Source organism: Mesoplodon densirostris, chromosome 18, assembly GCF_025265405.1.
Source record: "Mesoplodon densirostris isolate mMesDen1 chromosome 18, mMesDen1 primary haplotype, whole genome shotgun sequence".
Lineage (NCBI taxonomy): Eukaryota > Metazoa > Chordata > Mammalia > Artiodactyla > Ziphiidae > Mesoplodon > Mesoplodon densirostris.
Window position 1 is genome coordinate 9,037,884 of NC_082678.1, and position 142,355 is coordinate 9,180,238.

The 142,355-nt window shown below is 46.3% G+C and overlaps 6 protein-coding genes and 1 pseudogene across 15 annotated transcripts; 1 reads left to right on the plus strand and 6 right to left on the minus strand.

Moving 5' to 3' along the window:
• Positions 1–8,269: 8,269 nt before the first annotated feature.
• Positions 8,270–34,872, minus strand: LOC132478385 (leucine-rich repeat-containing protein 37A-like). The gene is made up of 8 exons (XM_060081531.1): positions 34,792–34,872; positions 27,932–28,006; positions 18,775–18,893; positions 14,946–16,756; positions 14,436–14,540; positions 9,996–10,045; positions 8,565–8,619; positions 8,270–8,483 (listed from the first exon to the last, which is right to left on the minus strand). Exons 1-8 carry the CDS (start codon positions 34,809–34,811, stop codon positions 8,337–8,339), a joined length of 2,382 nt encoding a protein of 793 aa, XP_059937514.1. The 5' UTR covers positions 34,812–34,872; the 3' UTR covers positions 8,270–8,336.
• An 894-nt stretch (positions 34,873–35,766) lies between these two features.
• Positions 35,767–36,733, minus strand: LOC132478387 (leucine-rich repeat-containing protein 37B-like; annotated as a pseudogene).
• A 127-nt stretch (positions 36,734–36,860) lies between these two features.
• RDM1 (RAD52 motif containing 1) lies at positions 36,861–46,787 on the minus strand. 6 transcript variants are annotated; one of them, XM_060081532.1, is made up of 7 exons: positions 46,660–46,787; positions 45,882–46,061; positions 42,045–42,167; positions 41,488–41,668; positions 40,441–40,539; positions 38,702–38,787; positions 36,861–37,247 (listed from the first exon to the last, which is right to left on the minus strand). In XM_060081532.1, the coding sequence occupies exons 1-7, from the start codon at positions 46,753–46,755 to the stop codon at positions 37,146–37,148; spliced, it is 867 nt and encodes a 288-aa protein (XP_059937515.1). In that variant the 5' UTR covers positions 46,756–46,787; the 3' UTR covers positions 36,861–37,145. The 6 variants fall into 6 exon arrangements, with proteins under 6 accessions (XP_059937515.1, XP_059937516.1, XP_059937517.1 ...); XM_060081533.1 differs by having other exon boundaries at positions 36,863–37,247; positions 41,500–41,668; XM_060081534.1 differs by lacking the exons at positions 36,861–37,247; positions 38,702–38,787 and adding an exon at positions 40,090–40,318.
• A 1,193-nt stretch (positions 46,788–47,980) lies between these two features.
• Positions 47,981–51,750, minus strand: LYZL6 (lysozyme like 6). Its single transcript, XM_060081417.1, has 4 exons — positions 51,612–51,750; positions 50,230–50,388; positions 49,244–49,322; positions 47,981–48,050 (listed from the first exon to the last, which is right to left on the minus strand). Exons 1-4 carry the CDS (start codon positions 51,748–51,750, stop codon positions 47,981–47,983), a joined length of 447 nt encoding a protein of 148 aa, XP_059937400.1.
• An 8,329-nt stretch (positions 51,751–60,079) lies between these two features.
• LOC132478881 (NADH dehydrogenase [ubiquinone] 1 beta subcomplex subunit 1-like) lies at positions 60,080–60,282 on the minus strand. The gene is given in 2 exon segments (XM_060082329.1): positions 60,080–60,141; positions 60,144–60,282. Coding segments are annotated over 2 exon segments (174 nt in total). The 5' UTR covers positions 60,256–60,282.
• A 15,587-nt stretch (positions 60,283–75,869) lies between these two features.
• Positions 75,870–76,235, plus strand: RPRML (reprimo like). Its single transcript, XM_060082999.1, has one exon. The coding sequence runs from the start codon at positions 75,870–75,872 to the stop codon at positions 76,233–76,235; it is 366 nt and encodes a 121-aa protein (XP_059938982.1).
• Positions 76,236–100,756: 24,521 nt separating this feature from the next.
• GOSR2 (golgi SNAP receptor complex member 2) lies at positions 100,757–120,992 on the minus strand. 5 transcript variants are annotated; one of them, XM_060081845.1, is made up of 6 exons: positions 120,889–120,992; positions 112,482–112,542; positions 110,744–110,852; positions 109,608–109,740; positions 106,954–107,094; positions 100,757–103,820 (listed from the first exon to the last, which is right to left on the minus strand). In XM_060081845.1, the coding sequence occupies exons 2-6, from the start codon at positions 112,519–112,521 to the stop codon at positions 103,659–103,661; spliced, it is 585 nt and encodes a 194-aa protein (XP_059937828.1). In that variant the 5' UTR covers positions 112,522–112,542; positions 120,889–120,992; the 3' UTR covers positions 100,757–103,658. The 5 variants fall into 5 exon arrangements, with proteins under 5 accessions (XP_059937828.1, XP_059937824.1, XP_059937823.1 ...); XM_060081841.1 differs by having other exon boundaries at positions 110,744–110,849; positions 112,482–112,546; XM_060081840.1 differs by having other exon boundaries at positions 112,482–112,546.
• Between the last annotated feature and the right edge of the window lie 21,363 nt (positions 120,993–142,355).

A 142,355-nucleotide genomic window follows, 5' to 3' on the forward strand; every position in this document is an offset into this window, starting at 1 on the left:
TCTTGGCCATGTGACTTGCTTTGGCCCATGGAATGGGCAGCAATGAGAGTGTGCCAGTTCCGTGCCCAGCTGGAGGAGGCCTGATGATGCTCGGCCCCCGTATGCTTCTCTTGGGTAGCTGCTACCTCTTCAGCCTGGGCCCCAGGATGAACACACATGGAAAAGAGCTACCTTGGCTGATCCACAGACCAGCAATGAGAAGCACAGCAGACCCAGCCAGCACAGCATTAAACCATAGCTGTACCAGCCAAATGGCAGACTGATGGGAATCGTTATTCCAACCCACTGAATTTCTGGATGGGTTTATTACATAGCAGTATTGTGGCAATAACTAACCAATACATGTACCCACTCTTTTATTAGGTTATAAGTTCAGCAATAGAGATCCTAAACAACAGTGGGTTAAATAAGACAGACATTTATTGATCTCTCGTGTAAGAATCTGGTTAAGTAGTCCAGGGTTAGTTTGGTGGCTCGGCTCCACCATTCTCCATGTGACCCTCTTCCACCCGAAGCCTTCATATTGTTCACAGATCGAAGTCTTACCGAAATATTCCACAGTGTGGAGCCAAACCCTCTTTCCAACATCACCGTCCAGCACCTAAGGCCTCACCTTGAACCATGATTCCGCTTCTCTTTCAGGCCTCGGGACCTGTCCTCTTCTTGAATGGGCGTGCTCCCCCCACGTCCCCAAACTGGTGCTCCACTGCCATCCTCCAGGTGTCAACAGTATCTCACTCTCACCAGGACCTCAGGGGCCAGAACTGGCCGAGGCCTGGTGCTCCCCAGGAGTGAGAGGCCCTGACCTCCATGGGGGGTGGGGGGAGCCGTCCAGTGTCCAAGATAAGAGTCCAGTCTGCCTCCCAGTCATCCTCGCACCTGGCCTCTCCCACCCTCAAATCCAGGCTCACCTCCAACCCCGAAGAAGCCAGAGAACCTCGGCAGCCCCTACTTCCCTGCCCCCTTTCCTTCCACACCTCAGCAGTTCAGTGAGCGTAACAAGGCTTGTTAAAATGGGTCCCTCTGCTTCTGAGGTTGACTCAGGACGGGTGGGCACGTGGGTTTGGAGGGTGACAGGCTCTCTCCTGGACCAAACTCTAGCCGGGCTCCTCTGAGCCTTCCTCTAGATCCAACCTTGGCCTATAAAGACTTCAACAAACACTAACATAGTTTCTAACAGCTCAGACCACATCTCTAGGATGACCCTAGCCCTCCTGAAAGTGGCTGCCTGAAAAAAGCTCAAGGCTGCCTAAAGGATTTGCTGTTTGTTCTAGCCAACACCTAAAGATAGGGCCCTTGTCTCCCAGCTCCTGGGACAGGGTAGGAGCCTAACTTTGAGAAGCGTCAGTGAGCCAGCACAGATGGGTTTCACGTGACCACCCCCCCTTCCCCTTCTCACTTCTCTGACTAGAAAGACCCTCCCCCCTCCTCATCCCCTCATCCTCCCTTTAAAACCCCTGTACCAGTCGCAGTTGAGTTCAGTTCGTGATGGTCTCTTTCCCTCTACCACTGCAATTGTACATTATTGATTGAACTCTGATTTTACCACTTTAAGTAGCATGTGGCTTTGTTTATTTCTGATAATGGGGGGGGGCGTGTGTGTGTCCAGGACTAGACTGTTATTTTTATTTACTTATTTAGGATCAGTCTTTTATTTTTAAATTTTTATTTATTATTTATTTTTTGGCTGCATCAGGTCTTAGTTGCAGCATGTGGGATCGTTTTGTTGCAGCGTGCAGGATCTTCGTTGTGGGGCTCGGGCTTCTCTCTAGTTGTGGCAAGCGGGTTCTCTCTCTCTAGTTGTGGCACAGGTTCCAGAACGCATGGGCTCTGTGGTTTGTGACGCGCAGGCTCTCTCGTTGAGGCGTGTGAACTCAGTAGTTGTGACACGTGGGCTTAGTTGCCCTGTGGCATGTGGGATCCTAGTTCCCCGACCAGGGATTGAACCCACATCCCCTGCATTGGAAGGCAGATTCTTTCTTTATTTATATTTTTATTATTATTCTTTTAAAATTTATTTTTGGCTGCGCTGGGTCTTCTTTGCTGCGTGCGGGCTTTCTCTAGTTGCAGTGAGCGGGAGCTACTCTTTGTTGCGGTGCACGGGCTTCTCATTGCGGTGGCTTCTCTTGTTGCGGAGCACGGGCTCTAGGCAAGCAGGCTTCAGTAGTTGCGGCACGTGGGCTCAGTAATTGTGGCTCGCGGGTTCTAGAGCACAGGCTCAGTAGTTGTGGCACACAGGCTCAGTTGCTCCGTGGCAGGTAGCATCTTCCCGGACCAGGGCTCAAACCCATGTCCCCTGCATTGGCAGGCGGATTGTTAACTACTGCGCCACCAGGGAAGTCTGGAAGGCAGATTCTTTACCACTGGACCATCAGGGAAGTCCCAAGATCAGCCTTTTAAAGAAGCATCCCAGAGATGTTTGAGTGTCGAGGTCCACAGACCATATTTTGAGAAATGATATTTCCCTATGGACACCTTTCCTCTGGCAGCCCTTTTGAATGGCAGCTATGTTCTCTCCAAGGCTGCACTGCCTGCAGTCTACCCAGCTTTCATTCCAATGAGAACATTCCAGAGACCAACTAAAGATCAACTCCAGGTGTTTCTCCAGTCACCTCTGGGGCTGACTGCATGTCACCAGCAACCAGTACCTCACCTGCTGCCCAACTACAGTGACGCCTTCCATAACTGTGACTCAGCTAGCTCTCCACCATGTTATTCTATGTAGACACCACCCCCCTTTTACAAAGCCTTGGACACCCCTAAGCCTATTTAAAAAAAAAAGGAGTGTCACCCATTTCTATCCCCTTCTCTGCAGGTGCTAGAAGCCTGGGAACCATATTTCACAGATCCCCTCGACAGCAGGGTTCTGCCAATAAAATGTACTTGTGTGAAATCTGGAAGGTGGAAAGCAGATGGAAATCCTCCTTTCCTCCTCTGCAGCAGACTCCACATTCCCCATCTAGTCACCACCCTTGGGGCTTTGGGGCTGCAATGACCTCATCCGTGGTTTCCCAAAGTTTCCTGACTTCTGAGTGGCAGCAGCAGCTTTGAGTCTATGGGAAGCAGTGGTGGTGGAGTAACCTGAAGGCTGGTGCTACGATGCCCCCATCCCCAGCTTTCACCGCCATTAGCCCCCTCAATGATAAGCACCAACTATTTGGATATAATCTTTCTTTCTTTCTGGCTTTTTTTTTTTTTTTTTTTGCTTGAACTATCTAGAGTGCTTTCTATTTTCTTGTCTATGGTAGTTTAAAAATATGTCTGCAAATTCTTTGACTCTTCTTTCCTCAAAAGGTGGAGTCTCAATCCCCTCCTCCTGAATGTGAGCTGGAACGAGTGACTGACCTCTAACCATGCTTACGTGGCCGAAGTGGTGCTATGTGCCTTCTGAGGCCAGGCCGTAAGAGGAATGACCTCTGTCTCTCTCCTGGACAGCTCCCCCTGGAGGAAGCCAGCCATCATGTGGTGAGGACATTCAATCAAGTAGCGGGTGGACAGACAGGCCCATGCAGGGAGGAAATGAGGCCTCCCCCTAACAACCAGCACCACCCTGGCAGCCAGGGAAGGGAGTGAACCATCTTGGAAGTGGACCCCGCAGCCCCAGTCCAGCCGTCAGATGACTGCAGCCCTGGCCGATATCTTGAGGACCTCATGAGAGACCCAGAGACACAACTGCCCAAGATATTCCTAAAGGCTTGACAGAAATTGTGAGGAATAAATGTGTATTGTTGTTTTGAGCCACTATTTTGGTATGATCTGTTACATACCACCAGATAATCAATACACTGATTCAGGGCTTGAACCAGACAGACTTGAGACCCTCAATATATTGAACTGGCATATTAATGAATGATGCCCTCGTAACCGTTGGGGACTTGGGTCCTGGGCTCCAGGTCTTTTCCTCTATCACAATACTTGCCATGCCAACAACCCACAGATTTTCCTGGGCATGAAATTCCTCAACCCCCTACTGTGCAAATATACAGGAGGGTTTTATTGTTCGGGAGGGAACTTATAAGCAGAACAGAGTGCACTCAATCCCCCAAGCTTTCAGAGAAGGGGATTAGACCAGACTTAGCTGGATTGTGTGTCCCATGACCAGAGTTCCCGTAGAGAAGGAGCCAGCCTGGAGTGCGTCACAGTTACAGGGATGGTGAGGCAGGGAACGTCTATACTACTAACAGTGGCAACTGCTTGGTGACAGAAATGGTCGCAGTAGGAGGGGGAACCTATTTTTTCCATTGAGCTCGCTGGTACCTGCTGAGCTAGCTTTTTGCTGAGCTACTGAAAGGGGAAAGGAATGAGTGTCCAGGACTATCCGAATTATTTCTCATCACCTTCTGGATTCTCAACACCTCACTGATCTCCATTCCCAGGTTACATTTGGACTTTATCATCATCTGGAATTTGTCATAAAAAATCTTAAAAGTACAATCTTTCATTCTCTGAACATAAGCTCTTGTCCTTTCAGTTCTCACTCATATGTATCCACCGTACATGCTCTTCAGTTTCATCAAAACCTCTGGTCTGGTGCCCCATTTTCTCCCAGGTCCTACTTGGTCTAAACACCAAAGTTGACCTCTCAGCCTCTCTACTTTTAGGCCACCATCAAAGTACTCTTTATAAAACTCAAGCTTTGGGCTTCCCTGGTGGCGCAGTGGTTGAGAGTCCGCCTGCCGATGCAGGGGACACGGGTTCGTGTCCCAGTCCGGGAAGATCCCACATGGCACGGAGCGGCTGGGCCCGTGAGCCATGGCTGCTGAGCCTGCGTGTCCGGAGCCTGTGCTCCGCGACGGGAGAGGCCACAACAGTGAGAGGCCCGCGTACCGCAAAACAAACAAACAAAAAACCTCAGGCTTGGTCATGTCTCTGTTTAAAACATTGTAGTTTGTGCTCTGTATGGTCAAGGCCATGTGCCTTGACCAGGCCCTTTGGGATTGGTTCCCTGCTCGCTCGCACAGCCTCACCTACTGCCCTTTTCTCCTTGTGCTTCATGCTTGGGAACACCAGACTGCACACGCTTCAAGCCCACCCAAGGTTTCATGCCTCTTGCCTCTGTACTGTCCTCCGTCTAGAATGCCTTTCCTTCATCTCATCCTCCAAGGAAACTTCTGTTTGGCTTTCTTCTTCTTCCCCTCCTCTAAGCCATCCCTCACATTTACTCCTTTCCAGCCAACCAAGAGCTGAACCACTTCTTGGTACACTGCCATTGTCATGTCAACACACTGTCTTCTATGTATAATATGTCTTCAGGTGTCTGTGCCTCCTCTCAGTCTTAGGGCCCCGCAAGAGCAGGGACTTTGTCCTAACCAACTCTTTCCCCAGCACCAGGCACAGTGTCTGGCATATAATCCAGGCCCAGATCAAGTTCTACCTTTCATGGACCCTCCCTAGTTTCCTAACCTTCCCTCCTCTGAATCCTATAATTTTCTTCTCTGTATCATTTTTGCCCTTATCATATATTGTCTCATTTCATTATCTTTTAAAAAGTGGCTCATTTCTCTGACAGATTTCATCAGAATCAGAATTTTCGTTATTTAGTAGCTGTTGGCCTTGTATCTCCCTCTCCCCTTCTATCTCTCAGGTCTCAGTAAGGAGTTGGGCTCTGAGCTAGTTTGTCCATCATAAGATGGTGACAGAGGCAGCCCCAGGCGGCCATGTTTTGTACCATCTGACCCTGGGCACCCCTCCTGCTTCTGGGTCACAGCCAGGAATGAGTCCCTGATCCAAGGAGAGACAGCTCACTCACAGGCTGGCCAGGTGAAGTCTCTGGCTCTGGCAAAAACACTGCCCAATCCAGGTCAAGCTGGGCAAAGCAGAATCTTACTCTTGGGAATTTTAATTTAGAAATATGCTAGGGTAGCATTTGAGACTAATAAAAACTTGTACAAATCTGAGGTAGTATGATACAAAAAATATTATCTAAGCCTCATTTATGTACCAACTTTGAAATATTGGAAATATCCCAAAATAGGAACCTGGAGCTACCTGGAATCCTGGTCCACACTTTGGGAAGCCCAGCAGTACAAGGATTTCTACCCCTGGTTTCTCATCAGTTCCCTGTCTTTGTGACCACCTCTCCTATTGAAATCAGAGCCCCACTCATTACAGAGTCTGAGCGGGCATGGGGTCCTTCCGCGCTTGTGACCTAATAGTGTCACCAAAGTGCCTTGTACTGTACCTGGTCCATAGCAGGTGCTCAATAAACAGCAGCTGCCTCCTTCTCCTCATTATTATCATTGTTATCAACTCTGTGGTGGCAAATACAGCTTATACTTCTCTGCATCCCTGTTGGAGTCTAACAGTTCTGGGCTCCAACCTTAAGTCACACTTTTGGACGTGGGGCCTTGGGCCCTTGAGCAGGTTACCTACATTCTTTAAACCCTGTTTCCTATCTGTCAAACGAGGATAACAAGATATGCTTCCACAGACTGCTGGGCTAAATAAGACCATAAGATGCCTAACCCAGGGCTTGGCACCAAGCAAGCAAGTGGTAAATGTTAGCTGCTGCTGCTTCCTATTGTTAGTAGTACTAGTCATGCGCCTTAAACATAGTAAATACTTGTTGGCTCACTGAAGTCACCGCCCAGAGAAAAACACTTGTTTTTCATTCTCAGTAAGAAACTTTGGGAGGTGACTTGGGCAGGCACTGAGACAACAGATGTCTCTCATGCAGCATCAGCAAACATAAATCAGAAGAGTTGACCGACAGTTCACTTTGCTTGGAACTCCAGCCAACCGGCAGAACCTGCTGGGCTATCTCCCAGGCCCACTGATCCTCTGGGGGACCATGTGCTCTCACCCCATGGCTTGCACCGTTCTTCACCTCATATCACTAAACCACCAGCACTATCTGTGGTCATTCTGGTAGATTATCAAATCTTGTTCATCCAGAATTTCTTTTACTCATTCATGTATTTAACTCTCACTGACTTAATAAATGTGATGAATGACTTTCTTTGCAGGAGTGGAAGAGCCTTTGCACCTTCCGCAGGTGGCACTGTTATTATATAATCAATTGGAATCATGCAGCCCTGGGCCTGTGCTGGGTGAGATAGGAGGTGGCTAGGTTTGGTGCCGGGCTGAGCTGGAGGGAGCCGAGCAGCACACAGCTGACCCGCAGTGGGGTCAGGAGAGGCCAGGGCCTGAGGAGGGCCATCTTGGGCAATGGCTGCTCTCACACATTCTTCTTTACCCTGTCTTTCTGGCACCTCCCTGCAAGTTATCCAAGGGTTGGGATTTTTTTTTAAAGAAAAAAAACAACCCAAGGGGAATTTGCCACCAGCTTGAAATGGTGGACAACCCCCTACCAAGACAGGGTACACATTTGTACATGAGTTTGAGAACTTGGGAGAAAAGTCAGGCCTTGGCTCCACAGTGGAGGGAGGCCCAGTGATCCAAATATTCTCGCAGCCCCAATGACCGTACGAGAGGGGCCAGAAGTAGATGATCCTCTATGGGCAGGAGGTCGAGCAGGTTGTAAATAACTGGTACTTGATGAACCAGGAGAGAGAGCACCAGAATAAATTATTTGATTTAATGATCTATGCCCCTTGAGGATGGTATGTTTTCCGGTTCCCAGGGACGGATGATCCTGGGGAAAGAAGGGAGGGAAGCCCCTCTTCACCCTTCTACTCATCCTCCTTTGCCCACCTTTCCTCTTGTGGAACTACCGGCTACCATGAGGGATTCTAGTTTCAGCTCTGCTTCTTCTTGCAGGCCCTTGTTGTTGGTATATAAATATTCAACTATTTACATTTTAATTCCTTACCACACGGTTAGACTTGGTTATGAATTTATACTTTTTTTTTTTTTTTTTTTTTTTTTTTTTTTTTTTTTGCGGTACGCGGGCCTCTCACTGCTGTGGCCTCTCCCGTTGCGGAGCACAGGCTGCGGACCCGTAGGCTCAGCGGCCATGGCTCACGGGCCCAGCTGCTCCGCGGCATGTGGGATCCTCCTGGACCGGGGCACGAACCCGCGTCCCCTGCATTGGCAGGCGGACTCTCAACCACTGCGTCACCAGGGAAGCCCTACCTTTTAATGTGAGAAAAATAAGTATTTTACAAGCAATGCTGAGAAGCCAATATTAGAAAATAACATTTGCAGGTGGCTTGAGGCAGAACAGGGCTCACTCTGTGGCAGTCTCGTGTGCTGTCTTACTTTCCTCACCCGCCTCTTCATCAATCCAATGTGCAGCCAGAAGCTTCTCTGCTGGGGCTTTGATGACTTCCCCGGGGTAAGAAGAATAATGCCAAGGCTTTTACTTTTGAAAGGAACAATTATAGTTTTCATTACTTCCTCACTTTAGATGCGAATTTTAAATTGTCCCCTATCATTTACCCTGCATCCTTATAGAATATCTCATCTTCATCAGAAGACTCCCTGTCGTGCAGCTTTTGTGCCATGTTTTCCTTGTGTGTGGCTTTGAGAGGGCTATACACATCCCTAAGCCAAAGTGGCTGCCTTCTCCAGAAAAAGCCCTCCTAGAACACAGAAAGGGAAATATTAATTCTGCATCTCCCCTGCTTTCTCTGGCCACAGTACTTTACCCTCCTCAAATTTACCTGACTCTCACTTTCCTCTGAGCTTCTCTTACGCAGCAGAAATCGAAAGAAGCCCCTTGGAGGAAAACAAACACAGTTAGTGTTACATGTCATTTTTCATCTCTCTCACAATGTGTTATCTCTGGTCTTATTAGAACTAAATGGGTAGCTCAGTCCATAATCACAATGAGCAAAATCACCACAGACCCGGGATCTTGAAAATCATTCCATGCGTGCTGGCCTTCCAGAAGTTCTCTGTGTCTGTCCAAAATGGCCCCCCAGTGTCTCTGGGGAGACCTTTGCATGTGGCTTAGCATGGAGTATAGGCAGGATTCTCAGACCCGTTCACCTTTCTTGGCCCTTGGCCAAGTGCCCTCGTGCAGTGAAAACACTGCACAACGGCGCTGGGCAGAAACACGTTACTCTCTAGATGCGCTTCACACCTGTCCGCTTTGGACTTAGTCGCACATGCAGCATTTGCTGGGGGTGTGGGTGTGGGGAGAAGGTGCTTTTATTTTCCTGGCTGCTCTATCCTATAAGTTGAATCACACCAAGTAAGCACCTGAACCCAACGAGCAAAGTTATCTATAGCTCTCTGGCTTTCACACTGCAGGCTGTCACTGAGGTGTCAGTGAATTGTGAAATCAGTTTAAAGGCCATGACCAGCAGGAAAACACAAAATACTCTTTTTGAATACAAATAGAATAGAAAAAGATCAGAGTGCACAATAAGTTTGTTTCAGAAACTACTTATGTCCATATAGTATGTGTCTACCGAATTGTGACCTAAAACGTAGCTCACAGCCCAAGCACAGTGTGATCAGTAGAGTAGTCCTCGGTGGAAAGGGACCCTCTTCTTTTTGATAATCACTAGCAGTATGACCATGGGGCAAGATATTTTCCCTTTCTCTTTCTCCAGTTCCTTATTATAATAGGAAGAGGCAAACTACTGTCTAAAGTTTCTCCCGGTTAAAATTCTATGAGGTTTGGATAAAGGGAAGAGAGAGTAGAGGCCTGAAAAACAGGAGGATGAGAAGGGAAGTTTTCTTGCCACTTTCCAGAAGGGACTCGTATGTTCTACCTTTCGTCAGCTTTGAGTGAGGCCAGCCCCTACATCCCCAACCACATGGCCCTCCCTACCCCAGAGCCTCCTAGAAGGCCTCCGGCCTGGCCTGATGCCTAGGAACCAGGCATCAGGCCAGCAGGAACAGGTACAACCAAAACCTCTCCCTGTCCACCCTCTTTCCTTAAAGGACTAGTGAAAGCAGATGAATGTGTGCCAGTCCTGTTCTAACTCAGCTTGGGCTGGGGAGCTAATTGTGCTGATAAATAAACTAGGGTAAACCATTAGGGTAATTTAACATTCTTCCTGCCTTTGGTGAGGAAATTGAAATAGATGAGTTCTAAGTTCTCCTCTAGTTGTAAAATTCTGCTTTCAAAGACCAATATTTACCTTCTGCTTCTTTTTCTATCTTCCTCTTTTGCAATTCTATGAGAATAAATCTGTTTTGAAAGAAAACATGATCATGATTATCCATGACAACTATTTCCAAATCTTTATTCACTCCTTTTTGGTTTAAATCTTATCTACCCAGTGAGATGATTACTTTTTTAAAGAAAGGAATTCTACCCTGTTTAATAATCCTTTGACTCTTCCACAGTACCTAACTTAGAGTCTTGCATGCAGCTGGCGATATATTTTATTGACTGTTTTAGATAACGTTCAACAGATAATTCTTAATAAAAACCCTTAGAAGTAGGAAAAGAAAATAAAAGTATCTAGCAGAAACCTAAGCACTGTTTTAAAATCAAGAACAAGGGTAGGATGCCCAATCATTACTGCTACTATTGATCATTGTGGAGGAGGTCTGAATCAGTACGATAAGAAAAACGAAGTATTGTAAAGGAAGAGACAAACATATTTGCATATGAAATGAGGGACCTAAAAAGACCAAAAGAATCACCCGAAATTTTATTGGAAGTAACATGAGTAAGATGGCTCCATACAAAATCAAGAGATCAACATTATAAGCCTCAATAGCTTTCCCATATAACACAATAACTAACGAAAAAACAGAAGAAACATCCCATTTACTATATCAATAAAAATGCATAAAGTACCTAGGAATAAACTTCACCCAAAATTTGTAAGACCTATGTGATGAAAATATTAAAACTTTTCTGAAGGACATTAAGAAGAAGTACTTACATGGCATGAGATACCAACCTCCTAGAATGTTGTAAAGAGGTCAATTCTCCTCAAATTAACCTACAAATTCAATGCAATCCATTTATATCCAAAATAATTTTTAAATAAAACCTGGCCAGATGACATTTGGTAGAGAATATATGTAAGTATAATTATGAAATGTATGAAAAAGAAGGTCAAAGAGTAGGATCTTGCCCTACCAGATATAAAATATGTTATAGAACAAGTGGAATTAAGCAGTGTGATACTGGTACTGGTACAGGACAAGATAACTGGATCACAGAATAGAGTCCAGATGAAGATAGTATATTAGACCAGGGAAGAAAGAATAAACCATTCAGTGAAAGATTTGAAAACAATTAGATCTTCATGTAGGGGGAAAAAGTTAGATCCCCTACCTCAACCACACTAGAAAACAAATACAACAAATTCTAGACAGATTATAAAAGTACTTGAAGAAAATATTAGAGATGATTTTTACATCATGAGGTGACAAAGGACTGGCTAACAAAACCCACCCCACATTGAGTCATGAGGAGAGGACGAGAAGATATGGTGGCAAACTGTCAACATACCTCCTACTCTTCACAGCCCTTGCCCCCTTTTCCCCTGGACTGTTGTCTTCCTCTTGCTGACTTATAAAACTCTTGGGAGTTCCCTGGTGGTCCAGTGGTTAGGGCTTGGCGCTTTCACTGCTGTGGCCCGAGGTTCAGTCCCTGGTCAGGGAACTAAGATCCCGCAAGCTGCACAGCATGGCCAAACCCCGCCACCCCCAAACCATCAAACACACCAAAAACTCTTTATAGTAAAGAAGTACTAGCTTTCATTGAATTTCAGTGTTTCGACTTTTTCCAGTGTTTTTGTCCCTAGGGAGACAGAACAGTGGAGTAGGCAGCCCAGGCTTTGCAGTCGGGGGAAACTGGCTTCTGCTTTGGGTTTGGCCGCTGGGGCCTCACACTGATCTCCTTCATCTATGAGGGAGGGATAGTAATATCATCCTCACAGGACTGTGGGCGTTAAATCAGACAATATATGGAAAACTCTTCCTCCTACGCTTGGCATGACTCAGTGCTAAGCTGGTGTCACAGACAAGATGGTGGAACATATCAAAGGCTCTGCTTGTGGCATCAGGTTCTGAAGGCTCTTTCCCACCATAAGATTATAAAAATATTGCTTTTATTTTCTTCTAATACCTTTATGTGGTCTTTTTTCACCTTTAGGGAAATATGTTTATTTAAGATGAAAAATGGGGATCTGCTATTATTAAACCCCAAATAGTTAGGCAGCTATTCTATCACCATTTATTCATTTTCTTCCACTGATTGGAATATTAAAACATGACATTTCAAAAGTCTTAAGAACACATGGGTCTATTGCTGAACTCTATGCTACTTCAAATAAATATTCAGTTACATTATTCCTCACTGTGGAATTGATATAACGCCTCATCTCTCTTCCGTTGAACACCATCATTGTCTACCATAAGAAGAATGCTGCATGGCCCCTGTCCTCAAAAAGCTTATCATATAAATGGGAAGAAGAAATAACGGTTAGGACTCCTTGCTTTCACTACTAAGGGTACAGGTTCAATCACTACTTGGGGAACTAAGATCCCGCAGGCCAAAACAAAACAAATGCAAGGTTAAACTAAGTAGAAGTTAAAAACAATAAAAAGGTGAATTTCCAGAAATTCTAAAAAAGCAAAAGGCCATATGCCACCTGGAGATGTAGAGGGTACAGTCTGGGCAATAGCCAATGACTAGCAAGCTGACCCCATGCTAGTCCCCAGCCTCCTAGGCTCAGAAATCATACTCTTCCTCACCAAGAGAGAACTCACGTCTTCCTGTTGTGGCAGTCTCACTTGAGCAATATCACAGGATTGATCAAACATCAGAATGCCAAATTATTACTTGACAATGAGAAATACATCTGTTCTACACACAGGGCATCCGTGTCTACACAATCAGAGAATTACCTTCTGTAGAGACAGGCCTCCGTGGCACACTAAAGCACAATCACACAATCGAAGGCTACTTGGTGACAACAGAATTAGAAAAGGAATCAGCTGAGTCCAGAATTTAATGGGAAGGCCTGAGGTAGCTGGATCCATCCACATCCTCAACAGGCACAGCCTGGCTAGTGGGCCTGACTCTTCAGTTATGCTGCCTAAGGTGCCATCTCTACTCTTGGGCAATGTGAGGATGGGCACTGCCCATGTTGGTCTCTCCTCACCTTTTCTACGCTTTCACTACTGACCAACCCTCCTGCAGATAGACACATTTCTCTTTAGAAGTTAGTACATCATGTCAGGTTTGATTCAAGTGTGATAGGTCAGGAAGCCATTGGTCCTTACACATCTCTGCTCAGCTCCATGATGTGCTAACCTTGGTGTTTCTCTCTTGGGGGTCTGCCTTTTAAAAAACTGCTTACCACTTTTGTGAGTTCTGAGGGGACGGGACTGCTTTGCTATGGCCCCTAAGAAGTGGTGACAAACCTCACAAGACTAGGATCAGGAGGGCTGGAGTATTCAGGGAAGGCTTTATGAAGAAAGATATCTGAACTTGAGTTGGCTTTTCAGAGATTCATAGGGCTTCCACAGGCAAAGCAAAATAAAGGAATTTTAGATGGGCAAAGGCACAGACAAAAGTAGGAATGGGTATGGTGTAACTAATGTATAGTGAGGAGTTGCTTTGGCTGGAATGGAGGGCTGCCATTACAAGAGAAAAGGTAAATAAAGTAGTGTGGAGTGGTAGGGTAGAATCAAGACTGTCAGCTTATTAAAATCACTCTTTTAATGTTAGCAACTGCCTGTTGGGAAAAGTAATAAACCATTATGTAACTGAACAAAAGGTAAACAGGCTAGCTCGAGGAAAAGGCTACTCTAAATATGACATACTTTAGGGTAGCCTGCTGCAGGATTTTACTTGCAGTGTTTTAATGGAAAACTATCTGCACAATTCCTAATACACAGGAGAAGAAAGCTGCTAAGTAAACCTAAGGAATTGACGAGATCACACTTTTACCTTTTAGGCACGTCCTTTTAGCCCTCCCAGGGTGACGGATAGCTCCATGAGTATGGAGATCCTATATCTCTCATCACTTCAGCCAACAAGGAAAGAAATCAACAGTAGAATGAGAGTGACTGGTGAGTACATCAAATCAGCATAGTTTTTTGAGTTGAAGAAATTTTACTATCATGTCAACTCTGGCCTTCTTATAAACTTAACTTGTCAAAATAGTCCAATGGCTTGTTATCATGGATCCAATTCCATAGAGATCTCCTGGGAGTGGAGTTCCTTTAAAAATCCTGTGGGGACTTCCCTGGTGGCGCAATGGTTAAGAATCCGCCTGCCAGTGCAGGGGATGCGGGTTCGATCCCTGGTCTGGGAAGGTCCCACATGCTGCAGAGCAACTAAGTCCGTGCGCCACAACTCCTGAGCCCGCGTGCCTAGAGCCCGTACTCCACAACAAGAGAAGCCACCACAATGAGAAGCCCGTGCACCGCAATGAAGACCCAATGCAGCCAAAAAAAAAAAAAAAATCCTGGGAATATACTTTTCAGTAAAAGAACAAAGCGTATCTCAGTCCTCATGACTAAAGAGAAGAATCAAGTAGTAGTAGGTGGAAAGGTGGCTTTGATTCTCAGTTTCTGGGTACTGAATCTGAATTAATTATTGTCCTTACCTCAATGAGACAGAGAATTGTAACCAAAATCGTCACTATTACAGTTACAGATATTGCCAAGATGAGTTTGTTGTTATAGCCATATCCTGGAACTTCTTTTATGAGCTAAAAAAATAAATAACAATTTTTTAACAACAAGTACATGGAAGGGATGAAAGCTAACTATTCTTAAACCTATTCTAAACAACAGCTAACTATTCTTAAACTACTATAAAACCCAATCCTTTCAGGATAGTAGCTTCTATAAGAACAAGCCAAACTTAATGTTATTAATCTTATCATTAGCATTTTCTTCTACAATTTATCTTGTGTTATGTCCTTTTCTCGTCTACCCTAGGAACAGTGGCACATTCTCTAAATGAGCAAAGTGGGAGATCACTGTCTTAGGCAGTTTCATGGCTGAAGATGAGATACAGACTAGGAGCCCATGGTATTCCCACTTGGGCACGTTAATGGCATGTCCTAAACTGAGTAGAAGTCCAGGTCCCATGTGTCAGGGGTTATCCTCACCTCACTTGACTGCTGCTCTTTCTGCTCACTCTGAGCTTCTGTGCTCTCACCGATATAGTTGTCAGCTTTCCACTGGTCCGTATCCCATTCCGCTTTGGACACCTTTACTTCTTGCTGCTTGCTGAGAAGCTTCATTAGGAGGCCTGTTTTAGAGAGGAGGTTGGCACAGGCCCGCTGCATGTGGGGCTCCGAGCAGCCCATTTTCAAAGTCTGGATAACATGAGAAATGAGCCTTCGCACGTCATTGTTGGGGATGAGGGACCGTAGCTGCTGGTTTAGCTGAGCTTCAACTTGATCACCCGGGGATGTGAGCCCGGGGAAAGTGAAGCCTGTGGGCTTAGAGGATAATTCAGTGCCCGTGTTGTGGTGCTCCCATTGTGTTTCGTTGGTGTGTTGAACAGTTGGCATACTGTGGTCTGCAGCAACAATAGAATGTGCAGTGGAGACGTTCCTATGGGTAGTGTTTCCAGGGCCGGTTCCTCCTGGCAGAGTAGAGTTTCCTGTAGAAATAATTTCTTCAGAAACATTTTGTGCGGTATTGTTTTCTGAAGTAGTGTTTTCTGTAGAAGGGTCTGAAAGAGAAAATAATTCTGGAAAAGGATTTTCCTGAGAAGTCACTTCTCTTGAAGGTGAAACAGCCTCTCGTGGAGGGGAATTTATGAGACCCCTCACGACAGAGAACGGAGGGCTTGCAAGCATCATTCTATTGAGTGAACTTTTCTTTCTGAACTTTCGACTCCTTTTGACTTTGGGTTTTCTGTGGACCCGATGAGACTGAGTTTTATGGAAGATGTATTTTTTCCCAGAATGTGAGATTAGTTCAGGAGCCTTAATATTTCTAACTCTAGCCTTTGCATCTTCTAAAACACGAATAGTGTTGGATAAGTCTTTTGATTTGCTTTTAACCTCAGATGGGGATTTTGGAGGGATGGAGGCAGGAGGCCTGCCCTTGAAGTACTGTTTCAGGGAAGAGAAGCCTGCGGCCTTGTGTTCCTTTACGAATGAAGACTCTGCATTGGAGGACTTTCCCACCAGCTTCCTGGGCCTCTGCACCATGAGAAGCTGTTTCAGCTTTCTTGGGGATGGCCTCCTGAGCCTTCTTTCTTCGACAGTGTTCGCCACAGATGGCTGGGCATTCTGTTTCCTCCTGACGCTCTCATCTCCCACTGCTTTGAGGTGCATTTTCTGTATGCCCCTTGGGCCCTTGAGGACCCTGTTCACTCTCAACAGCTTTTCCTCTGTACTCTCAATCTTACCTAGGCTGTCTTTCTGTGGTTGGGCAGTTTCCAATTTCCTTTGAAAGATGTAGCGTTTAAACATGGCACTTAAAAGGTTGAAACACGTACGCATGGCAGGTTTTTCTTCCTTTTTAACCTCATCAATTTCTTCTTGAGTTTCTGCATCTAACAAATTTTCCAGAAAATGGAGTTTCCTCAATTTATTTTTATTAGTAGAATGGTTGCGTACAGGTTTAACAGAAGGGCTCCTTGTACTGTTTTTCAAAAGGCCCAGCGGCATATCTCCATCTTGTATATTTGAAAAAAGAAGTTGAATGAATGGTAATAATGTTGATTCCACATCTCCTAGATTTCCCTCTGAGATATATGGCAGTATGTAATTTAGTGCACTGATAATATCACTTTTATTATTAAAGTCCAGCTGCCCATTCATGAAGCCTGACAAGCTGACAGCACTTTTATCTGAGGACGTCCTCTCTGACTCAGTAGTCAGCTCGGTGCTGTTGTTCTTCTTCCGGGCTTGTAACACCTTCATCAACGATCCTTCTGCATTCCCTATAGATGTTTCTTTATCTGTCAAAAAAGAAGGGACTGTTTTTGATCATTGAAAACATGGGGCTTTTTGTCAGTCCACAGCCAAATAAATTAGGAATCAGTCAACGTTTGAGTGCCACTTAGGAGAAAACAAAACCCACACTTAAGCCTATGAGTGGCAGCAACAAGATGTGAAAAAGATCTCTCTTCAAAAAGTGGCTATCTACTCAGAAAATTCTGTAGCGTGAAATATAGTAACTATATTCAGGATTACTCCACTGGCTCCCAGGGGCCAGTACTCAAGAAAAGCCAAGGCTGGAAGACAAATATTCCCCTACCCAGCTGGACTCTCTGCAGATCTACTGTGACTTCTCACATTCATATACCCCATCCTGTCCTGCCTCAGAGGCACAGGAGTGTGAGGCTTCCTCTCTCCACCTCTTCAGTGTGCTTGTGTGCTTGCTGCTATCACAGATCTCCACGACAACAACCGCCGTTAACAGGTCGTCATCTGGACGTGTCCTTCTCCACCCACCCACCGAGTCCTTTGCTCAGTCCCTGCTTCCATATATCCCAGCCCTCATAACACAAGGCTCTATAAAGTAAAAAACACTATGGCCGCCCTGGCTCTTTGCAAAAATTTGGGCAGGGATCTGGGGTATAAGTTAAGAGATTTGCCAGATTGTATGCCCATGTGGAATGTTCAACAAATCAATGGAAGAATACCTGAGGTCCTAAAATGCAGAAGGGAAAAAGCAACTTCTGTCAGATGGCTACTTTGCTTTCATTTCATTTTACTTCTAATATTTCCAGCTCTACTTGGGGAACCATCCAAAGCTTCTGACTGTGTTAAGGTAATGTGTACCATTGTGTAGCTGGGCTTGTCTTCCAAAAGGATTAAAAGTATTTTTGGTGAGGGTCAAAGGAGGAGGTAAGGGTCATGAGAAAGGAGGAGCATAGGCTTGCAGAGAGCCCCAAACTGGGGACAGGAGATCGGGTCACTAGGGTCATAGCACTTAACACCTCTGACCTTGTTTTTCCTCACCTGTAAAAGGAAATTAAAAATGCCTTTTCTGCCCACTTCTGGCGGGAGAAGGGAGTAATATACTTAGTAAAAAAATTGATTGGGGGAGTTCCCTGGTGGTCTAGTGGTTACGACCCAGCACTTTCCCTGCTGTGGCCCGGGTTCAATCCCTGGTTGGGGAACTAAGATCCCACAAGCTGTGTGCCACGGACAGAAAAAAAAAATTGTGTTGAAAAATCGGCAATATTGTCTTTATATAAGTAGCAAAGTGTTATTATATATGATGTGCTCTAGATCACCGAAAGAGACCTGTATTCAAGCTACCTGGGCATGAAAGCACAGTTTGGAAGGCATCAAGTTAGTGCCAATAAATCTAATATATAGAAAAATAGTTGAAAGCCCCTGAGTGTTTTGTGGATAGAAAAGCTTGAGATTCAGAGCGAGTGCAGAGCTGGACAGTCTAAGAATAAACTAGCTCTCCCATCCATTAGAAGGGCTAGGTAGCAGCTTCTGGTTATGGAACCAGAAACTCTCAGGCTCCAAATAGGACATAAAACAGCATCACTTGTACTCTTTATAAAATTGCAGAAACAAACAAAATAAACAAAAATATATTTACACCTGTCCTGTAAGACAAAGGGTACTTGAGACCTAATGTATATAAAATCAGTTTATAAACTGTGATGCACTATGTGAATAAGTTCTCATTTGCAGAGGGCACAGCATAGGATACGTGGCCATTAATGCTAATTCCCTTCCCCCTTCCATTCCTTTCTCTTGTTCCTTTATGTATGCGGATCAGTTACATTATTAAGCTAACAATGTAACTGAGCTATTATTAGCTTAATAATGTAACCAAGAAATCTGATTTTTAGCAAGGGGGTAGTTCTTAGAAACTTAGGGAGCTGGAACTCTGAATGAATGTATTAAAATAATGTAATTACATCATTAGTTTTAAAATGTATCATCCTTGATTAAAAATAAAAAATTAAATTAAAAATTAAAAATGTATTATCCCGCAATGGAGACTCACCACAATGTGTGACGTCCCTCAGGCGTTCACTGTCACAACGCAGCTTGACGGTCTCACAGACAACCTCAATAGTATTTTTAAATTGGCAGAGGCCGCAGGCCATACGGCTGGGTAAGATCCTATAAATGGAAACACAGGCAATTAAATTCGTGGTAAAAGAGTTACCTGAGTAGGTAGAAGAGGTAGGCCAAGGCCACCACAGACCAGTGCAAAAAGGAGTTCTTGGGGCATATGGACTGGAGAACTGGATAGGGGCCGGTTGGCCAATTGCTGCCCTTGCCTGTTGGAAATAAATATAGAGGAGGAGAGAGGTGCCCAACAGAAGGATTAGGATGGCAGTAGGTATGATATGCCTAGAAAAAGGGAATAGGGACTAGAATTGGGTGACATTGATCTGTAGTTTAATTCAGAAGTATCTCCTTCCAACCCGAAAGCCTCACTTTGGGTTGAGAGTACACAGGAAGAAGGCAGACTTCTAAGAAGAGTCTGAATAAGACTGCACCTTCTGGAGTCCCTTTCTCAGTTCCTATTTGTGAGGAGTAATATATTAGAACTTATTCTAGTAATACAAAAGCATCGTGTGGTTAAACAATAACAGAGATCGCATTGGCGAAATCTGGACAAAAGGAACATTCCAAAGAATAACATTATCATTACAACAAGGTATAACATAGTTAATTTTTAAAAAAGCACGTGAGTTCAAAATGATACTCAAAATGAAAAGTGGGGGAGCTCTTCTTTATAGAATAATGTCAGCTAATAAATGCAAAAGGAACGATAGAATTAGGAAAGTGTCATTTTGCAACTATCAATGTAATAATCGATTCAGACAAGGATTATCATTGATGCACAGTTGGGTGAAGAGTTGTTTGAAAGTAGGATCTTCACTGATCCCAAAGTATCACCCCACATGTTATTCATCAATTACCAAGGGGAAAAATAACTTTACAATGGAGAGATATGGAAGATACCACGTTAATCAAGTGATCAAACTTAGTACTGGGCCACCTGAAGTGATGAAGTATGAAGAATACATCACCTCTATAGTATTCTTCGCCAAAATGTTTACTTTGAATCTAATGAGGAAACAGACAAATCCAGATTGTGGGGCAATTTACAAGACAACTGGCTTAGACTCTTCAAAAATGCCAATGTCGGGCTTCCCTGGTGGCGCAGTGGTTGAGAGTCCGCCTGCCAATGCAGGGGACACGGGTTTGTGCCCCGGTCCGGGAAGATCCCACATGCCGCGGAGCAGCTGGGCCCGTGAGCCATGGCCACTGAGCCTGCGCATCTGGAGCCTGTGCTCCGCAACAGGAGAGGCCACAACAGTGAGAGGCCCGCGTACCGCAAAAAAAAAAAAAAAAAAAAAAAAAAAAAGCCAATGTCATAAAAGACCCCCCCCCAAAAAAAAGGGAAATATTCTAGATTAAAGGAAAGAAAGACATGACATGCAATGCCTAATCTTTCATTGGACCCTGTATCAAAACAAAACAGACTTAAGGAATCTTTGGCTTCTGGCCAAGATGAAGTAAAAAGGACCATTTTAACCTCCCACCTAAAACAATGAAAAAATCAGACAGAACATATGAAACAACAGTTTTCAAGAAACTGGACCTCAGGCAATAAAGTTCAGTGATCCCCAGGAGATGGGAAATAAATGAAGTGATCCCTATAATTGCCCTAACTTACTTCTCTGAGAGAGTTTCCAGGTCATGGTACAGGGAAGAAAGTCCAGGCAGAGACTGGTGGACTCCCTGACTGAGGAAATGGAGCTGAGAGTCTGGGAAAACCAAGGTAACTAGAGTTCACAAAGCAGAGTATCAGAGAGAAAAGAAGTGCACAGACAAAGAACTCTGGAGATATGCAGAGGGATCTCCTGAGAATTCAACAAAGTATTGGTCAGTACATTTGTGTGAGGAGTTACTTGATGCCAGGAAAAGAGCCACATGAAAGGATTAATAAGAATAACTGGATATCACACAGGGTTGTAGGAATGGTACCTGTTCCTACAAGTCAGACTGGAAAACCTCATGATACTCTGAAAGGACTTGTCTCAGTAGTTGCAAATAATGAGCTCCGGACTAAAGGCTACTTGGACTCCTACCCAATGAATCTTAAAAGCTAGACCCAAAAGAAGAAAATTGGCACAAAAAATAATCAAGTTGCTCAAAACCAGCAATAAAGAGAAAAACTGTAAAGCAGCCAGAGGAAAAAACTATACACTACATACAGTGGAACGAAGATAACAACGACAGCAGAAGTCTTGTTGGAAACAATGTAAAGGAGAACTCAGTGGAATAACATCTTTAAAGTAGTGAATTGAATTCTATCAAGCTAGAACTCTAAACCCAGATCTGTCAAAACAAAAGCAAAATAAAGACTATCTCAGACATACAAAAGCTGAAAGAATTCATTACTAGTTGACTTTCACTATAAAAATGTTAAAAGAAGTTTTTTTTTTTTTTTTTTTTTTTTTTTTTTTGCGATACGTGGGCCTCTCACTGCTGTGGCCTCTCCCGTTGCGGAGCACAGGCTCCGGACGCACAGGCTCAGTGGCCATGGCTCACGGGCCCAGCCGCTCCGTGGCATGTGGGATCTTCCCGGACCGGGGCACGAACCCGTGTCCCCTGCGTCGGCAGGCGGACTCTCAACCACTGCGCCACCAGGGAAGCCCAAAAGAAGTATTTTTAAGCAGAAGGAAAATAACACCAGATTGGAATATGGATCTACTCGAAAGATTAAGAATACTGGAATTGGGACTTCCCTGGTGGATCAGTGGTTAAGAGTCTGCCTGCCAATGCAGGGGACACGGGTTTGATCCCTGTCCGGGAAGATCCCACATGCCACGGAGCAACTAAGCCCGTACGCCACAACTACTGAGCCTACACTCTAGAGCCTGTGTGCCACAACTACTGAAGCCACGAAACGAGAGCCTGTGCTCTGCAACAAGAGAAGCCATCCAATGAGAAGCCAGTGCACCGTAATGAAGAGTAGCCCCTGCTCGCCGCAACTAGAGAAAGCCCAGGCGAAGCAACAAAGACCCAATGCAGAAAAAAAATACTTAAAAAAAAATTTTAAAGGACTTTAGTCATTCAATATATGTCTCTGGGGCTTCCCTGGTGGCGCAGTGGTTGAAAGTCCGCCTGCCGATGCAGGGGAAACGGGTTCGTGCCCCGGTCCAGGAAGATCCCACATGCCGCGGAGCGGCTGGGCCCGTGAGCCATGGCCGCTGGGCCTGTGCATCCGGAGCCTGTGCTCCGCAACGGGAGAGGCCACAACAGTGAGAGGCCCACATACCGCAAAAAAAAAAAAAAATATATATATATATATATATATATATATATATATATATATATATATATATGTCTCTGACCACAATGGAATTAAATTAGAAATGAACAAATCCGAAAAATCTCCAAATATTTGGAAACTAAACAACACACTTCTGAGTAACATTGTGGTCAAAGAAGAAATCAAAAGGGAAATCAGAAACTATTTTGAACTCACTGAAACTGAAAACATAGTATGTCAACATGTGGGATATTGCTAACACTGTACTCAGCTTCCTCAACTTCCACCTTAAACTGGAAAAACGAAAGCAAATTAATCACAGAGTAAGAGAAGAAAGAACACAATAAAGATCAAAGTAGAAATAAATAAAATGGAAAACAGAAAAACACTATAGATATTAAAAGGATAATAAGAGAATATTACAAAATACATTATAGCAACAAATTCAAGATGAAATGGACAAATTCCTTGAAAGATATGCACTACTAAAGTTTATTCAAGAATAAAGATATTAAAGAAATTGGATGTGCAGTTAAAAACCTTCCAACAAAGAAAGCTTCAAGTCCAGGTGGCTTAACTGATAAATTCTACCGAACATTTAAGGAATAAAACAATGCCAATTCTACACAAACTCTACCAGAAAGTTGAAGAAAAGGGAATGCTTCCCAACTCATTTATAAGGCCAACTTTCACCGTATCAAGATTAGACAATGACATTTCAAGAAAACTATAGACCAATATCTCTCATGAAAACAGAGGCAAAAATTCTTAACAAAATTTTAGCATTTCAAATCCAATAATATATAAAAAGATGATACATCATGACCAAGTGGGGTCTATCTCAAGAATGAAAGGTTGGTTTAATATTTGAAAATCAATTTACCCAACTTAGTACACTAAAAAAGAAAAAGCAGGACATCTCTGGTGGGACAGTGGTTAAGAATCCACCTGCCAGTGCAGGGGACATGGGTTTGAGCCCTGGTCCGGGAAGATCCCACATGCCACGGAGCAACTAAGCCCGTGCACCACAACTACTGAGCCTGCACTCTAGAGCCCGTGAGCCACAACTACTGGGCCCGTGTGCCACAACTACTGAAGCCCATGCACCTACAGTCCGTGCTCTGCAACAAGAGAAGCCACCGAAATGAGAAGCCTGCATACTGCAACGAAGAGTAGTCCCTGCTCGCCACAACTAGAGAAAGACTGCGTGCAGCAATGAAGACCCAACGCAGCCAAAAATAAACAAACAAATAAAGAAAAGAAGAGAAAAATCACATAATCATTGCAATAGATGCAGGAAAAGAATGAAAGAATCTAACATCCATTCCTGATTAAAGAAAAAAACAGCCCTCAGTAGACTAGGAATGGAAGGAGACACTTCCTCAACTTGATAAATGACTTCTACAAAAAACCTAATATCATATTTAATGGTGAAGGACAAAGTACTTTCTCTCCAGGATCAGGACAAAGGCAAGGATGTCTGCTCTCATTACTTCTATTTGACATTGCACTGAAGGTTCTAGCCAGTGCAATAGGGCAACAAAAAGAAAAGAGATATTCAGAATGGAAAGGAAGAAGCAAAACTATCTTTATTTGCAGATAACATGATTATGTAGAAAACCTGATAGAATCTACAAAAATGCTACTGGAACTAATAAATGAGTTTATCAGCTTTGCACAGTACAAGATCAACATACAAAAAGATTAATTTATCTCAACAAACAATCAGAGATCAAAGTTTTAAAATACTACTTATAATAGAATCAAACATATAAAATACTTAGAATAAATCTGACAAAAGATGTAAAAGACTTGCACACTGAAAACTGTAAAATATTGCTGGGGGAAATTAAGGAAGACCTAAATAAATGGAGAGATATAATGTATTCATGGTTCAGAAGATTCAATATTGTTAAGACATCAATTCTCCCCAAATTGAGTTATAGATCAAAATCCCAGTAGGCGGGCTTCCCTGGTGGCGCAGTGGTTGACAGCCCGCCTGCCGATGCAGGGGACACGGGTTCGTGCCCCGGTCCGGGAAGATCCCACATGCCGCGGAGCAGCTGGGCCCGTGAGCCATGGCCGCTGAGCCTGCGCGTCCGGAGCCTGTGCGCCGCAATGGGAGAGGGCACAACAGTGAGAGGCCCGGGTACTGCAAAAAAAAAAAAAAAAAAAAAAAAAAAATCCCAGTAGGCTTTTCTATAGAAATTGACAAGCTAATTCTAAAACTCATATGGAAATAAAATTTAGAATAACTAAAACAACTTTGAAAAAGAACAAATTTGAAGAACTAACAGTAACCAATTTCGAGGCTTGTGAAGCTACACTTTCAAGACATTGTGATAGTAGTGTAAAGATAGACAAAAAGATCAAAGGAACAGAATAGAAAGTTCAGAAGTAGGGAGATGTGGACAACTGACTTTCAGGTTCAAAGGCATTTAAGTGGAGAAACGATAGTCTTTTCAACAAATGATGCTGGAACAATTGAATATCCAGGTGCAAAAAAAAAAAAATGAACTTCCATCCAAACCATATACAGAAATGAACGTAAATTGGTTCAAAGATCTAAATGTAAGACATAAAACTATAAAACTTCTAGAACAAAAGAGGTGAAAATTTTTATGACCTTGAGTTAGGCAAGATTTCTTAGATACAACACCAAAAGCATAATCCATAAAAAGAAAAAATAGATAAATTAGACACCATCAAAATTAAGAATTTCTGCACTGCAAAAGACACTCCTGAGAGAATGAAAAGATGAGTCACAGAATGGGAGAAAATACATAGCAACTTACATATTGGATAAAGGACTAATTTCCAGAATAAATAAAGAACTCTCAAAACTTCAGAAAAATATAGATAAAAGATTCAAAGATATACAGATGGAAAATAAGCATATGAAAAGATGTTTGACATGATTAATCATTAGGGATGCTACAGTGAGATACAACTACACACCTATTAAACTATCTAAAATTAAAAATACTGAGCATAGCAAGTGTTGGCCACAACGTGAAGAAGATGCAACTCTCATACACTGCTGGTAGAGATGTAAAATGATCAAACCACTGTGGAAAATAGGTATTTTTTAAAAACTTAAACATACACTTAGCAATGATGCAGCCATTCTACTTGCAGTTATTTACCCAAAAGAAATGGAAGTATACATCCATACAAAGACTTGTACACAAATATTCATAGCAACTTTACCTGTAATAGACAAAGACTGAAACAACTCAAATGTCCATCAATGGTGAATAGATAAATGGTGGTACATCCATATAATGGAATACTATTCAGCAATAAACAGAAATGAATTACTGATATATACAACAATATGGATGAAGATTAAAATAATCATGCTGAGTTAGAAGCTAGTTAGAAAAAAGTATACACTGTATGATTCCATTTACATAAAATTCTAGAAAATGCAAACAGAAAGCAGATCAACGGTTGCATGGTGATTGGGAAGGGCAAGGAACAATGGGAAGGAAGAGACAAAGAGACATTAAGAAACCTTCTGAGGTGATGGACATTTTGGTTTTGGTGATGTCTTCATGGTGTGTATGTATGTGTGTGTGTGAACACAGATTACTGTATGTCAATTATACCTCAAAAAGCTGTTAAAAGAAATGATATTATATGAGAGAGACAATTGGGGAAATTTGAATAGCAACTCTTTATTAGGTAATATTATTGTGTAGGAATTTAATTTCTTCAATACTGTGTTTTAACAGTATTGCAGTTACATAGGGAAATAATTTTTAATATCCAGAGAGGAGGGCATCTAGCTGACAAGAGAGGGATCACAATTGTGGCAGATGCTGTGGGAGGCTGAGGAAGATGAGGCTAGAGCAGTGACCAATGTGTGATGGCGTAGTGAAGACAGTCATTTGTCAGCTGACCTGACAAAGATGCTTGGAACAGACTGCTAAATGCAGGGCCCTTTCCGCACACTAATCTCATGCAATCCCCTCAACTAGCCTTGGCATAACAGAAAGTTTCTATTAGCTTGCCATATTGGAGGGGGGATGGCACAATTTAAGGTGTAGTAAGTTGTGTAATAAACTGTCACAATAGGGTCCTACAGAAATAGATTTTTAAACTGCAAAAAAATGAAACTTGACCCTTCCCTCACAACATATATGAAAATTAACTCAAAATTAATCATAGACCTAAATGTAACTATACAACTTCTGGAAGAAAACATAGGAGAAAATCTTTGTGATTTTGGGTTAGACAATGGGGTCTCAGACAAAGATTTCTTAGATAAGACACAAAAAAGCACAAACCATCTAAGAAAAATTGCTAAGGGGCTTCCCTGGTGGTTAAGACTCCAAGTTCCCAATGCAGGGGGCCTGGGTTCGATCCCTGGTCAGGGAACTAGATCCCACATGCATGCTGCAACTAAGAGTTCGCATGCCACAACTAAGAAGCCCATGAGCCGCAACTAAGGAGCCCATCTGCCGCAACTAAGACCCAGCACAACCAAATAAATAAATTAAATAAATATGAAAAAAAAAGAAAAATTGCTAAATTAGAGTTCATCAAAAATTTAAAACTTCTAGTCTTCAGAGACACTTTAATACAATGAAAATAAGCCACAATCTGGGAGAAGATATTTACTAAACACATATCTGAGAGAAAGGACTTTTTCCATTGCTTTTTATATAAAGCACTCTTAAAACTCAATATAAATATCCAATTAAAAAATGGATTTGAGGGCCTCCCTGGTGGCGCAAGTGGTTGAGAGTCTGCCTGCCGATGCAGGGGATACGGGTTCGTGCCCCGGTCTGGGAGGATCCCATATGCCGCGGAACGGCTGGGCCCGTGAGCCATGGCCGCTGGGCCTGCGCGTCCGGAGCCTGCGCGTCCGGAGCCTGTGCTCCGCAACGGGGGAGGCCACAACAGTGAGAGGCCCGCATACCGCAAAAAAAAAAAAAAAAAAAAAAAAAAAAATGGATTTGAACAGACACTTCATTTAAAAAGATATTTGCACATGAATAGACACTCAACATCATCAGCTATTACAGAAATGCAAAATGTGGCAAAAACCACGAGATGCAACTACACACCTACTTGAAAGGCTAAAATTTTTTTAAAAACAAATATAAGGATCAGGTGACGATGTGGAGCAACTGCAACTCTCATAGACTGCTAGTGGGAAAGCAAAATGGCACAGGCACTTTAGAAAACAGTTTAGCAGTTTCTTAAAAAGTTAAATATGCACTTAGCATATGATGAAGCAATCCCACCCTTAGGTATTTTACCCCAAAGAAATGAAAACATATGCTCGCACAAAACATGTTCACACACACATGTGAGTGTTTTCAGAGGCTTTGTTCATAAATCCAAAAAACGGGAAACAACTCAAATGTTCATCAAATGATGAATGCGTAAACAAACTGTGTATCCACACAACTAGAATACTACTCAGCAATAAATAGGAATGAACTACTGACAGGTGCAACAAAACAGATGAATCTCCAAAGAGACTGGCTAAGTGAAAGAAGCCAAAAACAAAAGGCTACATACCACATGATTCCATTTATAAGATATTCTGGAAAAGGCAACATTATACGGAAAAAAATCAGATTGGTGGTTGCCAGGGGCTGGTAGTGGGAGGAGGATGGATTGACTACAGAGGAACAGGAGGGGTCTTTTGGGAGTGCAGAAGTTTTCTTTACCTCAAATGTCGCGGCGGCTACAGAACTATACGTTTGTCAAAACACATCACACTGTATATTTAAAAATAGTGAATTCTGTTAAATGAAAATTATACATAAATAAACCTGACTTAAGAAAATAATAAAACAAATCTAAAAAAACAATGGAATGAAAACAAATGTAAGAAAAATCAACTTACAGTTTTTCCAATACAAGGGTCATCATGAGGATGCTTTCAATTGTTGCAAGTGACACTTGTGTTGTTCCCATGTCTCTGAAGGAGAAGCCCAAACATGCATGATATAAAACCCAAAGACAAAAATTCTAAACTTAAAAAGATACTTAACATGTGATTACTTCAATTCTGGCTTCTTACTTGTCATAGATGATAATTCCAAAGGGCTCTTATTGAAATTTAAATTTGCATCATCAAATTAATGACCTTGGTGCTGAGCAGTACAATCATTTTTTATTATCCTAACTTCTCATTTTAATTGCATCTACGTCTTTTGATCACTCTTTTTAAAAAAAATAATGTACCCCTTATTCCTTTTTGCTTTCTGGGATAAATAATATTCCTACATGCATCTACATGTTCCATAACTATATGTGTTCTTCAACACTGTTCTCATCCTCTGCTGGCTCTCTTACCCATATATATTCTTTCTTAATCCTTTTCTTTGCCAATAACTCTTATTTTCAATAACCCAGTTAAAATCTAAATTATGACTTTTTAGCCAAAGTACTCAATCTTTTTTTTTTGCGGTATGCGGGCCTCTCACTGTTGTGGCCTCCCCCGTTGCGGAGCACAGGCTCCGGACGCGCAGGCTCCGGACGCGCAGGCTCAGCGGCCATGGCTCACGGGCCCAGCCGCTCCGCGGCATATGGGATCCTCCCAGACCGGGGCACGAACCCGTATCCCCTGCATCGGCAGGCGGACTCTCAACCACTTGCGCCACCAGGGAGGCCCAGTACTCAATCTTTGATGAAAGTAAAAAAGGGCAGAAATTAACTCATGAGCCATGAAACTGTTGCAATACTCACAAATATTTTAATGCTGGCAATTTAAAAAGATAAGAATCTTCAACCGTTGTCAAAGGATTACGATTGAGAATTCTGAAAAATGGAATGGAATTAAAATTATCTGCATTTTCAATTACTTCCATGAAAGCTTATATTCATTTTTTTTTGGTATGGAACTTGAAGGTTAAAAAAAAATCATTTTCTGTCTTTACCTATAAATCACCCTTAGAATCTGTAAAACTCTTTCATTGGGAACTACCCAGGTCTCTAGATGATAAAGTGGAGAAGAGAAACAAACAAACAAACAAAAAAAACAGAAAAAAAAAGTGGCTAGCAAAGAAAAAATATGCCAAAGGACTTTTCAGGTTAAAAACCCTAGAAGTGCCTATGCTGGTAGGAAGCCCTTGCTCTGTAAAAAAGTACTATTTCTAGTGTCCTCCATAATTCAAGGTGTTTTTCTTTCATCTCTACAAATTTTTTAAAATTTCATGATTTAAACTACCCAGTTAAAGACAAAAATAGGGCTAATTCCTTTGTTCTGGAGCCAAAGAAGAAGAGATAAATCCAAGAGGAACTGGTGAAAGCCATACTCCCATCACACACTCCCATGTGTATTCTTGTATCATAACCTTTGTTACTGTCATCACCTGTTTACTTGTCAGTCTCCTAGATTGTCAGCAACTTGAGAGCAGGGACCACACTTTATTGTCATTATTATTCCTGTGCCTGACACAGTGCTTAATATTTACTAGGTATTTAATAAATGTTTGCTGAATAAATAAATAACATTTTGTTTATATATCAATAAAATAAACAAATTAATTTTGGGGAACAAAATTTTATTCCAAAATGCCGGAATAGATTTTCTTCTTAGTTCTTTCTTTCTTTTTTTTTTCTTAGTTCTTTAAAACAAATAAGGGGGGAAAAAAACCCAAAAGAAACAGGAAGAAAGAAAAGAATATCTGACTTTAGGTTAACTCTACTCAAGAATTATTAGCATATTTTTGCAGAATATTGAAAGATAATTATCAAAACTAATATCTTTTGGGTTGCCAGGCATCTGTGATCAGCATTTAACATTTAATCCTCACAGTAACCTTATGTGATAGATATATTACCCTATTGTACAAATGAGGAAACTGAGGCACAGAGAAGTTACATAACTTGTCCTAAGTCATTAAGCTAGCAAGAAGCAGAGCTGGAATTTGAACTCAGTTCTGACACTAAAGCCTGTGTTTAACCTGAATGAAAAAAAAAGGGGGGGGGGTTTAAAACATCTGTTACTTTAACCTTAATTTTGAGAGCACTAAATATAGAAATACCTTTTCAAAATTCATCTACCCATCTGGGAAAGCCTCTATGAGAATTATATTTTCTCTTTTTATTTATTTTTTCCTTGATCATCTCCCATGATAAATATTTAATTAGCCTATGGTCATTGAGACTTTAGAGATTTTAAAAAAATATTGCAGGAAAATCAGTAAAAATGATGGAGGAAGGACATCTGAAAATTCATCCCTCCATAGAAGCAACAATAACAATAACAACAACAACAAAACTGGCAAAAATGGTCAGAATCAACTTTTTCTGAACTCTGGAAATTTAACCAACAGGCTTGCAGCAAATTGGGGAGTAATTTATTCAAGGAAAACAACTTAATTTCTGTAAGAACAATGAGATCTGTGTTGCTTTAACTTGTCCTTGACCTTGGCTCTCCATGCCAGTGGTAGTCTTGAAAAACAGCCCACATGCCTGGTACCAGAAGGAGCAGCATGGACTGGGAGGTCCTTCAAAGCCTCATGCCCAAAAAACTGTCATTGTTTTACATGTCTGGTGGTCCCCTGGAAGACCTCACTTGAAAGGCTTGCCTTTGACCTGACTGAGAGCTGTCTAGTGAGCAAAGTCTCTCTGCAGGTGGCATTTCTGGAAAATATTTTCAAGCAAATATTTTAACATGGTGGTTGCATGAGGCAATGGATAACAGTTTGGGGCAAAAAACAGCCCAACCAAAAGGCTTAAAAAGAAAAGCCGAGGAATGAGATGTCCACAGAGACTTTGAAATGTTCCAATGTATTCCTGGGAAACTGGAAGACCACAAGACATATTCCTGGGAATCTAGGAAAATAACTGTTAGCATTAATAAGTGAGTTCAGCAAGGTTGTTGGATATAAGATCAATATTATTTCTACACACGAGCAATGAATAATCCAAAAATGAAATTAAGAAAACAATTCCATGTGTAACAGCATCAAAACAAATAAAATACTTAGGGAAAAATTTAACCAAGTAAGTGCAAGATTCACACTGAAAAGTACAAAACTGTTGAAAGAAATTGAAGAAGATCTAAATAAATATAAAGACATGCTGGATTCATGGACGGGAAGATAATCTTATTAAAATTTCACTACTTCCCAAATCGACCTATGGTTCCATTGCAATTCCTATCAAAATCCCAGCTGACTTCTTTCCAGAAATTGCCAAGCTAATTCTAAAATTCATATGGCAATTCAAGGAAACAGAATAACCAAAACAATGTTGGTAAAGAACAAAGTGGGAGGACTCGCACATCCTGGTTTCAAAACTCAGTTCAAAGCTACTGCAATCACAGTGTGGTACTGGAATAAGAACAGACATGTAAATCAATGGAACAGAATTGACAGTATAGAAATAAACCCTCATATTTATGGTCTTTTGATTTTCAACAAGGGTGCCAAAACAATTCAATGTGGAAAGAACGGTCTTTTCAAATGATGCTGGGACAACTGTACATCCACACACAAAATAATGAAGCTGGACTCCTACACTTCACACCATATATGAAAATTCACTCCAAATGGATCAAATATCCAAATGTAAGAGCTAAGGCTATAAAACTCTTAGAAGAATACACAGGAGTAAATCTTTATGACCTTGCATTAGACAACAGTTTCTGAGATATGATACCAGAAGCACAAACAACGAAAGGAAAAACAGATGAATGGGATTATATAAAAATTAAAAAGTTAGTGCTTCAAAGGACACTATCAAGAAAGTGAAAAAAACATATAGAATGGGAGAAAATACTACAGGTGGGAAGAATAAGATGCAGTTGGGAGAAGAAAAGAATTGTAGTTGCTAGGTGTGACAATCTCAAAATTTTGAACTATTACAAATAAAACAGCCACGCTGAATCACCCCAAAGGGCAGATCCAAGTTATTTTTGTTTTTAGCGCTTATGCCTTTCTAAATCTGAGAACCTGCCAGGACTCTGGTACATAGCAAAAATTGATGACAGCACCCTGAAGTGTGTAAGCTTCTGTGTGTACATAGCTATGTAAAGGAAACCAATGCTAGTTGACTGGGGGAGCATTAGGGCGGCTCTGTGACCGCAGCTCAATTTGCCTTCATAGTGTGGCCACACCTCCCTCATTGATATTCTCAACAATGGGGTAAATAATTCAATAGGGATAAGGCTTTGACTTTCCTCTTATTCTCTCTTAGTGCTTATGTTCTTGGTACAATATTGATGTACCACAGACAAGCCAGCATGTGAATGTGCTCTGTCTGGGTAAGTTATATAGCCTTTCTACATTGTAGAGTCCTTCAGTTTCTAAAATCATGGAGCTTGTATTGTTAGAACCAGTGAAGTGACTAAAAGAATTTTTTAAAATAAGCCATCAGTCTGGACCTGCATAGGTGAATGAAGGAGAAACATTTTAAAGTCAGAAAAAAAAGTATACTTAACATTTAGGATTATCAACCACTGTTGGTTTTCCATAATATATTTCATTCCTGATTTTTATCTGAAAGAGATATGATTACTACCACCATTCAAAAAGTGGGACTTTACTAATTAATAAGCTCTTGGCTCATCTTTGAGGTAGATTTCGGCTTTAAAATAGACTACCACACTGCTAACAACTTCACCTGATGTTTGCCAATAACATAGAGGCTTCATTCAAGAAACCTACTGACATAATTACCTGAAACCCGGTGACGAATCAAGGTTTTGTGGGGCCTGAACCTCATCTACTTTGGGAAATCCTATCTAATAAAAACATGCAACGTTATGAATACAAAAATCGCTAGGACCCCTCTCAAAACCTTGGAAGGGACCTATGCAAGTGAGGAGCCCTGAAGCCTAAGCTTCATTGAATTCATGATAAATCCACCGCAGCTGGGGCCGTTTTCCAAACTTACTTAATGCAGGCAACTTATAAACACCCCAGTAATATGTCATTATAGGTAGTAAAATGACTTAACTCGAGGGTGGCATCTTCCCTTGGTGGCTTGCCTTTAGAAAGAGATGCAATAAAGTTTATATCTCACCATGCCAAATGTTTCCTGAAGCAAATTAGCTTTGTCTATTAGAAAGACTTAGCCCAAAACAAAGACTTACTATACTGTGACAACCTTTTGAAAGTAACTGTGAATGAGTTTTAGGAGTACAGTACTAATTTATTTCCAACACCAGATAGTTCTGATTCTTTCACTACCTTTTTCTGTCATTTAAGAGGAACACAAATTCCAAAGGAACAAGTTGGTGCCTCTTCCATTACAAATCTTTTCTAACCTACCACCCATTTTCTACTTCATCACCCCCCTCCCTCACCTTGTTACCCTGCTGCATAGATGCTAGAATGGCTCTCATATATGTTTTCCCATCAACATCCATCTTTCTCCTTCCAGTATGAAAGCTTATGGGGACAAAGTCCTTGCCCTATGCGTCTTTGTATCCCCAGCACTTAGTACAATGCTGACACACAGGGGGCATGGCACTCAGTGAATGTTTTTTGAATGAATTCATTAATTTTAAAACTGTGATTTATTTATTTATGTATGTATTTATTTCCACAATGTATTTTCCTGTGTTGCCTACATAACTATAGTGAAACTCTGATTCTTATAAGGAACTCTTGGTGTTATAGGTTTAGGAAAGGTGGTGAGTTTAAGACGTTGTACTGACGCTACTGAAACCTCCTGGTGAAGGGACCTCACGAGCCTGCTCTCCGGTGTGCTGGCAAAAGAAAAACCGACCCTTGGTGCTCTCTCCCTAAGGTAGGCGTCAGCAAACTAACAAGGGAAAGGAAGGAGGCCGCTAAAGACAGGCATCTGCAGGAATTGCTAATCCAGCTCCAGACACAGCCTCAACACCTTCATTAACCCAAAATGTGTGAACTGTGTGAAACTGGATTTCTGAACCACAAGACAGGTACCAAAGCCAGGTGTAGAAGAGCTCTTTACCTTGAGTCTAAAATCGCCTTCGGGCCACTGAACGTACCCACTATCATTTCCTTGTGTCATGAGAAATCAGAGAAGTTTTGAGCTGAAGGGGTGTAAAACCCACACTTCTTATTGAAGAGTAGTCAGCAAAGAAAATATATTGAATTAGGCCACAGCAATGCATTTTCTTTATATTTTTCACACTACAGCTGAACACAAACAACACCTTTTTCCATGCCTCAAAGGTTCCTATTGGCCACAGATAATTCACTTCAGAAATATATGCTTTTTTGAAAAATAATGTTCTGGGTGGCTGGGGAGAGCCCTGTGGTGGGTGTTCAGGAATTCTTTCTGCTTTACCATTTAAAAGAGCTAATGATGGTTGGGGAAGCACCCACACCCACTGAACCACACCCTGCTAAACTTAGTTCTCTGCAGCTCTGTGTTGCATACATTTTAAGCAGTTAGGAACTTTGCACATGAAAAGGAATCAAAGTGAAATTCAAAAGTGGAAGTTCCTGGACCATTCTCATATTGGAGAGGCATCAGTGGGATTCCATGACAATGCTAATCTGAGTGTTTTTGTTTGGTGCCTTTAATTGACCATGCCAAAGATCAGTACTATGGAAAGCAGAGCCTTTCATATATATGAGTTAAACAAGTCTCTTGGCCTCTTTGTACCTTAGTTTCCTCATTTGAAAAAAAATAATAAATGGCTCTCAAGACATACTTTCCAGAATTCATACTGGGCTTACTTACACCCAGCTAACCAATAACTGCATGATTGTTTTTACACACAGTTGTTTACATGTATTCATCTTCTATTTCACTTACAACTTGTGTAAAAACTGCATTCCATGCCAGGCCTGAAACGTTCCAAAGCTCAGTTCTGTGAGTAAATTGCAACCAAGATTTCTACAAAAAAAGACATGAGCAAAAGAATTAGAAAAATAGATATTCTTTCAGAACATTTATCCATTGGCAATAATTCTAATTTATATATGATGAAACGTAACATCACTACTCCCTCCATACACTAAAGAAATCTCACTGTGGGAGATATTATGATTTATACTTTCATGATTATATATGTGGTGCATTAGATACAAAATACTAAATGCTCATTAAATACTTGTGTTAAGTGATCTTTATTTCTCTAGCTAGGCAGCACTATTGACAGTTTGGGCTGGATAATTCTTTGCTGTGGGAGGCTCCCCTGTACACTGTTGGATGTTTAGTAGCATCTCTGGTCTCTGTCCACTAGATGCCAGTAGCATATACCGTTCTGACAAGCAAAACTGTCGCCAGACACTACCAAATGTCACCTGTGTGCAAAATCACCCTGGTTGAGAACCACTGCTCTTGATCCTGGGGGATGTTGGATGCTCAGCATGATCCTGCTCTGCGCTGGAACTGTCGCCTCGGGATACAATGGAGACTGAGCTACAACTTCCTTAAGGAGCTCTGGAGGCTGAGGTGGGGTCTTCTGCTGGACTGGAGAAGGTTCAACCTCTTTAGTGACCTGTGGATTTATGGGAAGTGCCAGAGCCAGAGATTTAACAGTGACATTGTACAAGTGTGACTGCTGAGCTTCATTTACCCCATGATGAACACATGGTCAAACTACAACCTCCTTAAGTGTCTCCAAAGGCCGGGCGAGGGCGTCCTGAGGACTTGAAGTTTCTAGTTCCTCAGGGGCCTCTGAAGGCTGAGATGGAGCCTCCTGCGGAAGTGGAGGTGGTTCTACCACTTCAGTGGGCTCTGGATGCTGAGCCTGGGCCTCTGCCTGGGGTGAAAAAGATTCAACCTTCTCAGGGATCTGTGGATGCTGAGCAGGGACCTCCTGCTGGGGTAAAGATTCAGCCTCCTCAGTGAGCTCTGGATGACGAGTTTGGGCCTCCTGCTGGGATGGAGAAATTTCAGCTTCCTCGGGGGGCTCTGGAGGTTCATCTGGGCTCCCCCAAAAATTCCTAGGTAGGCTCTCCTCAGGATAAAAGGCATCAATACTGGGATCTAAATAATCACCCTGCAACTATTGTTCTAGACCCTGAGTGTTTTTTTCAAATTGGCCTGTAGTTCCAACAACTTTGGCAAGCCGTTGATGCTGAACTAGATCTTTCTTCAGGTTTGGGGGTGAAACAATAAACTTCATTGGTTTTGAGCTCTTACTACCTAGAGGTGGAACAATTATTTCAAATGATTGGTGACCTTCAGCCTGATCTAGACCTATGTGTTTAGTCTTACTTTTGTGTCGAGAAGGCAGAACCAAAGGCTGATTCTGATCCCAGTCTAGCACTGGAACCGCCTCTGAGATCTTTTCATGCTGGGTTTGCTTGTTATTCAGATCCTGATGTGGAACAGCAAACTGATCTGGCCCTATAGGCAGCTCTCCAACGGAATCCGTGTCCGGGTATGGAGCCTCAGTCTCAGTCACCTCCTGATGAGGCGGGGCCAACATCTGGACTGGAGACGAGGACGTCAAGTGATTAAAGCCCCCGGCTTCTGCCAGGGGTGTAAGGGCATGGGGCAATTTGGGAGGGGGGTCTGAGGCGTATGAAGACCAAGCCTCAGTCAGCCGCGGGGGGTTGGGGGACACCTGGACAGGGCCCAGGGCCCACTCCGGAGGCTGAACTGCCTGGACTAGAAGCCACAGTCGTTGCCACGTGAGGAGGAGCCGTGGGGCGCAGCAGCGACACAGAGGCACAGCCAGGACATAACATGCGGCGGCTCCCACGCGCAGCGACCCAGGCCAGTGAGGAGCCGGAGCCACATCCTCCTTCAGAGCCGAACTGAACCGTTATGCCAGCGCCGCAACGCGAGGGCTCACCGTTAGCAACCGCGCGCCCCTCCCCCGCCTAACGGCCCACCCGTTATTAATGACATCTTTAGTTACGCCACCTTTATTAGGCTTGTGCGGAGATCCAATGCGGGCCACCAGAGTGGGCCTTTTTCCCAGAGTCCCCAGGGCGCAAGCCATCTTTACCCTTGCAAAGGCGACAATTACCTCCTGCCGGGCCCTCTTCCCAACCCCGCCCCGCCCTCCCTGGCCCCAAACAATGAGGCGGGATTTGGGCTGCAGACCCGAGTGGCCCCAAACTCCAGCAGCCCAGGGGTGGAGGGGGGTTGGGAAGGATGCAGAGCTTCCCGAGGAAACCACAGGACGTGGCATTCTGGGAAATTCAAAAGTGCTAGTCCAGTTCTGGCAATCTGAACTCTTCCTCCTGGAAGCTGAAGTCTGAGAGACATTCTTCCTCCCTTTGGCCACACGGCTGACAAGAAAAGTAGCTGACCTGCAAAATGAGCACCAGTCAGGGTGGCGGGAGGGGAACACACCTTACAATTATTCTAAAATGTTGCCATTTCCTCCAAACTCTCAGTATTCACGTCTCATTATTCATTCACCACTCTGTTACTAGGGGTTACCACGGAATCAGTGATGACTCCAGAACTTCTGTAGGAGGGGTTGGGGGCAGGTGAGCAATTCATTCTGGGAAAGAGTCTAAAACCAAGTGAATGGCCCTTTACATTAGCATGGGAAAACTTCCCCCATCCCACCTTGCCTCAATAGAGCCATTAATCTAGAAAAAACTACAGTGTCACTTTTCAGAGGTCTACCCTGTGTGCAGACATGGAGAAGACACTTAGAATGTTAAAGTCAGCATGTTAAGTAATTTTCTTGAAATACTGTAACTAGCACCCAGTTTACTTTTTTCACAGTCCTTTTCATAATCTGTTTAATTTTAGTCCTTTTTAATTGTCTGGTACACCTTTAACACCTAAACTCCAAGAGAGAAGGAGCTTCATCTTATTTCCAGGGCCTAGCACATAATGGTTTCTAAATGGAACTGATTCCAAGATTGGCCTCATTTAGGAATGGATCTGTTGTTATAATCAGGTTTCCGAAATCTTTAGTATCAACATGGAATCCTTTCCTCTCACATTTCACAGGAAGCTAGACTTCTTAAAGCCCAAACATGGATATGTTTGAAGTTTCCTTGACTGATTTAAATTGAATTAAAATAATTATTTTGTACAGGAAAAACTTCCAAAATTTTTACATTTTTCAGAACATAACCACCTTTTCTTTCTCTACTTTCTTCCCTTCAAAACAAACTTTGCAACATTGGGGTGAGTTAAATAATCAGAAATCTAGCCCCAAAATAAGCTCTCAATGACATGAAACACATTTTTTGCTCCTTTTTAATAAAAATCCTATATGCAGTACATTAATGTTTTCTTTTAGAAATTACGTTGACAACTTAATCCCTAATTCGAGGCATCCATATAATTGGTTTACAGAAAGGTTCTTTGGCAAAATATTTAACACAAGATATATATGACATGCTGAGATCTGGGTAATATACCTTACTTGAAAGGCATGAATAGTTTTAAAACACTGTAGCATAATCACACTTAAGGCCATAGTTACTCTGTTCCCAAATCCCTGCAATTCTATTTGAGGGGAGTTCTAAAAGGCCTGTGTCTTCTCCTGTGTCCACAACTGCAGACGTACACTGATGGCCCTCAATCCTGCTCTCCAAACTTCAAATAAGGGGCCAGAGACAAGGCTCGGGACTGGGAAAAGTCCTAGAAATTCCCTGCCTCAAAAGCAGTTTCAGAGTTTCACATTTTCCTAAGGAAGACAGAGCTGAGTAGACATGCCAAAGTCTTCCAAATCCTGCTGGTTGTTTTGAATTATGGCTACACTGGCTGTGTACCCCCTTGAGTTTTTATCTCCACATACTTGAATTAAATCCTGTAGTTCCTCTTCGATTCTAGCATCTGTGACCTCTTCACAGGGTCTATATGCCACAGCTATTTTACCACTTTCTGAAATAAAGTTAACAAGGATCAATTCAGAAGTTTTCTTGTTCTAAAACTTCCTGTATACAATGGTAGCACCCAATAATTAGACATTCTTTTGATTTCTAAAAGCAGAAAATAAGAGCATTTTCCTAGGAGTTCCCTCATCTGACAGTTTTTATCATAATTATTTGTGAAAAAAATATATAAGAAGTATCAACTTTGGTTCAAAAACCTTTATGATCTTAGAAATAAGAATTAAGGAATAATGACATAGCAATTAAAAGCCGTGGAAACAAAAATGTTCAATCACAATACAATGAAATAGGAAGGTGTTAGGTGGGGGTCAAAATGAGTTCAAACCTGGATAGATACCACTGGACTATAATAGATACTTCATATTAGAAGCAAGGCAAGTGCCTACTCCTTGGGACCAAAATTCTACCAGATAGGATGAACAAAGCTTTGGAGACAGAGACAGAGAGGGAGAGCATTTGAACACTCTACTGGCAGAAACTGGCCCATGTACCTCTTGGACAATACAGCTTTCCTCAAGGCAAGCTAGAGCCACCAGGCTTTTTGGTCTAAGGAGTTTGGAGTACATATAAGGAATACCTTGGCATATTAGGGACAAACAACCCAGACATTTAGTTTGGTTCTTAAAGGTTGTTACCCAGAGTTGACAGCTGATGGAGATTCTGCCTGATGACCAGGGAAGTCAAACTTCACTGGAAGGACTGCCCAGGTGGGAAGACCAAGACCAATCCAGGGTCAACGCTTACAAGCAAATAAAGTCTCTGACAACTTAGCTAGGATTTCTCAGTCTCTAAGCCTGCAGGGCTGTGAAGCAGGGGAGCAATTCTGTTCCGGGAATCTACTAATCATAAAGTTTCCTTTGGGCACAGCCTGTGACATTCTCACCGCTGTATAACTCGATAGGGAACACAATCAACGCTATTCAATAGCATGACCACTTACAAGGCTCACAAAAACGTAGCCGATTATTATATAAGAATCATATTCACCCAATATATCAGAAATGAAAACTGAAATTAAATTAATTCCAAAAACATAATCTAATAAACTCTTCAACAAGAAAATAACAATGATAATAATAATAGTCAATATATTTTGTCTGCTTATGCCTGCTTTCAGGCATAGTTTTAAGTTTTTTACATTCATCATCGCATTTACTCTTACAGTATCCACCATTAGGTGGTAATCTGAATTACTAACCCTATTTGCAGATAAAGAAATTGCAGCTTAGCGATATTAAATACCTTCAAATGTCTCTGGCTAGAAAAACCTAAAATTGCAACAACAACAACAAAAAAATCTAAGAGACAAAGTTAGGACTCAAACACAGGTGTCCAAGGCTTATAATCACTACACTATTCTGTATGATAAGCAAGCAATTGAGGAAGAACTGGATCAAACACTTTCTGTATGAACTGAGGCAAGTCATTCCACATCTAAACACTGGGGACAATAATATTTGCTGTCGTTTTTCTCATAAATGCCACAAAGAACAAGTTGAAGACTGCTGCTGTGAAAGCATCTGGTGAATGAAAGAATATGTAATGTTTTACATAACCATTATTTTCATCCAATTAACTTTTCAAATAAGTTTATTTGTTCACTGAAACTGAAGTACTTCAAGGACAATCAAAAAGGTCTTACCTAAAACCACAATCAGCAGTTTCTGGAATGCATCTGTCATAGCCTTCTGAATAGCAAGCTTCTGGGTTACCTTCCTTTTCATAAGGAATGACAATGACCCTAAATCCAACCAAAACAGATGAATTTAAAATGCCTGTCTGAATAACTGATTTCTAGGTTGTGTTTAAAACTAAAAATGCATCTGTGATTCTTAGATCATTATCTTAGTGATTAAGGGCAGGCACAACACTGGGGTACGGGTGAATGTCTCTGTTGTAGGTATACCCTGGCATGGCACATTTTTACTGCTCAGATCTATTCTGGAAGTTCCTAAAATACTCGATGGGAAATGCAAACCAAGAACGTGGCACAAATCTCATATTACTCACAGATTTCAAGTGGACAAGCTGAGGCTACACTGCTACAGACCCTGCTCTCCTGTGTGTAAAGGGCTGGATTCATACAGTGAGATAGATTTGGCGGTAGTGCAGATGACCTGGCCTCTCCTGAACCGTCACCCACTCAGGTGGATGGTGGAACCTCCTCCACTCCATTCGCTAACAGCCCTGCCTCTGACTTAAAACCCTAAGCCCAAGTGCCATGGATTCTAGGAAAAAACTCAGTACCAGTTGGAATCCCCTTCCTAGGGATTTACATTTACTTTTTCCGCTCAGGCCCTTCTATAGGAGGCAAAGGACTGAACATTTACACAAGAGTTTATTTCAATCTTTAGACAATGATTTTGTTGGGATAACTGAAGGCCAGAAGACATGTGTATTTGAAGGACTATTTTAGCACAAAACAAATTATTAACCAAAAAAAAAAAAAAACCAACTAACTAATTTTCCCTCCTCCTAAGCTTCTTGGCAGGCGGTCAGTTCTAAAATTCTAAAGTTTAAGGTGCTGTCAGGTATTGCCTAAGATAAAAACCTATATTGTCAGGCAGAAAAATTCTGCCCAAGGCTTTAGTGGCTTAGAAAAGGTGATGATGTATCTGAAAAGTTGAGTTTCAGAAAGAAAGGAAAAAAGAGAAATCCCACTCCCTTACCTCCCCACACACACACATACTGGAAAACAGACCTTCCTCCATCTTAACCAAAGGTTCCTCAGCCATGCCGACTCCGGGACTCCTGCACTCGTGGGAGGGCAACACCACCTCTAAAGCACAGAAGAACTTCAGGCTTTGCTTCTGAATTGGTGTCACAATATCTTCATTTTCCCTTTCTTCAAGGTTAGAAAGATCCTGAAGCTGTTAGGATTTTGAATTAAAGGCTAGACTTCAAAAATATCCTGTTGTTAGAAATAAAAACTAAACTCCAGCAATCCCAGGTAATAGTTTAGGTATGCAATAGCTTCAAAATCAAGTGAGACTTGCAAATGAATGACTAGATATGGACAACTATTTTTTATTATATACCATACAAACACTGGAGAAAATTACGGACACCGCCATCCAAGTCATTGAGATTATCACTAATTCTAGGTGGCAGGCCAATGCTCAGATACTTCCATGTGGAAGCCTCTCACATCTCCTCCCCATAGCCTTGTTCTATTCTCCTCTCTAAAGGCTAGGAGTTCAACATTGAAAGAAGTCTGGTTAGTCAAAGAAAATCTACAGAGTTTACCTTGATGATCCTTTTTGACCACCCATTGAAACCAAAGTAGTAATTTGCCAATTCCTGGCATCTGGAGCTGTTTAGGGCCAGCGTATTATGTTGAACCGCCTTATGTCTGGTGCCGAGACGAACCTAAAGACATAAAAGACCTAAAAATATCACAACCCTACATAGAGACTTATTTTGGACATACCTGAGATTTATCAATACCAATTTCATAGAGTGGTTGTGAAGATTAAGGAGGACATTTTAAGCAACGAGTTCACAGTCAGCCCTAAATAAATGTTATTTATTACTTTTAAGTCAGTACTTTTCTGCATCATTTCCAGGACCCCTGATTAACCGGAAGGTTCCCTGACCTCTGGTGGTGAAAGTGATGATGAAAGCAACCAAGGAAGCGCAGCAGAAGCCTATTATGGGGCTGGGGGTAAGCAAAGGAAGTGAACTGTTTTACTCATCTCATCCTGTAGCCCCTGCTTGAGAATATGACCTGAAGAGGAGATAAGATGGACCTGCCACTGAATCAGGACCTTAATCTGTAGCACCCCCTCCCCAAGTTACTAACCCCTGTTAGAAGAGGGAATACGTATACCTCTATAAATGTAAATAAAGCAACCAAAAGAATTAGAGGTTTGGGCTTCCCTGGTGGCGCAGTGGTTCAGAATCCGCCTGCTAATGCAGGGGACATTGGTTCGAGCCCTGGTCTGGGAAGATCCCACATGCCGCGGAGCAACTAGGTCCATGAGCCACAACTACTGAGCCTGCGCGTCTGGAGCCTGTGCTCCGCAACAAGAGAGGCCGCGATAGTAAGAGGCCCGTGCACCGCGATGAAGAGTGGCCCCCGCTTGCCACAACTAGAGGAAGCCCTCGCACAGAAATGAAGACCCAACACAGCAAAAATAAAAATAAATTAATAAACTCCTACCCCCAACATCTTCTTTTTTTTTTTTTTTTTTTTTTGCAGTACGCAGGCCTCTCACTACTGTGGCCTCTCCCGTTGTGGAGCACAGGCTCCGGACATGCAGGCTCAGTGGCCATGGCTCACGGGCCCAGCTGCTCCGCGGCATGTGGGATCTTCCCAGACCGGGACACGAACCCGTGTCCCCTGCATTGGCAAGCGGACTCTCAACCATTGCGCCACCAGGGAAGCCCCGCCAACATCTTCTTAAAAAAAAAAAAAAAGAATTCAAGGTTTATCTGCATTAACAAGCTTCTTTGAGAGTGCAAATATTTCCAGTCTTAACTCTCTAAATAACTTACATATTACTGTGGATTTTTTCCATCACTAGCTCTTTCTTAAATGTCTATTTCCACTTTGAACAGGGTGTAGTATATAAATATAGTCATAAAAATTCAAATAATACAAATAAGGTCAAAGCATTGTTAATTCTTTATTGATTTGTTTGTGCATCTTCCTCTGTCACTAGTTTATGAGCTCCTTAAGTGCTTGAAGGAACCATATATTATTATTTCCTTGTTACCAGAAACCAGCATAGATCTTGGCATATAATAGAGGAGAGATGGTCTGTTGACTGAGTGAATGAAGGAGTACATAAGAAAATGAAATTACTTTCTCCAACTGAAGCTGCCTGCTGGGAAGGAGAAATGAAGACTCATTTTTAAATGTTGAGTGTCGCATGGGAGGCTAGGCCCTGTACGGTGAGTCATAATGGAGCTGTCCTGGACAATAAGGAAGCTTCAGAGACTGGGTAGTAGAGACAGGTGACATCTGGGATAACCTTGCCACATTTCTTGCTGGCAAACATTTCCCTTCGTGCTACTGAGAAAAACTCAGATACATTTGGCCTTTCCTTCATTTTATTTTAAGATGTTATTCTCTTTTCTGTATTTATAAAAAATACAGGGGAAAAAAGATAAGAAGTATGTATACCTGCCAATGAATAAAAGAACACATAATTGGAAATTCCCTGCTGATGCAGTGGTTAAGACTCTGTGCTCCCAATGCAGGGGGCCTGGGTTCGATCCCTGGTCAGGGAACTAGGTCTCACATGCATGCTGCAACTAAGAGTTCGCACGCCACAGTTAAGGAGCCTGCGAGCCACAACTAAAGGAGCCTGACTGCTGCAACTGGGGAGCCCACATGCCGCAACTGGGGAGCCCTTGAGCCACAACTAAGGAGCCCGCCTGCTGCAACTAAGTCCCGGTGCAACCAAATAAATAAATAATTAAAAATTTAAAAGAACGCATAATTAAAGTAGGTTACAATTTCGGGGGTGTGGGTAGTAAACTAAGGCTCTGCATGAAATAAAGAAATCTAATACGAATGCCCTTTCCTCTCAACTCTATAGTGACTTGTAGAACATTTTCTTCATTACTCTATCAGTGATGGGCTTTATGCTGTGAAAATCTCAGAACCTAAACTTATGGAATGGTCTTATTGTCCAATATAAGAAAAGAACTCATTACTCACAACTGATACCAAGTAACCGTTTCATAATCTTTCCAGGACCATCTGTAATATCTGACTGGTTATGTGAAATGGTCACAGGGTCCGCAAATTAAAGAATGTCTGACACAAAATCATTTCAACCCCAGGGAGTACAGCCAGGATTGAAGAGGGTGTTAAACAGGGTACAGAAGTGGGAGGTAGTGTACCTGGAGTCACATCTGAGGAGAGTTCTCAGATTCAATAAAGGTGAAATCAGTGAGTAAAGAAATATGGGTGAGAAGAGGCAGCAAGGTCAGTAGGAAGTAGCCAGAGCAAGAAGCCAATCAGAGAAGACACACAATTATAAAGTGAAAGGTCTGGGAACTCTAAGCCTCACTCACTTATTCAGAGGAATTGAAAAGGTCCTTGAAAAAGGAATGGTGGCTCAATGGAGGCACATAATGAAATGCTAATTCTGGGGAGGTAAAATTGGATGGCATGTTAATATGGAATAAGGTTTCTACAATGCATTAAAGAATATTTTAACGATTTTCTGGAATCTGAAGGGAGTTCTGAATAGGCAGTTTGAGAGTGATGATGATGATGAAGCCTCCTTTATGTTACATCTGACAAAAGTTTGGCAAGCTTGGGACTTCCCTGGTGGCACAGTGGTTAAGAGTCCGCCTGCCAATGCAGGGGACACGGGTTTGATCCCTGGTCCTGGAAGATCCCACATGCCGCAGAGCAACTAAGCCCGTGTGCCACAACTACTGAGCCTGTGCTCTAGAGCCCGTGAGCCACAACTACTGAAGCCCGCGTGCCTAGAACCCGTGTTCCGCAACAAGAAAAGCCATCGCGATGAGAAGCCCACGCACCGCAACGAAGAGCAACCCCCGCTCGCCGCAACTAGAGAAATCCGGCGCGCAGCAAGAAGACCCAACGCAGCCAAAAATTAATTAATAAATAAATTAATTAATTAAAAAAAATCTGTCAACCTCACACATTTAAAATCCACATAAAAGTAAATATAAGGAAGACTCTTGTGAAGATTTCTTAAATTAAGGGGCAGCATAAAATGACATGGGGTTTAACATCAGTTAAGTTTGGGTTTGGCCTCTAGTTTCCACATTTACTGTCATGAACCTTAAGTAAGTCACTTAAACATCCTGAGTTCGAGTTTCTTCATCTAAAAAAAAGAAAGAAAGAACTGGGGAACTGAGGGATCCGTGGAGCAGTGCATCTGAGAGCATTCTGTACACCACAGTGCTGTACAAACGCTGGCCTTTTTTTTTTTCCCCCTGGGATCTTAGTTCCCAGACCAGGGATTGAACCCAGGCCCTCAGCAGTGAAAGTGCAGAGTCCTAACCACTGGACCGCCAGGGAATTCCCGATGGCCTATTAGTTTTAAATTCAGCACTTCATCCCAGTAGAGCAAGGAATTCCACATTTGGACCCACCTTCACTGGAGATGTCTGAAAAAGCTGCTTCTGGTCGCATGCCTTCTGGGCCCTGTGGGCATCCCTTGCTGAATAAAACTTGATGATGGCATAGAACCCAGGACCGGCCACTGCTGCGTTTGGGAAGACTCGGACCGAATACAGAAGGCCAAACTGGGAGAAGACTGTGAACAGAGAATGCTGTAGGGTGGTCCCATGCTAAGTAAGTGCAGGAAATTTCACGCCCAGGAAACCAAACCGCCCATTCCCTTATATTCCCCCAGCCCTTTGCCACAGGCAACTGTGGTGAGCCTGCAACTCCAAACACTTCTCATTTCGTGAACAAGGTTCCCTCTGAAATCCTAAGCTTCGAAAAGCATTAGGAGGCAATGCCGTCTGTTGGGAACTATTTCTCAAAAATCTGTGGGGGCGGGCTTCCCAGGTGGCACAGTGGTTGGGAGTCCGCCTGCCGTTGCAGGGGACGCGGGTTCGTGCCCCGCTCCGGGAAGATCCCACATGCCACGGAGCGGCTGGGCCCGTGGGCCGTGGCCGCTGGGCCTGCGCGTCCGGAGCCTGTGCTCCGCAGCGGGAGAGGCCACAGCGGTGAGAGGCCCGCGTACCGAAAAAAAAAAAAAAAAATCTGTGGGGCGAGCTGACTGCTCAGGTCGGCTCTAGAACTAAGATTCCTCTCAGCGGATACCACAGGCAGATGAGGTGCTGAAGCAGTGCCCCGGGGCGCCCAGTTACTGGGGAGCGGAGCGGCTTCCTCCACCCCTCCCTCCGCCCCGGCTCGGCTTACCTGCAAGGCCTCGGCCGTGGGTCCAGAGCTCAGCTCCCACACCAGCAAGGTTTTGTCACCCCCGATGGGAACCGCAAAAGGTACCAACTCCACCATCCTACCGTCACCGCGCGTGCGCGGTTCGGGACTCAAGCGGACTGCGCCTGCGCACGCGCGCCCGCGCTTTTTTAAAAAGGGAGCCTGAGGGGCGGAGCCAGCTCGGTGGGAGTGGAACGGGGGCGGTGCTTGGACCTCTCCCTCGCCCCTCCCACTCCGGGCTTGTCTCTGCCTCTAGCTCCCTTTCTGCAACCCCCGCGCCCAGAAGTTTTGGAGTTTAGCGTTTCTATTCAAGTGTATTTTTAGCGTAGAGTCCAAAGTGTGAGTTTCCAGGATCGAATGGTGCGGACATCTTTATAGCAGCTGGCTTCATCTTCAAACTCCCAGAGAAGACTAGAGTACTAAGCAGTTAGCGCTAACTATCCACTGAACTTTAAAATTTTAGATTTCCCAACTCTGTGTGAGAAATGACCACCAAAGATGCAATCCTTCGACTTGAGTGTTTTCATGAGTCTTAAATATGCAAATCAAGGTATAACTCATTAAAGCCATCAACAGTCTAGTATGAAATTCTTAAAAAGCTGGTTTATAGCCCATTTTCCTAAAGTACCCCAAATCACCGAGCACATTTCTCCATCCCCACCACGACTTTCTCCACCTCAATATATCAGACCCTTAGCCCCACCCATTACCTACTTCTGAGCTCTTTTACTTCAAAAATTGTTGACTTTGGAGGAATTACTTGGATCTTAATATTGTTTCAAACCAATAACTATAGATTTATTATCCATATCATTATCCATTGCATTCATTGTATGTATCCATTTATTCATTGTATCCATTATCTGTGTATGGAGAAGATCCATAATCTTCTCCAGATAGATTATGAACACCTCATGAACAATATTTACAGATTTATCATCCTTTTTCTAGTACTTAGCACACTCATACTCTATTAGGTACTCAAATATACTTGGGATTAATCATGACTAAATTAACACATTCTTTGCACAAGGAATGCTTTAATAATTCCAAAAATATAGAAACTTCTTCATCATGGTCTTCTTGGTTTGCAAATGACAGTCAGGAACCAGGGACCTGGGCCTGGATAGGAACAAGGAGGAAGCCCTAGAAAACCATTTATTCTGGGGCTCTGGTCAGTTTTATTTGTAAATGGGAAAGGAAGAAAATAACATGAGGTGGAGGCAAGAGGAAGAAGAAATGAAGAATTCCCAAGTGAGGAGAGGAGTTCTGGAATGACTCCACCACAGGCCTGCTCCCTTTCTCATGCCAGGTGACATCCTGTCATCCAGTAGGAGAGTGGCCGGCCTGCACAGTGCAACCTCCATTTTACCCTGTGGAGAGAAAGAAGATTGGTTCTTTTTTTTTTTTTAAGAATCAATTTTATTTATTTTTGGCTGCGTTGGGTCTTTGTTGCTGTGTGCGGGCTTTCTCTAGTTGTGGCTAGCGGGGACTACTCTTTGTTGCGGTGCACGGGCTTCTTATTGCAGTGGCTTCTCTTGTTGCGGAGCACGGGCTCCAGGCGCGTGGGCTCAGTAGTTGTGGCACATGGGCTTTGTTGCTCCACGGCGTGTGGGATCTTCCCAGACCAGGGTTCGAACCCGTGTCCCCTGCATTAGCAGGTGGATTCTTAACCACTGAGCCACCAGGGAAGCCCAGCAACACTTTTTATAGAAAATGTTGCTGCCAGTTATGGAGAGAGGGCCCGTGGCAGCCATGTTTATGTTGCTTAATTTCTTCCATGCCTGTAGCTGAATGAATGGAGCTGGGACACAGGGTCCAAGCTGAACCCATCAGATCATCCCTGCCAGGCACTTGGACTGGGACTGAGCCTAGCTAGTCTCTATGGTTGCTTAGGACATTAGCCCATAGATTCAGGGCAGACATAGTCTGTCTGGTGGACTGTAGAGCAGAGAAAGCTGGTTTGCCGAGGGAGTAGTGAAGCCAATGCACAAAGAGAAGCAGAAACCTGAAAAGGAAAGTTTCCAGTCCTGCTTCCACCCTCTTCCTGAGGCCCAGCTGCACCCCTCGTGTGGGCTCAGCAAGACACCTTGTCCTCTCAGAATAAATCTCCCCCAGCTAGCTCAAGTTGTTCTGTTCCTGCAACCAAAAGAGCTTTGTTTATTACGGTGTCAGAGGAAGAGCCAGATCCCAGGTCTTCTAAGTCGGAGTTCCAAGCCCTGCCACACCCCACATTTTTCTAGGCTGTAGAGAAGGTCAGGTCCTGGCCTACTGTCCCTTTCTCTGTCACTACATCTTTCTTTCTTTTTTTTTTTTTTTGCGGTACACGGGCCTCTCACTGTTGTGGCCTCTCCCGTTGCGGAGCACAGGCTCCGGATGCACAGGCTCAGCAGCCATGGCTCACGGGCCTAGCCGCTCCGCGGCATGTGGGATCTTCCCAGACCAGGGCACGAACCCGTGTCCCCTGCATCGGCAGGCAGACTCTCAACCACTGCGCCACCAGGGAAGCCCCTACATCTTTCTTAAGGTTCTGCCCACTAACTTCGTCCCACCATGTCCTCCTCACCAGTTCTTCATCCCCTCTGTTCCGGACACAATCTTTTTCGCACAGTTGATGATTGAAAGAAGATTGGGGCTCAGCAGTTCTGAAAGGGAGAAAGAGAATACCCGTCAGAGCACAGGGGACAGTCCCGAAGCCTGGCTCTCCCTGCCAGGCATGTGCCACCCAGTGGCTGAGAACTTCCGGACGAGGCAAGCCTTCCCCCTCAGAGGCCCATTTGGACATCCGTACAATGGCCGCTGGAGGTTGGGGATGGTTGGGGGGTGGGGGCAGGAGGGGCAGGAGGGCTGAGCTTTGAGCCTGTTTACTGCCATACTTCCTAATGGATGGTAGTTCACCCCAAGTGTGGAGGATTCTAGGGAAAGGAAATGCCAAAAGAGGCAGCACAGAGACGAAGGTAAAGTCCTGCCTAAGGAGGGAGGCTCTTCAAGTGAAGAGCCCAGGGCCATTAATCAGAGTACAAAGGAGGAGATGGGGGACAGAATCACGGACCTGTGGGGCCTCCTGGATTAGCCCTGAGGTGGGAGTTTGCACTTGGCCTTCGGTCAGACCATTAGCCAAAGGCAGCTCTACTTGGTGGTGAGAGCTGAGCCTTCAGGGCCACCAGTTAGGCCTTCAGCACTGGTTCTATGAGCCTCAGTTTGCTCACCAATAAAGTGGGGATCATACTAGTTTCTACTGCATGGCAAGTTGGATGAAATGAGCTATGTACATAAAGTACTGAGTATATAATACGCTCTCAATATATGTTGGCTGCTGCACTTCTCTACGGCTACTGCCTGTGCAGAGCTTTTCTGGATCCTGCTAGTACACTGCAGAACCTCCTATGGGCATTTAGGGACACGAGTCAACCCTCTGCTCAGTAAAGAGATTCCCTGATTCCTTGAACCAATCCTCTGGGGTTGTTTCCAGGCTGTGTGTGGGAAGGGAAGTCCCGTGAGTAGAGCCTGGTCAACTCTCTCACCTCTCCCACCCTGGGACCCTGGCCAGACCTTGACAGTCCACTTGGCAAATGTTTTCCGTGTGACTCTTGTAATCATTGCACCAGTAGTGGCTGTTGATCTGGAAGATGCCATAGTCAAAGCTGCCATCTGTATTTTCATTTACCTTTGTTATGTTGAAGTGACTTTCCACGAAAGCCAGGCACAGCCCTTAGAACAGGGAGAAGAGGGTTTTTAGAGGGGGGCCAAACTGAGGGACAAGGAAGACAGAGGAGAAAGGGAGACAAGGAATCAGAAGAAAGGAACAGGCTTCCCTGGTGGCGCAGTGGTTAAGACAACTAAGCCCGTACGCCACAACTACTGAGCCTGTGCGCTAGAGCCAACGAGCCACAACTACTGAAGCTCACGTGCTCTAGGGCCCGTGCTCCACAACATGAGAAGCCACCGCAATGAAAAGCCTGCACACCTCAACAAAGAGTAGCCCCCACTCGCCGCAACTAGAGAAAGCCCACGCACAGCAACAAAGACCCAACGCAGCCAATAATTAATTAATTAATTAATTAATTTTAAAAAAAGAAGAAAGGAACAAAGCCTAAGAGGCTAGATGGAGCTAGTGGGCCAGAAACACCCATTAGCTTCTCCTCTCATTCTTCAGTCCATCCGCCCATCAGTACAACCACTCATCTGTCCATCTGCCCATGCATGATTTCTGCACTTAATGATCACCTACTGTGTGCCAGAAACTGTGCAAAACCCAGTGAGGGACATTTAGCTGGCTCAAATGCAGATGCTGCCTTCAAGGTGCTTATAGAATAAGAATGAAGATATGTACCTAAAAAACCCACAAAGCAAGATGAAAGGAGAGAGTGTTATAAGGCAGACGTGCCTTACAATTCTGGGCAGAGGGAGCTATCTCTACCATGGAGTAGGACAAAACCTTTGCACTTGCTGTTCCCTCCACCTGGAATGCTCTTCCACCAGATGTTTGGGGGGCTAGGTCCTTTATTCCATTCAGCACTGCTCAATGTCACCTCCTCAGAGAGGCCTTCCTTGACTTCCCCCTCTAGAACAGTGTCACCCATTACTACCCATTGCTTTATTCTTCTGCATAGCATTTATCACCACCAGGAAGCACTTCATATATTTGTGTGTTTCTTTCTTGCCGTCTCTTCCCCTAGAATGTGAACACTATGAGAGAAGGGGCTGTGTTGATATCTGTATCCCCAGAGCCTAAAATAGTTCCTGGGACATAATAAGTGCTCAGTTAAGAATCGTTGAACAAATATCGAATGTTGGGAAAGGCTTCTCGGAGAGGGCTGCTTTTTGAACTTGACTTTGAAAAACAAATGAGAGAAAAAGAAAGATGGCCACGGAGGGCATGACCAGGAGAGGAGGAGAAAGGGGGTGTGGGGGTGTGAGGAAACGGCACTCACAGTCACTCAGGGAGTAGCCCTCAAAGCCATCCAAATCCTCCTGGTGCAGCACCTTGGCCAAGTCACATCGGTTGATGAGGCTGGCTTGATTCACAGCAACGAGACAGCTGACCAAGGAGATGAGTAGCAGGGTCGTCATCCTCAGAGGGGAGGAGACGCAGTGGAGGGTGAGCAGCGGAAGGCCTGCGAGTCCTTGGGTCTCCCAGGAGAGAGAGTCTTCTGGGGAATCTGGAGAGAGCCACCAAATGTCCTCGCTTACTCACTGCCCCCCTCCTGGCTGTTTCTCTTTCCTCTCATGTATTACTTTATAAATACTTTTTTTTTTTTGGTCTCCTGTTTTGTTTTGTTTTTTCCTAGTCTAAAATGAACGATGCTGGGGCATGTCAAATAGAAATGAGAGCCAGCTCACAGGGGTACCCACTGGCCAAATCTGGAGCAGCATTTTTTGGGTAACAGCTTTACTGAGATAAAATTCACAATATATAAGTCACATACCATACCCTTAATTCATTTAAAGTACACAATTCAATCATTTTTCACAGAACTGTGCACCTATTCCCACAGTCAACTTTAGAATATTTTCATCAACCCAAAAAGAAACCCCATGTCCGTTAGCAGTCACTGTCCGTTCCACTTCCCTCCACCCTCTGGCAACCAATAATCTACTTTCTATCTCTATAGATTTGCATATTCTGAACATTTCATATAAATGAAGTCATACAATATCTGGTCTTTTGTGTTGGACTTCTTTCACGTAACATAATGTTTTCAAGGTTTCATCCATGTTGTAGCATGTACCAGGATTTCATGCCCTTTCATGGCTGAATAATATGCCATTGTATGGATATATCACAATATGGTTATGTATTCATCGGTTTGTGGACATTTGAGTTGTTTCTATTTTTTGGCTATTATGAAGAATGCTGCTATGAACATTTGTGTACACGTTTTTGTGTGGACAAATGTTCCCATTCCTTTGGATACATACCAAAGAGTGGAATTGCTGGGTCCCATGGTGACCTAAAGTTTAAACTTTTGAGGAATTGCTGGACTTCCAAAGCAGCTGTACCATTTTACATTCCCATCAGCAATGTATGGAGGTTCCAATTTCTCCACATCCTCACCAACAGAGTTATTAACTGTCTTTTTGATCAAAGCTATCCTAATGGGTGTGAAGTGGTATCACATTGTGATTTTGATTTACATTTGCCTCATGGCTAATAATGTTGATCATCTTTTCACATGCTCATTGGCTATTTGTGTAATTTTGGGAAAATGTCTTTTCAGAACCTCTGCCCATTTTTTCAGTTGGGTTGTTTATCTTTTCATTATTGAGTTGTAAGTGCTCTTTATATATTCTGGGTATTAGAACCTTATCAGATAAATGCTTTGCAAATATTTCCTCACATTCTGTGGGTTGCCTTTCACTTTCTTTTCTTTTTTAATAAATCTATTTATTTATTTATTTTTGGCTGTGTTGGGTGTTTGTTGCTGCGCATGGGCTTTCTCTAGTTGTGGCGAGTGGGGACTACTCTTCATTGCAGTGCGTGGGCTTCTCATTGTGGTGGCTTCTCTTGTTGTGGAGCACAGACTCTAGGCACGTGTGCTTCAGTAGTTGTGGCATGTGGGCTCAATAGTTGTGGCTCACGGGCTCTAGAGCTCAGGCTCAGTAGTTGTGGCATACAGGCTTAGTTTCTCCGTGGCATGTGGGATCTTCCCGAACCAGGGCTCAAGCCCGTGTCCCCTGCGTTGGCAGGCAGATTCTTAACCACTGTGCCACCAGGGAAGTCCCGCCTTTCACTTTCTTGATGCTGTTGTTTGAAACACAAAAGTTTTAAATTTTGATGAAGACCGATTTATGTATTTTTTCTTTTGTTGCATATGCTTTTGGTATCATATATGTGAAAACAATGCATAATGGTTTCCAAGGTAATCTGGAACAATTTGACCACCAAAATAAATGATGATAGTGACAGATTATAACCCACTGAATGAGATAGGAATCAATGAGTTCATAACAGTAATAGATAAATAGATACATAATGGGGATTAAAGGGGAACTCTTCTTGATAAGAAAATGCTGATTGATAAATGTAGAGGTAGTCATGAAGTTGGAAAATCACCATCTTGAAACCATCATAAACTGGTATGAGCAAGAAATAATCATCAATAGATGCTAAATATGAGGGGGTGGGAAGCTTGGTGAAGAACTGAGTCTGTTCATGGTCTTAAAGTATCTCCCCTTGATTGCATGAGAAAAACAGTAACAATACAATGGAGAAACCAGACAGTATTTTGACCTGGTAATCAAAATTAACACCACCAGTGAGGGACAGAGAGCGATTATGTGTCTCCAGATGTGATACCCTGAGAAGGACACATGTCACTTATGCAGCATTCTGGCCAGAGATGCATAACCTATAGCTAATCTTGAGGAAACATCAGACAAAGCCAAATGGAGGGGAAATCTATAAAATAACTGGCCTACGTTCTTCAAAATGATCAATGCCATGAAAGCAAAGAATGAGGCTATTTCTATCACTAGGGGTGTGTGTGTGTGTGTGTGTGTGTATCTTTCCCATTAAACTAGGTGTATGTTCCTGAGGATTCCTCCATCCACTAGCTTCATGAATCAGGCAGCTTCTTGGACAACATGGTTACCCTGATGCCTGTCTCCTCACGGATGTTTTATTCTGTCTCCTAAGACTCACTCCACTGCAGCCTGAGCTTGCGACCATTCTTTTGCCTCTCTCTTCCACCCTACAATTGCCAGATTTAGCAAATAAAATTACAGGATGCCCTGTTACATTAGAATTTCAGACAAACAACAAATAAGTTTTTAGTATAAGTGTGTCTCATGCAACCTTACTCTGCTCTGACTCAGTAGGGTCCTACAGAGACAGGTATCACTGAACCTCAGAAAGCAGGGAGCTCCATCTCTGCCCATGAAGGCCCCTCTTGGGGTTCCCTGGGGAAAAAGTGGTTCGGGCAGGTGCACCCCCAACCTCCCCTCCCGAGCTTACCGCTCTCCTATCCCTCTCTCTGACCCCAGGTCCCAGCCGGCCTAGAGCTTTCTGTGAGAATCTGTAGAACAAGTCGTTTGGGTAGGAGCCTCCTCTTCCTCATGGACTATCCTTTAGCCCCGCCCAGCTCACCGCTCTCCATGTTCTAAAGAAGACGGGAGTGCTGAGCTATCCCCACCTTCTGGAACCCCAGCTCTGTGATGTCAACACTCTCCCGGAAATACTCTGGTCTTACATGCAAATTGGCTCAGTCTTGAGGCCAAACTTCAGGCAGAAATGGTAGATGGGCCTGGAGGGATTGGTGACAACTGTGGGATAGGGTAGAGAGGGCTGGTTGCTCTGTCTGCGCACCTCCCTTCCCTTCTGGGAACCTTTAAGGGAACTCCTTCCCCCATGGGGCTTTAGTGCCACAGTCACAGGGCCCTGCCCTCCAGGTGGCAGGGTGTGCCCGTGCCCCAACCAGTGTATCTTGAACTGAAATTAAGCAGAGCAGCTCAGCTTCTCCCAGGAAGACTTTGGGTGTGGGACCAGAGGCGGACAGTTTAGAATCACGTGGATACAACCCATCCGAGAGAATAAGCCTCCTTGAACAGGGATCAGAGTCCAAACAGGATTCCAGCCCCAGGGTCCACCTTTCTGCAACCTAAACACCCTTTTGCCCTTACTGCTACCCTATGATTCAATAAATGTCCTTTCTTGTGTAAACACGTTTGAGTTGAGTTTCTGTCACTTACAACCAAAAGAGACCTGCCAGGAGAGGAAGGATGGGGTTAACCATCCATGGAATGGTGACCTGACAACCTGTCACCTCCCCATGAAGGCTACACCTTAGTATCATTTGTCACCAAGGAAGTCTGGGAGACATTTCCACCAACTATAGCAAAAAGGAAGCAAGAGAAAATTCTGTTACTGATGTTCATGCCACCCTCTGAAACAGGGTGATAAGGCCTGACAGAAAGGAAGTAGGAAGAGCTTTCTAAGTGGGCAGTGATGCCCCATAACTTCTGGATTTGGACTTCCCTCCCCAGTGGGACAGCAGCGTATTGCATCTTGGGATGTGAAGCAAGCCGGAGCTCTGGTGGAGGTTGAACTCTGGGAGGAGGGCATTCTCTGGGTACCACTTTATGAAGTATCGTTTGGGGCCAGAAATATGCAGGTGCCTCAGATGACCCAAACAATCATGTCTGTGTAGAATTAGAGCTCTGGGTAGGAGGAGAGGCTTCCATAGCCCAGGACCACATGCTGGAAATTGGGCCAGGGGAGGGTCTCCCTGCAGCTTAAAGTCTTAGAGGCGATGATGGCAGCACTCAAAGGGGGACCAGAGGGACCCTCCACCCCCACCCCCCAACTGTGACAGACATGAGCCCTGAATGGATTCCTACCCATTCAAGGAACTGGGACCCAACCTGGGACCCAACTTGGGACCCAAGAATAAATTCTGAATGTTGCAACCTGGGACAAAAAGACATGGAAGCCACAGATCATTGGTCTAAATAAATATTTACAAGTTATAAATCAAACTAACAAGCTGTTAACTGAAATATTTTCTATCCTCATATTCTGACAAACATTCCTTTAAAAGGATAAAATTTTAAAATGTGTATGAAGCTATGGTTTATATATGACTGAAAGTTAGCAAAATGTCAAAGATGAATGAATTTAATTTTTATTCCACATGTCTAGATGCTCTATTAATGGGCTGACAATGTTGGGATGAATAATAAACATATACATAATTCCTAAAGGATTATAAATATTCCATGAAATTTATTTTTCTTATCTCCCTTTCAATACAATCACTAATTATATTACTATTATCAAGATTTTTCAATATATTTAAGAATTAAAAACATAATTATAGTCAAAGTACAAAATTTTAAATATATTTTCATCAAAAATATAAATTTATGTGAAAAATGTATTAATTTTCTGTTTTCCAAAAATTAGCTTTTTTAAAATATTGAAAGGTATCTAATAATTCAAAAGGCAAAATACAAATAAAATGAATGAATATTAAATTTTTATATCAAAATTATTTATATAAATCCAAACACTTTATTTTACTCTTTGAAAGCTTAATTAAATTTTATTAAGTAACTTTTAATTTTAAATTTTAACTTAGGGCTTCCCTGGTGGCGCAGTGGTTGAGAGTCCGCCTGCCGATGCAGGGGACACGGGTTCGTGCCCCTATCCTGGAAGATCCCACATGCCGCGGAGTGGCTGGGCCCGCGAGCCATGGCCGCGGAGCCTGTGTGTCCGGAGCCTGTGCTCCGCAACGGGAGAGGCCACAGCAGTGAGAGGCCCGCGTACAGCAAAAAAAAAAAAAAAAAAAAATTTAACTTAAATTTTATTTAAATTATAAATTAATTTTAAAACTTTTTTTAATTTAAAACTTTTTAAATGAAAATGTTAAAATTCATAAGTCTAGCACTCAATGTCCATCTTGTTGCTAATGTAAAGAATTAGTATCATGTTATGTCTGAAGTCTAAACATATATAAAAATTTAAGAGTAATATGTAATGTGATTTATGCAATATTACAAAAATTTCCTCAGCTTTTAACAACTGAGGCAAATACTGTACTAATTCCTCTGTACTTCCGGAACCATGAGTAGAAACATGAAAATAAGAATTGTACACTCAGCACTACTAGAAAATGATATTTCATTGTGTTCAAATCTATTGCATTCAAGCTACCTGAGAGGAAAGCTCTGACAAGTTAGTCTTTTCTCTTTCCTAAGTTCTTTTCTGCTCAAAGCATCTCTGGACTCTGAAATTGTACCAAGCAGGAGTCATTAAGCTTTCATCAAACCTTTAGACGCAGTTGCATTTTTCCCCCATGAACATAGGGTAAGATGTAAAGAAGCATCTCCCCAGGGCCTAAACATTGTTAGTCAAGAGAGTGGATATTTCGGGTTAAGTCGTGCTGTGCCAGTGCTGAGTGCCAGGTCCTGAGTAACAGAGGCATCCTGTGGTTTAATTTAATTATCTTGTCTGCAGGTGCACTAAGCACAGGCCCAGCTAGGGGCTCCACTTGTCAGTTTTAATGGCAATACTGGAAAAGTATGCTCTGGCAATAAATTGCTATAGAAACCAGAGGAAAATTTAAGGAAGTGTCTGCTTTGAGTTTTCAATAAAATATGAGAAAACCCCCAAATGATACCACTGGCTGAAGTGCAGAATACAAGGAACTAAAATCCAGTGACAGAAATGAAATCTGTATTGAAGGCAGAAAGAGCAGAATCCACATGGCAGAAGAGTCGATCAAGGCTGTAGTCACACACTTGGGAAGTTCTTCAAATGCAGAGCAGAAAGACGTGTGGAAAACAATGGGACAAAAAAAGGATGGATATGGATGATAAAGATTAGAGCCTTAAACTGGGACAAAGACACCAGAGCTGAAAAAAGGTGAGTTTGCAGATCTGACAGGTAACCTGTGTTCCAGGAAAAATACATGAAAAGACAGTCACTACTAAGACATATTCAAACCATATATTCATAAGACTGAATTTTTTACTTTACTTTTAGGCTTGTACTTTACCCCACAGAATATATACCTTCTCAAATACTTCAGGAATAGTGACGAAATTGATTATAAACTAGGCTACAAATAATACCATAATTTGTCCCCAGAGGAGGAATTACATAAGCTCCGTACTCTGGCTATAATTTAAAAACCTCAGTTTCTTATAACTTTAATAGAAACACACACACACACACACACACACACACACACACACACACACACACATTTTCCCCTCTGAGTAATTATTGGGTCAAAGGCAAATTAAAGTCTGGAATAACAGGTTTGCAAAACAATGAAAATGACATTAATATATTAAGTGTCTGAAATTTATTTAGAAGTAAATTCATAATCTTAACTGCTTTCATTCAAATAAAACAAGCAAACCGAGCATTCAACTCAAGAAGTTAGAAAAAGTAGAAGAAAAACATTCCCAAGGAAAACAGAAGGAAGCAAAACATAAGAATGAAAGTGTAACGTATTTAATTGGCTTCAGGGGGAAATATTGGGTGATAAGTTAAAAACGAAGTTAAGAAACAAAGACTAGAGAACCTGAATATTATGTGTCCCACTATGGACTTTGGATCCTTCTCTGTAGCATTAGTGTTGTGTAAACTAAATTTTTCAAAGTTTCTGGAGTGAATTCCTTGCAAGGACTGGCCACTCGGAAGCCAAGGGTTACCAGCAAGCAACAGATTTCTTTAATAAAAACACAGTGGGTAGATTATCCAAGAAAGTAAATATAACTGAAGGTTCTAAAGCCTTGATAGCCCAAAAGCATTGCCAAACACTTTCTCTCATAAAATCATATTTTGTCCCAAGGGGGGACCCCCAGCAGGACTGAGAAGTACCATTGCCTGCTGCTGGACCTGGGAGCATGGGGCAAGGAGGGAGACTTATGTCTCTGCTCAGGAAAGTGCAATGGAAGCTCCTAGATTGTGCTGTGAAATGCAAGATGAGTGAAATACACACCTGCCTTTGAAAAATCAAATATGGACCTTAGCAGGTCCATAAGTCTGAGTAATTAACAGACTGGAGAAATTCCATGGTGGTCCAGTCCAGACACACCATTCACATAGTTCAAAAAGAAGCATGCCACCCTGATGGTCAGCCCTTCGAGAAATGAATCTTTCCACTGAGATAAAAATTGCCTGTGTCCACTTTCTCTGCTTAATCTCAGTCCCCACACATCATCCACCCAGTTTCGGACCCTCTTGCATGGGGTGGCCAATTGCTGGCCTTTGGAGTCAAACCAAAACTTCTGGCAAAGAACTGGGCTCATATAACTGTATGTATAGGTAAAGCATGTGACTACAACATTATATGTTTTAGTGTAATCATGCCTGAGCATCTTCATAGAACTTACCTATTATTTTATTACTCTCCCCAAGTTTCTCTTTTATATTATAGTTAAAGCATTATGCTGATTTTTAAATTTACCGTCATTATGAATGGATTAAACAAATCAATAAAAAGGAATGAATGACTGGTACACACAACAACGTGGATAAATTTCAAAATAATTATGCTGAGTGAAAGAAGCCAGACCAAAAAAAGAGTATATACTGTATGAGTCCATTTATAGAAAACTCTAGAAAGTGTAAACTAATCTATAATGACAAAACAGGTCAGTAGTTTTTTTGGGGGATTAGGGAGTAGAAAGGGGCACAAGGAAATTTTGGGGGGTGATTGAGATGTTCACTATCTTGATGTGATGATGGCTTCATGAGAATTTACATAAACCAAAAATTAGCAAATTGTACACTATAAATGTCATTTATTATATGTCAATACTTCAATAAAGTGCTTAAAATCTTTAAAAATTACTATCATTACACTATATATATATTTAAATAATGAATGTGTTTTTTATTTCTCTTATAATTTAAAAATGTGAACATTCTGTAATTCAGCAGCAACTTTTACTTCCTGGTGACTTCTTCACTGGGTCTTAATCCCCTTTTATATAACAGACTCTTGTTCGGAAGGCAATTAGCTTTTCATCATTCTTTCTGTCTAGATAACAACCAACAACAAATCCCACAGGGACAAGTATATGTACCCAGTGGTCACGCACAGTCTGAAGTAAGTTCATCATGAATGCTGAAGCCTCGGAAGCAACAAAGACACCACCCACAAAATATGTTTTGTGAAAAGGGAGTTATGGGTCTGTCATGGTTGAGAATCCCAGTATTAGGAAGATTCAGAAGTTGGGGCAAATTTTCTCCCACATGCCGGTTTTCAGGCCAACTCTCTGTGCAATTTATCCAGTGGCCACTAGAGGCCAGCAGAGGTCCAGGTACAGGAAGGCAGGGGCTGCGGGGACTCCAACACGTAAACGTATTCCCTCCTCTATGCTCGCCAGCCTGGGAGCTGGGCATTAATATCTTAATTTATGTAGTGGTAGAGCCGGGATCTGGGTTGTGGTCTCTCTGGCTCCTGATTCCACTTTGTTGGTCCCTCAACATCGAGAGCCCTCCCTGTGCTACCATATGTCCTGTCTCCAGTGGGGCAGCAGCCAGAGCTCCCGGTCTGTCATCCACAGAAGTGACATGGAGTAGTTGGAGGTGGCATCGAAGAGTTGTGATTCTCAAGGTGCCTTTAGAAGGCCGCTCAGGCTCAAGGTACCCTCTGTATTGGCCTTCCACCTTGTCTGAAACCCTCCTATTATGAAACAAGGCGGACTTCCCTGATGGCGCAGTGGTTAAGAATCCGCCTGCCAATGCAGGGGGCACGGGTTCGAGCCCTGGTCCGGGAAGATCCCACATGCCGCGGAGCAACTAAGCCCCGTGCGCCACAACTACTGAGCCTGCGCTCTAGAGCCTGCCAGCCACAACTACTGAGCCCACGTGCCGCAACTACTGAAGCCCGCGCGCCTAGAGCCCGTGCTCCGCAACAAGGGAAGCCACTGCAATGAGAAGCCCGCGCACCACAACGAAGAGTAGCCCCGCTCACCGCAACTAGAGAAAGCCTGCGCGCAGTAACGAAGACCCAATGCAGCCCCCCCCCAAAAAAAGTCAGCGTTCCATTATCAGACACTGCAACATCACAGGCTTAGCTAACCAGGCTGAAGAATGAAGCACTGGTGGAAAGGTCACTTTTTATAAGGGACAGGGAAAGGAGACAAGGTTTAATTGGGGGTGGGGAGGTGATGGTGGAGCACCCATGGGACGCGACAATGGAGGCCTCCCAATAGAACCTATTGTTAATACATATTGAGCCCTCCCAGGGTGTGAAGCACGAAGCAGTGTATGCAGTGAATCATTTCATCTTCACAGCACTCTTGTGAAATTAGATGCAGAGAAGTTAAGTTACTCACCCATAATCACAGAGCTTGCAGGAGGGAGAGCAAGGATTTGAATTCAGGTTTGACACCAACATGGTGGGTTTAGCTGCTACTCTGTACTGCTCACTTTCATGGAATTGTCTTTCTTACTCTTTGGGACTGGGGTATTATTTAGTTCCTGTGTTAAATTGGTTGGTGTTGGTAGCAGGTGGTGGGTATTTTATTTCAAACTTCTGGAGATAAAGCTCCTGATGATTCAAGAGAATTTTAATCCCCTGTGATGGTCCAGGAGGGAAGTCCTCTCTATTGATTGAACATTTTCAATGTGTGAGGTTCTGTGCTAAGGTTGATACTTTCTTAGTGATGCTATTGGAAGGGCAGGTGGGCAGAGGCCAGCAACAAGGAATCGAGGGGCAGGTGATATGGAATGATCCAGTGACATTGTTCATTTCTGCCCACAGATGTGTGTCAAAGGCAGCAGGACCCCACCTCAGCTGGAGTCCCGAGCAGGTGACTAGACCAGGGTGTAGGTCCAGGGAGCTCACCAAAAGGCCCCAGTCATCAGGAAAAGCCAAACCATCCCAGTGAGCAGATAACACATGTGTGTGGTTTGTGGGTGATGAAGTATTCCAGCGGTTTCTTTTGTAATTTTTTAAAATTTATTTTTGGCTGTGTTGGGTCTTTGTTGCTGTGTGCAGACTTTCTCTAGTTGTGGCGAGCGGGGGCTACTCTTTGTTGCAGTGTGTGGGCTTCTCTTGTTGTGGCTTACGGGCTCTAGAACACAGGCTCAGTAGTTGTGGCGCACAGGCTTAGATGCTCCATGGAATGTGAGATCTTTTTGGACCAGGGATCGAACCCGTGTCCCCTGCATTGGCAGGCGGATTCTTAACCACTGCACCACCAGTGAAGTCCCTCTCCAGAGGTTTCTTTCCTGGACATCCTTCCCCTTGGGCTTGAAGCAGTCCACCTGGGATCATGCAGCTTGATCCTCCAGGCAAGGTGCCTCAGGGAGGTGGCCTCTTCTGTTCTGCAGGGCCCATCAGCTATGGGCTTCTGCCCATCCTGCTGCTTTTATACTCTTATGGACACATGGTAGGGGTGATACAGGCACCAAGTAAAGGCTCCAGGGCTGCACAGGTGAGGACAAAGCAAAAGGAGGCCAGAGATAAACAAGTCCTCACAGACCCATTGGATCCACTTGCTTCATTTCATAGATGGGAAAACTGAGGACTGGGGAGGGGAAAAGACTCGACCAAGGCTACACGCAGGGTGAGTTAATGGCCAAGTTGGGGGTAGGACTCCCAGCACAGTCTCTTTCTCCCATACGCCCCAGACTTAGTTAATGATAGGTCCTTGCTTCGGGACACTTCTTTGTACTTTGTCTATTACTATTTACTCATTATCTTGTGTCTTTCTGAAAACAATAATTCTTTAATATCATTACATATTCAGTCAGTGTTCAAATTTCTAATTGTTCTATGCCAAAAAGCATTTTTTTAACAATTGGATTAAATCAAGATCCAAATAAGATGCTCTCAGTTGTGATTGGTTGATGTCTCCTAAATCTCTTTTAATCCATAGGTTTCTCTCCCCTCTTTCTCTTTTTCTTTGTAATTTATTATTGAAGAAGGCAGAGCATATACCTTGTAGATTGTCCACAGTCTGTGTTTTGATGATTACAAGCCCATGATGTAGTTTAACATATTGCTCTGTCTTCTATAATTCCTGTAAATTGACAGTTGAGTCTAAAGGTTTGATCAGATTAAGATCAAAGCAGGTGTTGTGTTCTTCCATCAAAGGGACATAATGTCTAATTGGCTTCCTTTTTGTGACATTAGCAGCTGTTGATGCCCAATGCCTGGACCCATTAATTCTCCGGGAGTTAAAAACATGGTGACATTCTAATTCTATAATTCCTTCTTCATTTAGTAACTGCTTTATTTCAATAAAGAGAAACTTCCCCATCTCTACTATCGGTTACCCGGGCTATTATCTCATGAATTCTGTGAGAATTCTGCGTCGGTACAAGTGTACCCCATTTCTATATGAGCACAGAGGTCAGAGGGGTAAAGGGAACTGTTACCAGAAGAACTGTCCAGCTGAGCCCCCATCAACCCACAGAATTATAATAAATAATTAAATAGGAGTTGTCTTAAGGCCCTAAATCAGGCAGCAGCCCACGGGTGGCAAATCTGGGCTTAAGGACTCCTAGGCCTTTTTCTCCCTTCATAGGAGGACAGATCTGCACAGAATCTTAAACATCATCCAGTTCAGCCTTGACATGTTCAGATGGGGAAGGTGAGGAAGCTGAAGGCTGGAGAGGTGTAGTGACTTACACAGACTTGCACATGTAACCAAGGTCATGGGCATAACCTTAAAGGAAACCCCTAAAAATTCCTGTGATCAGTTCCAGGGTCTTTGATGCCTGTGTCTGCCTTTCTTGCCCTACAGCCTGTGCTTGTACCTAGTACACCATCTCTTGACCTTGTCCTACTGTTGTGTCCCCAGTGCCCAAGATCGACACTTGATAAATATCAGTTGAATGAATACATGAATGAAGGTGCCATTGTTTTTACCTCTCCAGAACTGGCTGCTCGTGGACCTGCCCACTGGGGAAGGTCCTGCAGGCATCGGCCCTGCTGTAGATGTCCAGAGAGCTGCCAGCCTGTCAGGCACAGGGCAGGAGCCACGGTAAGAGGACGAGAGAGAAGAGGGAAGCAGCAGGGTTCACTCTAAGGAAGCAACTGGAGCAGCAGACTATACTCCACCCTGGCAAGAGGCAAATGCAGCAACACACAATCCTGCAGAGAGCATGGATGGGGGGCACCAGTAGGGGCGGGGACAGGACTCCAGTGCACAGGAGGAGCAAGGCAGGACCCTCAGCCTCATACTGGGCAGGTGACCAAGGCAGGAACTCAAGCCAAGGATCAAATCAGAAGCTGTGAGGATTAGTTAGGATTAAGCTGAGTTGAGGGCATGGAAAACCCCAACTATCACTGACTCAAACAGGGTAGAAGCTCATTTTCTTCTCACGTTAAGACACCCCAGGGGAGTCAGTCTACCACCAACAGGGTGCTCCATGGTACAAAGGAGATGAAAGAGAGAGAGGACCCAGGCTCCCCTGTCTTCTTGCTCTCCTATCTTCAATCATAACTTTGCTCCTTGGACCAAAAAGGCTGCTGGGACTCAGCCTTTCCTTGCCATATTCCAGGTATCAAGAAAGAGTAAGGGAAGGAGAAGACCAGTCTCCTTTTTTAGGGCATTTCCTAGAATTGTGCAAACTACTTCACTTAGATTCTGTTGGCCAAAACTGAGTCACATAACTAGACCTAGCCACAAATGACAACGGGAAATACCGTCTTCATTTCACACATTCATGGGCCCAGCTAAAACTCAGAGAGTCAGTAAGTGAAGATCAGAGAACATGTATCCAGTGACTCAAATTATGATACAAGGCAGAGGTCAGCAGGGGACTCACAGCTGAGGCCCGGGTGCTGGGCTGTAGCTGTTTCCATCCCTGCTGCCCTAGGTCCCAGGGCTTGGGCACAGTGAAGTCATATGAGTGCAGTTGTGGGGTAGGAGGGGCTGTTGAGCCCAGCCACAGGGCCTGATGGTCCCTGAGTACCACAGCAGCAGCAGTGGGCCTTTTACAGCTAAGCATAGCATCAGCCCTGGAAGAAGTGTCTGCTCATGGTCAAGGACAGGCACAGACTCAAAGGCCAACAACTGCCAGATGCCGTGAAAAGCATCCTCAAGATGATGAATCCAGGGCCACAGACTGCCTTTTCCCAGGAGGCAGTGACATGGCTGAGGACAACTGCCTTTTTTTCTTTACTTAAAAAAATAATTAAAACAATTTTACCATAGAATAACATGTATGTAGAAAAGTACACAGATCATAAGTGTATAGCTCAATGGTTTTCACAAATAAATGAACAACCCAAGTACCCAGCACCCAGATCAAGAAGTAGAACATTACCACAACCGCAGAAGGCCCTGAGTGTCCCCTTCTGGTGACTACCCACCCACTCGCCCTCCTCCCACCTCCACCCTTCCCACACCACACCCTCCAATGCCCACCCCTACCACCAGGATTTAAAAATCTTTCTAGGCAATTCCATAGTCAATGTTGAAAATCACTGCTTTTGTAAAAACAGTTATCTAACTTGGCTGCACATGAGAATCCACTGGGATAGAACAGGGAACAGAGACAGCTAGAAGGCAGCGTGGTACAGTGGAGAAACCTGGGGGCCAGACAGGCCTGCCAGTTATCAGCTGTGTGACCATGACTGAGTCCCTTCACCTCTCTGAGCTTCACCTGTGAAATGGGAATAGTATCATCCCATGCCCAGCAGAGTTAAGGCTGAGAGATAGAGGGTGTTAAGCCCAGGCACATGTAGCGTCCATATATGGCAGCTACAATTGTCATTTTTATTAAAGGTGAGCAACCCCAGGAAGACTGAAAGCCCTTCTTTCTTTATGCAGATGGGACCCAATCTGGGGATGGTGGATACAGACTATATTGATAAGAGGGTCAACAGGTTGTGCTGATGAGAAGCTGGGGTCTTTCTAGGGAGCCCAAAAAAATTCCACGGGCAGCAGAGATTCCCAGCCAAAGCCAATGAGAGGTGGCCACTGGCTAGCACAGCTGCAACAGCACTGGGGACCAGCAGCTGTGGACGAACTTGGGCAAAACCAATCCTTCTCCTTCAGCAAGACAAGCAAGGAGCTGACTGGCTGCAGGCTCTGACTCTGAGATTTACTGATAGAGAAAGAAGCAACCTGCATCCAGCACCTACTTTGTGCCAGATGCTGCACATTCACGCCTTTAATCTTGTGAGGTGGGCAAACTCATCCCATTTAACCCTGCAGGAGCCTGAGGCTTACGGGCAGGAGCACCTGCCTAACTCACAGAACCCAGATGTCACCAGGAGGCTGGGACCTGCCTCTCGGTTGGGCTGCAGTGGCAGCACCCCTAGGGACGTTCTGTGTTCGCAAATGACCTGCAGACACCTTGTTTGATTAGATGCTCATTTCTGTCTTTTTTCCTGAAATGAAAAGTATATGACTTTTTAAGATGATGACTTTATCTTCTTTTGTACTTATTACAAGACATAATGTTTACTTTAGAACATATAGGAAATACAGATAATCAAAAGAAAAATATCAAAGTCTCTCATAGCCCCATCCTACAGAGATGAGCACATCAATGATTCACACCTATTGTTCATCTATGTGAGTCTGTGTGTATGTGTGTGTGCGTGTGTGTGTGTGTGCGCACACAGGTAGATATTTACCAGAAAGGAGTCATAGGGTATACTCTGTTAGATAATTAGCTTCTCTTCACGTAACAATATAGCTGACCTTGAACCACACAGGTTTCAACTGCGCGGGTCCCCTTATAGCAGACTTTTTTCAATACAAGGCAGGTTCCATATTTGCAGATATGGAGGACCAACTCTGGGACTTTAGCACCTGGGGATTTTGGTATCCAAGGCAGGTCCTGGGACCATTTCCCTTTGGATATCAAGGAATGACTGCATATAGTGGCCATATTTCTATGTCCTTGAATATTCTTCTCCAACAGTGGCTCTCATTAGAACCCCCCAGGAAAGCTTAACAAATATTCACGTCTGGGTTCCACCCCCAGGCCGATTTAATGGGCCTGGGATGGGGTTGGTCTATGGGACTTTTAAGACTCCCCAGGTGGTTCCAATGTGTGGCCAAGCTGGAGGGCCCCTGTGCCACAGCATCATTTTCCCACGGTGGCCTTGCATTCTTTTTGCTGAAGGGAGGCACTGTAATTTGACCAACCCCCTTTTCTTGGACATTTAGTTTGGTTCCATTTTTTCATCATTATAAACCTTGTAGAAGGTTCTTCAAGTTTCCCCCATTGCACATGCTCATTATGGCTTTCAGAAACATCGGTAGTATGATCATTTTATTCTTTTTTTTTCTTCCAGCCTTATTGAGATATAATTGATATACAGCACTGCATAAGTTTAAGGTGTACAGCATAAAGATTTGACTTACATACATCATGAAATGATTACCACAAAATAAGTTTAGTGAACATCCATTATCTCATATAGATACAAAACAAAAGAAAAAAATATTTTTCCTTGTGATAAGAACTCTTAGACTTTATTACCCTCTTAACAACTTTCACATATAATATACAGCAGTGTTAATTATATTTATCATGTTGTACATTACATCCTTAGTACTTTTTTATCTTATAACTGGAAGCTTGCACCTTTTCACCACCTTCATCAAATTCCCCCTCCCCCAACCCGTAGGTGATTTTATTCTTTTTTCATATACATATTTATTTATTTATTTGGCTGCACTGGGTCTTAGTTGCAGCACACAGGATCTTCATTGCCACGTATGGGATCTTTGTTGCGGCATGCAAACCCTTAGTTGCAGCATGTGGATCTAGTTCCCTGACCAGGTATGGAACCCGGGCCCCCTGCGTTGGTAGCGCGGAGTCTTAGCCACTGGACCACCAGGGAAGTCCCTGGTGACTTTATTCTTGATTTAAGAACTTTGGCAAAGAGGCTTATGGAATGGTATCAGGTGAATTAGATACGACTCTTTTGTATAAGTGAAAGTCAGCTCGAGGTAGCTTAAGCTATAAAGTGGGCTTATTACCAAACTATGGGAGATTTCAGCGTTCTGACTGCTGGGACTTTCTCTCACACCCTTCAAGCTGTTGCTCCTCATTGCTTCTCCCCCAGCTCCTGGCAACCACTAATCTGCATTTTTGTTTCTATGGATTTACCTATTCTGGATATTTCATATAAATGAAATCATGCAGTATGTTACCTTTTGTGTCCAGCTGCTTGTACTTAGCCTAAAGTTTTTGAGGTTCATCCACGTTGTAGCGTGTATCAGTCCTTCGTTCCTCTTTATGAATAACATCCCATTTGAATGGCTATACCACGTTTTGTTTGTCCATTCATCTGTGGATGGACATTTGGCCGTTTCCACCTTTCAGCTATTATGAATAGTGCTGCTGTGAACACGCATGTATGTGTATTTGTACATTTCCAATTCTTTGGGAATATACACCTGCGAGTGGAATTGCTCATCATTACCTTTTGTCTGGTCCATTGCAGTAGCATCCAGAGTGATCTCTACGTGGTTGCAAGGGTGATCATTTTCCTTTCTCAAAAACATTATTTTTCTTCTTATAAGAGCTATACACGTTCACTGTCAAATTTTTAAAAAATACAGAGAAGAGTTTGTTTTCTTTTTTAATCCAGGGGAATGTAAATGCTGCCCCGCTGACTTCCCCGCCCACTCTCTAGCCTTCTCTTTTGTCACTCCTCCGCACTGCCGCCCCACCCCTGGGTCCCTGTGACTACAGCCCTATGCTTCCCCAGGCTTCAGAGCCACAGCAGATGCTGCTTCCTCTGCGGATTGCTCTTCCTGCCCTTGTCTGCATTTTCCTGTTTACCTTTTCTGACTCAGCACTCCTGTCACTGTTCCCCCGGCACATCACACAGACCTGTAAATGGCCAAGATCACTGTGCCCGGACAGGGAGAAAGGGAGGCTGACCCACTTGGGATGCTGTGGGGTTCTTCTGCTTGACCCCAAAGCAGCACTGGTCCTAGCTCTCTCCTCTCCGCAGTTTCCGATGTTCCCCACAGCGTCTGAGCTAAACAGGGAACCACCAGCTCCCCTGAGCCTTGTCATTAGGGGTTGGCATTTTGCTACATTCCCCTGTTGTGACGACTGGCAGTGAGGCTGGTGCCAAATGGGCAACCCAGAAGGATATTTCTCTTCCTTTTTCCTTTCTCCAGCCTTGTTCTTTCGGCTCGAGAAGCCAGATGCTTTGGGGTCTAATAACACACTGCCGTTGGAAGTGAAGACTGTCAGAGCTGGAAAGGAAGAACCTCATTATAAATAATCACTGCCAGCATTTATTGAACACTTACTCTGTGCCAGGCCCTGTGCCCGGCCCGCTTCCAGGCATTACCTCATTTACCCTTCCCAACAATTCTAGGAGGCAGAAACCATCATCGCCCCTGTTCTACAGGGAAGGAAACAGAGGCTTTAGGGAGGTTACAGGGCATTTCCCTAACTGTGCTGAGTGGTACACAGTGGCAAAAAATATTAGTAGGTGGGTAGGGAAAAGGAATCCCATTGTTACACACCGCATCCTGCAACCCCCCCCCCACCCCGGGAAATTCACAATGCACATCAACATACTAAAGGCCCTGAGAAAGCCTGTAGTAAAGAAATCTGTTAAGGTAAGTGCCACTTCTGTACAGACCTCACGGAACTGCTGATCCAGAAAGCACAGTTTGGGGAATGAAGATATTAACCATGCTTCTCATCTTATATATGGGGTAAGGGAGGCCCACGTAGTGGTTTAGGTGCAGACCAGGCACAGATCTGGGGCCCCATGCTCTCTACACATCCCCTCCCCCACCTTCCAGGAAACAGAGGGTGGAGGAAGGCAAACCATGATCCAAATGGCCCACTCCCTGTTTTTATCAATAAAGTTTTATTGAAGAGGATCTGTTTCCGCTCCCTCGATTTATAGATGAGCCAATCAAGGCCCAGAGAGGATGGGTGACTTGTCAAAGGGCACACATAGCCAATCAGGGGCAGAGGCAGAAATAGATTCCAGATCTCCAAAATCCAGGTATTCTCTGAAACACAAATCAGACAGGTGGTAGGAGGTGACGTGTGAGGTTCCTGATACCCGTGATACCTGCTCACACGTTCTCCACTGCGCAGTACTTGCACAGGTACTGCCCCCTTTCTGCTATGGCACAGACACCCCTGAGGCATTTCTCCTGATGCTCTGGGCAAAGCCACCCTGGCGTGAGGAGTGGCCCTCCTCTGCTCTCCGCCTTGTGTGGGTGAACGGAGCAGGGGCCAACCTCCAAGCCTCTCGAGAGGGGCAAAAGCTGAACAGGGCAATCCGTGTTTATTTAAATTCTGTACCAGATGCAGGAAATCATTAACTTCCCCTCTGCCAATGTAAAACGTGAGGTCATTTGGACAGGACCTGGGCCGAAGGCAACTTTGGCCTGCTCCAGGAAGAGTTTGCCAAATAAATGAAGAGCATAACAGGAGCCTCAGGGCAGCTGTTTGAAACCACTTCAGAAAATAAATTCCTTTCAAGGGCTTTTGGGCCTCCCTGAAGTGCACTGTTGTACAATGGTCATCTATTGACATTTTGTGTGTGTGTGTACAGTTGAATACGCAAATAAAATCATTCTTACCTCTTCATTAAAGTGGTTCATGCATAGAACACTTTATTGACCTTTTTAGAAATGTGAACAATTTAAAATACCTTCAGATTTAAACATTTCGGTTCAAATAGGTCCATCCGGCAACTGATACTAATTGGGGATGTTTTATCAGTCTCTGAATCTAGGGGTGGAATCGTCTTACCAACCCCAGATGGCCAAGGCATGGTGGACAGCTAGAGGTTCATCTAGAAACAGCTGCGGGGACAACGGTGGCCTCTGGGTGGAGGTTCTTCCTGGGGCAGCCAGACTGCCCAGATGGCCTTTCCAGAGCTGGGAGATGCAGGCTTGTCACTGAGGTGGAGGGTAAAAATAGTCCTGTGTGGGTGGCAGCTGGGCCCAGAGGCTCTGGCTTCCTCATTCTAGAGCGGGAAGGCAGCCCGGTTGACAGGCACCTTCTTAGGCTCCTGAGGCCCCTCCCAAGCCCTGGGGCCTGGGGGGAGGGTGGTCTTTCTCTAACAGCAAAACACTCCCCTCCCCCCCTCCCCCCCCCACCCAAGCACAAAGAACGTGCTGGAACAAACTTGGGCTGGGTTATAAAGTAGCTAAGGGCTGAAATTCTGGCTGTGCCAGTTACCAGCTCTGTGACCTCAGGCAAGATTTTTCTCCTTTCTGAGCCTCCATTTTCTCACCTGTCAAATGGGGCTCCTGACTTCTCTCTGCAAGGCTCGCTGTGAAGATGAAGGAACAATGACAGCTGACATGTTCTACTCTGCAACCTCACTCTTCTGACCCTCCCCCTTCCACCGGTTGCTCACCTTCCAGCACATTCTTCCAGAGTTGCTCGAAGGCAAGCCAGCTGCATGTCATGAGGACGCTCAAGCAGCCCTATGGGAAGGTCTCCAGGGCCAGGAACTGAGGCTTCCAGACAGTAGCTGTGCTGGGGAGTCACGTTAGAAGCCGATCCGCTACCCCCGGTGGAGCCTTCCTGTGACTGTGGCCCTGGCCAACCCCTTGAATGCAGCCTCATGAGAGACCCTGAGCCAGAACAACCCAGCTAAGCTGCTTCCGGTCCCCTGGCCCTCAGAAGCTATGTGAGCTAAAAAATATTTGCTAAATTTGGCAGTGATTTGTGATGCAGAGATAAGTAATGTACTTCTCTTTCAGGGTTACTGTACGAATTAAGAGTTAATACAGGGGGCTTCCCTGGTGGCGCGGTGGTTGGGAGTCCGCCTGCCGATGCGGAGGACGTGGGTTCGTGTCCCGGTCCGGGAAGATCCCACATGCTGCGGAGCGGCTGGGCCCGTGAGCCATGGCTGCTGAGCCTGCGCGTCCGGAGCCTGTGCTCCGCAACGGGAGAGGCCACAACAGTGAGAGGCCCGCGTACCGCAAAAAAAACAAAAACAAAAAAAACAAACAGTGCTCTGGCCCACTACCTATAGCAACAGCCCAGGAAGCCGAACCACAACCCCTGTAGCAACCAGCCCCAAACATCCAGGCCTTGATCAATAACAAGCTTCCCTAATTTTGCCCCCACTTTCAACACAGTACAAATTGGAGAAAGTTAAATATGCTCCCCTAACCAATCACATGGGCTGCCCCTCGTCTAGTCAACCCACCTGTAGCTTTTCTATGCCAGCAGCCTCCAATCGGGGCACACCTGAAGCCGGCCCTTTTTGCTGCTACAAAGCTTTCCTGCTCCTCTATCTGCCTTTGTGTCTCTGCCAAACTCAGGTAATGGTGGCTGACCCCCTACTGTAGTAAGCTGTGAATAAATAGCCTTTGCTTGTTCATTTGGGTGGTCTTTGTTTATTTCCACATGCCCAAGTTCTCTCTCTCCCTTCCTGCTCCCAGGTCACAGACAACATCTTCCTCTCCTGCCAGGTAACCAGAGAAAGCTGCTCAGTGATGATGGAAGAAAGGGGACAGTTATAATTAAGAGTGTAGCTTTGGATGCAGTATTGATATGTCTATATCTATACCTATCTCTATACACACACACACACACACACACACACACACACACACACACACGCAATGGAATATTACCCAGCCATCAAAAAGAATGAAATAATGACATTTGCAGCAACATGGATGGACCTAGAGATTCTCATACTAAGCAAAGTAAGTCAGAAAGAGAAAGACAGATACCTTGTGATATCACTTATATGTGGAATCTAAAATACAATACAAACCAATATATCTACAAAACAAAAACAGACTCACAGACATAGAGACCAGGATTGTGGTTGCCAAGGGAGGGGTTGGTAGGGGAGGAATGGATTGGGAGTTTGAGGTTAGCAGAGGCAAACTATTATATATAGAATGGATAAACAACAAGGTCCTACTGTGTAGCACAGGGAACTATATTCAATATTCTGTGACAAACCATAATGGAAAAGAATATGAAAAAATATATATATGTATAACTGAGTCACTTTGCAGTACAGCAGAAATTAACACAACATTGTAAATCAACCATATTTCAATAATTTAAAAAAAAAATAGTGTAGCTCTGGAACAGGACGGATCTCGGCTCAAATTCTGGCTCTGATGCTTAACTAGCTGTGTGGTCTTAGGTAAGTCAAACAACCACTCTGAGTCTCTGTTTCCTCATGTCAAGGGGACATCCACTGTAAGAATTCCGTGAGGTAATATATTTAATGCACTGAGCATATAATAGGTGCTTAATAAAGGAAAGGCCAACCATGAGCCTCCTCACAGCCTCTTGCTGGAGTAAGAAGGCCCCTGTACCCCACCTGTACTCACCCCTCCCCAACCTTTATGTGCAGCAGACAGCTTGACTGACCTCAGCTGGACGGGGTCAAAGCCATGGGCTCCAAGTCCAGGGTATATCAAAGGTCAGGAGTTGGTCTCAGGAAAAGGATGGACAGAAGACATAAAAGCATTTCTCTAAAGAAACCCAGCTGGTCAAAAGCAGGGGACAAAATGTCTAGGCCGGATACCTGTTCTCATCCTGTTCTATCCTGGCTCTGAGGGGTGGTCAGGACAGGGAGACTCCTGCCCAGAAAACTCTGAGTGCCCTTGTGCCAGGCTGCTTTCTTAAGACTGAGGAGGTGAGCTGGGTCTTTCCCTAATCTCTCTCGTGTGTGTGTGTGTGTGTGTGTGTGTGTGTGTGTGCATGCGCGCATACATGTTAGTTTCTTCATCTTTAAAATGAGAAATTTAATAGCTTCGCAGGACATACACACACAAATTAGTGTTCTACTAATAGTGAGGGGGTGGCTTTAGGATGCTCATGTGCTGGAGGCATCCTGAATCCCCTCCCTCCAATTTGCCAAGCCCTTTCTTTCCACCCACTTATCTCTCCTTCCACCGCCACCACTGGAATCCAAGTCTCCAGCCGGCCATCTTTTGCCTGGACTATTGCAAAGAGTCCTGAATGCTTTCCTTCTTTCCTTTGATTCAACAATCAAAGAATACAAGGGTGAGAAACCATCCACTAGCCCCTAAATTCACACTATGATTTTTAAAATATTGACAATAAACAGGGCTGGGGACAGTATGCTCTTTCTCCACAGGGCTGGTGTGTAAACTGGTACATTTCTGGAGGGCAATTTGGTTAGATGTGATTTACTGATTCTGCAGGTCCATTTTACAAAATATAATAGAAATAAAAAATTACAGTTTCTGTACCAAGACTTCATTACAAGGTTCTTTATGGTAATCTTGTTTCTGACAAAAGAAAGAGAAAGAAAGGAAGAAAGAAAGGAAGAAAGAAAGAAAGAAAGAAAGAAAGAAAGAAAGAAAGAAAGAAAGAAAGAAGGGAAGGAATGGAAGGAAGGAAGGAAGGGAGAAAGAGAGGGAAAGGAAGGGAGAAAGAAAGGGAGAGAGAGAAACAAGTCAAATATCCAAACATAGAGACTTTGGTTAAATAACTTGTAACAGTCTATACTTTGACTACAATATACAATTCCTTCACTAAAAGTGATGTTGCAGACCAGTAATTCTCAAAGTGCATCTAGGAAGAGCAGCAAGAACATTTATTTGAAATGCACAGGCTTACTGATTCAGAAACTCTGGGCTGAGCCCGGGAATCTGGGTTTTAACAAGCCCCCTGGGCAATTCAGAACCACTGTTGTAGGTGAATATTTATCCCTACCAAAGGATAAACTGTTAAATGACAAAGGGTTACAAAACAGCATGTACAAAACAGCATGTATGAACAGTGCGTCCCTATTCTGAATACATATATAAAGACACACATAGAAAAAGGACAGAAAGATTTTGTACCAAGGCGGTGACATGGACACTCTCTGGGTAGTAGGATTATGAGCTTTTAGATTTTTTTGCGTTTTGCTAATCGGTAATTTCTAACAAGTTTACAGTGACGTGTATTTGTGAAAAGGAATGGAGAGGGGGAAAATGCAATAACATTTTTAAATTGAGAAAATGTCAAACGGGGAGGGCTGGTGGCGAGGTGGGAAGGAGGCAGAGAGTACTCCTCACCTTGATGGGGGGAGCGAGGCTGGGAGGACCTGGGTGGGAGCGGCGGGGCACGGCCGGCCACCCAGGGCCATTGCCCAGTGACGAGGGGAGAGAGGAGAGGGAAGGCAACGCTGGGGCGAGGGGAGGGGTCTCTGCGACTCCTCTGACATCTGGGAAGGCTTCCTGCGACTTCAGTAAAGAGCGGAGAAGAGACTTAGGGCAGACTTCAGGAAGAACTTAACTGCTAAGAGCACCAAATCCCAGAAGAGGCTCCTTGGGAGATTTTTCCCGGCTGGAACCAGGGCTGCCCCGAGGGTGTCGAGCTTCGCCGACCGAGGGCGGGGCTGCCCTGATCTCCCGACCCCCTCCAGCCTTGGGACACTGGGGGAGCTGCGATCGCTGCGGGATTCCCGCCCCGCAAGGACGCTGCAGGGCCTGGGTGGGGGGGGGATGGGGAAGGAAGGAGGGGGCGGGGCCGTTGCTAGGGGAGGGGCGGCGGGGAGTGCGAGCAGCGCAGTCGGTGCGGCGAGGCGCGCTCGGCTCTGCCGCTCCAGCTCCCGCGAAGCCTGTTGCTGCCTTCTCCCGGCCGCCGCTTCCCGCCAGGTGTCCAGGGGCCGGCGGCCCGAGGGGTGCGGCGCGCGGGCAGCCCGCCGCCCTCTTGCTCTTCACGCACACAGGTGGACCCGAGCGTCTCCGAGAGCGCGGACGCCGGAGAGCCTCCCGGTGTGCCCCGGACCGCGCGCCAAGACCCCGGGCGCCGAGCGGCGATGAACGCGACCTTCCTGAACCACAGCGGCCTGGAGGCGGCGGGTGGCTTGGGCGGCGGCGGCGGCGGGGCCGCCGTGGGGAACCGCAGCCACGGGCTGGGCACGTGGCTGGGCTGCTGCCCCGGGGGCGCGCCGCTGTCCGCCAGTGACGGGGTCCCCGCGGGGCTGGCTCCGGATGAGCGCAGCCTGTGGGTGTCGCGCGTGGCGCAGATTGCCGTGCTCTGCGTGTTGTCGCTCACCGTGGTCTTCGGCGTTTTCTTCCTGGGCTGCAACCTGCTCATCAAGTCGGAGAGCATGATTAACTTTCTGATGCAGGAACGCCGGCCTTCCAAGGACGTGGGCGCCGCCATCCTGGGGCTGTACTGAGCGCCGCCTCGGCCCGCCCTCGGCAGCTTGGCTGGAAGAAGACGGAGAAGGGAGCCCAGGACCCTGGTTCCCCTCCCCGGGCTCTGCCGCCGCCTCTCGGCGGGCAGCGCGAGGGGCAGCGACGTGCCTCCGGGCGCCCGGGCCTGGGCCACTGCGGGACCTTAGACGGCGGCGCGGGAAGGGACTTCCACACCCGACTCGGTCCTGCGTGCGGTCCAGCGTTGGGGGGTGGGAGGGTAGAGGATGGGGGTTCTTAACTGTTACTTTGAAAGGAAGTTCTGGGCAGGGTGGGAGAGGTTGTGGGATGCACTTGGGGCTGAGGTCACTGGCGTGGGAACTTTGTGTGTATGTAGGTGGGGTGGAGTGGGGGCGAGTTCCGAGCAGCGTTCGGGGGGGACGCCGCTATTGACGAATCCGAGTCACTGAGCTTGGTGGCTTGATTTCGCATTTGAGAAGAAATCTTGCAGTAAAGCTACAGCCGTCGGGCTTCCCGCGGCTTCCGCCCGCACTCCTGTGGGATGTGTGTGTATGTTGCGGGGGGGGGGGTGTTGGCGGGGGTGGGCGGTGTGTAGTAGCCTACTAGCAAGTACTTTAGGCAGGTCACAGGACGCCGGGCCTCAGGACTGGGCAGCTGTCGGGGCTGGTCGCGGGCTCCTGAGACCCCACTCGGAAGCCGCCGCCGGGGAGGAAAAAAGGTCGTGTTTTCTACACGGACAGCCAGGGAGGCAGGTCCTACAGGCTGGCGGGACAACTGGTGAGATCAATTAAATCCCTGGAAAATTTGAATCTATTCCGTGAGATGGAAAAAAAAATCAATTGCTTGAGTCCAAAAGGGAGAAAATAGCAAAAATAATACATCAGGACAGTGGGCAAATAAAATTTAATTAATGTGTGGGCAGCGGTCTAGATCGAGGGAAATTTTAATTATAGGGCCAAAAGCCCCATGTAAGGGCTTGCTTGATGCTACCCTTGTAGAGGGTAGGTGAGCAGATTCTGAAGATGTGCCCTTGCAGCATGGGGAGGAGAGTTTGGGTGGGGGGAATGTATGCTTGGGAGAGGGCTTTGTGGTTTGAAGGACCCAGGATGTTTAAAATGGAGCAAATGACCTCCAATGTAGCTGTGTTCAGGGAATTTGGAACCTCCTATTATGAGATGCCCCCTGCTGCCCAGAACCCTAGCACCTCTTATAGGTGCAGACTTTTCCTTAAAGCCGTGTTAAGCAGTTAGAACCTTGGCACTCACAGCCAAGGGGGAGTGTGAGTGGCTCTGCTGTCTGCAAGTGTCTGGTCTGGGGAAGAACTGAAACTGGGGGGTGGGAGATAGGAGGAGAGAAAGCTGGGGTTTGTAGCTTGTGTATATCCCCCTTAGCCCTAGTGCCAACCCCACTCAGGCACCCTGGTGCTTGGAAGATTTGGGGGGAGGGCTCTAGTGGATTTCTCCCCCTCTTCTCTCTTTTGCCATGGGTGGAAGTGAAGGTGAATGAGAAGGAAGGTGGCTGAAGCCTTACTTGGCTTTGGGAAGAGAAGTATAGGGAGCGCCATCTCATGTCTCCAACACTAGTTCCCTACGAGGTTGGCGGGGGGGGGGGGCACAGCATCTCAACAAAAGCATAGATGGTCACTGATTATGAAGGATTCAGAATCCTCCTGGCTCCTGAGCCCTCCTGTGTAACCAGGATCGTCATCATTAGGGACTTCCCTGGTGGTCCAGTGGTTAAGACTCCGCGCTGCCAATGAAGGGGGGGCCCGGGTTCCAGCCTTGGTCGGGGAACTAGATCCTACATGCATGCCACAACTAAAAGAGCCTGCATGCAGCAACTAAGACCCGGCTCAGCCAAATAAATTAATAAATAATAAATAAATATTAAAAAAAGAATCATTATCATTAGGATGTGTCATCTTCCCACCCACACCCACCCCACCACCCCAATTTCAGACCTAGGAGAGTTCATCCAGTTAGGTCAGTCCAGTAAAGGATAGGGGCCAGAAACTACTTGCAGAGTTAAACCCACAATGTGAAGAATGTTCTGTTGATGGTTTGGGGTGACTTGCAAGTAGCCCAGCTTGATCTGGTGAGAGCAGCCTTGAACAACTGGGGCAACCTGGGGATCTGGCTCTGTGTAGCACAGCTGTCTGGAGCCCGGCTGACCCGATGGCCTGAAGAATGGAGTTCAGAGAGCTGCAGGCGTTCACCCAAATGACGGGAAAAATGGGAGTTTTGGCAGGGACGCAGCTTAGACACTTTTCTGGCTGACCAAGTTGGAGCGAACACTACGAGCACTTCCCTCTAATAAAATGGATCTGCGACTGGGGCAAGAGAAGGGGATTCAAGAGTTAAGTTTCCTGAATTTGCTGAAAAAGGAAAGCCTTAATGGGGAAGCTTTGCAGGATTTTCTCACTGTAAAGAAGAAAAAGGACAATGAAGACACGTACTAACGTGTGTTTGTGCACTCCATCCCATGCCTGGCACACCCATGTGTACAAGTATGCACACACAGGCAGGTGCACACAAAGCCGGGCTCAAGCCCCAAACAGAAAAATAGCAAGTGTGAGTGGGGTCCAGGGAGGGGTGGAGGGTGAGATCTCTTGCAGTCCATCTTAGTTCTTTCGAAGCCCTGATGTCCTGCAATGTGTTTACAGAACTCCCTCATATAAACCTCAGGGGTGGGCACCCTTAGTTACAAAAGAGCGAGCGCATGAAGCATAGTGCTTCAGGGGAAAGGTAGGACTAGATCAGAATCCTGAGCCTGCGGCATCGGGCACTGGACCAAGAAAGAGCCTGGTTCTCCAATGCCCTCTCCTCACTCCCCACCCCTGTGCAGGGAGAGATCTTCCAACAAGGGCTGCCCAAGATTCAGGGGCCAAATCTCTGGAGGTCCTGGGTTCAGAAGAGAAGTCCTGGATGCTGGTCTTTGAAATCCTAGCCTCCCTGCTTCCTAGCTCTGTGACTCTGGGGAAGTAACTCAATCTCTCTGAGCCTTAGTTTCCTCATCTATAGAATGGAAGCCATAGTACCCATAGCTCCCATGAGATGATAAGTATAAAGTAGCTGACATAGTGCCTGGCATGTGATAAACAGCCAATAAAGATAATTATTATGATTATCATTATTTTTGTTTAGGGTGTGAACTCTTCCCCAGCAAGATATAGTTGGTTCTCTGAAAAGGGATCTTGGACAGAAAAATAGTAACTCATATTTGCAAAGCATTTTGTAGGTTTCAAAGCACTCTCATAATCAGGACAAAAATAATGTATCGCATGTCTAATGAGGTGAGCACTGAGCTCCCACCTTGCTGAGGAAGGTTTCATTACTGCTCCCATTTTACAGGTGAGGTAACTGAGGCTCTAAGAGGTTGTCTGAGGTCACCCAGCCAGGAAGGGGCAGAGCTAGGATTCAGCCCTGCCTGTGACTCCAGCCTTCCCTCCACATGCTCTTGTTTGCTGTCCGCAACAGCTCGGTGAGTAAGAGCACACACTGTCCCATGAGCCTGTTTATAGGAGAGGAAACTAAGTTTCCATTTAACGGATTTGCCCCTGTTCATCCTTTCAGCCAGTGTCTACTGGGAATCTCCTGTGGGCCAGGTACCGTGCAGGCACTGGGGTGAGCAAGGCGATAGCAGAACTGGAGTCTAGCCTGCAGCCCCGGGTACTTGCACTGCTCCTCAGGACCACTAGCCCTCGGGTACTGAGGGTCTCAGGGACTAGGTCAGACCCTCTGCTTCCCTTCCTCTGAGTCAGGGATGGAATATCTGGGGTCACTTGTGCTCTCACTAGCAAGAGGTCCTCTGGAATGGGGGACAGTAGGAAGGGCTCACATCACAACATCCACTTACTTTCCCACCTGTTTGTCTGAATCCAGTTCACACAGAGCCATGCTGGGCTGGCTTCTGGGAGCCGCTCTGCCCAAACTCTCCCCAGACCCCAACTCAGCAGTGCAGCTCACGATCCTCTCTTGCCAATCAAGATCTTACCAGGTACATGGGATGTCCGGATCCCCGAACCCAGCCCAGGGCAGGCCAAACCAGGCAAGTGTCCAGGTCTCTGAGGTGGCAGCTGGGGCGGGGGTGTGGGGTCCCTCCCCTGAGGTAACATCTGCTTACCCCTGCAGCTCTGTGGTGAGCTAGAGCTGCGTCACTACACTACCCTCGAGGACCAGAACTGTCTTCTCTGTGTGTGCATTTTCTGTGGTGCCAAGCATGATGCTTTATTCTGATTAGGAACATCACAAGACTTGGTTGAATTGAAGACACAGCCTCTGCTTTCAAGGGGCGTCATGCATCTTAGGGATCAAAGACATGTAATCAAATAAACAAAACACAAGGAGGGTAAGTGTTCACTTCAGTCAGAGGCAAATAAAATTCCATGGTAATGATTCCCTTTTTAGGTGCTAATATTGCCACTTAGAGAAGATCTTCCACATGCCAGGAATGGTGTGAAGCACTTTTCATATTTTATCTCATAATCCTTTCTATTTTTTTCATAACCCAGATCTAATAATTCCTGCAAGGCAGAGACGGTTGTCATCTCCACTGAAGAGAACAAGGCTCGGACTGTTAGGTCATTCCTCTGAAACCACAGTTAAGAATCAATGGAGGGCCTCCCTGGTGGCGCAGTGGTTGGGAGTCCGCCTGCCGATGCAGGGGACACAGGTTTGTGCCCCGGTCTGGGAGGATCTCACATGCCGTGGAGTGGCTGGGCCCGTGAGCCATGGCCGCTGAGCCTGCACGTCTGGAGCCTGTGCTCCGTAACGGGAGGGGCCATGGCAGTGAGAGGTCCGCGTACCGCAAAAAAAAGAAAAAGAAAAAGAAAAAGAATCAATGGAACCAGAGCCCACATTCAAGTCTATCTGAGTCCAAAAGATATTTGGAAAGTGAAGAGCTGGCACATTTTATGATTTTGATTGAAATTTTGAAATTAAACCATACCTTGATTTTTCTGTTTCATTGTTCAGGATGTGGGGATATTTGGGGGAGCACTTCTCACTTTTCTTTGTTGCAGAATGTGATGGTGACTCCTTAGTCATGAAATAGTACTGCTACTGATGATGAAGATGTTGGTGAGAAATTAACGACTCACCACCATCATTAAACAGGCTATAAGTTGACAAGAAAAGTTACCCAAAACACTAAAAGTAGAGAGGGAAAGAGAGGGTTATGTCGAGATGGTTGACTACATACTCACTCCATCCAGCTCTGTGTCATTATAAACACTGGGACAGATATTAAAGAAAATCTATAGCATTGCAGGAAAACATAAGGGGTGCCCTCAGTGGACTAGAAACCATGAAGATATCCTGGAAAATAGGTGTCAGATTAGGTCAGGTCGGAAGGGGTACTCACAGCTCACAGATCAGAAAAGCAAGGTCTACCACAACTCTGAGCACTTCTCGCCACCAGAGGCAACTCTGAGGCTTTGTCATGAGCAGGGCACTGGGATGATACAGAAAAGGAGAAATTATTTGTGGCCGTGGTGAGCTTAAGACACACTGATCTGTAAAGATTAGAAGAGGTTTGCAATGGCAGTCAGAGGGCATACCTGCCCCAAAGACTGCTCTGGGTCCTTGATGCCATGGGCCCTGTCTCCCCTGGAACCTGCCTTGTTATGCTCCTGACTGCAGACTTAAATAATGAGACGCTTCTAAAAATGTGGCTTTATATTAACTTTTCTGCAATGTATGTATTGGCAGTCACATGTGTACTTACCAAAAGGGTGAAAAACTCCAATGAATTGCCATGGAGATGAAACCTGGAATGAGGTTGCCATGGTAACAAAACTGTTTCTAAAATGCCACATCACCTTGGGGAAGTAGGAAGGTCCTGTCAAAGACTTGAAGTTAGGGCTTCCCTGGTGGCGCAGTTGGTTGAGAGTCCGCCTGCCGATGCAGGGGACACGGGTTCGTGCCCCGGTCTGGGAAGATCCCACATGCCGCGGAGCGGCTGGGCCCGTGAGCCATGGCCGCTGAGCCTGCGTGCCCGGAGCCTGTGCTCCACAACGGGAGAGGCCACAACAGTGAGAGGCCCGTGTACCGCAAAAAAAAAAAAACAAAAACAAACAAAAAAACTTGAAGTTAGAGGCCAAATCACAGACCTTCCCATCAGGGCCGGGTGCTCTTTCAGTTTCTTTTTACTTCTTTTTTTCTTTTCTTGCCATCCCCAAAGGCAAGGGATTTAAATTTTGAAGACTTTGATTCAAGCTCTGGCTGTGCCGTTAATAAGTCATGGGAATCAGGTATCTGAGGGCCCTGAAGAGGTGTGAGGAAGAGGGCTGCTGGCCCTCCTCTCTGGCTCTGTATTGACCTGCCGTGTGACCTTGGACAAGTCATTCTATCTGTTCCTGGGTTTCCTCCCATACAAAGCAAGGAGCTGGACTAGGTGGTCTCTAAGATCATTCCAGTACTTTTCTCTCTCCCATGACACTCTGCCTCGAGGGGCAACCAGCCTCTTAAGTAAATTAGGCCAGTGGAGCTGTCTGTGGTGCTGAACATATGTCTGTTGAGCTCCTGGGCCACATCCTGTTCTCAATAGATCATGGCTATTCTCAGCACTCCCAGAGACTGGCGGACTCAGGCCGCCTCCATCAGGAGTCTAGGAACCTGCTTGCAGCTGGAGAGGAGACTCCAGAGGGTCTTGGAGTTCAGAGAGCACTGGAGGAGGAATCTGGAGATGGGGTCCCAGCCTGACTCTGACATTTGCTGTCAATGGGTTTTTGATGAAGCCACACTTTCCCTGTGGACCTTTGTTTTCTCATCAGTGAGGCTAAGATGGGGACTAAGATGATCCCTAACGCCCGATGGGCCAGAAGAGTCCTGGGAAGCTGGCCTGGGCTACAGGGGACAGGAGAGCCCATACATATTCAGCCAATCCCCACCTGTCCCAAGGCTCAGGCTTCTCTAGTAGGACTGAGGATGATGAACAAAGCACACTCCCTTGTTAGGAACATATGTTCTTTTGTCTGGGAGAAAAGACAGGCTGTGAGCAGATGCAGCATTTACATTTTCTCAAGTGACAACTGAACACTGAGGATGATTAGTGCTTGTCATGAAATGTGTCAAAACTATAATAAAATCTCCAACTTATATCATCCTCCTACTTATCTGATTATCTTTCCAGAATCTGCTTCACTCCTCAGTATCACAGGATGAAAAAGACAAAGACAGGAAAGCTTAAAGGGAGTTCACACTAGGAGGGACACAGACACCGCAATTCGCTCTGAAACATGTTTTTCACTCTTCAACTCCCCCATTTGTCGACATAATGGGATGTTTGGGAGTGTGGAGTCCATAATCAAGAAGGGCCCTTGATTCAAGCCCTGCTTCTGCTCCTTATCAGCTATAAGACACGCTTTCCAAGCTTCAGTTTCTTCGTTTGTAAAATGGGGGTTAATGACACGTACCTCTTTTTTTTTTTTTGCGGTACGCGGGCCTCCCACTGTTGTGGCCTCTCCCCTTGAGGAGCACAGGCTCCGGACGCGCAGGCTCAGCGGCCATGGCTCACGGCCCAGCCGCTCCGTGATGTGGGATCTTCCCAGAATGGGGCACGAACCCGTGTCCCCTGCATCGGCAGGCGGGCTCTCAACCACTGCGCCACCAGGGAATCCCGACACGTACCTCTTAATGTTGCTGAAGGGATTAAGTAACATCGTTTATGAAAATGATTAGCAAGCACACATTGAAAGTGATTGTTTTGGTTATTAATAGCTGCATAACAAACTACCCCCAAAACTTTATGGTTTAAAATGATAACCATTTTATTATCTCTCACGGTTCTGTGGGTTGACTGGGCAACCGTGGGTTAGCTGGGCAGTTCCCCTGCTGCACGTGACATCAGCAGGAACTGCAGCCATCCAGGGGTCATCTGGCTAGTGTCCAAGTCTGATGCATTGGTGGGGATAGCTGGAAGTCAGGGCTCAGCTGGAATGGCTGGACCTCTCTTTTGCTAGTAGTCCCTGGCATCTCCTTCTCCATGTGCTTCTCCCACAGTCTCTACAGCAGGACAGCTGTACTTATTACACATCAGCTTTCTTCCCAGGCAGTGTGAAAGCAGAAGTTTCCAAGCCTTCATAAGCCTTAGGCTCAGAATTGGCATATTTCTTTTCTGCCACATCCTATTTATTAATATGAGTCCCAGGGCCAGTCCAGATCCACTGTGGGAGGAGAGACTACATAAGGGCATCAATACCAGGAGGCGTGGTTCATTGGGGAGTGTCTTTGGAAACCAACCACTACACTGATCAATAAATAATTTTTATGTTTGAAATTCCAAGTATGCCACTTCCTTATCCCTTAGAAATATCACCTCTTGTTGGGCTTGCACAGAGTTACTGAACAAGTATTTTGTTGACTATATAATTTAGAGTTGCGTGGTCACTGCCCTAACTACAGTCCCCTAGGATAGGTGTCATGTTTTTCTCACATATCACCCCACAGGCCTAGGATAGGGCTCTGCATACAGCAGGTATTAACTAAAGGCTTCACACTTTGTTGGATATTAGTATTTCTTTACCAACTTTATTTGAGTTAATATTTTCTTTGCATATCTTTTCTTCAACCCTTTTCTTGCAGGATTTCTCTGTCAATATATTTTGGGTACATAAAATACAGCTGGATTAAAACATATATAATCTTTTCACTGGGGTGTTTCCTCTGGCTTCATTTATCGTGATAACCAATATATTTGGATTTATTTCTATCGTCTTATCTAGTGTTCTGTTTTTATTACTCTTTTTATTTGCTTCTTTCCCCCACCCCTTCTTTCATGTCTTCTACTAGTTTGGAAGTTATGCATTTTATTTCTGTTCTTCTAGAGGTTACCTTCAATTTTTAACAGCATCCTTGATGAAAGAGTCTGAAATTAATCAATATCTCTGTCTTCATCCTGGATAAAACAAAGACTTCAAATGTTTAAACTCTGATTACCTCACCCATATACCAAGTTTTCTTGTCTAGTATTTTATTTCCACCTTGTTTCTTTTTTTTTTTTTTTTTTTTTTTTTTTTGCGGTACGCGGGCCTCTCACTGTTGTGGCCTCTCCCGTTGCGGAGCGCAGGCTCCGGATGCGCAGGCTCAGCGGCCATGGCTCACGGGCCCAGCCGCTCCGCGGCATGTGGGATCTTCCCAGACCGGGGCACAAACCCGTGTCCCCTGCATCGGCAGGCGGACTCTCAACCACTGCGCCACCAGGGAAGCCCCACCTTGTTTCTTTTTAACTCTCCCCAAAGTAGTCATTATAAATGTCTTTTTATTTCTAAAATTACATACAGTGAAATTCATTTTTTTCTGGTGTATGGTACTAGGTGTTTTGACAAATGCTTCGAGTTGTGTAATCACAAACACAATCAAGATACAGAACAGTTCTACCAAACACAGTTGCTCAAGCTGCCACTTTGTAGTCAAATCCTCCCTCGTTCCTTTAACCCCTGACAATCACTGACTTGTTCTCTGTCCTTATGGTTTTTCTTTTCCAGAATGTCAAATCAATGGAACCATAAGATACATAGCCTTTTCAGTTTGGCTTCTTACACTTAGCTTAATGGATCCACATTGCTGCGTGTATCAATAGTTCATTCTTTTTTATCGTTGAGTAGTATTCCATCATATGAATGCATCACAGATTTTTTAAATTAATTTTTGATTTTTATCTATCTCCAATTGAAGGACATTTGGGTTGTATCAGTTTTTGGTGATTATGAAAAATCCATCACAAACAATCATGTACAGTTTTGTAGGTATGTGTACGACAGTTTTCCATGTCTCTTGGGTAAATACCTAGAAGGGGGATTGTTGCGTCATATAGAAAGTATATACTTAACTCTACAAGACACTGCCGAACTGTTTCCCACAGTGGATGTCACATTCTGCAAACCCATCAGCAACGTGCAAATGTGTTAGCTGCTCTGCATCCTCACCAGCACTTGGTAACGTCAGGGTTATTATTATTTTTTGTATTTTGTTTATTTGTACATGTGTCTTTCTAGTATGTGTGTAGCAATATCTCATTGAGTTAAATTTGTATTTTCTAATGAATGGTGGTGTTGCAAATCTTTTCATGGGCTCATCTGTCATCTGCATGTCTTCTTGAGTGACGTGTCTTTTGCTCATTTTTCAAGTTGGATTGTTAGTTTCTGATTGTTGACTTCTGTATAGTTTGGATACAAGTCTTTTGGCCGATTGTGATTTGTGAATATTTTTTCCCAGCCTATGCCTTGCCTTTTCATTCTCTTAACAGAGTCTCTCACAGAGTTCCATACCTCCCCCAACCACTGCCACCCCCACCACCGCTACTGTGTCCCCAGTACCTAGCTAGCACCTGCATGGCAGGGACACCACAGATGTCTGTTGAGTGGATGATATAATAGTGAATAAAGAGGTGACTCACTCTGGTCTGGGTTTTGCATCACTCAGGTCTATTGCCTTCTTGCTCTTGTTCTCTGTTCTCCAAGTGGCTTTCTGATCTTTATTTTGGCTTCCCTGGTCTCCTGACTCCAAGAAAGGAGTCCCCAGAATAGTGAGCATGGGTAGTCCAGTGACTGAAAAGGCAGCCTCCATCCCTTCCATCCTGAGTTTAGGAAGTGGTGTTCTGGTTGCTCATCATTGAGTTTGGTCAGTCCAGAGAGGCTGGCCACTTTTGAGGGTCCTGGCCCAACTTCTGGACCCTACTGAAGCCTGGACCATGATGGTCACTCTGAAGTCCACCCTGTGAGGTCCTGCCTGAGGGCCCAGCCAACCTTCCTCAGATGGCCCCTCTCTTGCATCTCTCTTCCCTGCTCAGTCCAGGTGAGGGAGGGAAGTCAGCTCCAGGGTGGGAGGATTGGCTTCTGGGGACCCCCAGGGATGGAAGGACTTTCCGTGGTTAAAGGGATAAAAAGAGAGGAGAAAAGTTTTGGGGGTGGAGAGTGGGAGGGCAAAGGAGAGAGCCTGGAACAAAAAAAGTGTTCAGGAAATACTCTAGCTTAATCCGTTCTCACCATAATTCAGTGTAAAGGGATTGCTCTCTGTGGGGGCTGGTAGAGAAGTTTTATTTCCAAACGCAGCAGAGCCTTCTTTGCTCTAGAGATAGAGTCAACTTGTCTTTTTTCTTAGTTTCCCAAAGAAAGATGGAGAACGTCTCCTTTCTCCAGCGTTTTTAATGCAGGGTCAGGAATGCAATGGGGGACCTAAGTGTGGTCGTGATCTACAGGCTCTGAAAAATAGTCAGTGGCTCTTGAGCACTACCAGACAAAGAGAAGTAAACTTAGAAGTCGGGGTGGGGTAGTGGTAGATTTAGGCTTTTCCAAAAAAGAAAGCAGAATACTTTTCCTTTTGAGCCAAACCTCTTCTGAAAAATTTAAAGACTGGAGGTCACGCACTTTGCTGACTGCTCTGTCAGTCTGTCCATCTGTCTGCTGGTAGAAAGCAGAGGATGCTTCTGCTGCTAAGGCACCCTGTGCCCCCACCTTCCCACCAGCTCCCTGGTACTGCTCTCTGGCCACACTTAGGTCTCCCCTTGCATTCCTGACACTGACTCACTTGTCCTAGGACGCTCTGCCTGTGGAGGAGAGCCTTGGGCACGCCTAATTTTGTCAGGTTGTCCTGCCTGGACACATGGAGACCTCTTGTCTTTGCACTGGAATTTACTTTGGTAAAGCATTTCCCATCTCACACTACTCCTTCAGCCTTGTACCAGTTCTTCAAGGTAGCTTGTACATTTCACTGTTGGGGACACTGAGGGGTCATACAGCAAGTTGGGGGATGGAGTGAGCTAGAGCCCATGTTCTCTCAACCCGTGTCCACGCAGGGGTTTTCATGGACTGGACTCAGTCTTCAGGCAGACTCAAACTCCCCAGAGCCCCTGACTTCCCAGGAAGTTGGGTCCACTCCTTGTCCCCATCCCACGACCTCTGGAGGCAGGGAGAACTCTTGTGCACCGGAAGTGGGTGGTGGGAGGGACGATGCCCTGATGGCCCAGTCCTCACCCCTGAGCTGACACATCCTCCTGGAGCGTTCTGCAGCTAGGCCTCAGAGTAGCTCATCTTTAAGTCTCCTTCCAGCTCCCCCTTCCAACGGTTCTTGGCTTAGTCAGGCTCTGAGATGCCTTGGCTCCTGCCATCAGCACTTCCTTCAGTTTAAGAATAAAAGGAAGCCGTCCTCTGAGCCCCCACGCACATCTCCCACCCCCAGAGTCTTCTCTGCTAGCTCCTGCTGTTGCGGCTGTCAGGAGTAGGTTTTTGGGTAATTGTTGCCATGGAGATCCTGTCTTGAATTATTGTGCAAATGTGTCCCATCTTTCTCCTTATTTGGTGTGTGATATGAATGCGGGTAAAATGGGGGAGGCTGAAGGTGCGCCCTTGCCATGCAAGTTGGTTTACCTGGGCCCAAGCTTCTTGGTAGCCTGCACCCCATTCCTGTCTTCATCATGGTCTCTGGCCAGTTGCTGCCAGTGGAAAGAAAGTCCTGGACAAGTTCAGAGACACCTATTTCTATAAATTACAAAATGCTTGACAGGGGAGGGCCCATGTCAGTCTTACTCATAGCTACATATACAGTATTTAGCAATGTGCCTGTATATAACAGACACTTAATCACTATTTCTTGCATGAATGTTGAATAAGCATAGATCTGCAAGAGTAATCTTATTGATCCTTAAGTACATACTTCAGTGGCTTCAGTAAGAATGATTCCTCTTGTTCTGTGTGTTTATCCCTCGTGGGAATGGAAACACTTTCAGAATGCTTCGTGACTTCTAAGGTTACACACACCTCTGGCAGAGGTCAGCCAGGTGCAGCTGAGGACAAGGAGCCTTGCTCTCCATGGGTTGAACGGGATCACCCAGATCCACTGACTTTTGGCAGCAACAGATCCCCAAAGCAGTAGCCCCCATTCCTGGAGCCATCATCCCCTTGGGGAATTAAGCCAGAGCTCCCAGCACCTTCCTCCAAGAGACGAAGCCTGTCTAAAAGATGAGGAGTCACTCACCTGGACCCCAGCTCCAACCCACTTCCATAATCATCACCGGGCACACCAATCCTGCCGCAGAATCCAGGCTTAGCACCTCGCCTCCGTTTCCCCGAGCACTCAGCCTCCCACATGCAGATGACTGGATCACTCGCACTAATTTTATCACGTCTCTTTCCCATCCAAGATCTGTCCTCATCTCCCCATTGTTTTTTCTTCCAGATACAGACTCAACTTGCATTCAAGGGCTTTCATCAGTTCCTTCCTCTCCCACCAAACAAGCCGGTCCTTCATGCCCTCTCCACCTGGCCCCTCCTCACCTTGGCTCCCTGCCCCCTGTACTTCCGAGAGCAGCCTCACCCACGTGCTCAGACTGGCTTTACTCAGGCTCTGCCCTCCCCGAATGACCTTCTCTGACCCTTGTTGGGAATCCATCACCTTCTTCGAGAACTTACGTTAGCATCCTTCCTCCACAATGGCTCACTGCACAGCTGCTGTCGAGAAGGCTTGAGTGTTGGAATGGGGGCAGGAGGTACAAAGACAGGGTAGCGTGTTGAAGAGAGCGGGAGGGTGGTATTGTGTCCCACCAGCACTGTCAGCTACACAGGCTACTCCAGGGCTGCCATCCAACAGGAGCCACGAGACAGAAAGCATATGGCCACCCCCTCGGCGTCTACGTGGATTTGACAAGCTTCCCAATAAAGGATTCATTGTTACCCAACAGACAAGGAACAAGGGAAGCAAGAAAGCTTATAAGGCAGAATTCTGGCCTTGTGTGGGGAGGTTTCTGTTTACGCTGCTACACAGGAGGGAACAGGAGCTGAGTTAGAATATTTCTGGAGTTGTTGAATAACATTCTGATCCAGGACTAATCTTATGGGCTTTTCATCAGTTTTCCCCTGAAGGTTAAGATGGACCCTCCTGTGAGTGAGGAGGGTCACTCTTACCCCTCTTCCTCCCACTCTCCATTTCTACGGGGTTGTAGGTCAGACCGTATTTTCTTGCCTTGCTGACGAGGCTTCATGAGGCATGGAGAGATGATTCTAGATTGCGCAGTGCCTAGTCTGATGTGAGGAGAGGCAGCATCTGGATCCCCAATCTAGTAGGGGAGTTAGAGTCCCCGCCCCCAGAAGGTTCCTAGACTGATGGTGGAGACACAGCCCCTGTTCTAAAAAGCTCTTTAGTTGGCCAGGGGTGAGGTGAGAGGGAAGACACACACACACAGCTACGCTCAAATAATACATCTAACCAAGTACAGCTGGACCAAAGTGTTAGCAAAAGCAAGGAATCACAAAGGGAGGAATGGTGATGAAGTTAAGACCTGGTTTGGAAGGCTACCTGGAGGAGGTGAGCGCTGAAGGAATGGTTTGGTGAAGAGAAGGGATTCCAAGCCATGCACTGCATCCGAGGTGTGCTTGGCCTGAGACGTCCACAGAGAATTGATGAATGTGTTCCTTAATGAGTCTGGTTCAGAAATCAAGTCCTTCCAAGCTCTACTTTGACTCCTGTCAAGACAAAAATTTGGGGGGCTCAAGGTCTATTTGAGTTAATATTTACTGTGTGTCAGCTTTGCATCTAGCATCTTATAATGTAAATAGCTTGGGAGGACAGAACAGAGACAGACAAAGGTATGGCTTTGGTCTTGTAGAGGGTTTCCTTCTGAGCCTTCAGTGAAAGACACAGAAACCCAGTATAAACCACCTTAAGTAGGAAAGGGATTTACTGGCTCCCTAAATCGGGAAGTTCTGAGGGCATGGCTCAATCCAGGGGCTTAACTGATATTGTTCCCTCTCTCTCTCCCTCCCTCCCCCCTCTCTTTTCTCCTCTATCTCCCCCTCCCTCTCTCTCCATCTCTTGGCTGTGTTTTCCTCTTGGAGGACTTCATTCTCAGGCAGCCTCTGCACATGGCTGGAACAAAAGCTCCAGGTTAAGATGTCTTGCTCTCACGGAGGCAGTGATCAGTTAGAATTAGTACTAAAGGGGCCATGCCAGTCTGAGTCTGTTCCTTTTGAAACTTTCCCCGAAGTCCCTTCCAGCAACTTCTCCCCACATCCTGTTGACCAGAACTGGGTGACATAACTACTCCCACTGCAAGAAAGCCTGCAGAGGCAAGTATTTTCAACTGGGCTTCCAATAAAATTAGGGTTTTGTTATGGAGAATCAAAGGGAGAAAGGACATTGGTGGGGCAGCCAGCACTGTCTGTAAGAATACCAAGGAAGATTCTTATTGGCTCTGCATGGTCATGTGGTCATCCCTGAACCAACCACCAGCGCCTACTGACAGAGTCCTCTGATTGGCCGGGCTTGCTTCAGGGGCTTCCCCCTGTTGAAGAAGGCAGTCCTAGCTGAATCCCATGGAACAGATTTTTCCATAGGAAGGAGAGATTATGTTATCAGCAGAAGGGGATAACGGCTTGTAGTCCAAAGAGGGGATGCTGGGCAGATAAACAACATACGCCCATGACAAGAATTCTCCAGTATAGAAAGAAAATATACCAGAAAAAAAAAATAGCTTTAAAAAGAAAAATAGCTTCAGGAATCTCCTCCTCTCCCTGACACAATATATACAAAGTTATACTGCAGGAACCAAATAGAGCTGCACTGAGAAAAATGCTTTAGAAAGGAGGACATCCTGGTGGGGGTGAACTTGGAGTTGGGGTGTAAAGGAGGTGATGGCTAGAGAGGAGGAGCAGGGAGGCAAAAGCCCAGAGGGAGAGGCGCTACACAGAGGCCAGGAACAGGGCTGGCTGGGAAAGAGAGGGGAGGAGGGGTGGACAGCCCACCCTGCGGCTGTGAGGGTGGGGTTCCTCCCTGAGTGTACCTGGTCCCCAGAAAACTGGAGGCTTCCTTATCCCACCTGGGTCAGTGTCTGGCTTTGGTGCAGCAGTGGTTGAAATCCGCCTGCTAATGCAGGGGACGCGGGTTTGATCCCTGGTGCAGGAAGATCCCACATGCTGCGGAGCAACTAAGCCCATGCGCCACAACTATGAAGCCTGCGCTCTAGAGCCCGCGAGCCACAACTACTGAAGCCTGCGCGCTACAACTACTGAGCTCACGTGCCCCAACTACTGAAGCCGTGCACTCTAGGGCCTGTGTGCCACAACTACCGAAGCCCGCGCACCTACAGCCCATGCTCCGCAACAAGAGAAGCCACCGCAATGAGAAGCCCGGGCACCGCAACGAAGAGTAGCCCCCGCTCGCCGCAACTAGAGAAAGCCCGCACGCAGCAACGAAGACCTAATGCAGCCCCCCCCCCCCCAAAAAAGAATTATCTTGGCCTGGGAGATGGGGCAGAGGGGTACGGGGAAGACCTCCAATGCCAAATTGCAGGGGAGAGGAGGGAGGTGGCTCTGACATGGTAGCAAGAGGGAGCCACTGGGAGCAAGTGCCTAACCCAGTTAAGAAGTGATTATATGGTCGTTTTTAAGGGCTATGCCAGTTATCAGACACATCCCAGGCGGCTCTACCTGGCAGCTTGACAATTCACCATTAAACCTGGGATCTGGAGCCAGCTGATGCAGCAGCTGGGCGAGGAGCCCAGGCACAGACAGCTCTGGTGGAAATCTTTAAGGATGAAAATGATAGGAAAGGAACTTGCTGTTTCCATGGAAACTGACTCTGGGAGGATGAAACATGGTCCAATGGGTAACCCGAGGGGAGAATGCCACCCACCATCAGGCTTTCACTGTGGGCGGCAAGCGGGCACCTCTGGAAGCGCCGTTTCAGCCATGTTCGTGGGCTCTGTCCACCTGTCTGCATTCTCTTAGGGACATCACAATCTGGCAATGTGCGTGCCAGGTCACGTCAATATCTGAGGGGCCTGGGGAGATACCCCCTAATCAGAAAACACTTGGCATGGCTCCTGCCACCCTGAGTTAGCTGTGCGTGGCAAGAGTATGGTACAGTGCCAGGCAGTGGGACTGTAGCTCGGGCGAGGGCCACAGGCTAGGATTAGGACAAGCTGGCAAGGTGAGAATGCCCATGGCAGGGGTGAAATGGCAGCAGCACTGGACTGGGAGTAGGGGACCTCCATTCTGATTTCAGATCTGTTATTACCAACTGGCTGAGTGATCCCTAGCAAGTCACTCTCCCAGGTCCCTAAGACCCTTCCAGCTCCACTTATCCTCTCTTCTGGGATTTGGAGCCTGAGTTTTGATTTCATCAGCCCCACGTCTCAGCCCACTGCACTACCCCACCACAGCACAGGGTGTCCCCCACAGAGACCAGTCCCGGCTCTTCTCAGGCTGCTGAGCAGGTTCTGAGACAGGTAAAATGCTGCGGCAGCCCGCAGTCCCGCTGGCCTTTGCTGCTCGGGGCATCTTGCTCCTGAGCCTGGGGGTGTCTGAGCACGCAGACAGACGTTCCTGAAGCTCCCAGCTGCCCCCTCGCCATGCTCCCGTAACGGACATTCTTCCTTCCGAAAGGGAGTGGGGGGCTTGTGACTATCATAGACCAAGGAGTATGGCAGAACGGATGGCGTGTGACTTCTGCGGCTTGGTCATAAACAGGATACAGCTCCCCCCAGGCTCTTTCCCTTGGGGTGCTCACTCTTGGGACCTAGCCATCATGCTGTGTGGAAGCCCTGGCTGCATGGTGATGCCTCGTGCAGGTGTTCTAGTGGACAGGTCCAGCCAAGGAGCTCAGCGGCCATCAAGCACCTATGTGACTGAACCTTCAGATGGTTCCCATCCCCAGCCCTGGAATCTTCCAGCTGAAGCCCCAGACAATACGGAGCAGAGATGAGCCATCCCAGCCCTGTCCTAGTTCCAGATCTTTAGAAACGGTGAGATATAACAGTGGAGTATTGCTATCTTAAGCCCCTATGTTCTGTGGTAACATGTTATGCAAAACTAATGCAGGTGGGCCCTCGTGAATCACGGGTGTACTACAAGGCCCAGCCCCATGGTGATACATAGTGGGTGCCCGATTAGTATTTACTGAATGGCTGAATGAATGAACTTCAGCAGGTGACAATTCTAGTCTAACCTTTCAGTCATCACTCTCACCTCTCCTACATCCCTGCTCTCAGGGAACCTAAGCAGTCCCAAGCCTGCCCTGGATGACATCACTGAGCCCTGAATCAACCAACCCTGCAGCCCACGTCAGCTCCATTAGTTCTTTAAGCTACTTGGAGTTGCCGGTGCTTGCAGCCCAGAGCATCCTCACTGGTCCACGCAGTTGATCGTTTTGTCCTCACCACAGTTCTGTGAAATAGGTCATTATTACCATCCCCATTTCATACCTGAGGACACTGAGGCTGAGAGGAAGAGAGAGTAAGCAAGTGATAATAAGTAATAAAGCAGGGATTTGAATTCAGATCTTCCGATGCCAAATGCAGTATTATATCCACGACATCATACCTGTTCACAAATAAAGTCTAACTCTGAATGTCTGCTGTACTTTCTTTAGGGATATCGAGTCCTTGACTAACAGCCACGCCAGTTGAACGAGAATGGACCAGACCTAGGTCTTATACAATGCTAATTAACAATTTTAAAAAATCCTTCAGCTACCATCTTCTTATGTCCCAGGCTGTGCAGAAGCACTTTATATAAACTGCAGTGTTCACTGGCTCCCAGCCTCCCTTTGGGATGGGCATAATTTATCCCTATAAGAGAGCAGTCTTGGGATAGGTGGTATGACTTGCTTGAGGTAACACAATAATGACAGACATGGGCTGCATACCCAGGCCTGCTTGATTCCAACCACTTAAACTTTTCTGCCTCTTAACAAATCACTTCCACTGACTGCCAAGACCTCAAATATGGGCACATAAGCCACCCTTATGCGGTAGCTATTATTATTCCCATCACACAGATGAGGAAACAGGTTTGGACAATTAAGCCCAAGGTTATCTTGCTAAGAAGTGGTAAAGTCAAGATTCTAAGCCATGTCTGCCAACCCCATCACAAATACCATCCCACCACCCTCGTCGTGCTAGCTGCATCTCACAAGATCACGTCAAGGTCCCTGGTGGCCAGGTCCTCCCAGGAGAGCTGAGCTTGTCCACACCACACGTTAGACTAACAGCTTCTCCACCAAGTCTCATCAGCATGTCACAAATGAGCTGTGGTGAGCTCTCAGGGGATGTGGCAGTGCCAGCCGCTGCCTCCACAACCTGTGCCCGTTTGGTGGTTGCTCCATGTCTGAGGAGTCCAGACCCAGGTGCTCCTGAGAAAGACTGGCTACCCGGAGCCCCAGCAAACCCTCCCTCCTGTACACTTACATCAGAGAGCAGGCTTTAACCCAGACCCTCATGGCGAGGCCGGCTTAGGAGCGTCCCCCCTCCTCCTTCCTGAGTCCACAGAGCTCAGGGCATGCGCAGGGATCCTTCCCACTGCTCCTGTTTCAGGACAACAACTAAGGATCCTTACATCTGTGTTCACAGCAGGGCCTTCCTCCACCCCCAGCTCCAGCTTCCTCCCCAATACTTCCCCACTCCTTCCACAGGCCGCTCTGAAACCCCGCCAGCTGAGAACTGAGCTCACACTCCTCCCCTTCAAAGCTGCACCCCTCCCCAGGGAGGGCTGTCCTCCGAGGTCGTCAGTCAGTACCATCCTGGGCCACTGACCTATTCTCCACCTGGCCCCTGTCCTCCCTCCCCCAGGAAGCACTCCCAACACCACTCCCGCCCCCATCTGGATAAGCTCTCCTCTTGGGTATCTACCCTGCCCTGTGACATCTCCTGTAATTATTAAATCGACTTCTTATGTTAAAAGGGTACAATACTAGGGGTGAGCTCTTTTTTTTTCCTTAAGTGACTATCCCAGCCCTTCCACATCTTTAATTGAGTGCTGTTCCCTCCAAATGGATGATCTCAGAAAATTTGTTTCAAGATGTTTTCTCATTCCGAGGAGGTGGCCAAGGTTCCCAATCTGGAATTCTGCCCCGGGGGCTGCTTGCCAAAGGTCTCCCAAGGCCTGTGGGCCGAGGTCAGAGAGGCTGCTCCCTGCCACAGCGGTGAAGGAGGGAGAGGAAAGAAATGGTTTCCTGGACACGGACTTTGCGCCCACTCGTGCGTGTAGCAGCAAGAACTCAGACAACACACAGGAGCGTTCAGAATTTTATCTTCTGATATTCACAACAATGTGGAGAGGCCCAGGGGACAGCGATGATTATCCTCTGCTCTTACAGAGGTCCCAGCTCTCCGACCCCTTGTCCCTGTCCCTGCACAGGCCCTAGCGTGAGGAACTCTTAGCAGAGCATGCCGACAGGTGCCAGGAGGTGAGCAGAGCCAGAGGCTAGGCCTTGCCCCAGATGTCTTGGTTGAAAGAATGGGGGGCCATGGCCCAGGCTGGAAAGGGGAAGGGGGAGTGGAACCGCCTTCTGCACAGCCCACACCTGCTCGCCCCTGATGAGCGACAGCCCACCAAGGCTTCAGCTCCATTTCAGGCTTCTTGAGCCTCTGAGCATCAACCACTTCTCCGATGGGCTGTGAGCCAAGCAGACGATGGCAGTCAGCCCTCCCAGCGGCTCTCCCTCGCCGCCTTTGACACTTAGAGGCTGATTAGACTTAACTCCCCCATGCCAGCCCGCTCCCCTTCAACTTCTCCCACGACTCTTCCTCTCCTTCAAGCATCCCGCAGCCATCACCTCGCTCTCTCCCAGAAAGCCCTTCCTAGTTAATGCCCCACTGAGAGCCACTCTAAACTGCTGTCCCTCCACCTTGGGAGATTCTGATGTTACTTTGCCCTCTGCTTGTTTCATGCAACTAGTTCTTGCCTTTCCAGTTAAACAGGAATAACCTATCATACCTGGAAGGCATTTAGAGCAGAGCTTCTCAACCTTGGCTGCACGTGAGAAATCTCTTGGAAGGTTAAAAAAAAAAAATCCTCAAATCCAGGCCACACCCGTGATCAAGTAGCTCAGATCCTCTGGGGGCAAGATCCAGAATCAAGACTTCTTAAAGCTCCCCCGTAAGTGGCCTAGGCTGAGAAGCACTGCTTCAGACCTCTGGAGTCTGCTACAAACACTAGGTTATTTGGGCCCCATGTTCACCCTGGGAAGGGACAAAGACAGGTGTTACTGCCATTCTAAGAGGAGAGAGCTAGGTTCAGAGAGGTGCCTGCCATGTGGCTGCTGCCAGCAGGGCTGCGACTTGAGGCCAGGCGTCTGCATCCTAGATTCAGGGCTTTCACTGCTGGCTCGTGCCTCTTTAATTACTGCTATAGCCGCAGAGGGCAGAGGCTGCTCCCAACCCCTGTCTGCGCTGAAACAGCTAACACGGTGCTGGGCATATGCCAGGGCTCTGGTAGCTGGGTACCCAAGGCTGAGGAGGTGGAAGGCTTCCCTGCTGGGCCTGGGCAAGTCTCTGTCAGCTCTCCAGGAGGAGGGGCTGGGGAGACGCCACCAACAGAACTGCTAGGTCAGGGAGACATCCTCCACAGCCACAGTCCCCTCTTCCTGGGTGCCCTGGAATCAGTCACAGCCTTTAGTGTCCACAGGGTGACCAACCACCCTGGTTTACTCCAGCCTGAGGAGGTCACCAGCATTCAGGACTTTCAGCTTTGAAGCCAGAACGCATTAGTTGCCCCCTTGTCTCTCCCCAAACAGTGCTGGTTGGCACATTTTCCCTCCCGTGCCTCACCTGCTTTCACATTGACCATCGCTGCTGTTGAGGGCCTACAAGCACAAGGCCAGTGCCACCAGTGGCCTTGACCCTCCCGGCTTCCTCCTGGCCTAGCCACAGCAGCCCAGCTGGTCCATGGCCTCCATTCTCAGAAGTCTGTCAGCTGCCTGGGCCGGGCTCCTCAAGTGCCCTCCTACAGGCCATGACCCAATACCTATGGAGCGCCTACTGTGTGCACAGGATGCACAAGAAAGGTCCCTGCAGTGAGGACACCTCAACAACTACCATTCCCCAGGGACTATATGGTGCTAGAGGTATGCTGGGGGTGGAAACAAAGATGCAGATGTACAAAAGGGCATGGCATGTTCCCAGAAGGCCAAGCAGTCCTGGGAGGATGGAGAACCGGGCAGGGGTGGTAGGGAGGGCCAGGCGGTGCACTGGAGGGGGCAGCGACAGGCTGGCGTGTCACACTAAGGGACTGTCCTCAGCAGACACAGAGGCATCAGTCAGTGAGGGGGTCCGCAGGCCGGGAGGGATCTGGCCCCTTCCCACACCACAAGGGGGAAGTAAGCTTCTACCCCATCCCCGGCTGGCCTTGGACAGAACCCTCCTGTGCTAGGCCAGTCTCTCTCACCCTTGTCTACACATTACAAATGCCTGGGCAACCCTTAAAACTCCCCATATCCAGGCTGCAACCCAAGCCAATTAAATCAGAATGGATCAGGGTAAGACCCACACACAGGTATCTTTAAAAGCTCTGGAGGGAATCCCAATGTGGAGCCCAGGTTGGGAGCCCTCTGCTAGCGGGACGTGGGGATGAGGGGGGCCTGCTCATTGAGGAGGTTCTATGGTGGGGGTGCTTACCAACTGCACCTGAGCGGGCCAAGGACCTGCAGAGTCCCCTCACCGCCATGCCACTTCCCTCCTCTCCCAGGTGTCACATGACATGAAAGGACACAAAAAGGGGAGAGGGAACTGACACCACACCGGGGAACACTTTCCACCCTTGTTTGCAATATGCCCGTGTGCTGAGGGACACTGAAAGGGGAGGGGAGCCCTAGAAACTACAAGAACTAGGATTTCGGAAGGCATTTTGGGCCATACCCTGAGAGCTCCAGGGGGCAGCCCGAAGCCGTTACTCGGCAGGGAATTTCTGGATCTAAAAGGAAGCAAACTAAATCTGCAGGTGTATCCTCCTCTTCCAAGTACACCAGGCCTAAGGCAGAGCCAAGTTCTGGGCAGACCAGCCAGAAAGGGTTATGTCGCTCCCTAGTGGTAAGATCTGATACACCTCCCGTTCTCCACTCCAGAAGCTCCTCCTCAAATTCTCTCTCCCCCTTCAAATAAGGAAAATACTTCAGAGCAGAGAACCTGCCATGTAAGGTGCACCAAATGCGTTACAGCCCTTTACCCAATCCCAGAAAGCTGCCTTGGCCTCCTGCATCTCCTCCCGAGCATGGGTGCAGTGTTTATGAGCTTGGGCTATGAAGCCGGACAGAGGAGGGGCTAGTTCCTCCAGGACTCCCTGTGGGGCCTTGAGAAAAGTCACTAAAGCTCCGTCCCTTCATCTGCACAAAGGAAATGACACATAGTCTAACTCAGAGGGTTTGTGACGATTGGAGGGAAGACCCGGGAAACTAACCATGCCTGACTTCCAGTAAGGGCCACAGGCAAGCTAGCAGTAGTCAAGGTCTGGGCTCTCCTCTGAGCAAATATGACATCCTACCCTTCAACAGACAGTAACAGATCATGCTTCTCTCTTTGCTTTGGCTCCAGGCCTAATCAGGGATCCCCCAGAGTGTTTTTGTGGGGCTTCATGACTTGCATGTCTCTTTTTCTTGGCACTGACATTCTACTGACTTGTTCTTGGCTCTCACTTCTTTATATTTCACTGTCTTAGTTATTTCCTCTACGTCTCCTCAAATCTTTCCTGGAATAAGATATAAACAAATTAAGACTTTATTTTGGACTTGATAAGTTTTGCTCTTCACTCATATATGCTTCAAATGCTTATATGTTTTCAAATGCTATAGTCTTTGACTAAAACAAAAGCCTCTGTCTACCGCTTACCTGGTAGCGCAGTGGTTAAGAATCTGCCTGCCAATGCAGGGGAAACGGGTTCGAGCCCTGGTCCGGGAAGATCCCACATGCTGCAGAGCAACTAAGCCCGCGCGCTACAACTACAAAGCCTGTGCTCTAGAGCCCGCGAGCAACAACTATAGAGCCCTCGTGCCGCAACTACTGAAGCCTGGGCGCCTAGAGTCCGTGCTCCACAACAAAGAGAAACCACCGCAACGAGAAGCCCGTGCACCACAATCAAGAGTAGTCCCTACTCGCTGCAACTGGAGAAAGCTCGCACACAGCAATGAAGACCCAACGCAGCCAGAAAAAAAAAAAAAGAAAAAAAGCCTCTGTCTAAAAGACACACATCAGGGCTTCCCTGGTGGCGCAGTGATTAAGAATCTGCCTGCCAACACAGGGAACACAGGTTCGGGCCCTGGTCCGGGAAGATCCCACATGCTGTGGAGTAACTAAGCCCATGCGCCACCACTACTGAGCCTGCACTCTACAGCCTGCGAGCCACAACTACTGAGCCCACGAGCCACAACTACTGAAGCCCACGCACCTAGAGCCCGTGCTCTGCAACAAGAAGCCTCCGCGACGAGAAGCCACCACAATGAGAAGCCCGCGCACCGCAACAAAGAGTAGCCCCCACTCGCTGCAACTAGAGAAAGCCCACGCACAGCAACAAAGACCCAACTCAGCCAAAAATAAAATACCTAAATAAATGTGGAAATAAATAAAAGACACACATCAGAATTACCTTAGAGACTTAAAAAGTATTCTAACACAGAAGGTCTGGGGTAGGCCGGAGGAATCCATAATTTTTAAAAAGTTTCCCAGCTACTGCTGAGGCAGCCAACCCACCCCTGGTCTCGCAACAGTGTTTCAGAATCTCTGGCCTGAGTGAAAAAAAGGGTCAATAGTTATGACGATGAATGTCAAATTCCTTTACAAAATGTAATTTTCTAAATAAAATAAACAGCAACTTTATTCAACTGATGTGTTTCAAAAACAATAAGTGTAAAGACAAATGCAAATCAAACCCATTTAAATTCATCAGGGCAAAGGACAGGAAAAATCCCAGCAGCGAAGCTTTCTATAATATCAAGACTCTCCTACTTACTTGGTCGTGGAGTTCGGCTTTTCTTCAGGTGATCACACCTGGAGTACACATCCACGGAATGAAGATACTCCAAGTTCCTTGACAACCCACCTGTCTTAAACCACAATAGGTACACCAAAATCCTGTACAAGGTCGCAGAGGCGGCTCCTGGAGATTCTTGCACCTGAGAATTCACCCCAACTCCACTAGAGGGTGCTCCTTCCCTGGCCTGGAGACCCTGCCCTATACTCTGGGGACTGTGGAGACAAACTGTGTTGCTCAGAGCATCGAAAGCCAATGTGTGACAGGGAAGGGGAAGCACACGATGACACGAGGTGCCCCAGGGTCTCCAGACATACTGTGGCTGCTGTTCCTTAGCTCCGGGTGGTGAAGACCCACAAACTGCCCCCTCGATTTTTATTACAAAGTAGGGAGAATGGCTCTGAAGGTGCAGCACGAAGGAAGGCCTTACTTCTGGTTCGTCGAGGCCAACAATCACTAGAAAGGCAAGTGTGGAAACAGACTGGTGTACATTACAAATAGGTGTCACATCAGCCAACAGAGGGCAGGGGGTGGGGGGAGTTTCTGCCTCCCCAGAGTTCAAGTCCAAATGGCTTAGCTGCTCCTTGTACATCTTCTTCCAAAGTGCACTGTCTGGCGGGATCCTCAGGTGCCCAGGCTCAGAGCCAAGTCTGTGCAGTTTAAAAACCCATTTCAGGGCTTCCCTGGTGGCGCACTGGTTGAGAGTCCGCCTGCCGATGCAGGAGACACGGGTTCGTGCTCCGGTCTGGGAAGATCCCACATGCTGTGGAGCGGCTGGGGCCGTGAGCCATGGCCGCTGAGCCTGCGTGTCCAGAGCCTGTGCTCCGCAACGGGAGAGGCCACAACAGTGAGGCCCGTGTACCGCAAAAAAAAAAACAAACAAACAAACCCAAAAAACCCCATTTCATGGACTGCTAAGAGACCTGTGCTGGGTCCCTGGGATGGCAGGGGCGCTGGGTATGATGGAAATTCCCAACTGGGCCTCCCCAAAGTCAGAGCTAGGTCTGAAGATGCTTCCACCCCTCTGTCCATCCACCAGGCCAATGTTTTCACTCTGGTAGGGCCCTCAATCCTTTTATGAAGGGATCAAAGATTCCCCTTTCCTTGGAAACCCAGGGCCCCTGTTTAGCCCAGACAAGTAAGAGCAATAGAGATCCTACCAAAAGTGTGAAATCAGTACCCAGGAAACTCATGTTAAAAATCTGTGACAATTAAGAAACATTTCCCCAAAAGGGATCTATGCCACAGATGTGCCTACAAAGATCAATACTGCTACAGAAACAGGTTGGGGGGGTGGTGGTAAAGAAGGGAGGTGGAAGAGAAAACACACAGAAAAGAGAAAGATGACAGAAGATAGTCCAAATGACAAGAAATAAAGACAGGAAGTAGGTAGGGCAAGACAGTCAAAGGTGGGGTTAATACTGACCAGGTTTACAGTTCCTCTGGGAAACTGTGAGTGTTATTTATGTCTTGCCATACTGAGCCTAGGGCTGGTAGGGCCTGTGACAGATGAAAAAATAGGCTAACCATGTCTTTCTGGTACTTTCAGTGATCAGTCTCCTTGAACAGACTGTATTTACAATAAATTCCACAATACGCCGGGTACCGGTACAGCCTTAATCTAGGGTTGGTCCGAGAAGGAAAAAGGTCCTGGTCCCTGAAAACAGTCTTACAAGGACACACACACCAGAGACGTCTCTAGGGTGGCATGTGCCCACACTGGCTGGGCAGAATGGAGGCTTGGCTGACAGTTGCTAATATATTTCAAGGAAGGGAAGAGAGCCAATTATTCATTAGAGACACTAAAACTAGAGATGAGACTGTAAAAGACAAATCACTAACCTTTGCTCACAGCTACCTGATAAGGGGCAAACACCCACCAAAGCCTGGGCACGGGTGCCAGGCTGCAGTCTTAAAAGCCAACCATTAACTACTGGGAAAAAAAATCGGTGACTAGGGTCTTTAGTTTCAAGACTGACCACTCCCGGGGAGTTAACAGTGGCCTTACTTTAGAAAGGAGAAACACCCAACAACTGTGATGGGGAAAATCTTGCTATCAGCAACAGCGCCAATGCCTCTGTTTCCTCTAGGTAGCTGCTTCCGGGGAAGGATGACAAGTATTAGCAGTCAGTCATTGGCATGTCATTATTTTTTGGAGGGGTGTGGGGGAAGGTGGCTAGTAGCAAGAGCATGTGAACCAACCTACTGTAGTGGGTGCAGGAAAAGAAGGCCTCTTTCCCCTCCTCTCTTTGCTTCTGCTCTAGACTATCTACTAGGAGCCAGAAAGGCCAGTGGATGGCAAAGCGTGGACAGTCCTGTCTGCAAGCTCACCGTGAAAGCCTTCCCGGGTGCACATCAGCTAGGAGGACAAAAACCACCAAGGCCATTCTCTTCCTCCCCTCTCCCTGGCCCTCCCTCACCCTGGCATCACTTCCTCCCCCAGTGAGAGTGAGAGTGAGCATGAGAGAGAACAGACACTTCACTCATTTCCTAAGCACCGCATCTTGGTAGCACGAGTTTCCCCTTCAAGATGTCACAAAAAACAGAGGTTTGAAACTCCCACCAGGTTACAGGTCACAATTACTTCTGAGTCGTCTTCACAGTTAAGATGGGCACACAGTTCAGAAGGCAGCCTCTGGGCCTCCCTCTCTTTGCACACTCACGCTCACACACACTCTCACGCCATGGGACCGTTGTTCAGCCACAGGGCCTGGCCGGCTCAGGTCAGGTACTGCACCACGAGGAACATGACCACACAGGTGAGAAGCATCCCACCGATCATGAAGTACTTGTCCTGGAAAGCTCGCTTCTCGATGAGCCGCATCACCGTGTTGGACAAGCCGAGCATATTGGCGATGTCGAGGATCTTCTTCTGGGTCCCCTGGGACAGACGAGAAGAGGAAGAAGAACAAAGATCAACTCCTTCTACCAAGGACGGGTGAATGTCATCATGAGGTGGGGCTTTACCAACAGACAGTCTCTTGGTCATGCCTAAAGCATACAAGCAGCAGCAGCCACCAGAAACAGATCACGCTCCTATGGCCAAATGACTTTTGGTCAAGATTGCAGAGCAAAGCAAGGGGGAAAGGAAAGTCTTCCACAAATGCGCTGGAACAAATGGCTGTATAATGAGTAGCACACGTACGTATCATATACACACACGTACATATATGTCTGTATATAATATATATGTATTAAAAAAGACCTTTGATTCATATTATACATAAAAATTAATTCGTGCGTAGAATTAAACAAAAACGCTAAAACTATAATAAAGCTTCTAGAAGAAAACAGAAGAATGTCCCCAAACTGGAAACAATCCAGGTGTACATCAACCAGAGGATGGATTAACAATTTGTGTTCTGTGCACAATGGGATACTGCTGGGCAATAAAAAGGACCTGATTACACCATGTAACAATATGAATGAGTCTGGAAAACATTCCTGAGAGGAAGAAGTCACACACAAAATCGTAATGTGAATACATTTATATTAAGTTCAATAACAGTCAAAACTAATAAATGGTGAAATAAATTAGAACAGTGGTTGCCTGGGGCAGGGGGAGGGAGCAGGGGTAGACTGACTGGGAAAGGGCACAAGGGACCTTTCAGGGGTGGTGAAAACGGTCTCTGCCTTGACAGCAGTGTGAGCTACAAAGACGGATGTATGTATTTGTCAAAATTCAATGATCTGTACAAATAAGATTTGTGTACCTCACCGTATGCACATTATACCTCCATAAAAAAGTTTTAAATTAGAATGTTTTATATTGAAAAAAAGGCAACATCAAAAAACTTCTCTCTGCTCCCTGGCTCTAAAACGCTTGCTCTCAGCCTGTGTACTCTGTAGAGTAGAAACCGTAGGGATTCTGCTGAGTACAACGTATGCGTCTGTGTCCACGTTTATGAGAGTTTGAAGTGGGCAAGATGGAACCACAGAAACACAACTGGCAGACACCAACCCAAGGACCTACAACTCCTTATATGAATGTCACCACCCGCCACGCAAAACAAAAGGGTATTTTATTCCTAAACCAACAGCCCAAACCACCCAGGCCACCCTTCCTCTCTGCTTTCTAATTTTCATTTTTAAGCACATTCAATTTCGTATGAAGTAACAAATATAAATGAAAGCTGGGCAGACCCCAACTTAACTTACACACATCACCAACTGCAGCTGTATGACGGCATCTAACCTAATGTCCTGCAACCATTTTTTAAGTGAACACAGTAACGAGCAACTGAGAGAAGATGCAAGAGAGGTGAGAACAACACAAGGCATCACGGACAGGAGTTCAAGACCCACGTTCTGCCCAGATAATGATATACAAGCCTCACGGAGAGAGATCTCTCAGGTCAAACTTTATCTCTGCCAGAGACCAGAGACATGTTTTTCCCATAACAATGACAGTATAAACTAGACTGTCACTAAAGACTCCACTTAACTCTGAAAGAGCAGATTATTTCATCACTCTATGAAGTTCAAGTACCAAGCTTCGAAAATCACTTGAAAATTAACATAAATTCAAAAATGTTATTCATTTTCCACCCCAATTTTCCCCAAATCAAGGCCCGGTTCCTTCACGCTCCCTCCTATGTCCCTTTCAAATGGTTTGGGCAGAAACTTCCCTGACAGAAGTGGGGTAGGAGGCAGGTGGAGGGAACCAAGAGGCAAAAGACAGGTATAGTAGGCGTGCAGAGGAAACGGAATTAGAAACCTCTCATTCCAGCCCCTGACTGCCCACCAGGCTTCCCGGCGCTTCACCTCTGGGGGCAGTGTTGGGGCAGAAGTTGCTTGGACTCCTCAGTGACACCAGACTTCGGGAAGAAGCTGACATGTGCTTTAACAATAAGCTCTGACCCCCAGCGGGTCAACTTGAGTGTGACATGGTGAGTCTCGTCCTAAAAGGGTTTTACTGTTTTTCTGAGATATGGGAAGGAGGCCAGCAGTTTTCTAAAGAAAGGGAGGATTAACCATCATGTATCAGTTTAGATTACTGCAGGTGGCTGTTCTGAAAGGGGGGCACCCATGGAGCTGTCAGAGACCACGCTTCCAGACCATTTGAAGCGCTGCGGCCATCAGCAAGAGATAAGTGTCACTCGCGGCTCCCCTGACCTTCTCCTGGGTAAAGGTGGTAGGCGCTGCTCAGAAATGTACAGAAGTCCCGTGGAGCTGACAAGCTCAACACAGTCCAACAAAAACTAAGATAAAGCTCACGCTTCCGAGTGACTGCTTCTCACAGCTCAGTGGCTGGGAGGGCTTCGTCCACTGGGTACCACACCCTGATAACAGACACAGCCCACACCCCATTATCCATCAGGGTTGATACAGGAAAAGGGCTGAGGCTGAAACATCATGACTGACATCAGAGGCTGTGTAATGTTTCTGTAAACCACTCCCAGGGGTTTTGAGTCTCAGCCAATGGGGCAGGGCTTCTAGGAATACCTGTTGCTAAAGAGAGAGTGAAGAGTCACTGGGGATCACCAGCCTGTGCTCTAGAAGGCACCCGCTGCTAGTCAACCAAGGCAGCCCTAAGACCCCCTTCAGTTGCTGCAGTACAGAGGTCTCGGCTATAAGGCTGTCCACTGGTGGGCGCGGGGTGGGTGGGGGGCGCCACACAGGAAAACTGAGAGAGAGCGAGAGGCCAAGTACAGCTGCATCTTCCTTCTTGCGAGAGCGGATTCTGTAACAGAATTTCCCAGTCCATTACTGCTTCCTCTCATAGCAGCAGTCACTTTACATTAAGTTCAGGAAATGGAAAAAGACCTGGATACCAAGAGATGCCACATTATGGTTCACTGCAAACACAAGAAACACCTACTGGCAAAGGGAATCTGGCTCCTTTTGGACTAATAATAATTCAATTCCAACAGAAAGGAACCCAAACTCAAAGGCTCTCACTATCACAATATCACAATTTAGGGGTATGCGATCAAAAGGTAAACGCAGGTCCCACACTTTTGGATAAAGCCAAAACAAAAGGCCTTCTCCCTGTCCCCCAAAAGGGCCCCCACCTTCAAGGTCAGTCTCTGGGCCCTCAGTCCCTCCAGAATACTGTGCCCGCCTCCAATGAGGTCATCCATGCCGTGGTGAATTTTCTGGAGGGAGGAGTTAAACTGCAGTGATTCATCCATTGGTATGGTGGTGTCAGAGTCCTGTGAAAGAAACGCAGGCACTTGATTACTTTGCTTGCTGGTCAGCTCCTGGGGTCCCACCACATCTGACCGCTCTGCCTCTTGGCCAAGGTCAAGCCGGAAAAACAGCCAGAGGGAATGGTGCGAGAATCAGAGGAACTTAACAGAGAAGAAAAAGCAAAGATCTGGGGTGGCCTCTGTTCACTCAGAGGAAGAGAAGAATTCTCAGACTTATCACTCTGCATGTGGGTTCCCCCCACCCAAGTCTTGTTCATCCCTGCCTCCATATCATTCCCCCAACTTAGGAAAAACTCTATTCTTTTAAGACCTTGCTGGGCTTCTCCTAAAGGCTTTCTCTGACTCCTTGCTAACGTAGCTTATTCTAAATGTTCCTTTACTTGGCTTTCCCTCAGTGCAGTGTTAAAGCTTTGCTTTTGGCCTCCGGCTATTTTATCTACAGCTTATCCCTCCAATTAGACGGACTGACTAAGGAGAGAAGAGACTGTTTTCTATTTAAGGCCTAATGGTGTTCAGGATGGGTCTATCCACCTGAGCAGGGAAGAAAAGTCTATAAAGAAATGAAGGGAGAAAAAACTAATACTGATCAAGTGCTTTCCGCTTTGCATGCTCTTTACCCTAAGCTCACTTAATCCGCACTCTACCCTTACGCAGTAGTTATGATATTATCCCTGTTTTAGATGAAGAGACGGAAACCCAGAGAGGTGGAATGACTTGTTCAAGAGTACGCAGAGCTGGTAAGACGTCCAGCGGAGCACGAATCCCAGTGCTGGGTGCAGAGCCTGCCCTCTTAACCATCCTGTAGGGAGAAAAGCAAGACCAATCCCAGGGCTCCACTTTTACACGGCAAGTGGGAAGGACGCAGAAGCAGGGCACGACCAGCCACAGCACTGTCTTCTCTCCCGCCTCCTGGCCATTGCAGACTCTTCTGCCAAGTAGTGCCACTTTTACCACTTTCCATCATCATGAAGAGGTTAAAGCACCTCTTCTTGGCTGCTCAAGTTCACAATCATTTTTCATTCAGGTATACGTCCCCCTACCCTGCTAACACGGGAGTTTCTCAGAGGCAGGAGTCACGGTTTTTTAATTTAAACACGCTTTACTCTCAGTACCTTAAATAGCATTCTGCATAAGCTGATGCTCGGTGGGTCAAGACTCCAGTGTTTGAATCAATTAGAGACTTCTTTTCATTTCTTTGACAGATATTTATTGAATGCCTTTTATATACAAATCTTTCTTACCATCCCATCTGAAAAGGTATAGCTGATGGGCTGTTAGCTCTCAGAAAAATGTATTATACCTCCCGATCGTAGAAAGACCAGGAAGAAGTTCGTTCGGCCAGTCAGTTTTTATTAAGGGCCCACTGTATGCACAGCATCACACTAGGCTGGTAAGAAACAAAATAATTCTGAGCCATCATCCATGGCCTAAAAAGGCTGGAATAACCAATGTCACAGCTAGCAAAAGCCCATACACCACCTTCTCATGTGTCGTACAGTTCTCTACTCTTTTGAAAGGCAGCTCTGCTTACCATTATACCACCAACACATGCTCATTGAACTTCTGAAGTGTTAATCACGGTTACCGGACTGCTTGCGCTAGAGAAACCAACTACATAGGCACATTCTGAAGCACTTGGGGACATTATTCCAAGTGTGGACACAGCAAAGAGAGTTAAACATCTGCAAAGTGGGAGCTGATCTGAATTCTGATGATAGGCTTAGAAAGCTAGGATCTCTTTAGAAAATGAAACTCTCTGCAAAAACAAACGAAACAAACAACTCTCCCCCCTCCACCACCAAGACCCATCTAATTTGGTGGAATACATTATGCAGGACACGGCAAAGGCCAGTATGTTCTACAGCCACGTGTGGGAAATGATCCTCTTGAGACCAAAGGACAGGGACAAAGGTGTTCTAAGAAATCAAACATGCAAACCAACAGGCCACTTTGAAACAGGCTCGAGTCAAGCAATCCCGCTAAAATGAAATATCTGTTAACAAATTCCTCCAAACTGCCACACACACACACACACACACACACACACGCACGCACGCACGCACGCACGCACGCACACACACACACACACACACACACACACACACCCCCCGCCCCCCCCCCACGATGGCAACTGCCTGAAGGCAGCTTTGAAACGCTGCCCTCACTGCAAATAGCCTAAGTTCTAATCATCTGTCTCGATCTGATCAGGAAAACATTTCCACCATGTGAACGTCCACCTCTCTGCATCAGGCCAGTCAAACCAGGTAATTTTCACCTCTGCTCGTTCCCTCAATTTAACTGCTTCCTCTTCAGGCTTTTGTGACAGAGAAAGAGATTCCCTGCTTAGGACTAGTCTCTGTGGCAACGCACAAAGTCTGCCGTCACTTCCGGTCGCTCTCCTCCTGTCCGATCAGTCTGCTTCAGACACCCGCTAAAAGACCGCCGCTCAGAGCCCTGAGCTGCAGCTCCCACAGGCTGTCGAGTTCCTGCAGATCCCACCCAGGAGCCTGGCTTACATTAGTGGTGAAGGTGCGGGACAGAAGCTCTTCTCGCTGTCTTTCCTGCTGCTCCCTTGCGTATCGCCGATGCTGGAAGTTTTGGAGAGCAGTCTGCAGGTGCTGGACATCATACTTTAACTGGTCGACACGACTAGAATTGACAGAGAGATTGAATTCCAGAGTCCAGAGCAGCATGATTGGAGGTAGCCAGGCTTTGTCTTCAGGAAAGAAGACATTTCCTTACTTCCTCCTACACCACTCCATGCCATCCACCCCCCACAAATAATCTGATTTTGATCAATGATGTTGAAAGTAAAGAAGGAGCTTGTGGTTAGAGCAGGGTGGTAGCACATGAGATTCCAGCAGCTTTACTTAAATATCTGCTGGTCTCTGATTCTGGATGCATGACAGGGAACAGGTGACAGGAAGCAGGTTTGATGACCTCTTCCTGACCTTCTAGGGGTTATATCGCTCTCCTGGAAGAAGCCCAAGGGCATCTTTGGAGTAAAGCATCAATGAAGTTTCATAAAACTTTTGGGAGCAGGGGCTGGGGTAGAGATGGTGAGGGTGATTTCATTTTAATTTCGTGGGGGTGTATCAAACATTAGATCAGTATTTCATTACAAATACACCGACTGGAGTAATTAAGAGCAAGATATTTCAACCCAAGAATGTAGCAGGAACCAAAGAGCAGAGTGAAACTCCCCGGTAGCATTAGGTTTCAAGTGGCCATGGGTCTGGTCAGAAAAACAGTACTGGGGGCAAAATTTCTAAATGACACCAACGAGAAAAGGAGACATGAGGCTTCTGAGCCATTAACCTGACAGGCTTTTTACTCCTTTTTTTTTTTAAATTGAAGTATAGTTGATATACAATATAATATAAGTTACAGGTATACAATATGGTGATTCACAAGTTTTAAAGGTTATACTCCATTCACAGGTATCATACAACATTGGCTCTGTTCCCCGTGTTGTACAACACAGGCTTTTTATTCCGAGGGGGTATCACTCAAACAGAACTGTGCTCTTTATGGGACTTTATCTTTTCATAGTCTCAGTTTTTCAATGTATAAATGGGATTTTCAGAATATGTGATGGCCTCCCCTGGGAGAAAGGCCTGCCATGATAGGCCTGGGGTGTCAGAGTACTCACAGTTTGGCGTTCTGTCTTTTGTTAGGAGGCTCCTTGCTGGACAAGATCTCCAGACGCTCTAGATGGCTGAATATCTGGTCTATGCTTGCTTGGATTTCGTTTTCTACTACTGCACAAAAGAGAAAAAAGAATAATTACTGGAAAAATAATAAACACAGTCATTTACCTTATCCCTTTCAATAAACAGTCAAAATGACCTCTTTTCCATTTCTAATCATATACCAATGAGATTGCTGGGAAGGCAAACAAAGTCAAAGAATAATTGCTGGAATAATAATAATAATAATAATAGTGAACTTAAATTGGAATAAATCAAACATATCTTTTTTCTATATCAAATGAACTCAAAAATATGTATTTCAAAAGGAGAAAAATGCATACACTAATGATGATGGAGAAAAAATTCAAATTATACTAAGTGACTGTAAACGTTGTTTCAAAAAAGAAATATATATATATATATAGCTGTTAATGCCATAACAATGCCAATTTTTTAAAAAGCTGAAGATAACATCTGTAGAAATAAATTTCCTGCCTTTAGAAAATAAAATGAACATTTAAAGATTGTCCAAATAAATATTCTAAGCAAAATGTAGTATTTTCTGATACAAAGTGAGGCCTCTTTTCATCTGAGATTATTTTCAGATATGGGTTATAAATATCTTGTAGAAAGACTGCCAACTGAACTCCCCACAGAACATAATGAGGTTAAAAAAAAAAAAAAAGGCGCAAAGGGAAAGATTTAGTATGTGAAACAGAGAGAAGAGTTCCCTTAAGAATGGGCAGACTGATGTTGGAGTCCCCAGAATAGACCGAATATCAACAGGAAAGAATCCACAGAGGTAACGATACGATAAACACAGTCATTTTACCTTATCCCTTTCGATAAACAGTCAAAATGACCACTTTTCCATTTCTAATCATATACCGATGAGATTGCTGGGAAGGCAAACAAAGTCAACACACAGAAGCAGCTAAACTGTGCGCAGAAAAAGGCATCCAGATTGCCTCTTGCCCGAAACGACAGTAGAGAAAGAAATGTCACCTTCCTAGGGCAGCCCACAGCTAACAAGCACGGCTCAGAACAAGGTAGGGCACAGGACCAAGAGACGAGGTGCTTTTGGAGCTGCAGAAAGCAGACGTGAGAAAACAGGAGAAATGGGCACGGCGCCAGCCGAGGAGTGAGAGGAGGGGACCGCATCTGCAGTGGGTGGGGGGTCAGCAATGCCTGTGTGACTGACTCAGAAAAATGACCTTTTCTTACAACAGAGAAGAAAGGAAAACACAGAAAGCAGCACTCTTTTAAAAGGAAATCACGGTGTGGGAACTAAACCAATTAATACTGCTCATCGTTTCTCAATAATCCGCCTAAAAAGCCACAGTTCTCAGCTCAGAAGAAATGGCCAATTCCAGTTAAACATCTCTGAATTTTTATGGACCACATTCCTCTACGGACTAGGTAATGAGATTAAGACAGATGGAGGAAAGGACTTCCATTCCCATAGGGCCATGTCAGGTTGAGTGGAGGGGTAATGGGGGATAAGACTTGTGGGATTCCAAAGGGCACAATCAGGGAAATCAGTGACTTTGCCATAGGGTTTTTCTGTCCACCCTAACAACAGAACTCATTCCACACTGAATCATTAAGCCCCTGAGGCAGAAACGCAGTCAGGAAACCCAGCCCATTAGCACCGTGTCATCAGAGAAAGGACTCTGGTCTCCATAGTTAATTACTCACAGTGCAGAGACTGCTTGTCGGCTGTCTCCAGGCGTCCCATGTGAGACTGGATCTCGTGGACCTGCCTATCAAAGGAAGAGGGAGGAAATGAGTGAGACAGGAGTAATCAACAGCGCTTCGGTCAGGAAAGACAATTTTTCTAATGCCAACATTTAACTGATTTAAATTGACAGTATCGCTGAACTGTAAAATTTGTATGTGGCACTTCAGGTCACATGTTTTGGCATGGTTTCTAATATTGTAATATTAATAATAATACTGACAGGCAGCATTTAGTGAGTGCTTACCGCATCTGAGACGTTCTGCAAAGTCAATAACCCTATGAGGAAAGTACTATTATCATCCTCATTTTGTAAATAAGACAACTGAAGCCCAGAAAGGTTATGTAACTTGTTCAAGGTCACACACCAAGTGATAAACCTCGATCTGGACCCAGCCAATCCCACTCTCTGTTCTTTGACCCAATGTGCTGGGCACTGGTCTGTACTAGGGAGAGTCAAAGGGCAAGAGAGATATAATCCTTGTCCTTGAGAAACACTGTAATTAGGAAGGACAGGCCAGATAGACATGTAAAGTCCCAAGAAGATTTAAGAGGACACTAACACATAGAAGTGTAAACAAGAGAGCTGAGGAGCTGCGCGCAGCAGTGCTAAGCAAAGGCAATGAACAGAAGAGTGAGCTGGGGAAAGCTCTGTGGGTGAAGGGCGTTCTCAACATCATTTTGAAGAAGACAGACAAGACTTGGTGAAGGAAGATGTGGAGAAAATGACGTGCAAAAAGGCCTGCAAGGCACGTCACGTGGGTTACCAGCAGGCTGGCCTGCCTGAGGGTTGGGGTCAGAGGGGAGAAGGGGATGAGGTGATTAGCTAGAGGAAACCATCAGAGGAAGGCCCTGAAAGATACGGATCTCCTGTTTGGTCAACATCTTTCCCTGGCAATACGAGGCGATTGTCGTCTCATTTGGAAACGCCAACACTGCACCCAGAACCTCTGGCATGGTCCCGGACATCAGGCCCCAGAGCATCTTTTGGAGGCTCCCCGGGGACTGGGCAAGGTCACCTACCCGCTGAGCCCTTCCAAGATGTCCTCTGTGATCAGTCCTGGGGATACCGTTTATCCTACCCCAAAAACCGTCTCCTGGTGCTTCTGGTCTCCCCACGTGAGAGCCACATGAGAGGGGCCTGTGAGCTCTTCCATCATCACCAACCCTTGAGGGAAAGGTCAGAAACCATCCTCCACCGTGAGCACCACAAACTGTGACCCCAAATTTACCAATGCGAGCCAGGAGCCCAAATTTCATTTGAACTTGCCTCTAGTCTTTTCCAGGGTGTCCCTGTGGCCTCTAAACGTGACCCATGGCCCCAGAAGCAAGAGCAGCTCTCTAACGACTCTCAGAGCGCTCCTGGGCAAGACCCATGGTCCTGAGAGGCACCAGGAAATCACTCCTAGAACCTGCTACTTCAGGAAGGCAAGTCTGGATGCTTCAGTATGCAGGCACGTGGAGATATGGAGGAAGAAACCAACATCTGGATCAGGGCAACTGTGAAAACAGCCAAAGAGGACTGGATGGCAATGCTGAGATGGAAAAGAGAACTAGGACTTCCCTGAAGGCCTGGATGTGGGCAGTGAGGTAAATTTCTAATGGCAGTGGGAAAAGAATGGACTACAATAAGGGCTGATGGCTCAGCTCGTTATCCATATGGAAAAAAGACACCTCATGTAATAGTACACAAAGATAAACTCAAGATGGTTTAAACCCTAAATGTAAAAAGTGAGGCTTTAGAACCTTCCGGAGAAGATATAGGCGTGCATATTATGACTTCAGGTTAAAGAAGGATTTCTTAAACAAGACAAAAACCAAAACTACCCCCAAAACCCCACAAACCACGAAAGAAAAGACTGATAGATATGGCTACATTAAAACAAAAACCTTTTTACACCAAAGGCACAATTTACAAAAAAAATAAGACAGGCAGAGACTGGAAGATACCTGCAGCAGATAACAAGGGAATAGTATTCAGAATGTATAAGGAACTGCTACAAATCAATAGGAAAAGTCAAACAAAGCAATTTTTAAAATGGGCAAAGGGCAACTGACAGAAAAGGAAACCCAAATGGCCAATAAATATATGAAGAGACACTCTTCTAGTAATCAGGAAAATGCAAATTAAAAACAGTGACATCATGGTGGTGCAGTGGTTAAGAATCCACCTGTCAATGCGGAGGACACAGGTTCGAGCCCTGGTCCAGGAAGATCCCACATGCCACAGAGCAACTAAGCCCACGTGCCACAACAACTGAAGCCCGCGCTCTGCAACAGGAGAAGCCACTGCAATGAGAAACCCGTGCATCGCAACGAAGAGTAGCTCTCGCGCAACTAGAGAAAAGCCCGCACGCAGCAACAAGACGCAATGCCATCAAAAATAAACAAAATAAATAAAGTTATTTTAAAAAATAATAAACAATGACATCATATTTCTCCCATTAGGCTGACAAATATTTTAAACTTTAAGGATGAGGGACTCATAGCAGGCAAAACCATGGTCCCCAAGGGATCCTGGGAAGACTTCCAGGTTCCACCAAAGGACTGCCTTTGGCTCTGTGTTTTGCTCAGTGTTTTTTAAAAATCAACGTTTGAGAGCTTCCCTGGTGGTGCAGTGGTTGAGAGTCTGCCTGCCAATGCAGGGGACATGGGTTCGGGCCCTGGTCTGGGAGGATCCCACATGCCGCAGAGCAGCTGGGCCCGTGAGCCATGGCCGCTGAGCCTGCGCGTCCGGAGCCTGTGCTCCGCAACAAGAGAGGCCACGACAGTGAGAGGCCAGCGCACCACGATGAAGAGTGGCCCCCGCTCGCCGCAACTAGAGAAAACCCTCGCACAGAAACAAAGACTCAACACAGCCAAAAATAAATAAATAAATAAATTTTTTTAAAAAATCAACGTTTGATTATGAAATTTGCACATGATTCTGTGCTCTAGTGAGTGCTTAGGATATTGTACCACAAAACAAATATTAACATTTTTCATTTAGGCTAAAGTAGTAAGATGAATTTGTCAGGGATAAAACACATTTTGTGTAAAACAGAAAGCTAGTGGGAAGCAGCCACATAGCACAGGGAGATCAGCTCGGTGCTTTGTGACCACCTAGAGGGGTGGGGTAGGGAGGGTGGGAGGGAGACGCAAGAGGGAGGAGATATGGGGATATATATATATATATGTATAGCTGATTTACCTTGGCAGAAACTAACACATCACTGTAAAGCAATTATACTCCAATAAAGATGTTAAAGAAAAAAACCCACACATTTTGACTTGAGGTTAAAAAAAAAAGTCAAATGCACAATATAGAATGGCATTCAATTTTGGGAGCCATCTGCTAAAGGAACCCTACCAATCAAAGGTTTCTCCCAATGGAAGGTGAACAGGACAGCTGGAAAAGAGTTTAGAAGTCAAGTTATGGAGAGGAATGGTCAAAAGAGCTAGTGGTAATGATCCTCTGAGAAAAGAAAAGAAAAAACGAAACTAAAATGGGGCAGCTGGGGTTCTTCAAGTATCTGGAGATGACGTACAGAAAGAGGAGTGGGCTTGTTTTCTGTGGCTGCTCCTTAAGGGAGACCCAGAACCAAAAGGTACAAATTTCAAGATGACAGATTTCAGCTCAACCCCGGGAAAAATGAGAACAATTACAAACTCTCTCTTCAAGAAGAGGGGGGGAAAAAAGAGCTCCGGCATGTTTAAACACAGAGTACGTGAACTACCTTGAGTTTTATAAAGGGTCCTCCCGACCAAAGTGAGTTGGAATGGAAGACCTTGCCAGTTGCTTTCAATTCTGAAATTCTATGATGACAGCAGGAGAGATGATGCCCATACCCACAAAACCCTATAACCACTCTTCAGCTGGCTTTTACTGTGTTCTAAGCTACAGTGGATAAACTTTAAATTGCAAGGAAACGTTACTGACTTTTTCCATCCAATCTCTATTTGCTTTGAATGAACTGAAAAAGTTAGAGCCAATAAAGCGATACAATCTCTACATGTCATGCCCGACAGGAAATAAATGCAAAACAACAAAGCAAGCATGAATGGCATGGTGGGAACTGCCATGCCGAGTGGCAGATCTGTTTTATACTGAACTGAGAATTCGGACACACATTTGAAGCCAATACGGAAAAGCTGCTACACAAGCGTGACTTGGGAATGTGGACACTAGAAATCACAAGTCCTAGCCCTGCCTAGCATGGGGTCCATGGTGGGCTTGGGTGAAAACATAACCAAGCAGAGACCTAGTAGCAAATAAGCAAGGGTCACTGTTGCTGATTTAAAAAAAAAAAAAAAAAAAAAAGTCTGTAGAAGATCTAGGAAGAATTTTAAGACAGAATTGTTTTTTAAAAGTCCAAGGAACTCCCCCACCCCCATCGTATACACCCACTTTGCACCCATGCTGCCTCTGACCAACTTGAGCAGGAAACAGGGTTTTGGAGTTAAAAGATCTGAGTTGAAGTTCTAGTGCCACTGTGCAGTAGCTGAGGGACACTGAACAAGTCATTTAATTCCTTGGTGCCTCAGTGTTCTCAACTGTAAAACGGGGTACTGATAATCATAATTATTTAAAGCGTAGATCCAAATGCAATATGAAACTGCTGTGTAACCCATACAGCACCATACAGAAGTTTGTTGTCTTTACTCAGCTTTGCTTAAAAGTAGTGGGAACCATCTGGGCATTTTCACTCACCCACTTTGCCTCTACTATATTTAGACTCTCATCAGAAGGGAAAATCAAAAAAAGGAAAAGCTGGTTTTGAGATAAGGTAGCAGTCTTTAAACCCAGCTGTTCATCAAAATCACCTGGAGAGCTTGTTAAAAATAGAGCTTCTTGTGCTCCAAACCTATTGAATCAGAATCTCTAGTGATAATAAGGTCCAGGGCACTGAATGATCCTGGACAAATATGGGCACCTTTCCAAGCACTGGGATCTCAAAAATAGAAGCCTGGCTATTAGCTCCTCTATAAAGTTCATCCTAACACAGTATTATTTAAGTGCAAAATGTTTAACCTGTTTTACATCTTTTCTTCTTTTCATTCATTGTTCAGGTAGTTCAGGCGTTTTCAAGATACACACTTTAAAATGTTGATCTAATTTCAATGTACTTTCAGGGACGTGGCAAGAGATAACTACAAATTGGGTTCAAAGTTCCAGTAAAATTAATACGTTCAGTTACTGTTGTGTCAATTCAGCTGCAATCATTAATTTCTGCAACTGCAAAAGTTAACTGCTGATGCACACAGGATTCTGTGTGTTTCCTTTTAAGGACACTCAATCACCCGTATTATGGAGCTGAAAGGAGCCTTACAGTTTTATCAGCCCAAAACCTTCATTTCACAGATGAGGAAAACAAGGTGAAGAGGTCTAGAACCAGAATCCCCAGTCCTGGTTCAGTCCTTGAGGGGAAAGGAGGCAGATCAGAATATACTGCAGCGTGAAACAAGGTAAACTCCCTAAGGGCAGGGCTGTACAGTTAGCACTGGGAATGGTGCCTGACACAAAGCAGGTGCTAAATAAATATTCGCTGAATGAATGAACGACTGCATAGTAGAAGGCCTAGCAGTGGCTGGCCAGATCTTGCCCCTTTCTGTTTTTGTAATAAAGTTTTATTGGAATACAGTCACATCCATTTGTTTACATATTGTCTTACAGCTGCTTGCCCACTATAATAGCAGAGTTGAACAGCTGCTACAGAGACCGTACGGCCTGTAAGGCCTGAAATATTTACTATCTGGCTCTTGACCGAAAAAGTTGGCAAGCTCTGCTATAGACTCTAAGGGTCTCCAGAGTTTGAGGGTAAATCATTGGAGGCCTGCAGAGGTAAGTAGTTTATCTACACTCCACAAATCTTGTTTGGGACACCATTGAGTATTGCTCCTCTAAGTTTACATAGAATTGAGCTTCCCAGTTTACTATGTGATCAGCTACCTGCTGCAATGATAACAGGTAGTCTGAGACTCTGTGAACAAAATTATTCTTAAAAATAAACTGGGTCGCGGCCTCCTTAGCCACATCCTTTAACCAAATTAAATTAAATTAAATTAAATTACTCAGTCCATTGAGCCTTATTATTGTAAAAGATCTGCCCTTTCTTAGTAACATGAGCATAATTTCCTGTTTCATTCCTTTTCCAACTGACTCACAGATCTAGTTTTTAAAGTTCCTTCCTATAATTATTATATGAGAATAGGGCTCCCCAGTGTAAGACCAATTCTGTCATTTCATTACTATTACAAAGTAGGCTCTACATTTTCACCCACCCAAACCAAACACTTAATAAAGTAAAAAGAAAGAAAAGTAGAAAATGAAACAGTAACTTAATGAAACATAAATGAAAATGAAACATAAACTTAGAAAATGAAACAATAACGGGATCATCTTCCTCTTATTCTAATGCTCCAAAGTATTGCTTTTGTTGTGAATTCATTAGAGAGGTGGGTCCCCATTTTCTTTCTTTCCCAGGCCCTGGAGGTGTGATTTTAAGTGTTTTCTTCAGCACAAAACTACAGCATAAATTGAAAGTTGTTAGAATAGGATAGGTATAGGCATACACTCCAAAAAATTGAAAACAGAGACTCAAACAGATATTTGTACACCAATGTTCTCAGCAGTATTATTCACAACAGCCAGAAGGTGGAAACAACCCAAGTGTCCACCAATAGATGAATGGATAACGAAACGTGGTGTGTGTGTGTGCGTGTGTGTGTATCCACAAAAGAACAGTATTCAGCCATAAAAAGGAACGATGTTCTGATACACGCTACGACATACATGAACCTTGGAAACATGCTAAGTGAAATAAGCCAAATATTATATTATTCGACTTATATGAGATATATAGAATCGGCAAATTCAGAAACAGAAAGGAGAACAGGTTACCAGGGACTTGGGGAAGAATGGGGAGGTACTGCTTAATGGGTACATGAGTTTCTGATTGGGATAATGAAAAACTTCTTGAAATGGATAATGCTGATGGTTACACGACACTGTGAATGTACTTGATGTCACTTAACTGTACACTTAGAAATGATTATCGGGACTTCCCTGGTGGCGCAGTGGTTAAGAATCCACCTGCCAATGCAAGGGACACGGGTTTGAGCCTTGGTTGGGGAAGATCCCACATGCTGCGGAGCAACTAAGCCCATGTGCCACAACTACTGAGCCTGTGCTCTAAAGCCCCCGAGCCACAACTACTGAGCCCATGTGCCACAACTACTGAAGCCCGCACGCCTAAACCCCGAGCTCCGCAACAAAAAGAAGCCACCGCAAGGAGAAGCCCGCACACCACAACGAAGAGTAGCCCCCACTCACCACAACTAGAGAAAGCCCGTGTGCAGCAACGAGGACCCAATGCAGCCATACATACATAAATAAATAAATAAAATATAAAAAAAGAAATGATTATAATTTTAAATGGCAAACTAAATGATACTGGTAACAATTAAAAATTAAATGGTTAACTTTAAAATGGTAAATTTTTATGTTATGCATGTTTGACCACAATAAAAGATAAATCATCCCCCCAAACACGATAGGTATGATCTTATTTCCATATTCAATTACACATTTCAGCAAGTTCCAAAAATGCAGGACAATATGAATAAAGGACACTACCAAGGAATTTAAGTTATGAGAAGCTAAACCAAAATTCAATTTCCTTAAAGGTAACCTGTAACCAGATATGAATAACAAGTACCGTAATAATACTGAATGCCATCTGAGCAATTTCTTTGTATCATAAAAATACGGTCTTTAGTATAAACCAAAATCAGAATAAAAGAAAAAAAATCACAGTATAGAACTAACAAGTTTTGAGTCAATAAAGAGTAGGGACTAACATCATTTAGGAGCTGTGCGCTATTAATTAAACGTTTTCTGACGACCTTATCCCAGTGATGGGTCCTTCTAAATTACTTAAGGAGATCCTGTTGGTACTGCTCATTTACCTTCCACCTCACTGTGCCACACGTTAGACCTTTTTCGTGCACGTCCTGACTCTCCAACTAACCAGTAAACTCCTCTGTGCCGGGGCCCTGAGTCCGCACCAGCTCTACTAAATCGGACCAGAGTTGGCCGGTGCTGGACAAAGTGCGACTTTCCCTTCACCTAGTCTACCCAGCGGGTAGTCATGGCCTCCAAGATCCCCGGAGGCATTCGGCCCAATGTCCTCGGGCACCAGGTCGGACCCTCCGGCCGCCGCTACCTGGGCATCCCGCCAAAGACTGAGCACTTCCGAGCTGCTCCCCCCTGCAGCGCCCGGGCGGAAGGACTAGGCCTCCATACCGGCAGATGCCCGAGGCCCCAGCCCGGGGGCAGGCCTCACCCAGCCTGGCTTTGCCCCAGCCCGTGCCCGACTCGTCCCTCACTTGTGCGTTTGCTGGTACAGCGCTTCCATGCTGCCGGCCCCGCCGGGTCCCGCGCTGGCTTCCACAGAACACGTCCTCACAGCTCCCCTTCCGGCTTTCCGGCTTCCGGCTTCCGACTTCCGGTCTCAGGACCCTCCCTTACCTGCCGGCTAGGGCTGCCCCAACGCGCGCCCTACTGGTGGTGACTGCGAGAAAGGAGAAAGGAAACTAGTAAAGGGGCCTGGAGAAGAAGGCTAAGTGTAGTCAGAGGTTCTGCCTCAGATAGGGGACGAGGAAGCATAGGTTTGGGCCGGAGGCTCTCTCCAGCATTGAGTCAGGCATTGGTAAGGGCAGTCGCAAGGTACCGTCGTGGGGTCCTCAGAGCAAGTTTGGAGACCAGAGGATAGCAGTTCGTCTTTGCAGGAGGAAGTCTGTGAGGATTCCCGCTTGGTTTCGCTTCGAACTGTTTGTTGTGGGTCTGAAGATTTCACTCTTCGCTGGAGTCTCTGGTGCAAGCATCTCCTGTCTTGTCCACCACCCCATTTATCCATCTAATAAACCCAGAGTGAATGAGTGGTTACCATGTGTCACATGTGCTGTGGAGGAAACCGGTTCTTCTTGCCCTCAAAGAAGTCTTGGTATTGGAAAGGAAATAAGATGTGTGTACAAATAAACATCTACAAGGTAGAAAGTCTGAAGAGGTTGAGCGAACTGGAGTCGGCTCCGGTGAGAGATTCAGGAAAGACAATGTAGGAGGTGGCATTTGAGTTAGGACTTGAAGGATTTGGACACTTGCCTCTCCACGTAGACCTAATCCGTTTCCATCCTCCCAGGCTTATCTACCGTTCCTCCCAAGGGAGGAGATGTTCCTCTTCCTTTGACAAGTTGATGCTTCTATTTTCCTGTATCCTGGATCCCACCCAGTTTTGTGCCCCAAGGGACTGTCCACCCATGTACCTTCTTTCCCTAACATTTTCACACTTATTCTAATATTTATTAATGAGTACCTACTATTACCAGGCACAGATACTGGGTGGGGGGGGGAGGAATACAAGTAAGACACAGCCCTAGAGAAACAGACTAGAATGATCCCAGCCACTTAAGGAGGACTTAGAAAAAATTTAAAATAGCACTCCAAAGCGTGGGACACCCTGAGGCCCGGGACCTGGGCCAGGGACTTGGCTTGCCTAGGTCTTAGGACAATCCTGCATGGTAGAATAAAGATGGTTTCGTATTCTTTGCTACTGTTCTGATTAAAAGGTGGAGCCTAATTCCATTCTTTTTTAATCTGAGCTGGTCTTAGTGACTTGCTTGAGCAACCGAATGTAGCAAAAGTGAAATTCTAGGATTTCCAAGGCCAAGTCATAAGAAGCCTTGCAGCTTCTACTCAGCCCTCTAAAGGAGCACTCACTCTGGTGATCCTGAGTCACCTTGGAAGACGTTTGACTACCTTGAAGCCATCATGCTGGAAAGGCCATGTCTATATGTGTTCTAGTCAACATGCCTAGCTGAGTCCACTCTTCCAGCCAAGGCACCAGACTTGTAAGTGAAACCATCTTGTACCCTCAGTACTAGTCTATCCGTCAGCTGACTCCCACCAAGTGACCTCTGTAGACTCCACATGGAACAAAAGAATTGCCCAACTGAGCCTGTGCCTGAATTCCTGTCCAGGAAATCAAGAGATACAGTAAAGTGGGTGATATTTTAAGCCACTAAATTTTGGGGTAGTTCATTTTGCAGCAGTAGATACCCGACCTCAAAAAGCTCATCAGCTAGTTAGAGAGACAGGGTACAGGGATTATGAAAAGGTAACAGTGCAAGACAATGTACGAATGTGTAATGAGTAGTAAAGACAATTAGTTTCTGTCATAACGTAGGGAAGGAAGAGATCCCTTTCCATTTGGTGATGAAGGAAGGCTTTCCAGAAGAGATGAGATTTCAGCTAAACCTTGAAGTACAAGAAGGATTAAGATATATGGAGATGCAGGCACAGGGAGTTCTTGGCAAGCAGAGAGAGAAATTTTCAGAAGCTGTAGGTAGTCCCAGGCAGTCTGTGTGGTTCCTCTTGGCTAGAGCAGAGGGTTTCTGCAGTAGAGGAATATACACAAACAGGAAAGATGCTTTGCCTCCACCTTGTGGAACATCTGGAGGGCTTTGAGCCTTAGATAATGGAATCAGGAAAATCAGGAAAATTTCAGGAAAATCAATATGATGACTTTATGCCCTCTCCTTTTATCTGAACTTTAAGAGGTGCCCCAAAGTTCTACTGTTCCAGGATTTGGTAAACTAATCCATATTCCGCCTGTTTCTTCCCTTTGTGGTATGATAAACTTCAATACTCTGAAGAGTATTTTTTTAATTTATTTATTTTTATTTTTGCCTGCGTTGGGTCTTTGCTGCTGCACACAGGCTTTCTCGAGTTGTGGCAAGCGGGGGCTACTCCTCGCTGCGGTGCACGGGCCTCTCATTGCGTTGGCCTCTCCTGCTGCAGAGCACGGGCTCCAGGCACGCAGGCTTCAGCAGCTGTGGCACGTGAGCTCAACAGCTGTGGCTCGTGGGCTCCAGAGCACAGGCTCAGTAGCCGTGGCACACGGGCCCAGCCACTCCGCGGCATGTGGGATCTTGTTGCCTTGACATGGACTCCATTTAATCAACTCACTCTCCTAAGTATTCCACCTGCCTGCCATTTCAGAAGCCCAGAATTATTTGGAAGTTGACTTTTAGGCAATTATAAACTGCCTGCATTAGGAGTGCCATTCTTGTTGAAAGGCTTGTCACTTGAAATCAGTGCAGAGTGCTAAACAAAAGGTCTCCTCTTTAAGCGATTTCACAACAGTTTCTCATTCTGTGCTCATAACCACCCGGTCAGAGGCAGGACAGGCATCACCATCCTGGTTTTCTAGACAAGCATCCTGAGCTTCAGAGATTAACTTGCTTGCCTAAGCTGACCGTGGGAGAGGGGAACTAGGTCCAGGCTGCAGTCACACACCGCCCTCCAGGTAGCTGCTCTGTCATCCTGCCTTTTTGACTCTGAAGGCCTTGCACAGATAAATAAAACACCTCTGATGGCTTCTGCTTTGGACAGCAACAAAACCCTAGTCACCCCCGCCCCCAAAGCCAGAGAAACATAATCTCACCGCCTCTGGGTTTTCTCCCTAACCCCTTCGATTAAAGCTGAGCAGACAGAAAGGATGACATCTCTGGATTCAGAGGCTGCAATGAGCTGAGCACGACAAGCATCTGGGGCCCCTTCCAGGACCCACCAGGTGGAGGAGATGTTGCCCCGGGTGCTGTGGGAGGTGGGGAGAGGTCTTCAGGGAAGCTGCCCTCCACAGAGAGTCCATCAGCAAATTGTCTCATGTAGCCATAACAGCCAGGAGCAAGGTCGGGGGAGCAGGGTTTGGTCCGAGGAGAGCCAGTGTATTGTAAACAGGATAAAAGGGGCTGGAAAGCCCCACTTATCACTGACTAATGTGTCCCCAGGTCATCGGGGAGCTGGACCCCCACCAGCAGCCCTGAGGGAGGGAAAGAGAATTCCCGATTAACCCCATCACCTGTGAGCGGAGCCAGGGCAGAGGTCTGCCTTTCCCCTTGCTAAGTGATTTCCGTGGTCATTAGGCATTTGTGGGGCTCAGCACAGTTTCTAGGAAGCCCTCTGCCAGACTGGAGAAATGCCTTCTGAGGCCCCTGATCTTTGGGGCGACCTGGAGCAGGGCCTATGTGGAGGCATCTGTGGAAAGAGAGGTAGTCTGAGGAAGGCAGAGGTAGCAGGAGGCTGGGGCCGTTGTAGGGGAGAGTGGGGCTCTCCTCTTAGTTGGAGGGGAGAAGGAGTCTTGGGCGCCAGCACATGGAGCCATGGGTTGGCTTAATTTAGACTTGAGGGACTGAGAGCTCCGTCTCTCTGGGCTCTAATGATCTCATCCGTTCCTTACAACCCCCTGTGTGGCAGGTGTCTTAATCTATAGATGACAAAACTGAGAGAGGTTAATAAGTGTCCACAGTAAACAGCGGGTGAGTGACCAGCTGAGACCTGAACTCAGGCCTTGCTGACTCCCAGTCTGGGCACTTCAGTGTCAGTTGGACCAGATGCACCATGTCAGTGTTCAAGTGTGAAGACTTCCAAGGGATGCTCAGATCAAGTGAGTTCAGCTTTTCTCTGAATATACTTCACCCCTCCAGGGAGCCTTCCTTGGTCATCTCTGTCTCCTCCTTTCAGGCCTCCATTTTCCTGGACCCCTGAGCATGGGATAGAAAGAGTTCAGAGTTTGATACAGGGAGCCTGAGTTTGATTTTCCAACTTGGTCCCGTTGGCCACATCAATCAGTTCCTCTGAGCCTCAGTTTCTTTTTCTGTCAGATGGGGACACTGATATCCACTCTCAGTATTTCACCAGGTTGAAGGAGGATTAAACGAGAAGGGCTTTGCAAGTGATTCGAGTGTTCATTTCACAGTGATTGTCATGGGACCTCCCGAGTGAATTTGTTGCCTCTAGTTTTCACCCCCTCACCCACCTGCCTCTCCAGGAATATTGCCTTCAGATTCACATGCATAACATACCACCTTATGCACGTCTCCTGCTCAGGAACCATCATTGTCTCCCTGCTACTGCTTCCTTGGCCTGAAACTCACTTTCCAGAACTGGCTTCCTTCCCACTCCCAAAGCTGGAGCCTCCGCTCCCCCGCCCCACCATGGCCTTGAGTCACGGATCCTACTTGAGGTGTGTAAACACACTGTGTGTTCTCATACCTGTGGGCCTGGGCTGGCTCCTTGTAGAGATTTGTCCCCTCTTCCAAGTTGGCTCAGATCCCAGCCCCTCCTCCACTGGCTTCCTTACCACCCATCCTGTCGCACCCTCTCCACTCTCTCGTCTTTATCATTCTCTGTTCCTTAGCGTTCACTTCCTAGGCATGTTGGCTTTCCATGTATAACCAGTCTCCACATTAGATCATCAGCTTCTTGAGAGCAAAAGCCTCTCTGTGTCTTTCAAAGAATCTGCTCAACAAATCTAGGCTAGAGAGGCCGTGAGTTTAAGGGGATGTCCTCAGGACCCCATCCATCTACAAGTCAGGAAAGAGTGTTTACCTGCCACGTGAGCCCCTTGAGCAGTGCTGCTTTGAGGATCTGGCTTGCTGGAGGGACCATTGTACATCCATGAGTTGACTTGAGCCATGGCAGACCAATATGGAGGCGGGGATTGTTTTTGGCCGGTGGCAACTTTGTGGGACCGGGCCAAGAGCACCAACCTAGAAACCCTCTATTCTACAGCCCATAGGGCTGTCCCTGAGCATACAGGAGCCTCTGTGTCATCCCCTTTCATCTCCACCATTCAATAAGTCCTCAGGGATTCTGGTGGGAAGCAGGAGTATTGAGGAATTTTCCTTCCATGCCTTTGATAACCAATGAACTGATGACCATTCAGCCTGCTCATCTTCCTAGAGAGAAACTGAGGCCCCAAGAGGGGGGTGACCTATCCATGTCACACAGAGTTCAAAGCCCAGCTGGGGTTGGAACCTGCATGTCCTGACTCCAGTGCAGGGCTCAGCTCCCTACCTCACACTGTCTCTTGGGTGACACACACAGGTCAAGGTCCTCGGGCAGGGGTTCCGGAAGTACAGGCCTGGGAACCAGCCTCCCCCATTGAAATAGCCTTTAATCTGCCAGGAGGTGGAGCAGGCCCACCCAGACTGAAAAGTTTCCAAGAAGGAACCTCTAAGCCCCTCTCCAAAGCCCCCAAACCTGCCATACCTTGGTGCGGCCTGTCTGCTTTTTTCTTCCCTTGAAATGAACGTGCTGTCACCATAGCCTAAGGGCTGCCCTGTCCAATACGCTTGCTTGCTAGCTGTTAGCCACATGTGGCTACTGGGCACTTGAAGTGTGGCCAGTGCAAATTGGCTTGTGTTGTAAGTGTAAGATACCCACCGGCCTTCAAAAGCTTAGTACAAAATAACGTCAAATACCTCAATACTTTTTTACATTGATCCATGTTGAAACGATACATTTTTGGATGCCTTGGGTTAAATAAAATATATTATTCCTTTATTTTTTTTTGGCTGTGCCACACCACACAGCATGCGGGATCTTAGTTCCCTGACCAGGGATCAAACCCGCATCCCCTGCAGTGGAAACGTGGAGTCTTAACCGCTGGACTGCCAAGGAAGTCCCTAAAATATATTATTAAAATGAACTTGACCTGTTCCTTTTTCCTTCTTTATTGCAACTTCTAGACTATCTAAAATTAAATATGTAGCCCACATTTGTAGCCTGTGCTATGTTTCTATTGGACAGTGCTGATCTAGGGGATACCCTTTGGCTTCCTTAGGAGACTGCAGGCTCCTGAGTGCAGAGAGCTGACTTGGGGGAGTTCTTCCTCTACCCAACTCACCCCTTCCCAGCCTGGCATCCCAGGCCTGGCACATGCTGATGCACAGATTGTGTCCCCAGTTCTCCAGACCGAAGAGCCCCTCCATGTGTGCTCCTCTGAGGTCCGCTTAGATCCAAAGACTCTCAGAGTTAGGGTATGAAGGCAGTCAAGGCAGGCTTCCTGTTGGAGGCGAAGGGGGCTTCAGGACAGGATGAGGCAAGCCAGGTACCCAGGGCACAAAATTTAAGGAGGAACTCACTCTCAGGGTGGCGCAGGGGCTGAGCCCAGGTGCTTTGCTTGCTGCTTGCCCTGCTCCCAGCCCTGTCAGGCTCCAATACGGTCCCTTCAGTGGGACCCGGGCAGGAGCCACATTGCCACAGAGGTCCACAGCTGAGCTCACCACCGTCCCAGGGTGGTCCTAATAGCCCACGCCTCGCATGGGCAAAAACCCCACCCAACAGCCACCACGCCGGTCCCAAAGAGCCAGATCAAGCCCGGATCTTCAGTAGCCAGGGCCTCCTCGCCCTACTTTCAGTACGCTCCAGGAGACAAGCTGCATTAATGGTGATAATTTTGCAGCTTTGAAAGGGAAGCACCCAAAACCCCGAGGCCTGGGGCTAGAGGAGCCCTCTGAGGCGAGGGCCAGACAGCAGGCATCCCTCAGAGGCCTCCGTCCTGCTGCAGGCCATGCGGCCAACGTGTCCCAACACTGACAGGCTTCCTTGCACAAGCCAGACCTCACAGAGTGAGGGGGGCACGTGAGGAGGGGGGACGAGGAGGCTCCACAGGAGGGTCGTGGGCTCATCCATCAAGAACCGTCAAACAGTAGGGCCACAGGCCTGCCTGAACATTTGGCTTTTTAAAGGGGCCTTCTGCAGCACCCCCCAACCCCCCAAACCTTAGCCTCCCAGAATCAAGCACATTCCATTGGTGGGGGATTAGGGGGTCGGCAACCCAGGCTGGGCCGCGCCCCCCGGCCCCGCCCCGTCCTGCTTACTCACGGTGCAGGGACAAATCTCCTATACGCCACCCAGCAGCTGGAGCTGTGGTTCGGGGCCCAGGGCAAAATAGAAATTGGTGGGGCCTTTTTGTCTGCTCCTGCTTTTAAGAAAATAGCACACAAATTGGGAGGCAATCTTGACTATCTTTTCTTTTTCTAAAATCAGGAGAGTTGGCTTGCACTGGGGGGTCTCCAAAGGCTTGTTTATGCCAAGAGCTGGGGCTGGAGAGTGGGGCTGGAGAGTGGGAAGGGTCCCTCAGATAAGAGCAGAGGACCGCTTGTCCTCCCCACCCGGTCTAACGCCTGCACCTGGTTCTCCCTCCTGAAGCACCAGGGGTCAGTCAGCCTCAGATGTGCTGAGTATTCACGTCCACGGCCAGGCCCTCCCTGCCAGGTAGGACAAGAGCATGGACTTCCCATCTCTCCTTCCCTCCCAAAGGAACCCCGACTGGGGGACTGCAGTCCTGACTACAGCAGGGCCAAGAAGAGCCCCAAGCCTTGGCAGTTGCTCACTGAGGCATCAGAAAGGCCTGTGCTTGAATCCTGACTCGGCCCCTTGCTGCCCTTTGACCTTGGCATGCTACTTGAATTCTCTGAGCTCCATTTCCTTAATTGGTGGGCTCCTAGCATACTCCTAGTATAGTGGAAAGACATCTGGCCTTGCTATCAGAGAGATGTGGCTTGGGCCAGTGGCTAGCTATGCATCTTTGAATAAGTCACTTGACTACTCTGGCCTTCATTTTCCTTATGAGGTTTTTGCGAGGATTCAATGAAATCACGTATTTGAAAGTACCTGGCACAATACATAGTGGGTACTGCCATCGGGTGGAATTCATCCCTCTGTCTCCCGCCCTCCTACTTCCCTAGATACCCTCACAGTATAGCTCCAATCACACTAATTGCCCTAACTTCAGTGTAACTGTGGCGTAGTTATATGCTGGGCTCCCAAGTGGTGGGCTCCAGGCAGGACCCCGTGATAGCGCCCAGTACACACATGGTGTTCAGGCACTGCTCTTGTTTTTATACCTTTGGGAGGTAGGGTTGCATATCAGTTTAGAGCATAACTCTGCAGCCTGAGTTCAAATCCGGTCTCTGCCACTTACTAGCTGGGCAATCTCAGGCCAGTTGCTTAACTTCTCTGTGCCTCAGCCTCCTCATTTGTAAAATGGGCATAAAGATGGCACCTTCCTCCTAGGGTGGTTGTGGTGTTTAAATAAGGTAAGAACTATAAAGGGCGCATGATACAAGCTACAGGAGTGTTTTGTCAAATGAAATTTATTGACCACCTTCCCTGCCCAGAGATGCTCACCATCCATCTGCTGGCACTCGTGCAGGCCTTTTGCAGAAACTGTCCTGTTCAGGGAAGTCCCTTCTGACCCTGTATCTATTTTCTTATAGGATGGGGAGGGAGTTGAGCTCCAGAAGAGGCCGGGTGAACTCCTTGGCTTGGTCACTGGTCCTTGCCTCCCACCCCACCCATGAGCACTGGTCAGAAGCCAGGGCCTGCAGCTCCTTCCCTGCGCTGGCTTTCTCGCGAGTGGGGGCTGGGCTGGGCTAGACAAGCTGCTTCTCACGGCTCAGGAAGAGACCGTCAGGCAGGGGACACACTGGTGACCGCCCAGTGGTCAGCACAAAGGTGGCTGCGGGAGGAGCTTCCTCTCTAGGAGGAAGGGAGAAGGTCAGTGGCCTACATCCGGCCCTGCCCATTCCTCCCAGATGCTGTGGAAAGATGTCCTAGCCACTTCGTCATTGTTGGGCGGGGTCTTTCCTTCACACTGGGGCAGGCCCCTTGGAGGACCCTGGTCTGCAGGGCTGGGCACACACTCACAGGCACACAATGCCCCACTCACCACACACACACATACGCACAGTCCCGGGGCCGTGGGATGAAGCAACCCGTTGCGACTTGGCCGTCTGCTTGATATTCCACTGGGCTGTCCCAGGCTGCAAGGCCCCACTGTCCGGATGCAAAATGGGCTGTTGGGAGTGATGGCTCAGCTGTCAGTGTTCATTGCCCAAGAGGTCAAGGTCATGGGTCAATCCTTAGATAGGACCATGGATTTCCTTCTCTCCCATAGTCACAGACGTCACCCTGCACCAGAGCTTGCTCTCTCATTCATGTGTAACATGTCCAAAAGGGATCAGCTCATGACTCAGCAGAAAGAGAAAACTGTGTCTCCTTGCTGCTGCCCACTCTGGCTGGGGGTGGATTATTCCAAGCATCATCTTCACAGGGGACCTTTGGATGCTGGGATGCAGGCCATCTAAGAAGGTCATCTCACTAGGACCACTGTGGTTCCCCTTTATCCAATGTAGCAACAGAGGCTTTGGGACACATAGAGACCAGCTCCAAGATTCCAGAGCTGGTTCCTTTGTGGTAGGGATGGGCGTTTCCTGCTCTGCACACTGGGAGGGGACCCCCAAGGAGACATGAGTGCCTTATCTCCAGGGGAGAGGCAATTCTGGGCAAGGGGCTCTTTCTGAGATCTTTGCTGGGAAGATCATGGTTTTCCTGGCAGGCCCAGGCACAGCTCAGGCCTGTGTTCACGTGGAGGTTTCATGCAGGTCTCCCAAGTTTGAGACTTTATGCTTCTTCAGGGCCCTCTGAACTTGATCAAGGATAAAATGCAAACTAGAAGAGCAAACGGTAGAACAAAGATGCTGTGGGAGATGGTGAGCTCTATCCATCTGTCTGTCTATTCATCCATCCCTCTGCTCAGCACTCACAATAAGCCAGGCTTCGCGTTGGGTGCTGGAGATCCAGAAGAGAGGAAGCCATGGTCCTTACTTTCAAATTGTTTTCCAGTGAGGAAGACAACACTGATTAGGATAGAAGTACCTGGGAGCCCTACCTGAAATGGCTCAAACAACAAGGAAAACTTATCTCACATGGCAAGAGGGCGAGAGGAAGGAGGCTCTGTGATTGGTCAATTTAGGGGCTCAATGGTGTCACTGAGAACTTAGATTTTAAAAAAATTTTCCACCTGCCTACCCTCCAAGTGCCTGCCAGCTCACCTCATGGTGTCAAAGTGGCTGCCACACATCCACGTACTGCAGGCCAATATTGTAAACTACTGAAGCGTAAGAGGAACAGTTTCTTCTTGCATCCCTTTTTAAGAGAGAGGAGACCTTTCCCACAAACCCCAGCAGAAATTGCCTTCAACTCTCATTGGCTGGCATTTCATCACCTGCCCAAACTCAAGTTAATCTCTGAAAAGGGATGACCACACCAGGCTTAGGTGAATCAGGGTTTACCCCTGAAGTGGAGATCCCTTCCTTAGGGAGGATGGCTATCCCACCAGAGCTGGGGTTCTCTTTACCGAGAAGAAGGAGAAGCTGGCTACTCATAGTACCTGCTGGTAACCAGAAGAAAAATCCCAGCGTTTTGTGTTTCTTCCCCCACCCCATGAGCAGCTTGGGAAGCCCATCCCTGCCTTTCTCAGCCCCCTGATCTGTTTGTTTTTCCCTCTAGACTGACTGCTTGGCCACAAACTGCTCTTTGTTTGTTGTTAAAACTTGGCCATGTGAAAACTTCCTGCCATGGTGTTCTTTCTCCCCATCTCAGTCTTACAACACACACACATGCACATGCACACACACACACAATCTAGGTGTCCACTGAATTACTCTATATCCTACACCTACATGAGGAACATGCCTGTTCTGGTGCATTGCCCCCTCCCCAGTACAGACACCACCATTCATTTCTGACAAGGTTTGCACAAGTCGGCATCTTTGACCCTCCATTTCTTCATAAACAACTCACAGCCAAAGACTGGACTTGATCTAAAGCAAAGGAAAAACTACACCTAAACGCATGTGCTCTATGTGGCCCATCCAGAAGGAAAATGCTTATGGGACAGCATTCAGGGAGGGAGGCAGCTTATCCAGTTGCGTCCGTGGCAAGCACCAAAAGGAATCTCAGTGATAAAATATTTTGCTCCATCCAGCCCAGAGACAGTGCATGGCAGCTGGACATTGCGGAGAAAACCCAAAGATTTGTTGTGAATGACTCAACCTTTACCTCATTGCCATAAGCATAAAGAGACACCATGCTAGATCTAGTCCCTGGGATGCTACTGTTCCCTTTCGGTTCCCTGTCACAGGAAGTCTAAGAGAACCTTCCCGTGGCAGCCAAGCACACTAAATACAAAAATCAAGTCCCTGATGCAGACTTGCTCGCTGTGTGTACCAGGACCTATGCCTACCCCGGGACCTCCCCTTGCTCACTCCCACTTGCTGCCTTAGCTACAGCCACCCTGGCCTTCTTGCTGTTCTTTAAATGTGCCAGGCTTGTTCCCTCTACCTCAAATGCCCTCCTCCTATCTTAGCTCAGAAACCAGCTTTTCAGAGAAACCTTCCTTGAACACCTAGATAAGGAAGTCCCTTCCACCTTTGTTTGATTTATTTTAATTGCATTATAGCTGAATCAGAAAATACGTTCTTTATAGATTTACTTCTTTATTATCTACCACCTCCCCCACTAGAATAGAAGCCCTAGGTGGGCCAGACCCTGGACTGTCTTGGTCCCAACCTTATCCTGGAACACAGAGCTTGGCCTGTAGATAGTGTTCAACAATGAATTAATTAATGATGTTCCAGCCCAGGCCACTTTTCTGGGATGAAATGAAAAACAACAATAACAACAAAGAATAAATGTAAACCTCCTTCCAAAGTGCCTGATAGAGATTAGCTACAACTATAGTCTCCCCACCCTGCAATGCTGATCACGCAGGAGTGAGTTGACAGAGAGAAGCAGGTGGAAGACTTTCTCGTAAATGCTTCTCCTTCTCCTCTAAGGGTGATTGCACTTCAGGAGGCTTGAGAAATAGAAAATGATGGGAGGACGGTGTGAAGGAAGCATCTCTAATGATAATGATGCCTACACACACCAGGCACTGTGCTGTGTGTGTAACACACAGATCAGTGTGCCCATTTTACAGATGAGAACTCTGAGTCTCATGAAGGTCAAGGGACTTGTTCAAGGTCCTTGAACTAGTAGAAGGTGGAGTTGAGGTTGTACATTAGCAATCATTGCCATTCCCTCCTCTCCCTAGTCCTAGGCAACCACTACTCTATTTTCTGCCTCTATGGAATTTTCTGTTCTATCCATTTCATATAAATGGAATCATTCAATAGGTGGTGTTTTGTGATTGGTTTCTTCTATTCAGTAGGATATTTTCCAAGGTTCACCATGTTATAGCACGCATTGGTATTTTTTAAAAGAAATAAATTTATTTATGTATTTATTTTTGACTGCGTTGGGTCGTTATTGCTGCACGCGGGCTCTTCTCTAGTTGCCGCGAGCGGGGGCTACTCTTCATTGCAGCGTGCGGGCTTCTCATTGTGGCTTCTCTTGTTGCGGAGCACAGGCTCTAGAGTGCAGGCTCGGTAGTTGTGGCACACGGGCTTAGTTGCTCCGCAGCACGTGGGATCTTCCCAGACTAGGGATTGAACCCATGTCCCCTGCATTGGCAGGCAGATTCTTTACCACTGCACCACCAGGGAAGTCCTGGTACTTCTTGTTTTGATGGTCTAGTGACCACATTCATTTATCCATTCACCAGTTGGTGGACTCTGAGTTGTTTCCAGCTTTCCACTCTCATGAATAATGCTGCTAAGAACATTCCTGTATAAGTTTCTGCATAGACATATGTTTCAGTTCTCTTGGGTAAACACCCAGGAGTGTAATTGCTGAGTCATATGATAACCCTATGTTTAACATTTTGAGGAATATTCAGAGTGTTTTCCAAAGCAGCTGCACCATTTTATGTTCCCACCAGCAGTGTAGGAGGGTTACAATGCATGAGGGATGCTAGGTACTCTTGTCATTACTGTTGAAATATATGGTTGACTAGAGCCTCTTGAATTCTGAGGTTCTACAAGGCAAGAACCCCCAGCATGATTTTTATTTTTGTTTGGTTGTCTCTCCACTTCACCTGCCTTCTTACTTTCCTCTTTGCCCTAATCGCTAACTCTCCCCCAATCCTGTTTTCCCCACGGTTCTCACCTGTACCCTGCTCATACACCATGCGGTGGCTGAAGACCCTGGTGGACCAGAGATGAGGCCAGGTTTCATGAGAACAGCCATGGGCACAGGCCATGGCCAGAGTGGGAGGAGGGAAGCTGAGTACCCCACTTCCTGGGGAACCCTTGAACTTGGCAGTGGACACACTTGGGATAGCAGGCCAAGGCACCACATGGGAATTATTTCAAATGTACAGTTTTATTTTTTATTTTTTTAATTAGTTTTTATTGGAGTCTAATTGCTTTACAATGTTGTGTTAGTTTCTGCTGTACAGCAAAGTGAATCAGCTATACGTATACATATATTCACTCTATTTTTAGATTTCCTTCCCATTTAGGTCACCACAGATCATTGAGTAGAGTTCCCTGTGCTGTACAGTAGGGTCTCATTAGTTACCTATTTTATACATAGTCATGTATATACGTCAAGCCCAATCCCCCAATTCATCCCACCTCTCTCTCCCCCCACCTTGGTAACCATAAGTTTGTTCTCTATAGCTGTGTCTCTATTTTTGCTTTGCCAATAAGTTCACCTGTACCATTTTTCTAGATTCCACAAACAAACGATATTTGTTTTTCTCTTTCTGACTTACTTCACTCTATATGATAGTCTCTAGGTCCATCCACATCTCTGCAATGGCATTATTTCATTCCTTTTTATGGCTGAGTAATATTCCATCGTATATATGTACCACATCATCTTTATCCATTCCTCTGTCGATGGACATTTAGGTTGTTTCCGTGGCCTGGCTATTGTGAATAGTGATGCAATGAACATTGGGGTGCATGCATCCTTTTGAATTATGGTTTTCTCTGGATATATGCCTAGGAGTGGGATTAAAATGTACTTTAAAATCAATATCACTAAAATTTCAGTTAAGAGCTTGAAACTTTTTCTGTGTACATTTGTGATATTTTGAAGCTGGGTATTTGTTGGCTGGGGGAGGGTGGGGAGGTGGAAAGAGAAAAGTCCTTTCCCACATCTTTCCTGGGGTATCTCAGCAAGGTCACAGCACTATCCAGGGCTGAAAAGTGTGGAGAAGGGCTGGCCCTGGGGTGGGTGGGATGGAGAGGGTATGATTTAGAGAGGTCCTGGTCCCAGTGACCAGTTCCCGATAATGTTCTGTTCTGTCTCTGGGGCATTAATGCTGCCTCCTCCAGGAAGTCCTTTGATCCTACTCCCCAGAGAACTTTCTGGAAAAAGAGGGGACCACGTTAGGAGGCCGTGCACTCTCTCCCTTGCTGAACAGGCCCCACTCAGGGATGGACACTGGGTGTGCAGTATCCACCTATGTGACAGATGCCACCTCTTTTTTCCCTCTGGAAAGTTCACAGTGAGAATCCAGGACCCAGGTAGGCGAGGAGCCCTTCGGTTCAGGCAGTGGAAGAAGTGGCCCAGGAATGTCCGGGATATTTCATTGCCGAGCAGAGTCAGTAAAGGGAAATATCCCCAGAGCCTATCTGAGGAAAACCATTCACTAAGTGCCAGCAGGAGCTTACTACAAAGTTCCTCAGTCCAGTATGTGTCCAAGGATGGGCAACACATTGGTGACTCAACATGATGACTCTAAAGGTCTAGTTTACGGCCGCCCTGGGTGAGCCCTTCTGGGGCTCCAGGTGCCTGTGTCCTGTGGGTCTAAGTGGCTCCAGGTGTCAACAGCACCAGGCAAAGTTAGCCCTGGGTTTCTAGGTGAGGTTGGCCCTGGCTAATGGTAACCTCTGATTCTAGGCATCGGTGGCCCTGTTTATGACCCTAGGAGGTGGTGGCTCTAGATGTTGGTAGCCCTGGGCAATCTGGGTGCTGGTAACCCTGTGGCATTAGTGATGAAGGCCGCATGGCTCTAGGTGCTGGCAGCCTCTGGCACTAGGTGACCAACAAGTCTGTGGGCATTAACCTGGGCTGGTTGGAGAAGAAGAGAAAAGGAGCTTGGCCAGAATCGCCCCATGCTCCTGGGGTGCAGCTCCTGAGCCTGCATGGTTAAGTCCTCTGCCGCGGCTGCTTCTGAGCTGAGCGATCTGGAAGCACTTCATAAGGGACAGGCCCCGCGCACAAGTTAGTTATTATAAGCCACTGACGGGGGCTTCCCTGGTGGCGCAGTGGTTGAGAGTCCGCCTGCCGATGCAGGGGACATGGGTTCGTGCCCCGATCCCGGAAGATCCCACATGCCGCGGAGCGGCTGGGCCCGCGAGCCATGGCCGCGGAGCCTGTGTGTCCGGAGCCTGTGCTCCACAACGGGAGAGGCCACAGCAGTGAGAGGCCCACGTACAGCAAAAAAAAAAATAAATAAATAAATAAGCCACTGACGGGGCGGGGCTGGGGGGATCCCAACCAGCAGCCTCCACACTGACCGGCGGCTGAACCCAGGCTGGGCTCCCTGCCCTGGAAGCAGGGCAATGCCTGGGGACGGATGGTCCCGTGTCCTCTCGCCCTGGCCCCCTGGGAGCCTGAGGCTACCTCCCAGTGGGCTCTGTCGAGGTACAGGAAGGGGCTGCTGCTGAGGAAGGTGGGATCCAGCAGGTCTGGGCAGGTCTGTTCTGCCGAGGCCGGGCCCTCTCCCGGGTGGCTGGGACGCCCCAGAGCGGGCAGGCGAGCACGTCCGAGCGCAGGCCCCTGCCCGGGAGGCCCGGCTAATGACCCCGCGCATTCCGGCCTGCATGGGCCCAAGAATTGGCTGAGGGCAGGCCCATTAGCTGGAATTCTCCCAATGCTCACACATCAGAGTGGAAGGTGGGGGAGAAGTGAAAACTTGAAAAAGAGCTAATTATCGCTTTTATCAGAGCGGGTGGGTTGATGGGTCCTGCCCGAGGGCAGCTGGGGCTGCATTAAAGATTAAACGCCAGGTAGGGGGGAGCGGGGCTCGTCATTCCACAGGAGGGAGGCCGCCCTATGGAGACCTGGTGGCAGGCGGCAGCCTTAGATCTGTCAGCCGAGCCCTCCGTCCCAGCGCCCACCATGGCCACATTCCACCAGGGGACCCCCGCGGCGCCCAGCGCTTCCGCCCCTGCGGGGAGTGCAGCTGAGGTCCACATCTGCTTCCTCAAGGGATGAGGGGTCGGGGCAAGCCTAATTATCCAATTGGTAGGTTTCTGGCACCTGTCTTAGGGGGACTTAAATGATTCCTGCACATCACCCAGTGACCTTAAGTGTAGAACCTACATTGGAATTATATGAGGCCTGGCAAGGACTCAGGGTCAGGGAGTCTGACCCTCCTTGTTATTACAGAGCAGGAGCCCAAGGCCCAGTGAAGTAAAGGGACTCAGCAATCAGGCAGCCATGTGGTTAGTCCCATGGGGTTGTAAGTCCCTTGAGGATGGGGGCTACGTCTTTAATTCTCCTCTTCATACCTAAAGTATTGAGGCTAAGGGACCTGGGGTTATTAGCTTAGAGTAATCAAGGCCAGGGTGACTTCATCATGCCACTGAACCCAACAGTGTTTTGAACACCATGGGTGTTCAATGAGCATTTGTTGCTTGTGTGGATGAGAAAAAGTCTGCACCTAAGAAGCATAATGATCATTTGGAGCATTCTGCAAATCTTCGGAGCCAATTCACAGGCCATAAAGAATGGGTGTAGGTGAGAACCATGGTCTGGAGTCACCAGGACAAACCAAGGCACGAGTGGGGAGTGGGTTGCCGAGTGCCCCAGGCAGACGGACTATAGGCGGGTGGTGTCGAGACAGCCAGCTATGTCAATCCAGCTGTGTTAGTCTTCACGACGTGTGTCTTGACAAAGATGTCCACTAAGCCATCTCCGTGCCCACGGAGACCCTGGAAGCATGATGTCCATTATCTGGCTCCACTAGGGATCCACAGCCCTGTTTGGCCAACTGGGCTCTGAGGAGATGCCCTTGCCCAGGAGAATGAATCAGGCTCCTTGCTTCTTTCTCTTCCCCCAGCCTCTAGAAGCCAGAGCCTCTCCAGTTTGATTTCTTCAGGCTTCTAACCTCAACTTCAAATCTGATGCTGTTCTCACCTCTACCCACGGTGAGCAAATCCCACAAATGATGTACGTAGGTCAAGACCAGTCCGAGTCAAAGAGGCCCTGGCCTTCCCAGCATTTCCCATACACTGTCCCACTGACCTAGTCTAGACCGGGCTAGTAGATCCCCTAGAAATGCCAGGTGAGGGGAATGAATGAGCCTGAGCAAGAATAAATAGAAAGGATCTGGGGTTCATAAAGGACCACAAGCTGAAACTACACTGGCCACACGGATGTTCTGAGTCAAACCAACAGGATGCTGGAGTGCTAGGAAACATTTGAAGGTAGCAACCGGCTCTTCACCGTCAGGTGCTTCTTAAGAAAGCTCAGGTAGTCCTGGCCCATATAACCCTGCATGCATCTTCAACAGACCACTTACCACAGTGCTAATCAATCTTTTGATTAATTGTATGAGTATTTGATTATCTATCTACAGCCTCCACTAAATTGTAAACTCCAGGACTACTAGGACTGTGTCTTTTTGTTCACCTCTGAACCTCAGCACCTGGCTTGGCACATTGCAAGACTGAAAAATATGTATTGAAGGACAGAGGGGAAGAGAGAGGGAGAGAAGAAGGAAGGAAGAAAGGGAAGAACTTTTTCAGGAATTGAGATGGATGAGAGTCAGGCCTTGTTTACAAAAAGCTCACAGTCCAGTGGGGGAGAGAAAGACAGAGGTGGACACACAGTTGCCCACAGTGAAGGGTGATTGGTGCAAATGGAAAAGAAAAAGCAGTCTGATGGTGGGGGTGCTCAGAGGAGAGAGTGATTCACTCTGGGGTGCGTTGGAAGTTTATAATTGAGTCTTTAAGGCTGAGCAGGACTGAGTCAGGTGGACACAGGGAGAAGAGTCATTCTCAGCAGGACTGGATGGCAAAGGCACAGAGGTGGGAAAATGGGCCACATTCGGGGAGAGGTGAAGTGGCTCAGCTGAATGGGGCATGGGGCACTTTGAGCAGGGCCCAGAGGCGTGGACCGGGAGGGCAGGGAAGGGCTGAGGAGCTCACCTGGAGATAAACAGCCAAGGTTTTCAAGCAGGGGTGTGAAATGTCCACCCACCAAGAAACTCTGAGGACTGGAATTAACCTTCACTAAAAACAGAGACCATTTCATTTAGAGCCAAGAAAGCTCTGGGGTCCCCGAAGCCCTTGCAGAGAGTGATCCTCTGGCCCGTGGGAACAGAGCACAAAGAAGGACTGGGACCTGGTGGCAGGGCGAGACGGGGCCACCTGGGAGGACGTTTCCAGTGGGAAGGCTGTTGGGATGAGTGGAAGGGGAGAGATTTCCTGGCAATTTTCCCCCTGGTGTTCTCTACAGGCAAGCTGATGTCCTCCCGACTGAACTGATGGACTGGGACAGGAGAAGGTTTGAGGGTCCCAGACGAGATCCCACCCTTGCTCGGGTACCCACGGGAAGCCTCTCAGCTCTTGGGGCGGCACAGCTGGGAACTCTGCAGAGGGTGGGGAAATCAGAGTGCAGTGTCTCCACTCTGCACATTGGATTGAGTTCTGGTTCAGTCTCCTTCCACCTGTGACCTTGGCAAGGTGGTGTTCACCTCTCTGAGCCTCGGTTTCCTCATCTGCAAAAGGGGATGATAAGTCTCTATCTACCCTGTGAACTGCGGTTGAGGGGGGGCGGGGTCAACAAAGGAAGAAGAGCCATGGAAGATGCTTTATAAGTGGGAACGCCCTACACAAAAGCCAGCTGTGATCATGAACATGTCCCACCTGAGTCACAGAGCAGGGACAACCCAGACATGGAAGGTCAGGGCTCTGCACCCAGATCTGCTAGGGGCTGGGGCTAGCCAGAGAGAGCCCCGGACTCCACTGGGGGCCCTCCTTCTGTCTCTCCTCGTCAGATGCTCTGCAATGGAGAATGACCCACGTGAGTTCCCATTCTGCTTTGCCCCTTCTAGCTGTGTGACCTTGAGCAAGGCACTTCCTATCTCTGTGCCTCGGTTTCCTCACCTGTACAGCCGTGACAGGAGTGTCTACCCCAGGGAGCGGTTGTGGGAATTAAGGGCCATGACCAGACTGCAGGCTCTGAAAGCACTCACCAAAGTGGTTGTTTGTCTTCTTATCCTCCTCCTCATGCTCAGCCCCTTCCCGTTCCTCTGCGCCCACTTTTGTCACTTCCTGGCAGCCTCCCTAGTGTTCCCTGTGGCCGGTCAGATCCCCGGAGCTTGGGCCTGAGGAAGGCAGGCTGTGGTGAGGTCTGAGACGGTCTGAGCAGAGAAGCCACACCAGTGGCCAAAGGAACTGGACCCCAGAGTGAGGGCTGGGCCCAGTGGTTTTCTGCTGGGAACCTCCCAGGTGCAGAATTTCACAACTCTGGGACACTTCTCAGACTGAGTGACCAAGACACATGTCCTCAGTGTGGTTCTATCTGTCACGGGACACTGGGCTGGGAGTCTACCCCAGGGCAATGAGGCCAGGATTCTAAGACGTCCAGGTCCCTGGCGTCCTGAGCGCAGCCCACAGAGGGGTCGCTCCTCCTGGCCCCCCACCCCGCCAACTCCAGCCACATCTCTGATCAGCAGGAATCCGGGAAAGCCCACCTGGGGAACTCACAGACCTGCATTCTTCCTCCCAAATCTTCTTCCAGCTGGGCAGCCCTTGCCTCTCATGGAGCACTTTAGGCAGAGCTGGGAAACCACAAAAATGTTAAGCTGAGATGAAGGAACGTAAGGGGCTCTAATCTGAATTGACAGTAGTATTATTAGCCAGAGGAGGACTGCGGGAGCAGCGGGACAGCAGGGAGGGAAGGGGAGAGAGAGGAGGAGGAGGAGGAATGGGCACAAAAGACAGAGAGCAGACACAGGCAGGACCTCAGGGATGGAGACTGCGGCGGGGCTGAGGTGGTGTGAGAGGGGCTGCCCAGGAGACCGGGGCACAGTCTTACAACAATAACAATGGTGGTGATGATGATGATGATAATAATAATAATAATAGCAACTATTGCTTCTTTAGAGCTGCAATGAGCCAGACTCCTCCATTCCAAGCTCTCATATTAACGAATGTAATCCTCACGATGTAGGTGTTCGTCTTACTGCCCTGTTTTTACAGTGTAAAAATTATGGAACAGAGAGGTCCATCAATAAAGAACACCCATCCTAATTGCAAGGCTGGGGTCTGGCTGCTCACAGAGGCCTTCTTCTTCTGTCTAAAGGTCAAACGTCAAAGGCCTAGCTCAGGAGTCCGTGAGACGCTAGCTGTGTGGGATCCTTCTGTCCAGGGTCTGGAACAGAAGAAAGGACATGCACTCGTAACCACCACCCAGGCCTGAATGATGCGGGCCAAGTGAATGCCAGGGAGAGGAGGGACCAGGAACACAGAGGTCAGAGGTCTTCATTAGCCCTTAGGAGTCAGAGGTCAGAGGTCCATGTAGCCAACCAGGGGCTGGAGGCCATGACCAGTGACAGTTGGCTGAACTCTGACAAGGCCATGTCGAAGCGGTGGGTTAAGATGTGAATCCCACTTTCTACCGTGGAGAGAGGGGACATGGTCACCAGCATGGCTTCCCTGGGGTCAAGGCTCTTCCTCTCTGGCCCCCAGCCACCGGGGGAGACAGGCTGAGCCCCCTCCTGAGGGACGCACTTCCTGTTGGACTGAGGCCGTCCTGCCCCACGGGGCCTGATTCTGAAGGGAACACCTCTAAGTGAGCAGTGTAACACCCCCCGCCGCCCCCCCCCCACCATCCTGCATCTAGATGAAGTCAGCTCCTGACCATCCGGCCTCCCTGGAAATCAGATGTTCACAATTTTATTGGTGTCATCATGGGTTCTACATCCAGGACACAAAGTCGGTTTCAGTTATGCTTAGTGGGCTTACTGAGTTGGAGGAAATGGTCTTCTTCCTGTTGCAGGGACACGCTAAGCAGACAAGCAGAGAACATTTGAGATATGGGAGCTCTGCTTCAGGGCCTGTAACGGGCTAAGAGGCCGCCTGTGGGGGGGGCGGGGTCAAAGCCTGATCATGTGACCTCATGAAGGTTCCTTAACCCTTGCACGCCTCAGCGTCCTCATCTGGAAAATGGGGGTAGTCATCTTAGTACCTCGCTCCTGGGAGGATGGTTGTTAGTGCTTTATTCCTGCTCACAGCACTGGCTCTCATTTGCTAGA

Excerpts from the sequence above, each read along its gene's own strand:
- LOC132478385 (XM_060081531.1), bottom strand. The coding sequence starts at position 34,811 with ATGCAGTTTTTACACAAGTT. Across the intron at positions 28,007-34,791 it reads ATGCAGTTTTTACACAAGTT|AGACATGGGAACAACACAAG; the intron begins GTAAGTGAAATA and ends CTTCTCCTTCAG. Across the intron at positions 8,484-8,564 it reads CAGAGGAAAGTGAGAGTCAG|GAGGGCTTTTTCTGGAGAAG; the intron begins GTAAATTTGAGG and ends TCTGTGTTCTAG.
- RDM1 (XM_060081532.1), bottom strand. The coding sequence starts at position 46,755 with ATGGTGGAGTTGGTACCTTTTGCGGTTCCCATCGGGGGTGACAAAACC. Across the intron at positions 46,062-46,659 it reads CCACGGCCGAGGCCTTGCAG|CATTCTCTGTTCACAGTCTT; the intron begins GTAAGCCGAGCC and ends ACCACCCTACAG. Across the intron at positions 40,540-41,487 it reads GGAGGAAGGTCTGTTTTCCA|GGTCATTGTCATTCCTTATG; the intron begins GTATGTGTGTGT and ends GGTTGGATTTAG.
- LYZL6 (XM_060081417.1), bottom strand. The coding sequence starts at position 51,750 with ATGACGACCCTGCTACTCATCTCCTTGGTCAGCTGTCTCGTTGCTGTG. Across the intron at positions 49,323-50,229 it reads TTGCCAAGTGGACTGTCAAG|AACTGCTGAGCCCCAATCTT; the intron begins GTCTGGCCAGGG and ends TCTCCCTTTCAG. Across the intron at positions 48,051-49,243 it reads ACAGAGGGGATGAAGAACTG|GGTAAAATGGAGGTTGCACT; the intron begins GTGAGGAGGACA and ends TTCTCTCCACAG.
- RPRML (XM_060082999.1), top strand. The coding sequence starts at position 75,870 with ATGAACGCGACCTTCCTGAACCACAGCGGCCTGGAGGCGGCGGGTGGC.
- GOSR2 (XM_060081840.1), bottom strand. The coding sequence starts at position 120,917 with ATGGAAGCGCTGTACCAGCAAACGCACAA. Across the intron at positions 109,741-110,743 it reads AAAAGACAGAACGCCAAACT|TCGTGTCGACCAGTTAAAGT; the intron begins GTGAGTACTCTG and ends TGTCAATTCTAG. Across the intron at positions 103,821-106,953 it reads CCCAGAGACTGACCTTGAAG|GGGACCCAGAAGAAGATCCT; the intron begins GTGGGGGCCCTT and ends CGTCTGTCCCAG.